The sequence below is a fragment of the Bombus vancouverensis genome, chromosome 11 (assembly GCF_051014615.1).
Source record: "Bombus vancouverensis nearcticus chromosome 11, iyBomVanc1_principal, whole genome shotgun sequence".
Classification (NCBI taxonomy): Eukaryota; Metazoa; Arthropoda; class Insecta; order Hymenoptera; family Apidae; genus Bombus; species Bombus vancouverensis.
Window position 1 is genome coordinate 2,650,528 of NC_134921.1, and position 144,179 is coordinate 2,794,706.

Here is a 144,179-nt window from a genome sequence, read left to right on the forward strand (position 1 = left end):
AGATCTTTGTAGCCATCTGTCATAGAACTTTGCATTCCTGGTAAAACAAGAATTCTTTCGCCTCGTACCGCCGACAGGTCATCGACAAAAGGATCGTCCGTCTCATCGCAGTCTGGAGAGTAGGTAGTTCCCGGAAAAATTTCCAGATTTTTCCGGTATACTTGTCCAGCACTGTCATAAAATCATCTCACACAGGTCTTTGTCTCGACGTTCGAGCGTGGCATCTGTGAAACGAACATCCCGGTGCGCATGCTGAGAAATGGAGGTTCGAGCAGGTAACGGAGAGGACGAAGAAAAGGAGGAGGGTTGAATGGAGAAACAGGGAAGCGAAAGGAGCCGGGGCAGAAGGAATCGACCGAACCCTACCTCCGTTCTCCTCCGATCGTATAATTTACCGCTCGGATTTCTGACCGTCGTCGTGGCTAACCATCGCCGTCATTTACAGAAACGCACAGCGTCTCTTTGTAAAATCCAAGAGAAAATAATTCCTCTTAATATCCGCCCAACGCTTTTCCGATACAACGCCGTTAGTCACGTATTTCTGAACGTTTAGAAGCGCCATGGTTAATGATACGACATACAGTGACTCTTGAAGGCATTTGTATATTTCTAGAAACTATTTTTAAGTATGTTATAGGTATTATACAAACGATTTTATATCACACACAGGGCATGACACGACCATCATGCTCGTATTAGTAAAGTTTCAAATAAATTTGAAAACGTACATAGAAGCTAAGAGATATTTATTGCAAATATACATTTTACAAAAGTTAGAAAATTATTTAAACAATCAACTATTAATTATACCAATAGATTTTGATATTTTTAATGGAAATATTTTAGCAGTAATTTTATGTTTAAAGCCATTGTTCCTGTTGTATGCTAATTTTTTACTGATTGCAATTGTATGATTGCAGTAAATGATATGTAGCTTTTATATGCATATTCAAATGGTTTCCTACTTTTGTCGATATAATCACGGCAGCCGTGACTATCTCGTTACAGTGGTAACAAAATTTCAAAAAGTTTTATGTAACACATTTAATACACCGATCAATACAAATTTTCTATAGGGAGTGTTCAAATACTTTTGTGGATCTTTGTACACTACCTCTCGAAAATATTCGGTCACTGTTATTTTTTTCTTTTCTTTTTTTAATTCTACCAAATGTCCAAACTGGACAAATTGTGAATGTAAAGAATTAAATAAAAAAAAACTTTGTTATTTCTGGCAGGATGTGTTGAAAGGATTCACTGAAAAGTTATAAATGAAAAAAGAAATGATTTTGCTTTTTATCTTTCTGAAATTAGTATATCGAAAATTATTATATTAGAAAATTATTATGTTATTACATATAAAACAACACTTCTGTTGTTTAAAAAATATCCTCTGTTCTCAGGTTATTTTGTTTTCAAATTATTAGTATGACGGAGAACAATTTTTCTTAACTACACAGCAAGCACATTGGTGAAATTATTTCAATTCCTATGCCGGTAGTACTTTTTGAACGAATTATCTAAGTTTATAATATCTTAATTTCTGATCTTGTGATTATTAAATTAACTCGAGAAGTTGAAAAGTATTGTTTTTAGTTACTGATTTACCATTAATTTACTTAATAACATTCATGCCTTATTAATAATTGACGTAAGTGTTAGGTCTGCGCAATATCATGAATCATAGTGTTAAAGCAAAGTAAATAATAAATAAAAAAGCCAACGTCTGAAAGGGTATCAGTAGGAAAATGGAAGAGATCGAAGTTTTTAAGTTTCAATCACGATTTTGTTAAACGATTACTTAAACAACTGTATATCAGATATATTTTGTTATAGTGTAAACATATACAATGTTACTAGTTACAAATTTATTTGTATATTTGATCGTTGATTATCAAAAGTGTATTATCAAAAGTTATTTAGTTAATTAAATTAATTAAAGTCTTTAACATCCAAATTATCTTTCAATTATCTAAAATATCTTTCATCTTAATTTAACAAGTCTCCTTTACGACGTAATGTGATCGCAATACAAGCTATTAACAAATCCTGTATAACATAATGATAAATACATATATTATGTACTGTAGAAATTAGGTAAAATGAATTGTAGAAATAAATACTTCTTAGCGATTTATGTCAGTCGTATACATGCTGAAAATTTCATGAAAGTCGGTTGATGCAGAAACGAGCGGAAAGTATCGAAAAATGTAAGTATCTTTAGATTTTAGCCCGAAAGTCGTAAAAAACCACAATTTTTACAATTTTTGACCGTTCGTAACTCGTAGCAATATTACGAATATATCATATATAGCAGTCATAATCGATATTAACCGTGTTCGATGAAATTTGCGTGTATACGTATATTTAACATAAATCTGCAAAATGTATTATCTAAATTTTCATTGCAGACCGTTGACAGAAAAGTTGTGAAAATCGAACTTTAATATTCTCTTCGCGATTCCGATTAATTCCAACTTTTCCAACATTTTTTGCACGCCGTCTAATAAACTAATTTTTCTAATTTCTGAAAAAAGCTCGATTCTTTTGGTCCAATTTTCAGAAAGTCGTTCCGTTTTGAAAGGTTGTCGAATATTAATAAACTAGCAGTAATAGTGCTAGTAATTGTACGTTGTTTTGATAGTATGTAATATTTGTAATATCCTAATTAAACCCGATTTGCGCGGTCGTGACAGCTAACCAAATGCAAGTTAGCGTCTTAATATCATTATGAAATACTACTACTGGAAACTGGAGAACAAATGACCTGAGACTGCGAAAAGTAATCGCAGCTAAAGAAGTTTCAAATACTCTCATTCCATCGTAATAACCCTCGGTTGTCTTTACGGATCCTAGTGAACCGTGGTTTTACTTTGCAAAGTAATATCTTCAAGACGTCGCTTATAATGGCACCATGTGTACAATCTACTGTTAATTTGAAACCTTTTTTTTTATAATATCTGATGATTACTTATATAAATTCCCGTCAGTTTGTGTCTAGTAACTCTAAAGTTAGTTGTCGTTAATCGGTCGTGCTGACCCAAGTGTGACAAATGTGTATTTTTTGCTGCAATCGAACATATTTTACTTCCGTGCAAATTTTACATACATATTCGTATGCATTGACAGTGCAGAAATTGATTGAGATAATTACTACAGTTTTTTATACCTAAATTTACATATATAATTAAAATAAAAAATTTCGTATCTGCGTGTGTGAATAAATTGATTTTTTCATACAAATGAATTATTTTATTCAATACTTCAATTGCATAAATATGTTTTTCGAAACGTGCACTAAAAGCTGTCTTTTCTCTTACAGTACCACATCTTAAAAGTAACATCTTCATTTTTTAACGAGGAACGTCAAAACATAAAAGGGTTATAGTACTCTTTGATAAAAACGTATTTTTTCGAATCTTACAGGAAACATATTCTACGATGTGCAAGCTACGTTCCAAAATTTTTCCGATTCGATATCACTGCTATTTTTTGAACAGCAGCTGCTTGAAAATTGAACAGAATCTGGCTGAGCCAGTGCGACAACCGAGATGCGTGAAACAAATGTGACAACCGAGGTTTAACAACAGTCTTGTGATTGTAAAAATAGTTCATATACGTATTTTACTATTATAACGGTGTTTCGATTTTTTACTCTTTTAACGAGGCATTTCTTGCCTTAGCAGGAAAATCTTCTTAAATGCAATACATGCTACTTTTATCCGATGTATAATGAAACCTCAATCGTCTATTTTCGTCATTTGTACAACATATGCGTGATAAAATTAGATTCGCTTAATTGCGTCAGTAGAAGACACCTATATATGTGTACACTTTGAATTACTTTAGATACAGTATTGTATATATGTGCAGGCTGATTAAATGATCTACATACTTTATATCAGTTTCATTAATCTAATTTCAGATTAACACAAGACAACGAGATACGTTTCGAAAATTCATACTCTCCCTTTGCATTAAACGTTACGCAATACGAGGATGTTTCTCGACAAAGAATATGTCCAGTTTTCCACTGTTCGCCACGTAACTGTTTACATTGTACGGGCATACCGGAAGTTGTGTAAGTGTTTAAACTTATAACTAGTTGTTACGACAAGACGCGTGCAACTATAAATTCTCTGTTTCAAAATTTACCGTACAAGGAATACGTGTCACAACATTTTTCGCATAAGACAACTCTCTTTCAAATCTTGCGCTATCTGTGACAGTTATTGCAGCATGTTGCTATTTTTATTTGCAACGAAAAGGTCTAAAAAGTACACACTGAAACTAGCAGATTCACCCTCTGCATTGAACTATCCATTCGTGTTATTCCTACAATGAGGAATAGTATATTATTAATGTATATTACCGTGTATATGTGTATATGCAGCAAGCATCGCGATTTTGCACGTTGGTCACCGATAACGCGCGTTACTAAATTTTGTCAAATGATTAAATACGATAAAACTTATGGATTAGCAAATTTGCAACAATGCGAATGACTTGGCAGATATTTAAATCGTAATATGTCAAATTTAACGTGTGAAAAACAAGGAAAGACGCGAAGTGATATACATGTTGTCTCTGTTTTTCATACTTTAGACGTGGCAAATTAAAGTTAAAATATCTGGTAAACTAATGGTTTTTCCATACAAATAGGTTCGTACGTTTTTGTTGCAGAGAATGTACAGCTGGATCGACTAATATTATAAAAAATATACGATATCATTTAAAAACGTCAAGCATACCTTCGTATCTTGGGAAATATTGTATAAGATGAAAAAAAGCAAAATTGCACCCATTCGATGAATCCCCTGATATGCAACATAATTCATTTAACACATTTTTCGACAAAACCTTATGAGATCGTATCAATTAGATATGCATTATACACAGTGCAAAAATATCACTTTCTCCGATCTTATTTTATTTTCCTCTCATATAATAAATTGTTTTACCATATATGTCAAAGATTGACTGTAGAAGTCCATTAAATTTATACCAATCTTTGATGTTTTTCGTATTTTTAAATTCATTTAGTCTACTCTACGGCTCTGGCTTTAAACAAACTACGTATTTATAGATCAAAACAGATATTGATATTTTCGTGTAAATTTATATTTTTATGAGGCTTGTTTCCAATATCAAACATTATAACGAATATCGTACTTCAGACATTTTATAGGTTTTAGATTCTATGCGTTTTTGCACTTTTAAATTTCTAAATGCGTAAAAATCCGCACTCTGATTACGCGCATTAAATGTTAACGCTCAGCACTTGAAGCCGTACTCGCAAGAATATAAGTCTTCAATTTTTAATGTATATAGTATATAATTCGATACATAGAGAAATTCTAACATAAGATTCGACAATTAGTTTACAGATCGATATCTGTACGAGCTAGTGGCAAACATCGTACATCTAACTGTTTCGCCGCGTTTGGACATACAGGGTAGTCAATACGGTATTCACTGAATTTTATCGTTTAAAACAGAGAGCCTAAATTATCTTTGAAAGATTTTTAGACAAAGTTTTCAAGCTTTTTTACATTACTCAATCGCATTTTGTTTCATACTTTAATCATATCGCAATATCTGGTATAAGTGAAAAGTATTCATCACACCTGAGTCTTCAATCCTAATGATAAATTACTATGATGCTGGATGCTATCCGAACACTTGAAACGTAGTGGATAACGTTTCTTTTACCGTTTTCGAGTTACTAAATTTCTTTTCAATCGGTATCCATCCATCTCATGTAATGAAACCTTGCATGACAGTAAGAACATCGTTCTACAAATTGCTCCGAATAACAGATTTTAATTCATTTGCCTACAATAATAAATCAATACTTTTTGCACTTATCCAAACTATGTAGATAAAGGTATATCTCATGTTATAATACATTAGACCAATGTACAAATTATGTAATGCATTTTTCTGCGCTTGTTAAAAGCGACTCACTGAAAAAAAAATTCACTGAAAAAAACTCAATATTTAAAAAGTTATGAGCTGGCAAAGTGGGTGCTGCCAAAAAAATGGAGTGTCGTGACGCGTATGATATCAACCCTTCTGGTCATCTGAAACAAAAAATGCGAACGGATTCTTAATTAGTATGGATGCCGCTATCGTTTGAACCTTGGAAAAGTCAATACAACATATTTTCACAAAATGACGGCCGTTTGAAAAAAAATTTCTTATTTCGCACGTTTTTTGACAATTCCGAACGTTTAAAAAATAGTAATATTAAAGATTTTGAGCTGAGCGTGGTCCGGACGATAGAGGAGCATATAAGGAATATTCAGACCAAATTTAAAATAAATCGGTTCATTAGAACTTGAGATATCGTGCACGTCAACTCGAACAAAGTAGTTTCGAGAAAAACGCGTTTAAAGTTTTGAGACAAGTTTACTCGGATAACGTCTACCGTCTACTGTTCATTTGTTCCGGTCGGACCGAAGCAGATGCCCCGTCACAAAAATGGTTGTAACTCATAAAATAATTGAAATTTTAAAAAATACTTCTAAGGGCATATTCTTAAATGTCTAAACTTTGGAAATATGAAAAAAAAAGTTTTCGATTTTTTCAAATTTGTAGACTAGAATACCCCCTTAACTTTATCGAATTGCTGGCAAAATAACGAAAAATTTTTAAACATTTGGAGACATATCGAATCTTGATTGTTTTATTATTCTAGGTTTTTATTTTCCACAAAGCATTGTCTATAAAATTTGGAAGCGATCTATTTTCACAGAATTAGTACTGTATCAAACGATGCTAATGTAACGCATTTTTCATTATTTCGGATACGTTTCCGAATCTTTCGAAAATCTTCTCATCTTTTTCCGATCTTGCCAAACACGTAGCAAAATTTTATATCGATAAAAATATTTTGAACAAAATACATTAAATATTATTCAAAAATATCATGCAAATATATCATCTATTATGCCACCGTATAATGTATAATCTATCAGTTGTATATGTATATATTGATATATTTATGATACGATGTAACACATTCTTCGCTCTTGTTATTTCACAGTGGAATGAAACGTTTTCAATACGAAATAGATTTCTACGTTTCAAAAATTAAGATATTTTTCGAGCAATTTTATCTGTTACTTTATAAAACGTTATCAAGTTGCAAATCTTAACGAGAAGCTCGTGACTCATCGCAATTTGGCAAAACCATTTGTAAATAGCACGATAAGAAAGATTGCACGTACAATCAATCTATGAACTGATAAGATTTCTTCCTACTTTAATCGTGCTCGCTTGTTTTTTAATTTTTAATTGATATCATAGCATAAATACAACTGAGCTAATAAACGAAACAATAAATAAAGATTCTTTGATTCGTCATGTGAAATCTTACTAATAAAATATTCATTACACCTTCGATACCCCTTTTTCAAACGACGATGGATACTAAAAATATACATCGTAGCTAGTAAATATTTGAAGGAATATTGGTCGATTTGCATTAACGGTACATATAGGTATGTTATCAAAATTTATGAATTAATGACAAACTAACGATCAAAAGCAATACTTGATATCTTCTTATGAGATCTTCCTTTAATCCAAAAGTTGAGAAATCTGTTCCAACGTAACAGAAACATCAAGCACCAAACATCAGATTGAGTTAAACCGTAATGTCACCTGAAAATTCATAGTACGTAATGAGTCAGTGATTGTATTTAAATGTAAAGCTCTTTAAGCCATAATACTTTTTATTGTCATTACTCTTTGAATAAATTTACAAAATTTATAGAAAAACCTAAAACAAAACAAAATCAAGTTCCTATTCGATAGCTTATTGCCCTTTTTGAAATTGTTTAATCATCCTTGTCCTGTTATCGTTATTGGAGCAACACGTTCTTAAAAATTAAAGAAAATTCTATTGTAGTTGTACACGAAAACTGTACGAAACAATTGTCCAGAATTTCTACGAGCCATTTACGAGGGTTATAACATAAGCATTAACAACCACCAAAACCCACTAATTACTCAATTACTTGACACGACGGATCAGATCCGCAGGCTAAAAAGAAATTACCCTTTAGATTTAAACATTAGCTTCAACTAGAACTAAACATACGATTATCATTTATTATTCACGTTATAGTACCACGCCAAAATAATTTACTTATAATTCTCAATGAGAATTGATTGTAAACATCCAAATAAAAAAATAAAATAATTTATGTGGCTAGATAAAATGTTGTACGTATGTGCAGGTATATTTCGCTAATGCAGATAGGTTCAGAGTCCCAAATGGTTCCGTCTCTATTTCAATCAGTAACACGACGTTTCTATTCGAACACTCCGGGAGGCATTTGCGTAGGCACGTGCGCGTTTCGCGTGCTCTCGGAAGAAGGAACTTCTACGCTGCCGTCTCTTTTTCTCTTGTCACGACGTTCAGCGATCCTTCCCGAGAGTTGCCGAAGAATCTTGGGCGTTTTCTTGCTTTTTCGCGCGCGATACGAACATGGCTAATGGTACATGTATAGATATATCTTAGCTTGAACATCAAAAAGTTACATCACAATTTACGCTTTCCCGTATAACTGTGCTGTTGCAAATAATCTTTTACGTTGTACAGGGTGTCTCAACTAAATGAGATCGCCTGAAATCTCCCTTATTTGCGATTGTACGAAATAAACTAGAACGAAATTTAACTATTTCAAAGGACACGTATAACAGTGGAAAGAACTTTTTGTCTCAAGGTTATTTTCTTTATAGTTTTGAATAGAACCCCTTTTTTATCCATCGATTGATACGTTTGTCTATTTTCCATATACGAAAGTATTAAGGAACTTGTGCCTTGAAAATGCTTAGTTTAAAAAATATTTTAATTATGTAAAACATGGCGAACGAAATGCAAGGAAAGACGCAAAGTGTTTGTTTTCCTCTTCTCTTTCAGATACTACATTTGGTGAAATTAAAAGCGAAATATCTTTTAAACTATGCATTTTCCAACATAAGTACCTTAATATTTTTGTATAGAGAACAGAAGATTACACCTACTGCTAGAAAAATATATAGAGTTCTATTTAAAAAAACACCGATGACCTGAAATCCCCTAAAAAGATACGCTTGAAACCACATTCCTTTCACCGTTGCACGTACCCCTTGAAATAATTTAACTTTTTTCTGAGAAGTATTTTTCATACAATGGTAAATAAGGCAGATATGTATTTAAATGATCTCATTTAATCGAGACACCCTATATATACACATACATATGATAAATATTACTTGTCAAATAATTTTTATTGCTTTAGCACGACTGTGTGTTTTCGATATCTTTGAAAATATGTTAAAAATCACAATGTTGCAAAATCTTTTTTAAGATCTATTTCAATACAACACCAAAATATGATATTAATGCTGCTAAATATAAAAAACTCTTACTCCGTGTTTAGGCCGAGGATAAATTCACTTCACAACAATGAAATACGACAAACAAAAGTAGTCGAATATCTGAAACTATGCCTGAGCTCAAAATTAAATAGCTCGTATAAAAAAGATACGACAAATAAAAATTGAAAGGAAAGATATCTATGTGATGGAGGAAATTCAGTGAACATCCGATAAATACAAGTCGCGAACAATAAACCATCCAAACCTGCTAACTGACAATAGTTAGTAGGCTGAAAAAAAAACAACCGCAAGCTCTGCAATGGTCGAAATTTCCATAAAACTGTGTACATTTTTCAGTAAAATCTTATAATTATTTCATTCTAGTGACAAATTTGCTTATGATGCCACTTTAGAAAATCTATGAAAGAGACATATATGTAAAAATGGTTTTAATAGCATTCACAGAAGTGATCGGAAATGGTAATTTTATTTATCAACACGATAACGCCCCGGTTCACACATCGAGACACACGAGACGCATGGCCGGCTTGTTCCTCGGATTTGAATCCCATAAAAAATTTACGCCAATTGCAGGCAATATAATTCCATTAGTGAATTATCAAAAGCGGTGAACGAAGCGTTAACGTTATTGAAAAAAAAAAGGTTACAAAATTTTATTTTATAAATGCGGAATTGCATTTTTTATATACTTGGAAAAAATGGCAATTATACAAAATGTATAATAAAGTGGAAGCAGCGAATAAACTATCGTTAATTTTGATTTTATTTATTCGAAAAGCTTTATAGACTTATTTATTTAGAAGACTTTATAGAAATTTCGCATTTTATTGTCTGTTAAATTATATTTTCAAATTTATGTTCCTTAAAATAAATATTACTATTATCGTTGCAACTGAAATATATGTTTCTTTCCTAATATTCAGAAAACGTTATCGCACACAAGCTGATCATTAGAACGGAATAATTGCTAAATTTTATCAATGTAATACATGCAGTGGCTTTATAGAAACATCGGCACTGTAGGGACGCAAGCTCAAATATGAACATCTTCTAATAATCATTAGATTGGCAGCCACATGCTACTCTTAATTATCATTAGAATAAATCATTAGAATTTTTATGTAGACGGCGTAAGCCACAATGCAATTTACATATTAATAGGTATCATTAAAATATTCAAATTTTACGTGTCTCCGCTCCTGCTTGAGATACCCTGACAAATTATATGCACTCCGTTTTCGATGGCACATACAGCTGGAAAATATCGTAAATTCGACTCTTATTAGAAATCGATCAATAAAACGTTATTTAACTGCCCTTATTTAATTGTTACGATCAAGGATCAAATCTAAAAACATTCCGCTACCTTTCCCTATTGTCATCCAGTCTCTAAAGTTAATTTCATAGTAGAATACTCGCGGCGCAATTTTGTATTTTCTGGGTTCGTCTGCCACCAACGTCTTTAGCCCAGTGTTCGTGCAGCGTCGCATCATAGAAGCATAAACCTAATCTGCTAGACGCGACGATGCGTCTACGCCGGTGTTTAGTTTACAAAAGATACACTAAGATATCTTTTTCTGTCATTATTAAAGTGTCCAACAATGAAGAAGACGCTTCCATTCTATATCGTTGCATTCGTTTAAATAGCTGCAACATACGCCTCGCTACTGGCAATGTTAACGTCAGCCGTCACGGCGAAAATGGTTCGCTGCTGTTTCGTGGACAGGCACACATTAGTTTACAATTTACAATGAACGCTGCATAGAGGCGTACTGTTAGCATTAACACGTTTAATACGCGTCTATGAAGCGACGCTTCGCAGACAGTGGGTTTCGTACAAAGAAGGCAAACGAAACATAGCAACAAATTGTTCCGTCGGCTTCTCTCTCGAATTTTTAACTAGAAAGCGATTGATCGGCAGCCAGCAATTAATTAGATAAGCTTATGTTATAGCATAAGCATATCTTCAGCACAGACATCATATTCGTTATCATCATACATGATATTCATCTAGGCAACATATTTTCTTGTATGTTCCTTCTAAACTCTCTAGCACAATTGGATCAATATTTTTAGTGAAATTTTACAAGTAACAGATTGCAAATTACCAGTACTAGCAGGCTCTCTTCAATAGTAGCAAGGAATAAACATCTACAGATTGATTATTCTATGTTCAATAAAATTGCAAACTTGTAGAAGAGATCTATAATCTACACCTTGTAACTTGTTAACTTGCCAATGATGTATAATAAAATATAATATAATATAATATAATATAATATAATATTAGTAATGTAATGTTGTACAAGGAGTTTCATCGTGATCGAATTTCTGTGTGTATAAGAACACATGGGAGGGCGACGCTGGAACGTAAAGCATGCTGTCTGGAAATTTCCTGCGTTCGATAGGAACGAATCGACGTACGTACATATTTTAGAGCATTGCGCTACAAAGATGACCAGCACTCGAGAGTCTTTGCCAAAAGTAATTGCTAAGGAGGAACAGTTTATCTTGCTATTTTTCTAAATAGAAACTGCTTTTATGAATTAATAATAATAATTTCTTACATGTTCGAGGTACATTCTATTATACCGTGTCCTGTTGCTGTCGTGTCGGACGTATAGTTATGAGCAATATATTTTCGACACGATATTCTTATTTTAATAGCGAAAGTTAGATTAAATATTATTTGAACTTATTGCAACGTTAGTACTTCGTCGTTTTGCTATATGTCTTAGAAACTGCTGTTCGTCGTCTTTCTATTACTTTCATGGTTCATGATTCATTCATATTTTTTTGTTTTCTATAGTTTCATTTCCTTTTCTATATCGATCGAAAGCATCTCGATAGGATTCAAATTGTTTCGCGATGTTCGCCGTATGGTTTAGATCGTTATCGACCTGATGTATACAACCCACGGGCTATTTTTCTTCGACATATGGCAAAGGAATGTTTTTAACAATGTTTAAGTAAACGAAACGATCCATTCTTCCTTCGATACGAGCAATAGGTCCAGTACCATTGACGGTAACACTACCCCAAACGAGGGTAATACATTTTTCAGTTCTCTGCACATTCCTCTCCAATACAGCGTCTCACATAAATTCTTCCAGCCAGATCCCATACAATTGAATTTACTTTCATCGATGAATATAGATTTTTACCACTGTTCTCGCGCCCCATCGAGATGATCTTTTGCAAATCGAGGTCTCGCGATGTTTCTCGGATATTTGTATCGCGGCACTCTACCTATTAAATCCAATTCGCATAAACGACGTTCAACACTGCGTATACTGATTTTATTATACAGATGTGATTGTATTTCACGATGTCCACAGAGGTTTCAGAAAAGGTAGGATTGCGGGCTTTCGGTTTCCGGGGACTTTTCTGAAGCTTTCCGAACATTAAGACGTTTCATGGGCCTGTAACAGGCTGCAAAGGTATATCCGAATATTTGGGCTAGCACCTTAGAGAAAGCTGCACTCAGGGGTCACCGGCTTTTTTTTTTTTTTTTATTTATTTATCTACATTTTACAATTTGTCCAGTAGGACATTTGGTAAAATATTATAGCTTAGTGAGTATAGTATTATAACATGTGGATGGCTACCCCCAGTGGGATACCATCTTCGAATTTGATTGATTTATTTCTTTAATCATCTCAGATAATACGTGTTTGTTAGGTTATGTCCTTTGTGAGATCTGTTGGGTGTTTCCTTTTTAATCTTGGGGGTCACCGGTGACCGGCGCGCCAAGATTTGTAGAAATACGTAATTTGAACAAATGTCAATAGTTATACATTTTTTATTATTACCATCGTTACTACAATGGTGTGATGAAATTAATGCAGTATAAAACATATAAAAATAGTTTTATTTATACATGAAATACAGATCTATTATGTGCGCCTCTTTTTCCGTGTTCTACTTTAACGAACAATAACCCTAAGGAACGTTTCGACTTGAAAGATGTTTGATGGCAAAGTAAATAATGCCAAATCTTGTGACGGTTCTTTAGGATTATTGCGGATCTAAATAAGTATGACCGAGGGATGGATTATGGTTCATGGTAAATCCCGGGAATTATTTAACAACGCGAAGAAACGATAAGTGAATCGCGCGAAATGGTACTTGAGCACCACGGAGGTCACCGGTGACCCCAGTGAGATAAATTCATTAACGATGATTATACACCGTAATATATCTCTTGTAGGTAATATTTCAATATTATATGTATCGCATAATAAAAAATTTCATCGTGGCGCCACGGCCAATCCCTGTAAAACTAGCGTGGCATTTAACGTGTTAAAATGAACATAAATATTTTTGTATAAAGAGACTCAAGGTCATAAAAGATTGCAAAGGAAGGTTTCTGTGCTCGACAGTGAGCTTGATCGCGCCAACTCAAGGTAGATTTTTGTGACAAAGGGACCATAAATTGACAGGAGAAGTAGGGACGCTCGTAGTACCAGAGCGGATTGGTTTTGGAGTACAGATTAGTTGGGTCTCTCAGGGATTTCGCAAGTTTTAGGGACAAGCTGGGAAGCGACGCAAGGTCGGTTCGAAATAAAAACAAAGACGGGCAACGAACTTGTACCGACGGAAGAAGCAATAAAAGAAATCGAGGGAAACGAAGAAAAATCGTGTTAGCGTACAGGGCGTTTCAAAACAGCTGTGCAAGTTTTATACATTGAAATAAGAAAAAAATTCGTATAAACATATATTAAAACATAGCGAATGATGGCGATCAAAAAATGAATCCAAAACGGTTGTTCTTGTGTCCAAAGATTTTTATATACGAATTATGAAGAGATTTTTATAATATATAATATATAAATTTATATTTTATTTGGTTCGCTCATTAAATACTATAACGAGTACCATATTTTCCATATTTTACATACTTTTGTGTTTCTGGTGCATTCTATGCATTTTGTGTGTATCTTTTCGTAAGTAATTTTCCATAAATGCGTAAACATTCGTAGACTACTATTGTAATACATTTATTATATTTATTACGTGTAATGCATAAACCTGTAACGATTAAAGTAACCGTTCGTAAATAAAATGTCAAAGAATTCAGAGGAAAATAAATTAGGAAAGTCTCTTTATCCTGAAGATTTTGTGCATTTCTGGTATCAGATACAAAAGATACATATTTGTAACTTCTTACAGGAAACAAACATTAATAATTGCGAGGCGTGAAACTTACAGGATCATGTTTAACGGTTAACTCGCTACACTATTAAAAGAACACACTGTTAAAGCAGTATGATAAAGATATGTTTCGATACTGGGGAAAAAATCTACAATCATCCACGATGATTTGACATTGTTGCAAATGAATCTTTAGATATTTTTCTTACGCTGCTACTTATTTATAGTTTTTAGTTGTCCATAATTTTGAAAAAGAATAAAAGTCAAAAGTATAAATAAATGTTCTGGAATATTAAAGAAAGAATGGCAAAATGAGATGCATCAAAACGAATGAATTATTTGGCAACGTTTCGAAAGAACTCTTGCCATCGAGAGTACGAAAGGTCATCGGAGGTACTAATTATTTGAAATTAAGCAATATTTTTTGAGGAAATTAGCTGTAATCTTCAAATTTAACGTTTCTTAAAAAGCTTAAGTAGCGAAAGATTTAAAATAATGCAAAGCATTTTTGTGCTCATTTATAAAGCCAAAATATGATACATAATTGTTTGGTAACCAAAGATTATTGCATAGTTTTTTTCCTGTTGCGATAAATGCAAATCGAACAACATTTTTGTCCAATATTTCTGAAACATTCTGTATACATCTATAGTCGAGAAACTCGCACGCTACTCGATCGAAGCTTCCGCCAGATTCCAGCGGTTGCTCCTATATTACATCCGACGTCAAGGGAAAAGGGGAAAAATAAGCCAGCGCTCATTCTTAATACACGAATAGTTTCCTTACAAAGCTAGGGTTTTAAAGCTCGAGGAAACATCTCGGATCTTCGAATCTCGCTTCGTGGAAGATTCTATGTATATCTAATCGTGCCTAAAAGCAGAAAGTCTATAACCGAGCTTAAAAAATTAAATTACGAGTAATCTGCTTTTGACGATAGACAAACTCTTTCATTCCATAATTCTTATATAAGTCGCAAGTGAATTAAATTTTTTTATAAGCGATTTATAAAGTTATTTGAAATGTTTTGAAACGATCAAAGTTGGAAAATGTCGAATTTATTTATAAAAGATAACGACTCGATGCTCACCTCCAGCATATTTGTAAATTGTAATAAAATTACATTCTGACTAAATAAAATTTTAACAGAGAGTACGTGAAATGAAGTCGGTTTTATGTAAAATATGCGATTGTAAAATATTTTACGCGAAATAATATCCAATTATCAATTCGTCGCTTTTCGATTGTTTTTAATTTGATACTTGTTATTTCCGATATTTAATACTTTTAGCCCTCGATTACAGATAAATATTTATATCCTTGATGTATCACTGTATAATTCTTGTTCTTAGTATTCAAACACTACCACAATGAATATTCGCTTCGCAAGGAACCAGAATGCTTTGTATAGTTATAATATTATACGTATAATGTAATAATATACTGTGTAACATGTCGTCGCCCTAATTCTTAATTCTTAACTGCTCCAACTGTTCTAACTTCATTTGTTAAAAATGACGAACCCACATATGTGTATGTGTACTCACGCGTCTCATTGGTATGAAGAGTACAAATTCACAATTATTTTTCACTTAGAAAGTAAAAAACATTCGGTTCTCCTAAGTCGTGAATCGATGCAATAACATTAAACTTCATAAACTTTAAACTCAGTTTTCTCATTTTAGATAATAACGCATAAAACTGTAAAGAACTAGAACGGCGATATGTCAATGGATTCGTACAGAAATACGAATAATGCAGAAGGTTTTTTCGTAACCCGAAGGATTCCAATGAAATATTCAGTCTACGGTTCCTATTTTTCATGAAACTTGCCTCTCGACTCTCGCTAACAGAATAATTAGACAGCCAAGTGACAAGCGACAGGTGACATCGGAACTGCAACCTATTCAGATAATCGTACGAACAGTGAAATGCACAATGAAAATTGACCGAACGAACGATGCGTCAGAAGACGGGTGTCGGAAGATCGATTTCTTTATAATAATAGGTTTTAACGTCACATCGACTGTACAGATGTACGTAGTTATTAGCGGCGATAACGAGGACTGGAAATATTATAGGGGCTACATTTCATTTGTGATGGTCCGTCTGGAAATAGTTCCGCGTTTCTTGAAGAAAATTGCAATTCTCAAGGTACGATTCTTTTTATATTTGCTGGAAACAAAAATACGTTTAGTCTTTTTGACTGTCATATCCGTTATTCTACCGCAGAAATTCAACACGACAAAAACGTGTATTGAAACTAATTCTAAATATTGTAACGGCCTATACACGTCTCGATGCCTCACACATACTTTAGGTATCATCGAATCAGCATCAGAAGCAACTTGTATCGATGCAGAAATCAAAATCTCGTTCTAGTTAAGGCGTGTACGGATTAGCAAAATTTATTGCCAACATTACGAGATTTGCAACATTCTCGTAAGTAAGAGATCCTTTGACAGTCAATATTGCATTGACAATATATATTGGCAAACTGCATTTTCTTCATACGGTCGATATTATTGACAATACATTCAGCTTCTAAATAGCGTTTAGCGGTGTCTAATCGAAATAAAACTCGTGCTGCCATTATTTTATCATTCATTCAAAAACCAAAAAAAGAAAAAATATGTGCCAGTGAGTGGATTTTAAGAGTGGCTCGCGTGAATTTCGCAACCTGTTCTGTCAATGTTCAATGATATTGTCGATATTGTATTAACAATATATATTGACCGTTTTCACGAACGATAACGGTGAGAGCCTCGAAATATTGAGAATAAATATTGGCAATGTGAATACACCTTCAGGCGAACTGTACCGATTTACATTTCAATTCCATATGCATTTATTGAATTATGTACGTTCGACTTTTTTTCATTCCTCCATCTTTCACGCAATTTCAAGATTCCATCCTTCCAGATCCTCTCAGGTTTTTCGGCGGAACACTTTTCAATATCATCTTTCGTGTCGACCAAATTCCTTAAAAATCGGAACGAACTTTCCAGACGACCCAATAGAATCGTCCATACACGAATAATCTCTACAATCCTTCGACTCGTTCGTTTTTAGCTCTTTTAGTAACATGGAATTAGAAAATCTGTTTCTCTGTTTCTCGTTAACCATCTGTTTGCCCATTTCTCTTTAGTCTCTAGTTTTTTACTTTTTATAACCAATATACCTCCTATTATCGATAGTAATAGCGGAATTGAAGAATAATCAGACCATAAACATTTGTAACATACCATAAACTGAGAAGAATCAGTCATGTAGAAATAAACTGAAAACCTCAATGTATCGTAATATGTTTCAACGTTCTGTAGAAGCCTTTACAAATGGCTATAGTCACGCCAAGAGCTTATTATAGCAGCTTTAAAGGAAGGATACAAGCGTATATTAACATTCAAGGTAATATATTGACATATTTGAACATTTGAGCAAATTCTTTATTTTTGTTATCCCGTTTCATAAACATTCTAACGAAATCACACATGGAATGCTGTGGTTAAACTTTTTTCGTTACACTCACTCTATAGACAATAAATGCCATTTCAGAAAAATGCATGTACTGGTATCACTTTACAATGTAATAGAAATAAAGGTATTTCTTGTAAAACAGCTTAATATTTTTTTCTTCTTTGTAGCGAATGATGATGAATTACGTCAACTAATTTACTTATTATTAGTATTAAAATTCCTAGTAAAATTCATAGTATCCTATTAACCGCCCATCTACAAAAAAACTAATAAATACTAAGTGATATCTGTCTCGACACCATTCAATTTTTATCTGAAATATTTTTTCATGTAAAGTAATACAAGAATTTTTCACTAGTCAATTAAATGGATATCTTGTACACATAAAATGTTATTGTTATTACGAATAAACTAAAATAATCATAATGTTTCATTAAATTGTTAATCAGATCCGCCGCGTCAGTTGAAAAATTAATTTTCAAAAGATCTGTCGAATGTCAATGACATGCACTACATATTTATCAGGTTTTACAGTTAATACTTGAAAAAAGAATACAAATTAAAAAATTAAAACCGAATACGTATACGAAATATGTACTGATTTACTTATTTACAATAATTGTCTTGAGAGTAATATAAACTTGTAAGAAACGTAAAACGACTTTAGAAAATAAAAAACCACAAGTATCGCAAAATGTCACGACAATTTTTAGATTGATATTACTCGTTAATAAGGAAAGAAAAAAAAATATATATATATTCATCTTCTGTTTTTTAATATGTATATTACAGTCTCCTAAACAGTATAACATTGTTTGTTTCAACTTCTTAGCAAATTCCCGTTGCTCGATTTCCACCATCGTAACATCGTATAAACTCTATAAACTGTTTTATATAAATTTAATTCGCCATTATATACGCAATGATACGCATAATATCACAATATTATGTTATAACACAATTTAATCGCTTAATGTACAAACGATAATTCGTGCATCTTTATATTTGTCAGGTTAGAAAAAAATATAATGGTCTACTTACAAGCAATACAAAGTAAACGAAAGAAAGCGTCAGTCAGCGCACCTATTATGCGTGCGATTGGTTTCACATTTTTAAGCCCAATACGGACAAGCAATGCGATGTTACACCGGTCCTTATTCTATTTTCTTCCATAAACCGGAAATATCCGAAGTAATCTGAAACTTTGACGTATTAATACGTATTACGAGCATGTTGAAAAAGAATCAGAAGTTAAAAAATAATTGAAACAGTTAAAAATTACGTTAGAAAACAATACAAAGGCAGCAAGAAATTTGCCAAGATGTTATTTGCTGTAAACACGAGTGATGATCGAATTGATATACTATTGAATATTCTTGCAAATGCGTATTTTTATAGAATGCAAGTAAAGAAATGAAATCTGTAAAATGCGATTAGGAGATTATAGAAACGTATTATTTATTTTACACTTTTTGTACAACGCATATGTATATTTTACATATTTATGTTTAATAATATACGCACAAACGTGTTGCATATTTGGCGTGCGTACATGACGTATCACGTATTTCACTAAATTCAATTTATCATGACTATGTAAGGTAAACAATAATATGTAATCAACGTTAATATAAAGCTGGATATTTAATTACGGATTGTTGATTTAGCGTTAGGTGTAATGGTTTGCCCCTCGAATTAAAGCAATTCAGTCTGAATAAGCTTATCGCATGTTTGTCTATTACGTTTTAGATTTTTGTGCAAATACCACATATTGGAAAATGTAAATGAGCATTACACTTTGCGCGTAAATATCATGGTATAACAAATATAAATTATTATAACGAATACTGTATCATATTGGAATAATCGTGAGGCTTGTAACAAAAACGACCGATATCAAATTTTTCTGCTTTCTAAACAATATCGTATTTTAATAGTCAACAGCAAGACTCAACATAGTACGATCGGTATTATAAAAGATGATCTCTCGAAATGACTTCTTGTCGAATAAAAATTAACCATCCCTGTAAAAAGCGATCTTTATCATAGTTTAATTGGAGACAATTTTTTTGAGATGTATTCGAGATACGTTCGCAGTAATTGTGTAATATGACGAATATTTTGTTTAAAAAAAATATCAATGCGTTTTGCTTTTTTGGAGAAAGATATGGTGATATGCAGAAAGACATAAGTGAGAATCGATTTGATTATGTGCCTCCCTTTTTCAAATGAAAAAGTATATCGTTAAAAATCGCAAATAATATTCGATATTTTAACTTACATCAAACATATTACTGGCACACATTTTCTTCAAAAGAAATATCACTCTACCTAATTAAGAGCAGAGCATGTTTAAATTGCTAAACAGTTAAAAACGGGCACGTTTAATTATGGCACATACTCGTGCATTATTCGTCTCTGACGCATTTTCAGTGCGCTAGTCATTTTGGACCCCCACCAATTTCCACGAGTTTCCGCGAAACGATTTCAATCGAATGTGAGGTTAAGTGAATTCCTCGTGCATTCGTCCAATTTCGAATCAAACCCCATCGTAAAGATTCTTCGTCCGACTTGCCAATCGAATATAAACAGACTCTTAGCAGAGAAAGCGCAAAAGATGTGCTGGTATACAGGGTGTCTCATCTAGCTTGATCACCTGGAATATTTCGCTCGTTCTGATGATATTAAAAAGTGTTTCGGATACAAGTTGAATGTGACGAAGGGAGGCATAATTTGACATGATTAACTTTTTCATAGGTGAATGCGTACAGAACGCGTGACGGATCTTTTTGAATAGAACCATATATTTTTTAATACGTTAACTGATCTATCTCGGCATTCTCTGTAAAAAGAATATTAACAGTATTAAGAGTATTAGCAGATATATTAACTTTAATTCTTAAAATTTGACGCACAAAATACAGAGACAAGGTCTTTCGTACGTTCAATATGACGAATTAAAGTTAAAATATTTGCTAATAGTTTTTCAACATAAATAGATTGATACGTTTTTGCATAGAATATCCATCTGTATCGACCGATATATTAAAAAACATATAACTCCTTCGTATGTCCTTTACACGTTCACCTATGAAAGGACTGATCGTGTCAGCCGCACGGTCACATTCAACTTGTATCCGAAACATTTTTTAATATCGTCAAAAACAAGAGAGATATTCCAGGCGATCGAGCTAGCTGGGACGCCCTGTATACAAAGATACATGGTAGATCACCCGTTGCATCAGGATAATATAATACATACATACATGCTATATCTATCTGCAGCACAATACGTGTCTATTATGTACCTATATACATTAAAGAACATAACTAGATCGGTAATCTGAGATTTTGTATAAATCACTTCTTACTGTATTAACATCAAGATTTGCGAAAGCTAAACACGATAGAAACGTTTTGTATAATTAAAATTAACTTAAAAAATTGTTTAATGTTGTGAATATTGCTTTATTTGCGTGTAACAGAAAATATTCATTGATTCAGTTTTCTGTCCTAGCTTTTAAGATCGTTTTAATCGATTTCGACATAGTTTGTACAAAATTTCAGCAATAGCCAGGACGAATTTCGTTCCATTGCTGTTCTATTCTTTTCTACAATTCTTTTCTACAAATACAAACAATCGACTTGAATGGAAATTCATGAAAGTCTCGTATTTTTCATTTAAAAAATCCCGACAGGTTTTTCATTGCATCGAAGTCGCACTTCTGTGAGTGCCATTCCGATGTAGAAAACTTTTGTGAAAATTTCCTAATCCGACCCAAGATTCTGATCCAATTTTGTACACCATTTGCTATGTGTTTAGAGACCTGATCGTATTGAGATATTCTATTCGGTTGAGTGGATCAACGTTAACACAACAAGCCTGCTTATACAGCATGAAAGAAAGCCGAATCAATGAACATCTCTTGTTTCAGGTAAATTTAGGAGTTTAAGAAATTACTTAGACTGTCTTTAATTATACAAAATAATTCTACTATTTATCTTCTGTATACCTTTGTTATTGGTTTAGTTATGCTCTTCACTGTACATACACCATTATAAAATGGACAACCAAAAAAATATGCACACAAAAGCTGATCACACGCGCATATCAATATTTAAACGTGCGTGTTACTACAAGAATCATTCAATTTTTTATTATCTAACTTTGCCTCTGTTATAAACAGAATGACGCAAGAAATTAAGTTGTACAACAGAAACTGTACATATCTAGATAAAGCTAACTGCACGTAAAAAAACAGCACAAAAATACAAAAAGGTAGTACCGACATACTTATCGAACAAAGAGAGAACTACCTACATGTTAAGAACTTGGATGAACTGGCGATCATTTTTGTAAATCCTAAGAAGCATCCACAATGCCGTTCTTTTAACGAAATTTTCAAATCGTCGTGGAACGGAAAACGCAGTACAATATGAAAATTCCTACCTTTCGTAATCCTTCCTTTTATTCGATTCCTCGTTATTTCATTTTTGTCCCTCTGATAGCCTGTCTTTGTTTAACGGGTAAATTTATTTCAAGCAGACCAAGGAAACTCGCTCTCCTCTCCATCTCCATGAAATCATTTTCTTTTTTACCGCCTTTTTCGTCCCTTGCGAACGTTGCTCGCTTTGACTTGCAACACTACACAGTCTTGAGAATCCAGCAACGAGGATAATGTTCTCGACGTTCAAGCTGGAAGAACTAGAACCTATATCAGTGCTGGTGAATATGAGCAACGCGTTCACGGAATACAATTCGAAGCTTTTCGCCTACGTTGAACGAAGGTGAGTTATACATAATGTTTCATGTAGGTCAAAATATAAGAAAATGACATATAAACATTTGTATGTCGTTGGAAACATCGTTAAAGACATACAACAAAAAAACGATATACGAGGAAAGAGTATGAATGGATGACGAATATTTACATCTAGTAACAGTCGGAATATATCATAATACTTTGACGACTTCAACTTCACAAGTAACCGAGAACTTCAAAGAGTAATAAATTTAATTTTTTGCCGCTGCAAATCTCCTATTGGCAGATATGGTGAACATTTTTAAATGTAGTTGTAGTTGGAGTTGAAGTATTGCGATGCCTTCCGACTACCACCACTAGATGCAAATATTATATACAGGTTGGTTGGTAACTGGTTGTACAAACGGAAAGGGGATGATTCTACGCGAAAAAAGAAGTCGAAAATATAGAATAAAAATTTTTCGTTTGAGGCTTTGTTTTCGAGAAAATCGACTTTGAATTTTCGCTCGGTACACGTGCACTTTATCACGTCTCGTTATAACGGAACTCACTGTAGATCGTTGTCTCGATGGAAAAATTTAAAAAAAAAAATTAAAAAAAATTTTTATTCCATATTTTCGACTTCTTTTTTCGCGTGGAATCACCCCCTTTCCGCTTGTACCACCAGTTACCAACCACCCTGTATATATATATAACAGAGATACTTTTTCTGTTTGTTATAGTTCTTTAATAATGCTCTAAATGACACACGTGTTGGTATCACTCTTTTTCTTTATCCTGGCCTGTAAAATATACTGACAACGTTTAGCCAGAAAAGACTGTACTATACCCTGTAGCAAGCAGTCCGGGGGATGACGCGAAAATATATCAAGCTCGATTCGTATATTTATAAAACAGATCGTCTCCCAACATAATCTGTTGGCTTCGCAACATCATAAATATAGTGTCCACGTGGCTGGCGTTTCATTAAGTTTCCAATTATGTACAACTCACAAAAGTATTCGAACATTTATCAGAAAATTTATTTTATGAATACGTCGTGTATATAGGGCACGACTATCGTCATTACAATGGCAAAATTTGAAACTAGTCAGGAAATGTATATACAAGTTACACGATGTTTATCGCCAATAAACACTTAGTGGAAAATTAGTATACAGCATAAATAGTAATTTTTATTAAGACATATGTAATTGTGTGCGCTACACCGGATCAGCCGCACAGTAGTAATACACATGTATGTGCGTGAGTATATGCGTGCCCAGCGTCTCGTAGAACAAAAGAATGTCACTGTTTTGTACGCATAGTAAAAGTGAGACTAGGAGAGTGCTGAAACGCGTGCGATGGGTATCTATGAATATCTTGTAAATCACATATTAACCCCTTAACCTACGGTTTACGTTACGAGAATTTAGGGCCGAAAACGTAAACAAGCTATTATATATTATATTATATATTATATTTGGCCCGATCATCGTACTACGGGCTACGCCCGTAGTTGTAGGTTAAATAAATACAAAACCATGTTATTATGATCTCTATGTGTAATGAAAGTGTTCCTTCCCTTATTTATTTCGGCGATTACGATCCACAATTCTCAACTGTTCTCTAATACGATACTTTTATGTATATTCTGCTGATATACACGGTGCAGCAAAAGCATAACGAGACCAGAAAAAAGTAAAGTACATAGACGCACAAAAGATGACGCTTTTTTATTTACTTCTTTTCAAATAATTTCCGACGGACTCGCTTATGATATTCACATAATAGCTTAGAAATCTTCGAAAATTCTTTTAACTTAGTTACGTTTAATTTCGTTGTAACAATTTCGGTGTAACAATCAGATCTCCATCGAATGCGATAACAAAAGTTTTAATTCCAATTTTAATTTTCGAAAGAGAAGCAGTTATCTGGAGCCAAATCGGGAGAGTAAGGACAATAATGAAGTATAAGAATTTCATTTTATCGTTATACTGATTGGCGTTCTTGCAGACGCGTTAATATCGCGTTGTAATCGTCAACAAGTAAGACTTTCATCTTGAATTTTAAAGAACTTTTAAGCAAATCATCGTATCATTATTAAAGAAAGTATTATATCATTGTTGAGGGAATCAATCATTGTCACAACTAATTTGGCGTTTGACATCGTTTCTACCTGTCCGCTTCAAGTATCTTCTTCGTCATCGCCCTTATCATTTGAAAACATTTTTACCAACGAAATAGCTGTGCACGAGGCAATCTTCACCTTAAGCTAAAATCACGTGTAACTTGATAATGATTTTCTCACTTTTACGCAAAACTTGATGTTACAACATCCCTTCGTTGTAAAAATTCCAACACGTAAAAATATGAGTCGTTAGATGAAAAAATATTGATTGACATTTATACGGAGAATTTGGATTACACTGTAACAAACGTGTTAAAAGTATTCGTGAAACATTATCGTCGCTAAACGCGCGAGCAGAGATTTAACCTTGTCATACCGTATATTAAGATATAACAGTAGCAGCTACGAGAATGTTAATTTTTATTGCCTTAATAAAGAAAACTATGTAGTACCACGTTGTTAAGTAAAGGACTGGTATAAGAAGGACTAGCATAAACAGTAGACGACTCGGCGAGAGTAAGTTGCAGGCACACGTGTTTTGCTAGAGGCACTTAATCCACTTTTTTTCAATGATAATATAGAGTGCGATCGAATAACACGTACAACAATGTATATACGGAGGCAAAGTGGTTCCTTATGAAAAACTATGAATAAAATTTTGTCATTTATCGCTTGGTGTATGACAAAATTGAATTTCAAAATTTGTCAAGCATATGATATACTTATACTTGGCTAAATACCGTCTAGGTATATGCAAACGATTAATAGAAGCTCGTTATACGTGCGAAAATAAGTCAAACGTAGAATAAAGTTTCCCCATTTAAAACTTCATTTTCAAAAAAATAGAGTTTGAGCATATTTAGTTAAGAATTAACGCAATACACTATTGTGCTAAGTTAAAAGGGCGACTCTCCAACTTTCGCTTAAATAAAGTGATTTTAGTGCTGTCAAGTAGCACGAAAATATTTTTTAGTTTATATATATTATATATATTACAGTTTATATTTATATAAATAATTTATATATAGTTGCATTTCAACTGAATATATAACGATTGATATTTCGGAGGCATGTGAAATCGATGCCTGGTCGCTAAATACTAAAAGTCATTTTTGTCAAAATTACCTTTCGGCCAGATAGGCGTATTTCAATTAACACGGTAATACGCGCGTACGATAAAGAGGATGTTAAAAATGATCGTTTTCGGACATCCTGACGAACGAAACGAAAAATGTTATTAGCATTTATTCGAAATGCGATGAGAAAGTGCGCGTTACGCTTAATCTTCATTTTCTTCAAATTCCGAGCCCACAGAGCAATTACAGAATAATTATTCATCTGTTTCGACGCGATGATACTTCAGAAATTCTGCTGACAAATCAATTAAAGTTTGAAATCGGGCAAATCTGAAGTACCAGCAGATTGTTGCTACTTGAGAACAATGAGCAACAAGGATCTTGTGATACTTTGCGTTTGCTCGATTCGAAACTTCCATCGATTTACTAGTAGAACCTCTTCAGAATTATTTCGTGGATGGATTAATATCCAAAGATGACGAAGATTAAGTGTCACGTGTGGATAAATTTGACCGCCACCTTTTCATCTTTCCATTCATTTTTTCAACTTTCCTATCGCATTTCGGATAAAAGCTAATAGCATTTTTCGTTCCTTGACACATTTTCCACTCATTTTCGCGCGTTGCATCACGCGCCATAACGATGTTCGAGTATGCTTGATTGAAATTTTCAAACTCGATTTGCTCGAAAACGAAGCGTCGTATGAACAAATTTTACTGTGTATTATCCTTTTATTTTTTCGCAAGGAATCACTTCACTTATACGCGTTATTCGGCCGCACTCTGTACGATTATAAAGTAATTTCTCCGTTTCGATTTCTCTTGTCATACATGATGTATACGAACCTCCCGTGTCCGAAAGATCTGCATAGACGAGACACAGATCGATACGATCAAGGATACGATCTGTTTCCACGAAGGACCGTGCTTTCTCCGCGTCGATAGCGCGCGTCAGAAGAGGAAAATTATGTTTATCGCCTTAAAACGGTTCAGTCCTTCGCAGTGTCCCCACTTCAGAAAATAAAAAAGACCTGTGAGCTGAATTCGACGTCGTGGTTATTAAGGCGACGATCCATTTTAATAATTAATATGTCTCGTTCGCGCCCATGTTCGTCTTGTTCTCCTTTACGGAACGAAGTAAGGTAACTACCTCGACGAAATTGACCGAAACATCGAATAGGTACTTGCGGAAAAGCGCATCGAATAATTATTAGCCTTTGACTCGGCGTAATTTCAACGGAGACGAAGATCGTCAATTACCATCGTTAACCCACTTATTTAAGCGATTATACTTTGCGCATGTTGGCAATTTACCGAATACATTACTACGATAACATATCTCGATATGAATCTTTTTTTTATGTTCACTAAGTATATTACCGAGACAAAATTTCAATCCATTTGCCTTCACGATTATGCATGATCGCGTTAAATAAATAAGTATAAATGACGATAGATAATTAGCGAGAGATTTAATACACGTATTGAATTCACGAGAATCGTTGTTAACGATTTGTTGTTACTAAACCCAAAGAAAAATTTATCAAAAATACATTTTAAGAAAATACTATTTACATCGTTTTTGGAACTGAAATCTTTGGGACAAATTACAGAAAGCACATTATCCTGCGTTTCTCTTTATTTTATTTTCCCAGCTTTAATTACGTTAATCATTTTAATCAATGCAAACTGCTTTATGTACAAGATGATCCTGTCAAGTAAACTTTAAAATATTCAAAAAGTTGATATGTAATAATTTTCGATTATTTTACTTAATTATTTACTTATGTAATTACTTAATTATCTCCAATTTACCTTACTTAGTTATCTACTTATTGTATAGAATCATTCGATTCTATGAGGTGCGTGAAGACAAATGAGAAGAATGTAGCAGTATACGTGGATGTATTACTATATGGGCATACGTGTACTTTATATGTACACACGTACACTCTAGTTCGTAAGAATTGAAAGAAAATGAGGTAAATCGAAAAAAATATTAGGGACTTTTTAAAGTAAATTATTATCTCGAATGGTGTGGAACTACAGACTATGAAGAATCCCATGTTACACGTAATAGGAATCTCGTTAAATAATGAATTGAAGTTCATTTCTCTTTTAATTTTGTCATTTGTATTATTAAATTTCCTATTTGTATATATATTTGTTATTCTTTGATTCCATATTTTTTGTAAATAATTTCTAACAAAAAAATCTAACCAATTTCTAAAATTAAAATCAATCTAAAATTTTCTCAATAAGTTTAGATCAAAAGATTATGGAGTTTGATATATCATCTTCGATTCGTTATTTTTCTATGATTCGTGCAAATAACTATACAAGTCTTTTTACCATACATTTTGCACAATTATCTTGTAGAAATACATACATAATTCTGCTCAATTAATCTGTTTCGCTAATCTAAATCAATCGTTATGTTTTGCTACGAGACTAAGTATTCCAAGCCCCAATATTTGTCAAGGGAAGTGTATATCGTATATGTACATTGTTAACTTTTTGATAATTTACGTGATAAAGAAACTCTGGTATAAAGCATAATACAGTAATTGTCAAGGATAGTTTTGTTAGACTAAACGATAGTGTGTCGCCACTTTTACGATATGAGGAATAATCAATGATCATGCTTCTCATCATCATAGTTCTTATCGAAACTATCAAACTCATTTGCTACTATAATACTGATGCTTCTTTATGTCTGAGGATCACGCAGGGCGCAATCTCGATTAAGTTAAACAACAAGTGGGAGTATAAACTAGTGGGAGTATAACTCCGTCTAAGTTTTATGCTGTATAAGTTTTTAAATGCAAACCGTCGTCGACCAGCACGGAATAAAGTTGCGTTGCTTTGTATCGCGTGTGTTTAAGCGTTGGTTAACACCTACAGAAGTCGAGTTAAAGTCTCTCTTCGAATCGACAATTAACCCTACACAATCCGTGAAACGGCATAAATTCTATTCGAGAAATTCCTAAATCGCTTAGTTGCCGCATTGCCAATGGGTCTTTTTACCCACACAGCCGTAACTGTTAGAACGCCTGTAGGTATTTAGTACAAATTGGATTAGTATATCACTGCTTTCCTTTTCTATTCCTATTTAGAATTTTCATCATATTCATCTTAATATAGAATATTAAATATAAAGTACGATACTTTAGAGCTGTTTCGATAAATATAATGTGCTTTTCTTAAATATATATCTCCTATATATACTTCGCAATTTGTCATTAGATATTAGACACATTGTTTGAAATGTGGTAAAATAGCACGACGTCGATGTTACCAAATAGGTAAATGAAGCAATGAGTAAATATCCTAATACATACAGTCAGCAGTGTACATTAGATAACACATCTAAATTTATCCCAACACGATTTTACGATACATGTACGTGCTAGTGTTTCCGATTAAATCAACTTTAGTTATTCTCGAAACCCGCTAATTAGTAACGTCGTGTAGTAGCTTTATAGCATATCATTATGCACATTTACAAGGTCTCACTAATATCCGAAAGAAACGCGTCTAATGACTTACCAATTTTGCATCGAGGTCGTCTGCGTCCAAAAACTCCACAATTTCACAATAAATTCGCTGGAAATCCTTCAACTTCCCAACAGCGTCTCCAACTCTTAGCAGTTTTTCGACTTCGCGTCGAGTTTATCTCCGCCATCTTTCTGCAATGACTCTCCGATTTCTCATTGCATTTTTTCGTTCACGAAGCGTTAGCCTCTTGCGGTTCCTTGATTTCTCGTCAGGTTTGTCCTGCTTGCAGCTCGCTGATCGCACGTTAGGTTCGCTCATGCATCCCGTTAATCGACGACTATGTTCCACAGATAATACTCCTCACCAGCCTCTCGCGCTCCTTCTTCAAGATCAAATTCCACATACACGGTCCGACCAAAAAGTTCGGGGATGTCATTTGCGAAACGCGATAAGTGAGACTTTAGGATCTGAAGGTTGAAAGGTTGGAAGGACCATGTTTCATTGTTTATTCCTTATTTAACCTCTTAGGTACAAACGATAGTAAACGATACAGCACTGCAATGTGTGACGGATAATGGTGTTCTCTACGCAAGCACGTTGGAATGAAGTTTTTGATAACTAAATTATAATTTTTCTTAAAAGTATGATGCGTATACTTAAACTTTAATAATTTACTTTAATAATTAATAATATAATTGAGTGTGATATATTTTAAAGCACGGTACGACACATAGACCCACGTCACAATTTTCACACTCATAGCGTGATAGTGTTTTTCAAATTGCTCTTCGTTTTCCTATTTTGAAGCGACATTTTGTATATTTATTTTAACGAGAAGCAACGATCGATACTTGACACCGGCGTATCAAAAACAAAGACTATATATTCTGTCTGTATATTGTTAACACCGTTATAAAACGTAGCGGGGGCACAAAAAGTGTGAAGCAAGACAAATGAAAAGATGGATTGAGCCACTATAGTGCCACTATAGCGCATCGTACATAAGAGGTTAAACAACAGAGAGCATGTGACAATTCGTTGGAGCTTTTGGCCCGAATTTCTTCGGCTTCCCGCAAACCACCGCATTCACCAGAATTTGTTTCTAGCAGATCATTTCTTTTTCCTCTGCCTTAACACTTTGACTGCCACGCCGAAATCACATGTTTCGCTCAGGACGAAAGTGCTTTAACACAGTGCACCGTTAGATGCAAGATTTGTTCTCATTTTTTTTCCTATTGACGTTCTAATAAAAATGTTTAATTGTTCAATGGGGCACTTTTTATTTCAAAGTATCTTCTATTTTTCGGTTATATTCAAAATGCCCTAACTGTCAATTTTCATTCAATTTTTACAATTGTAAGAAGTTCAAGCGCTCTGGCCACCAATGACCACCGTGGCAGTCAAAGTGAAAAGCTCGTTTTGTTACATGGGAGGAAGTCATTGCCAAATCGATGAACGTGCTAAACTCACTTTCAGAGTCGACGTAGCAAGCGGCTATCGAAAACTGGGAAAGAAGATTTCAAAGGTGTAAGTATAGCGAACGAGATTATTTAAAAAGACGTTCCTTGTAAATATTTGTAAAGTCTTGGAACTTTTTGATCAGGCATTGTATATGTATAAGCGTTGGCCAAAAAATTTTTTCGTTTTTGTCAGTAGATGACAATGATGTCGCTTCGAGTGCCAACGTCTTTCTTTGTTTTTGCAAATGCATAACATATGTCTGAAAGCTTATGTATCAACCTTTCTTATAAAAAAAACTATCAAGAGTAATACAGTTTATCATTTGTTGTAAAAGATTAAAAACACATTTTCGTCATATTACGTTTATCGTATCGTTTTCTCGTAAGTTTGTTTATTCCGAGCCTTAAAAAATTCTCTCAAAGGGAAAAAATTGGCGAATTTGGAGGCTCGTAAAACGCATGTGAAGAAGTTTTTCGAACGTAAAACTGGGAAATTTTTCAAGGATGGTACTATGAAGTTAGCTAAAAGCTGACAGAAAATAACAATAGAATAGTAGAAAATAGTTACGATATAATTGTAGTTATAAATATAAAAGGCTTTTGGACAACCTAGCTTATCAAGCTGAATTAAATCCAATAGCGAAAATTCGCTTCACAGAGTTCGAATACCACCTAACTGACGTACGTCTTAGCTATCATTTTTTTTGTATTGTTAAAGTAAGACATCTGTAGTTACATGTAGAACTACATACATAGTTTCTATTTCGGTGTGTCATCATTTTTTTTAAAGAAAAATAACGCCATCTATAGATAACACAAGAAGCAGACAAAATTTTGCACCTGTATCAAAGACAAAATTTAATATCCCGTATGAAAGTAGATCAATCGACCAATTCGTTGTCAGCATGGCCGGTTGTTAAGTCATATCTGATGGACATTGCGATTTAATCTGGTTATCCAGATACACTCGAAGTTCCAGGAAAAGCAGATCAACAAAAAAACAGTGGCGTGCGACGATTTGCGTCATGCTCGATTGCTAATGAGCGAATGATGACTCTTGGGTTCGAGTGGTGAGGAAATTGCGTGGCATACAGGGCATTCGTGCAAGTAATGAAACAAACTGAAGTGAAACGTGGCGCAGCCAGATAATGCTAGATAACCGGTGAAAATAAATAGGTGACAGATATCTTTGGAATTGCCAAACGACTACTTATCGCGTGTAACGATCGCACGTGTAACGATATTACGTGTAACGATCGCATAGTTTTATTGTTTCTTCCCGTAAAATTTAGTACTTTAAAGATTGTCGATAAATTGCGAAAACGAAAGATTGCGTGAAAATACAAACACGTTTCAACGATAGAAATATATACCTGTTTCAATTCGATCTTCGTTACCAATATAGTACCTGCATCTCTAATACACATACCATATATGTCAAAAGTTTTGATACTTCATCCGGCACTTGGATGTCCAATTCGAATATTCAGAATATATTGAAACAAAGAGATTTATTATTCATATACGACTACAATAAACATTCGCACGTGCACATCATGAAACAAGATAAACTGAACAGACCAGAGAAATATAATTCTATCGAATGATTCTTGTTCGAAGAAGCGCAGTTGAGAATTTGTATAAACGATGAGACTGACATTTTAATCTGGGTCTTTTTATTTATCTTTAATTTTTATTTACTATTTCTAGATTTATTTTCTTCTAAATTTGTTACACTAGACAATACGCACAGCGATATAATGTCATTAAATATTGACACATTGACTGTCAAATGTAAATTAACTCATACATATATAAATTTACATAAATGTAAATAAATGTAAATAATGAAATTTAAAACATGACTTTTTATTGGAAGAAATGACAGGAATCAATAAAAAAACTTTACCAAATAAATTTTACAACAATTTTACGATAATCGATAAGAAGATATGCGAAATAAAACGTTGTCTTTCGTCTAATTTGTGATTCTTCAATATCATAAGATTTATGTAATAAGAAAATCTGATGATTCTAAAGTGTATTTTGTTTAATTATCATAACATAATTTTAAAGTCATTCAATGTCGTCATAAATAAGGCCATGAATATTTATTGCAACATAGTTCTTTATCACCATTCACGTTTATTGCCGAAAAGTTTCTAGAATAAGGTTATGATATGAACAATCCATCATAAATCTAATCTATTATACAGGGTGGTTGGTAACTGGTGGTACAAGCGAAAAGGGGGCGATTCTACGCGAAAAAAGAAGTCGAAAATATAGAATAAAAATTTTTTTTTAATTTTTTTTTTTTAATTTTTCCATCGAGACAACGATCTACAGTGCGATCCGCTATAACGAGATGTGATAAAGTGCACGCGTACCGAGCGAAAATTCAAAGTCGATTTTCTCGAAAACAAAGCCTCAAACGAAAAATTTTTATTCTATATTTTCGACTTCTTTTTTCGCGTGGAATCACCCCCTTTCCGCTTGTACCACCAGTTACCAACCACCCTGTATATTGAATACTTAAGAGCTAGTGGCTCTTGCATATGTATAGCTAGTTTCTCGATATGATGCTACGAAAACTTGTTAAAATTACTATTGTATAATTGTATGTAATTGTCAGTTACTATACAGCGATCTTTGGGCAGAAGAGAGAAAAAAGAATATATTAATATATATATATTGAATATTTCACAGAAATAAGTATTTCGATCAATAGCAGAATAATGACAAACTTAAATAAACTTAACGGAAATTTAATACACAGGGTATCAACCTGTACAACGAAGCACAAGCCGGAAGCAGATGAATCTACATACAAAAGTTAGTGGAAAATGTAGAGTGACACTTTTTCGTACAGTGTTCCATTTTCGACAAAATCGAGATTGAAAGTCAAGCATGTGGTATTCGAATATGGCTAATTTCGGACACGGCAAGAATAGATAATCGCCAGGAGTTTATCTTACGTGTTAATGTAAGTCGAAAGCGCACAACAAAGTTTTTTCACAAAAGGCTTCGTTTCTTAGAAAAATAAATGAAAAACTTGATCATAGGCGTCTACTAGGCCTAGTACCTACCTAGTTTACTTTTTTGAAACTCAAAATCTTAAACGAGGCAATTTCGTTCCGCCTTTTTCATCCATTTATGCATTTAGAATAACTTCCTACTGATTCCCTGCCCATACCTAGTTGATAATTAGCCAAATTCGAGTGTACTTGACAAATTTTCAAACTCGATTTTCTCGACAACAAAACCTCGGACAAAAAGATATCGCTTTGCATTTCTGGTTTATTTTTTCATACAAATCCACCTCCTTTCTGCCTTATGGTATTATATTAAATATAGTGTTATAATTAAATAAAGTGTTTATTAAACATAAAATTAAGTATACAGAGAGAGAGAGAGAGAGAGAGAGAGAGAGAGAAAGAGAGAGATTATATATTTCATATATTAATTTATTCTAAATATATCACATGTATATACATTGCATACATATTCAGATTTATACGACATTGACATTAATACACAGATATTCAGATTCATGCCAACTTTAATGAATTAATTATTTGTCTATTGAAGAAAATTATGTGTTTTACAGCACATTAATATCGTAACTTTAATATGAGAGGGATTTATATTATTTGAGATATCGAGGAATGATTCAACTTGTTACATTACATAATCCATAATGGTAGTTCGTTGTATAATTGTTGCAATAGAAATTAAACAAAACCGTTCAGTTTCTCATGACTCACAGATTTTTTCGCTTCAATTTCATTCATATTGTATAAATTGCATAGATCCTGTGCAACTAGATCGAAAGATTAAAATGAATATCAACTTTGAATGTTGAATAACTTGGAAATACTTTGAATAATTTTGCTCAGATTTTTAAGTTTCATAATTCTATATTCTGAATAACATTTCGTGTAATATTCAATTCGGGCAAATATTCACGCATCATCTTCAGCCTCGATAAAAAGCCAGCTCCCAAAGTAAACTTTCATAGTCACCAAAATCAAGATCATAAATTAAACTAGAAAAATCATATTCAAGGAAAAATAAAACAAATAAAAATTACAAGAAAATATATGTAATGGATACATCTGGACGTTCGAAACTGAACGGAAACAAGAAATCGCAAATCTACAAGGCCATAATCGAACATATCTGAGAGTACAGACTGCAAATTTGAAGCACGTCTACCAAGGTCGAATATTTAATACGAGAAACATTAAAAATACCTACAGTTGAAAGGGAAATTACAAACCGTGCCAATGCTCAACTTAGCAGAATAAAAAAGCACGTATGACTAAAAACTGCTACTCAAACATCCCCAAAAGACTCAACAGAAAGCATCCGGCTGATTTACTCATGCTTCGCCAATAATACGCATCAATATGCAGGACACTGATTCATTCTAGATAAATCTAGCGGAATCGACCCATTGAATACATCCAATTTAAAGAAATGTAATTAATTGAGCTAGACAATGAGGAACATTTGTAAAACAGATGTAAAAAGAATGTTCATTTAACAGAAGCTAATAAGTGAGATATTCAAGAAAATGATTTGAATCATTTGCATCAGAATCTTAGATTCAGGAATGCGTAAATATACAAGTTGAATAAAATAAAGTTAAGTCACGATGAGTCTTGTAATTAATTACAATTGCTATGCGCGTAAAAATGAATCATTGCGCGTGATTCTATGAATCACTGCGATTCTTCTGAATAAAACAGTTCATACTGTAGAAATAGTATTATTCCTCGACTGCCAACTTTCCACTTAGTATTCATCGTCAATCTGCAAAATCTCCCATATATCGGACTGTTCTTCGTGATTTCTACACTGATTAATCGAGGCGGTAATTTAATCGAGAGTAAAAGAGCGAAGCTGTGCGCAAATACACATATCACGAGTGACTCTTTCGGAACATATTTCTGTCTCCGTTTCTATCACGCTGTTTCGCAACGTGATAATACGCATTTGCATGACGAATGCTAGTGATAATTCTGGAGAATTTTCGCCGAGATCTGAGTGCCATTGCCGGTAGCAATCCGTAAAAACCCTCCATAAAAACCTTCGAAACAATTTCATGCACAGATACGTATGCAGTACGTATATGTCGCTCCGTGGCAGTGTTCATTCAGAATTCTCTGCGAGCAACTACGTACCTCGATGTCATAGTCCAAAACAACAGGTTTGAACAGAAAAATAAATATGCAAAATTCCTGGAAAGACGGTTTGTATCTTGTTAACGTTGAAAACATTTAATTTTAAGATTAGAATTAATTTTGTATGCCGTGAAAGAAAATATGATAATTTTGTCATCGCGAAAGCTTCATTTTAATATTTCTCTTTACTCGTTGCCTTTAAATTGGAATTTACATTTAAAATATAGTTAACCTCTACGTAATATTTGATTCAAATAAATCATTTAAGCAATCTTTTCTCTTTTCTAGGATACAGTTTCCAATGAATATTTCCTATTCTGAAAAGAAATAAATCAAAAAAAGATGTAGTTGAGAAAATTGTTTAGACAACTTTCCACGATACGTGTCACTCGAGAATTTGCAATTTCATATTCATTGCACGAATAACATTTTATTGACTCATAATGTAACTAATATGTTAGGTGATAAATGTCCCACGCTTACTACATTGTAGCTACAAAAAGTATTTACTCATTAATTAATATCCATCAATTTATTAATATCCGTTAATCCGTTAACGTCAATTAATATGCAAGTATCGGTTAATTAGATCCAAACATGTCCAAATTGTCATTGGAGAATAAAATCCAAAAATTAACAAGCGTATAAAGACGTCTTGTTCTCGCTGTACACGTCTGTTTACGCGTTACGTAACGCAATTCCGTACCGATGTTTATTTCGTTTATCAATCATTATATCAAACATGAAAAGGCGCCACTGCGCCATCCGAGTATTCTATTGCATAAAACAGGTGCATAACAGAAAGAAAGATCTGTCGTAGGATTCCTGGAAGTCGAGTCAAATTTTCAATGCGAAGCGTCGAATGCGTTTCGCACGTAAAAGTGGTCGAGCAGTTGACTTTCGTGGAATACGTTCGATAATAGAGTCGTGAGATTCGTGTGCAATACGGTGTATCATATCGAAGGTCTTGCGAATTGCACGTGTATTGGTCTGTGTACAGTGAACGTGTGTTTTCGTGTGACTCATCGCTAATACATGAACGAAGAAAATATTCGGTACGTAGGCACTCCAACTGGAAAGAAAAAAAAATACATGATTCACTGGCCGCATAATCGAAAATCGTCGAGACGCGCAGAACGCGGACAGCAAATAAAAATGCGTGCTTCAAACTCGCAGCGGTCTTTTTCTGAACTTTCCTTCTTTCGTAACAAAAATCGACATGTAGCCTCTTACGCATGCTCGGCATAAACGAGCATATCCAATCATTAATGTGGGTTTATTATTACTCGGGTTTCTTATAAATTTACGTTATATATACAAATTATATATATATATTAGTGTTGTGGGCCTAAATCCGTGGAACGAGTACCAAACTCACGAAGAGATGACTCAAAATGGAGTAAAAATCAGGAATAACAAAATTCGAAGCTTCATTCTTTGGATTATCGAGTTTGAACATTTAACAATCTACATGCGTATTTTCCAGCTAAAATAAAAATATAATAAAAAATATAAAATGTTAGGGCCGTATGTCTATATTTTACTCAATCCGTATATCTTATTCAAATTTATTTAAATTCAACTGGATTAATTAACAACTCTATCAAACGTTGATAGAGTCTATTTAAATGTTATTATAAAAAGAAGCATGCATAAAAAATACATCTTCTTTCAAAGATATATGATTAGAAAATTATATTTAATATGTGAAAAATATCGAATAGTTACTTACGAATTACTTAATTACGAATAATTTGTGTATCGCGAGACAACAATAGGCGTACAACTTAATGTTCATATATTTTTTTGTAAAATTTTAATTTCATATTATAGCGCATACATGTACAGCTTTGCAAAAGTAACAGGTGTTAATTACATGGGAAAAAATTGCAACTAACGTGTACCTATCGATATATTAACCGACTAGATATACAGTAGACGTCTGCAACGACCAAAATAACTTTACAATTTCATAAATTAATACCGTGATGCTTTGGAATACTTAAAATTTGCGATGCTGTATACGTATAGCATTTTTATTTGATACAATTTTTAATCTAGTCTTCCTTGTAACTTGTAACGTACTTTGCACTTTTAAATGCGTCATCAATGAAAATTTTGCAATCAAAGTTCAAGAACATAGCCGGAGATGACTGCAACATCATTGGTCAGAAGTGAATGTAACGTTACAACCGATTCATACATTTATGCAATCGCAAAAAGTTTAGAATAATTTTGAATTAGCTGCATGTGTGACTGTGTAAAAATCTTGTGGCTGTCACTCGGCGCGATGGTAAGCGTAGTGATTTCGTAATGGAAAAATTACATTTACACGAAATATTTCCGCATTGTAACATAAAACATAACATAACATAAAAGCTATTTGCTTGTAATCTTTTCTAATTTACACACTTTTCAGGAACACTCTTTACAGACATTACCTCGATAGGTAGAATCCTAAATTAAATGCTATAGAACATCTACAGACCGACTTGAAATGAACCATGAAACGAAAGCAAGTAAAAGATATAAACTATAGTTTGAAATATAAGAAAGAAATAACGGATTTATCCGTTGAAATTATTGAACAAAATCAACAATTGAAATTATTGAACAAAATCTCCAAAAGATCTCGTGTTATTATATTAGATATATTATTTTAGCAAAATTTAAGTATATCACTGATACTTCTTCATTTTAAAAACTTCTTAAATATTTAATATAACATGCACTATCTTTATAATCGTTCGTCGAAATAAAATATCTCTATTTGATATACTTTTTGAGACTTTTGAGACTATTTGAGACTTTTACACGATACCTGTATTCTTTTTTATTTATATATTTTATTTATATTTTATTTTTGCTTTATATCCAATTTACATATTTATTTTCTTTTATTTATTATAGTTGACTGGAATAAATATTTTGATGGTTTTAAATTACGAATATGTTATCGACTCTGTACAAAGGTACTACGAACTCGGGGTAAGAAATGGTTGTAAGTTGTAACATTCTCTTCCGTTTCTATTCTCGATTGATAACTTTGATATTACTTATCGCGAAGCGCGTATCACTATTGGTATTTAAACATAAGTTACATAACAATCTTTGTAACTTTAATCATTTTTGCGAAATTATATTCGAAAATTAAATTATTATTTTCTATACCGATTTATCCTAAATTATTCTTCTTAAAGAATCGAAATCATACCGAGCAGCATATGCACATAAGCAGTAAGATTCGTGAAATTTGAACCTCGTTGTAGTACTTGATAACAAAATGTTTAAGAATCTTAATTTGCCCGCAGAATAATTCAAGATCGAATCTGTTTCCAGATAATAAAACATTTGATTGTACAATTTCAAAATATCTGACAAGATCGCATAGCAACGAGTTCTACTGTATATGTTATATGATAAATAGATAGTATCTAGTATTTTCTATTGTTAATTTGTATAATATCAGTATATTACGTATATTTAATTAATCTTAATTATAAAAACTTCTCATTCGTTCTGATCATATCGTAATAATTTATTTTGAAAATCGAATTACGTAGAACGTATGACAAATGTTTCAAAGTCGGTTAATCGATAAATCTGGCCAATAAGTCATCAAACTGATCAAACTATCCCACGCGTGGACCAAGTCTCGCGTGTTTAAGCTCACAACACAGCCAAGAAATTCCCTGAAGAGGGATGACCGGCAGGTGTAAAAAAGGTGTACGAGAAGATCCGTTCCACCTGCGGTTTCCACGTTTCAAGGTTCTTCGGAAGAGAAGAAGAAGTACTTGGTAGCGGCGGTTTATTTAGCCGATATAACAAGTAAAAGGTAGCATCAGTAATCGATAAGTTTCGTAGATATATACTTGCACAATTATAGAAAGCGAGAAGAAACTCGACATCTTCAATAGCGAGTAACACTCGTCGAGAGTCCGGACACGAACACTTCGAACTCGAACGCTTAATAAAAACATTCCTGGGGAACTGGGAATGCCGCAAATTTCTTCACTCCATTTGATTCCAAGCAATTTCTATACTCATTAGGTCACCAACAGTAGGTCAGAATTTTTCAAGCACGCTCTCGGAGTGTTCCATAAAGAGTTTCGTGAAAGAGTGCTACGTATTCGGAGCGCGATGTTAAAAACGATAATGCGACTTCCAATCGAAATTTTTGCGTCAAACACGGGTGGATATGCAATTTGTGGAATCTTCTAGTAATAGTGATTCTAAGAAAGAAATAAGATGAGAGATTAAAATAAAATTGGAAAGCTAACAGTGTCTTGCGATGAATTATTAAGTTCCAAAATTCGAAGAAGGTATCATATTTTTTAATGTCGTTATCCTATTTCTAAAATATACGGATGCTTTGTAAAAGAAATTTCGAAAGAACAAAACTAGTGAAAACAATCATTTCAGAATTACGATAAAATTTTATACTTGTAGCTACTCTCATTATTTTTACTTTGACAAATAAATTTCGAATTCAGGAAATACGTGATCGCTATTGAAAATTCATATTCATTCAAAACTTAATTACATTGTGGAAGAAAATAATACTATAATGACCACTAGAATTTAGTAATTTCGAATAAGTAAATCAACTAAATTCCAATATAAAGAAATAGAATATAATCTCATTTTACTCAAATAAACGCATCGAATTCTTGAATTTATTTATATTTATATTTGAAGAATATATCATTGCTGGAACCGCTAGAGTGAATACGAACGAAAGTGTTCTTTTTATCTACCTTTGCACATAAAATACTTATCTGTATCCTTTAAAAATTCATCTTTGTTTATGATAAGAATATTAATGTCAAAGCGCGGAAAATCGTCATCACAATTCATAGAAATTGAAAACTAGAAGCTCAAACAAAGTGCTGTATACATAGATACGTATACTCGTATATTCTTACGTAAAAGATCTCAAGCAAACTGTTCCATGTACGTAGATACATGTAAAAATTGTTATTACTTTGCCAAAAATGGAAACGCATGGGGGGGGGGAACAGCAGTGGAGGAAAAAAGAGGGAACGGGGGAAAGAGAGAGAGAGAGAGAGAGGAATAAACAAAGAAAGATCATCGAAGAAACAGAAACAAAAAGTTGTCAAAGGAAAAGGGAAAAGGAGGAACTGAAGAAATAGAGGAAAAAGGGAGAAAAGGAATCAAGAGATGGTGGTGGGGGAAACAAAGTAAAAAGAGACTAAAGAAGAATCGAGAATGAGAGAGGAGAAGAGAAAAACTGGCCACGATAGTACATACACACATACATAGAAGTAGCAGAGAAGAGACGAAGGAAGGCCTCGACCGTTGATTGTCGAGCCGATGTAAACTGAACCATGGAACGTACAAGTCGGGCAAGTTGTGTATAGGCGAGTAACCAGTCAGCCAACCAGCCAACCAGTCAGGCTAGAAGACGCAAGCCTGTGCTCGATCGGAGTTCCGGTGGAGCCCGCCTGGTGTTCGTCCGAAACGCCAGGACATTCTACGAAATGCCCTGCCGTTCTACTCCTCCCTCCATTTTTCCCCTCTTTTCCTCTTCCTCTACTCCACGCCGCTTCCACTTGCTGCCTGAACGTTCGAAGATCCGTAAGCAGTACTCTACGAGCGCGAGTACAGCGATGGGATCGATGTGCGATAAAATTGTCCTTACAAGTCCTGTAAATTTCGAAAAGATAATATTTTTATTTAACAGTTCCTCGATAGAATTTCAGAATTATTATAGACATTTTGAATAGTGCATCGTATAACAATAGAACCAAAGTTACGCATAAATCTACATTTATATAGATTAATAATTTCATTATGTACGTACGTTATGTAATCTATTTGCATCGTCGATTTCTTAAAATAAGTAACACAAAGTTCTAATAAGAAGCAACATGTTTATTATGAAAATTTTCCTAAAATTATATTCATAAACAAAATTTGCATTATACGATAATTGAACACTTGCATTATAGAATTAATATTAATAAATAAACATTGACAAGCAGAGTGTATAAATAAAAAGATGTTTAAATGTAAATTCGAGACGAATCGATACGTATACATGCATCTTGATCGTAAATTGATCCCATCGCTACACAAAGTGTGCACAATCTCCACGTCATATGGCAGTCAGTTACATGTGGATTCTCCACGTACGCACACAAACACTGTACAATATACAACCGATCACGCCTCTCTTCGTATTATACTACTACAAATGCGTGCCTCTTATTGCTCCTCCTGCAGGGCCGTATACATCGTCGTTTACACCGGAAATTGTCGAGCAATTTCAAACAACCTTTTATACTTTTATATTCCTTATTCATAAAATTAATCGGAACTATAAATTTATTGCATTATACGCGAAACTGTGTCAAACAATGAATATATGAATGAAAAAATTTTCCGAGCTGTTAGTTAAGAATAATTTATGTATGTAATTGTTGATAACCTTCTCTCCTTCTTATATCTTTGACTAATCAAAGAAATGACAATTATAATTGATTGTTTGATTAAATTATATTCAATAATTAATACATGACTCGCAAGTTAAACGAATATATCGAATACCCTTTGCATGTTAATTATTATCTATGTTGGTTTTTCAGTAGCTGATTTACATTTATATTTATATATATATGTATCTCGATCATGGGTTTAAAATTTTTACAAAATATTATAAGGAACCGCTCAGCCATAATGCAATTAGTACTTAATACACTATCATTATCGTGGCTTATCATCCAAGGACAATCAAGCAAACGTATAATTAACGATTGTGCCACGTAGCCCATAGACAAACTCCCAGTTACACACGTTTATCGATCATATCATATCTGATACGTAGTATTACTTGCAGTAGTTATTCCGGGTCCACTCAACTGCTGGGAATCATTTTAAACGCAATAAATTACTTCATTTTATTAATCAATTCACCAATTATATTTATTATTTGACTCAGAATCTCTACGTTTCGCTGTATCTTCTGTCGAGTACTTCTATCACGTATATTTGTATTTATGGTTGCTACAGATATGATAAACAGCTCTTAGTTAAGTACATAGTCATTCAACTTTAGTACTCTACACGAATTTCTCAATAACAAATTTTATTTATTGCGTGTATACATTTTATAAAATTATGATGTGTTCAAAAAGTACTAAAATCGAATATATTCGATTATATTTATGTATTTATAATACATTTATGTAACATTTATGATACATTTATAATACAACTGTGTGTATTATATTTTATACATATGATTATAAAACACTTACTTTTTTAAACAAAAGCTGCAATATTAAACACTTTATAATGAATAAAAACAATAAGCTACAATAAAGTAAAATATATAAAAATCTACGTTTCAAATAAGATTGAACATAGTTATCTATGCACATATATATCATTTAACGAGATGAGAATTTCCAGGAACACAATGAATCATGTATCTAAACGCAAGTCGCTATAAATTGTTTAAAAACGAAACAAACATTTTCCGCGAAATTTGAATTAATCTTTTCCAATGTATCCGGTTTCGCATAAAATTGAAATTTCATTTATCTAAAAATAAATGTTATATGAGATATTTAATGGCATCAGTTTCATACTTCTCGTGACCGTACGTACTACGTATTCAATTTTACTTCAGTGCTCAATTTTTTAACAAAATTAATAACATTAATATATTTTAATGAATAAAAGCTGACGAAATTACATAACAAATACGGCTTGTTTCTTTCTTAGTAATTATTTAGGTAATACTTTGATACTATACTATACACACTACTAACGTGAAAATTGTTAATCTATCAATTGAATCACTCGTTCACCAGAAACTTCTGTAATTATGGAATTAAAAATGAATCGAATTTTATTATTTTATTTTTTTTAATTAAAGAATTTTTAATAGGATTAAAAATAAGCAAATCATTAACAGATAGATTGGTGCTCATCCTTACAAGTATAGATGTGATATTGCCATTCTTGATAGAAATAAAACAACATGTAATGGAATAAGGGATCTTTAAATAAAGGAATCGCTACGTCAAGAGGATTAAAAGCTTCACTAATGAATTGACCTGTATTTCCTGGTTAACAGATTAAGAATTTTAGCTTTATTTATATATCATAATCGTAAAAGACTTTAATAAAAATGTATTTTAAGAAAAAATTAGTCATGTCACTGTTACCTAAAATATCTACCCATGCTTTACCTGATTAACGTCATTTGCTGTATAAAGTAATATTTAGAGCAATATCAAACTTCAGAAAAAGACATAGTAATTACTAAATATATTCATAATATAATTGATAATAAAAAATGTTAAACATTCTACAATATTGTACGAGATATATTTTGAATAAATATTGAAAACATTGTAATATATATTAAACTTTAAAACATCTAAGCCATGTATGTTATCGTCAAAGCTTATATTAATAATATTAGAACCAATAGATATATAATTCACAAAAATGATAGATATTGTAACAAATATTAATCCGACGGCGAATATAACATTTAATAAAAATGATATTAATATCGTGATAATTGCATTGTTACAAGCGTTATCTAATTATTTATACAAATTCCACAATCTTCGATCATTGTTAATATTTCTCACTGAAAACATTTAATATTAAATTAATAACAAGCATCTTTTAATAAATTAATAAAAACCATCAATATGAAGAAAGATCGTTTCTATTTTCTGTTAGCTTTCATGATTAGTATTTTCTTCCGATCGTCTTCCCCGAGAAGCGGGTGCTTCGTAGAGGTCAATTCCCCGAAGGCCGTCCTTCCGGGACTGGCAGACGCGTGAGAAGGTTGTATGTATGTACATACATATTTGCCCGATAGCAGAGACTCCCTGCAGAACTCTCGAGCAGGGACGATGGAACAGTTGAAGCGACACCTCAGAAAACTGCGTATGCCCTTAACTTTTACCGATCCAGAATAGATAGGTAAAGTAGATTATCACGAGGGATTTTTGTTTACTTGTTATTACGTTATCCTCCCTATTCTCATATCAATAAAACGAAAGAAGCTTGGCCATTACGCCAACAATGCTGAATATGATAAATACCTTTTTACTTTTCTCTTGTGTTTTTGATTTTCTTACACCGTAAAAGTGTAATCGAAAGAATAGTAACACTCAAACAATAATATGCGTTTCAATACAGCGAAGGAAGACGCGAATAATGAGGTGAATTTTATTGACTAGATAATCATTTTAATTATCATTTTATTAATTTATATTTTATAAATTTATATATTTGCATATTATAAGAAGGTAATGACATATAATACATTTGATAGAGAATGACATACGTTTCAAAGTTCTAGAATGAAAGTATTATGTAATAGAATCATTTTAATATTGAGAAATATGAAATAAAATGACAAAAAATATTTTATTCGATGTCTCATTTATAACTTACAACTACCCTATGATATCAAAGAAAATCCATCAAACATCTCATAAGAAAATCAGCGTGACGTTAAAAGTAGTTGCAGTGAGGATTCATCGCAGTCAGGTATTTTCTCGAATTTCCATTTAATGTGTAGAGACACAAGGCCACTGTTAAAAGCCTCATTATCGTCTTCGAATATGAGGTATAGATCAGAGAGAGAGAGAGAGAGAGAGAGAAAGAGGGAAAGAGAGAGAGCGTAGTAGAGTACGTCCCTGTGGGTTTTAGTCAAGTATCGCTAACTCTGCCTCTCCACAGGCTTTCTCGGTGTTAAAGTTTGTCCACATGTTTTTTTCTACGTTTCGTGTACGAAACGCACCCGACTTGTCTAGATACTATAGGACATGTATATGTGTAAACATATAACGTATAGTTTATATAAACCAAGAAAGCAGTTTGCTCTATGTCCATAATTGAAACAAATCATGAAATGAACAAAGCTGAATGAACGAGCGCTTAATACTATAACCACAGAAAAAATAATGACATAACAAAAATATACGTATACTTTGTTTATTAGTCTCCTAATTCTTTCGCTCAAAAGCTTAATGTAGGAATTTGTAATTAAAAATTTAGAGTTTGGAATGCTCCCTAGGAAATTTCGTAATAAATTCGAAATAAATAAATCGAAACTTAAATACATACTTATAAGTATTGCTATAGAAATTTATACAAGTAAATTATTATTCGAAAAGACGTTCTATCGCTTTTATATTTTCCAATTATAATTTATTGTGAATGTAAAATTTAAATATACACACATATACATTTATATATATTTCTTTTTAGGCGTAGCACCTATTTTAAAACACATGTTGTAATAAAACACATGTTGACCAGCATACAAACAACTAATAAATACGTTAACTAACGAAAAGTCATTTAAAATACGTATTTAAATTAAATATAGTCATTAACTATACTTGTTGAGATGTTCATGAAACCGATAATAATGTACTACATTTTCTGCTTTAATTTTATACTTCTGCTAATGCAATTATTGCTATTAAGACAGCTGTAAATGCAAGGAATCTACGGAAATGTTTGAACGTAGAGTATTAACCCATCGCAGAGAACCCGTTATAAATCACGAGCGTGGTATAACCAAGAGCGTTTCGGAAGATTGAATGCGTGTGGATGAAGCTTTACACTCGTCTGAACCTCGAAATCGTCCCCTCTCGTCCCACCAGGATCCCCACTCTGATCGTTCGAGTCCATCCCTTCAGTGGCTCGGCAGTGCGCGTTCGATACACGGAATCGCCTCGTGGTTCTCGGAAGGCAGTAGACTGTCGTCAGCCACGCCAGACGGCGCACTGCTCGCACGCTCACTGCTCTCTCGTCAGAGATACTCGCCCACTGGTTCACCCACGGCTGCTGTTACCTCGCTCTCGCGGCCTCTTTCTCTCGTCATCTCGCTCTCTCTCTATCTCTCTCTCTCTGCCCGGCTGCTGGCAGCGGCAGACTCGGCTTAGCGGGCCGCCAGTTACGCAACAATAACAACGCCGTCAGGAGGTGTAGCATGCGCGTGCTGTGCCACCTATACGCCGACGAACGACCCTGGAACGACGAGCTGACGATCCGTCGTCGTCGCCGCCGCTTCTGCTGTTACTGCTGCTGCGATCACTTGTTGAGGCGAGCGCGCATCCGTTTCGCAACGCAGCTACACAGTACGAGCGTCTTCTTTTAGTGAGAAAAGATTGTGGTGATAGTAGTAGTGGTAGTGGTAGTGGTGACGATCAAGCAAGAGCGTGGAAAGTGCGTGTAGTGTTGTCGAACAGGAATTATGTTGTAGGAAGAGTGATGAGTAGTAACGTATTAGACACGGTGGAAAGCGGTTTGTGCCTATGCCGAGTGAGTGGCGCGATCAAATACTCGATACGCGATACGCGCTTCAAGATCGTACCTTACGGTAGATCGAATCGGTTCTTTATCGTCTCAATCGAGGACAAATGAGCGAGAAATTGTAACGTTATCGTGCATCCCAGCTGTCTCCTCGAAGCGACGTTGTCCCTGTTGGCTGTCAAGCGAAGATTCATCGAACCGAAGAAACTGATTTCTGCGTAACACTATATCGTTTTTGCGATAGGAAACTTATGCTAAAAAGAAAAGAAAATTCCGTCATGGATACTTGTTGAACCAAGACTATTGAAATCGCGTCGTAACGTTATTCTTGAGAATCACGCGAGGGAAGAAAGGCAAAAAGGAAAAAAGGAAGAAAGACACAGGAAGAATTTATCGTTGGTTAAAGCGCGAGGTGCACGTCCGAGAGAAGTACGCGAAGTGATACACGAAATACGTTGCGATTAGGCGCCAATGACGTCAGACAAGAGTCGCGGAGCCGCACTGATATGTATATATATCAGTGCGGAACCGTGTAAGTCGCAAGAGGAATTCGTTTGTGGAGTTTGCGGTGCGTTTACCGACGCGATGTCGTCGTTGTATTGGTGATATTACGGTTGGTGATTGTAATCGTAGTAGTAACAACAGCACTATATGTCTAAGTAGTATTGGTGCTGGCAAGAGTTGTGTAGTGAGTTCGGTATCAGTATTACCGAGCAGAAAAGTGGTGGGGCTAAAGGAGAACCCGTGTGGAATTGCTGCGTGGTCCGTCGTGGTAGCCAATTATATTTTCTACGTGTATGCTACGCGGGCAATGACTAACTGCTCACCGTTAAGTGTGTTAGTAGGAGATATCGTCGACGGACCCGTTTCTGCGTTGGTGTTACCGTCTACGTCAGCACCGGTCGGATGGGATTTGCATAGCAAACAGATTGACGCGCTGGTAAGTGGATAACGAGAGAGGAGTCGCGACTCTGTGTCCCACCGCATACCAAAGAGAAAAGGATAGTGCGCGTATAAGTCCCTCTGTGTTGTTCTCGTGCTTCTGGAGTAACAAGTGAGCGGCGAAACGGCGTTGCCATGACGACAGGTGAACCATGAGCTACTCCTCTCTCTTTCTACCAATATCTCTCTCTTTCTCTCTCTCTCTCTCTCTCTCGCTTCTTCTCCCGTCTTTCCATTCCGAGAATCTTTCTTTTTCTACCCCTCACTATAGGCTTTCTCTTTTTCTCTCTCTCGTGAGGGCGCGCGCGCGCACGTGTATGAATCCTTTCCTCTCTTGGAATCTCTTATTTGCTCTCTTTCTCTTCCTCCATCTCTATCTTCGTTCGTGTTCCTCTTTCCTTGTAACCTCCCTTTGCCGTCAATCTTAGAATCTGTCCCTCTCTTTCTATCTTTCCTCTTTTCCTATCTTTCTTTCTCTCGTTCTTTGGCCGATTCTCGCAATTGTCCCCCTTCTCGTCTCTGACCCCGTATACTCGTAAGATACGGTGCGACAACAGGAGGTCGTCTGTCTTCTTTCTTCCTAGCATAAACCGCATTTATCTACCTGTCTCCGCTTCGCGGCCTTTCTTCCCCTCCTGTTTTTCCGTCCTTCTCTTTGTTCGCGCTCCGTTTCTTTCTTTTTCCTCAACGGTCTTCTCTCGTACGTATTTCCCCACTCCTCGAAGGAGCCGTGTAATCTCTCGTGCTAGCTCGCACTCGCTTACGCTTGGAGAACGCTCGGTTAACGCCGTTGTAGCATGCCTAACGCGTAGGCCGCACGATATTCCAAGTACGCTTGGCTATTTTCATGCTACGCCAGAAAGACACCTAGCGACGCGCCACGCTTGTAGGTGACACGACTGATCTCCGACCGCTGTATAAAGTCGAAACCAGATCGAACCGACCAACTGGAATTCTTTAGTTATCTAGCCTGCTAGGTTATAGAAAACATAATTTTTTCTTTTTTATATTTTTTAATTCTGTTATAAATAACTATACCTCCAAGCCATTATTTAAGGAAACGTTGACGCAAAAATAAATTAATCACTTTATTTGGATAAGAGACGTGTAAAAGCGATAATTTCTGATTCAACTACAGTGTATACATACATAGATTTTCACAAGTCGAATTTAAGTCATCACACACGAGCATACATACATAAAATAAATCGTTAACATTAAAATTTACCGAGAGATTCCTTACAATAAATCGTATGTTATTAAAGCAAGAGGGAAGCCTTCTTCTCGCCAGCCTGATATCCTCGACGCAAATGTTATGTATAGGGTGGGACAGAAATAACAGTACAACTGGAAAGACAGAGATTCTATATAAAGAAAATAAGTAAATAATATGGTATGACGTTTTTTCCAGATATAATTTTGAAAATTTGTTGGATACGCAATCACCTATCATGCTATTCCGTTGTGACTGTATGCATTCGAGCTAACATTTATGAATAATGGCAGTGTAGACAGAGAATAGGTTTTAACAAATTCTTCGTTACTCTATATTATATGTATCATACATAGGTTGCGTAATAGAAGACATTTCTCCACGAGGTGTGAATGTCATTCTACGTATTTTTTTTAGTATTTTTGATGAAAAAATTTATCAAAGAATGAAACGAAGATAGACAAATAACACGAGGTTATTTTATCAAATAGTACATAACGAACGTGATGTTACAATCATCGCTAACAAATTATTCAAGTAAGAGAAATGCATGCGTTACACGCACGAAGTTCTATATCCTGTTAAAAGAATTCAATTGCTTTATTTTGATAATTGTTATCTGTTATATCGAATCGACAAAGTTTAAGTTATGTTATAACTAACTATGTTATAAATAGCTGTTAATTATTAGTTACTTCAATGGAATCCCGGTGGTGTTTTCGATACCCATGTTTTCAAGAAGTTTCGAAAAAGAATTCGAGGAAATTGGGAAGACAGCTGCGGAGTGTTAACCCAGATTCAAATTCTATGATGATTTCACATACCATTGGTAGTTTGAGAAATTTTCATTTGAAAGAAGCTTTATTTACAATAAAAGTGTGAAAATTTATTCGTTATAATGTATTGATTTTATATAGAGCAAGTCAATTGAATAATTAATATAATATAGAAAGAATTATATAGCATATTAGTTATTTTTGATTATAATATACTTCAAATAAATATATTTCATTTAACGCTAACCTTACCAAGCCCGGTCAAATGACCGATTTCGAAATTTAATTTAAAGTTGTACATACATTGTTATTTCTTTCGTTCATCTAACTTTGTGTAAATTCTTATATTATATGATTAATCAATTTCTACATTTTTGAAACCGGTCATTTGACCGGGCCTGGTAAGGCTAGTGTTAAATGGATCGACGTGGTATAATGATTTCCTCTTGTCTTAAAAATTTTAGTGCTTAAATTCAAATTCAGTTGTAAAGGATAGAAAGAGAGACACGTTATTATGTACATAGAAAAAATGAATAGCACACGGGTCCCAGTAGAAGAAAGATGTTACGAATACTCGTTTAAACCATCTGATTAAAATACGTAACTATTGCACCCAGTCAATGTTGACAGAACGATTAAATTTATTCGATTCACTTGTCAAAACTTTAATAGCCGAGAGATCGTTGTCGTAAATCTGGTAAACTTGGTTACATTCGTTCATTGATACCATAAAGTGTTTACGGCCTTGTAATAAGCTTAAACCCCTGCCGTATAATATTGAATGAGACTCGTGGAAAGAGGAATGAAAATCACAAGTCAGACTCGTATGGAATCCGGAATAAACATGAAAATGGTCAAATAGATTCATAACACAGATTGCGGACCAAAACATACTCCCCCCCCCCCTCAGTAAAGGAAGATCAAGAGAACGACCCGAAGTTTGTTTGCCCCAGTGTGTAAACGATTTTGTTACTGACTACGGCACGTACGGGCCCAAATTAAATCGTACGAAAAGGGGTTGAAAGTATATGGAATTTTCTAGCAGATAAAAATTTCTCGGTGCGATATTGTAAATAGTCCATTAGCAACGACGGTGGTACAAAGGGCGGTTGTAGACGGGTTGACTAAGTAGTCGACTAGCGAGAAATTTTAATATGTCGCTTTGTGTAAGTGCAAATTTGGTTGACTGATATAGTCGACGATCGACTTTATTTTTCGAGTAATTTTCGTGTATGAACACCAAATTTTGTTGTGTAGGTTAGTAAAACCTAGTCATGTTCAGTCGACCATGGAATTTAACTTTTTAGATTTTCTGGTCGACTAGGGTTCTTTATCTGGCACTCCTTGCTAGCCGACCGCTTAGTCGACCCGCCTGTACCCATCCAAAGGGGTCGACCATTTCCCCGTAAGAGAACACGTGTTTTTATGTTTTTTTAATGATATTGATAATTGCCGAAAGTTCGACGATCATTATTCGAATTCGAATTTACTTATCAGACAGTAAATAAATATACTTATTAAAGCATGTGTATGCCAGTTGCTTTTATTCGTTGCATGAAAATTTCTCCCGCTTTCCTCGTTACAAAAGCGTCGAATGCATTCATTTTTCTCGTCGAAACTACTTTCGATCTTGCAACTTTAACGGCTTCAACGAACCGACACAATTCTTATTCCAGCCTTTTAATTTGAAATTATATTATGCGAGTAAAATTTTCTCGCATCAGAACACAAAGTACTGATTTTATCTAGTGATTTCCGTTCTCATCTTCTGTATTTTCCTTTCAACGAATATTATCTTTTTTGGCGCAAAGGATCTTAATTGAATGAAAATAATTATCAGAGCTCGCACGCCGAGCAGTTGATATAAACTTAACCTTTTCTATTCTACGAATGCTTCTATATGCGTTCAGTAAAATCATAGTTTTCTCGACAGAATACATACTTACATGTATGAAAGAAAATCTCATAGTCGTTGCCTATGAACGCTTGAACGCGTCAAACATGGTCGATAAGCCTATTTTTTGAGTAAAAATTTGCGTTACAACTGAATTTTCTTTGGAAAGTGGAAAATTTAATGCTTTTTTTTACACTTTGTGGATTTATGTTGTAATTAGTATCTGCATATTCAAATTGTTTTATTTGCGTTAAACAGATATCTATCCAGATCACGAACATGCCTCCTATGCGTTTTGAATATTCTGTCTGTGTTGATGTATGGTATAAAAAGAAATGCATATCGCAAAGCTTAATATTGCTATTATACTATTTAATGTCTTTTAATATGCTATTTGTACACTTTGGAAAGACTTTCATCGCGGACGGAGCAAGACTCTAATATAAAAAATCAATCGTCAAAGTACTTCTCGTTATCGCAACAAGATTATTATTTCGTTGATTTATTTAAATTTCTTAAAGGAATTGTATAATTTTAGACGCCTTTCCACGGCATTCACCTGTACACTTGTACGCTTGTACACACATACTTTGATTGAATATAAATGATCACAATAAAAAAGAACCGTTGCACTATCATTTGATCGTTCCTGAATCTGCAAGCTAAGAATAGATTCAATAGAGGAAATGAATTGAATGGGAGTTTACTGAAGAAAAAGCATGTTTTGATTCTACATTACCAGTCTCGTTTGTCTCTATTAATGTTTTATTTTAAGAAAATACATGAAGCAAATTATTTAATACAGAAATCTTATAGAAAAATCCGTTCCAAAATTTTAACGATAACTACTTCTTGTAGTCTATAAACATATGAAAGTGTTTATAGACAAGAAGTAGTTATCGTTAAAATTATGTGTTATGCATATAGTGCACGCTATTCAATTTTTAATGAATTGCCCGAAAGTTTTGGAACATTAATGTAATAAAAGAGAAGTTGGAGACATGCGCTTAAAATTTGTGTTGATTCTGATAAAACCGATCGAAAACCATACACCATACCAGTGATAACGACGTATTTTTCGATGTGATATTGTATTTTGCTGCAGGTTGAGATTAGATTAATCGTCGTCGTTTAGCCACCGCGTAATTCATATTTCAGATATCAATAAATCTGCTTCCCTCTCTTGTAAAAAACACTGATGAATCCGATTTTTTTACTTGGAACTGACACGTAAAAGTGAATTTGAGGAAGGTCCCTTTTCTTTTTTCGTTAAAATAAATTAATCCTAGGTATTGGCGGTAAAATTATATTAACGTCAAAAAGCTGAAATTTCGTTTGTCGCTCATTCCCATATCAAAGAGGTTTGATAAGTTGTTTTATTATTGCTGTAACATGCACGAGAGTAAATTTCCCGATATTAATATCAAGTTATAAATACCTGAATCACTCATAGAATCTTTAGATTATAGTTTTTATGTTGAATTGAATGTTAATAAAATTTCGAAAAATGTGGATTAAACAATAGGAAGAAAATATTCGAATTAATAGAGAAGAAGGCTTTACCGTTTTAATGTTGTAATCCATTTCATAAATCATTTTAGATTAAATGAGATACAGCAATAAGAGATGTTTTTCATCACTATAATAACGAGTGAACTATTCACAAAAAGCGCACGATTCTTGATTACGAATGTTCCGTGATACACCGCGCGTAGGATTCATGACCTAATCACCCATTCACAAGTAGTATTCCGTCATTACCGTGCATTGAATACTGTTAAGTTGCGCAGAAACTAAAATATTCACGTGAAATTCATTAATTGATAACTATAATTTATCAATTGGCAATTTATGCGTTTTATTTTGATGAGTTTTATAAATGTACATATTTCATGACTTGGGAAATGTAGATTTAAAATGCAAAAATATGATACTTAAACATTTGATGGTAATGGTTGTAGCGTGAATGAATTTTCCTGGCAAGCCTGACGTCCTTCTTTTTTTATCCTCCTTATTGTAATAAGTTATTTTTGTTGACGTTCACATTACACTGATATGAAATATTTTGAGGTTGAATATTTGTACAAAGTGATCGTGACTTACGAATACGAGAACCAAAGTTTTACGTGATATAGTCGCATCTGGAAAAGAAATAGTTCTATAAGATCAACAATAGAAATAAAAATACAATATTCTTATTGTAATTAGAAAATTTATTCTTTGATGTCTTCTTGATGTTTGTATATCATATGTATAGTTTAGGTATAGTTTACATATGTTTATATATTATTGTATGAAATAACGGTGTTCTGGAAAATAATTTTATTATTCTTTATTATAAAATGTTACAAACATTTCGTAATAATTTTATAAAACAGTGGAAATTGTTTCCACCGAGGAATATGTGAAACGAAAACCTCGCTTTATTTTTAGGCTACGCTTTATCTTTGGAGCATCTTCAGCGTTTAATAGTAATCTGCCAGCATACTTGAGTATCGTTTATCCATTGTGGAAATTTCCTGGTAAAACCACTCTCTGTGATGATCACTTATGACATTTACGGTCCCAGGAAAACATAAAGATACTCATACATAAGTCCGGAAAGATTCTGCATAGTAGCATGCGCTTTGCAATACTCTTTAATGATGTTAATTCTCGACAAATTTGTCTTCAAGTTACTTTTGAATAGTAACTGAGCTTCAATAAGAAATTTTATTTTCTTATTCTTCCTTTTCTTTGTGTTAAAAATGTAGTATTAAGCAATTTATTAATATAGCGTACCTAACGTTGAACAATAGCGCTTGATAAATCACACAATCTCTGTGTGAGATTATCGATACAAATGTGTACGATCAAATCAAAATATCATTTATGGGAAACTCGAAAGTGTAAAATTGCACAAAAAGCACGTGATATAACATAAAATACATAAAATATCCAAAGTGTAGTGTCTTTTTACATTTCATAGGTAATATATATACATAGTATATAGGTAAAATAGGTTTTATTTTTCGTAGTATATTCTCAAAAATGTGAATTTGCATAAAAATCCGCAATCTAGTGATGATATAATGATTTGGAAAAATATAAAATCAACGCAATATTCCATTCGAAAAACTGTGTTTAATTGAAAAGAAATCGGGCGTTAACACGAGCAGTTGAAATAAAAATAAAGCGATTCGCGCAAATCGTGAAAGTGGCGCATTCCAAGCTACGTTAGAAACCAGAGGCAGAGAATGTTGGTAATAATAGGTAGGGAGGTGATCGGTGGCTGTTAAAAACAACGGGGGATTCCGCGGACACACGGCCGTGAACGGCCTAGGGCACGTAGACGACGCACGGGGTGCGTGACCTAATCACCCGTTCACCGCTCTATCGGTGCGGTGCGGTGCGGTGCGGTGCGGTGCGGTGCGGTGCGGTGCGGTGTGGTGCGGCGTGGCGTGGCGTGGCGTGGCGTGGCGCAAGTCGAACGACGCGAATCTGCGTCGAGTTTACTGCTTCTCTTCTGAGAACGGCTCGTCGGCGGGGCAGAGCGCGGGGTAACGATCATGGGCGGTAAGCGGCAAGTGCGGAGTGGTGCGCAGCGAGTGGGGAAGTCGGGGTTTCCTCGTGGCTGGCAAGGCGAACGGAGCCGAGTCAAGTCGAGTCTTGTCGACTCACGGAGACACAGCGGGGAACCAGCAACCGTCCTCGTGTGCGCTTGGTGTTGCGAAGACGCTTGCGGGGAGGGTGTTGGCGCTTCGTCAGTCTACAGAGAATGAGTGGGATGTTTTGTTAGACCGTGGGGCGGGGAAGGACGCTTCGTCAGACGAACGAGCCCATTCGCACGCGTGACTCACTTGCTAGCCGCGGGAATCTCCCGTTTCTCTGCCGGTGGCAGCACTGTACGAGTCATTGGCAATGGTGTCTCAATACATTTCGTTACTTTGTTACTCGCAGTTACCAGAATTTACGCATTAACATTTTACCTCGCTTTTTGTAAGTTATACAGATATCGGAATACGAACGTTTTTTCAAATATAGTGTCAAAAATTATATCGATGTCTCGACTACTGACGAAAGAATACGATCGTACCTTTTTATTTGGATATAGGTTACGTGAAAAATAACTTTGACATGTGTATATTAAATGTCGCAATACTTTTATACATTAAGTGTGTATATGCTTCGTTACGTAATGAGAATTTTGCTTTAACGAAATTATTTCGAACTATTATTTCAAAGGAAAAACGGACGCTTATCGTTTGGTAGTAGATATGATTCATTCCAAGCCAGTGCTCTACGTCCAAAAATAGGTTGCAGACTGCTACATGTTCATTTTTTTCTCTTGCTGTAGTGCACTATAAGAGAAAAATCTCTTTATACAAAATTTTTTATATAATTATCTACATGTAGAATTATTGATTATAATTACTATACGAATATTACTTCAGTAATATATGTACACTTTCGTTTACATAGTAAAATCACTTTGTAATTTAATTACAAGTATGTACAATTTCTAAAATATTAATATTTATACAAATAGTTTAATGTATTTATTTAGGAGTAGATCAAATATCAAACGTTTTAAGAATGTTGATTGTCCACTTGATTTTAATCTTTTATATTGCAAGTTTTTAACAATTATAATTTTAATAATTATAATTTTCTATAATCTTTTGATAATTGAGTTTTTGGGTTTAATAGCTTGCAGGACTGAAAGAATATCCTTGAAATCTGTGTAATTACATACTTTTTGCCTTTATTATTTATTATTTCCAATATGTTTCCATCTTACATTTTTCTTGGAATTTAGCATCGATTAGATTATTATCATAGACTAGACTGTTATAAATTTGACGAGTTATACAAATGAGAATAATTAACAAACTAATGAGTTAGTGCTCTTGTATAGGTTTGATCACCTACGGTGTTGCAAACCGTTTTCCGATATACCGATATAAATAAACGAGCGAATTGACGAGCGAGAGAGTTTATCAAGCGAGAGAGTTTAGCAATCGAAGATATCAACGCATCAAGGTGTATACGAAGTTTCTCGACACACGCGCGTATTTATCACGATTAATATTAGACCAGGACTCGTGCTTTGTATCAAGGCATTACAAATAAAGTGCTCACGACACTTAGAATATTATATCGATATTTGAACTACCTCATCCTCTACACATCCATGGATTCTTAGATTTATTAAATCATTTGTGAAGATTGTTTTAAATATTTGATAACATTGAAGAAATAACTGATGCGCAGTGTTCTTATCCTTATATTTTACTTGTCGCGCTAAGAATAGTCGTCACTCTATGTTTTACATAACTTTAGAAGAAAGATCTATTATCGTCCGAGAAAATTACAAAACAGTAACGTCACGTTCAATCTGTGTGTTCTCCAATTTTGCTTTAAACCTCTTACGCATATCGAGTCTAAACGTCTAACAAAGTGAGTTGGAGTACCATCATGTGAAAACCATATATAACGTATCGTTAAAAATTCACAAATAATTTTCGATTTTCTATCAAACGTCAAACAGGAGTCTTAGTTTTCTATGCATATTATTACTGTGTTTGCATTATAAAATTTGTATGATCTTCCGGTAGTAGTGTAAATGTTTTAACTCTGAGAATTAACTGCCTGGGATATAAAATGTTTTGTTTTATAGCGATAAAGCGAAGTGTCAAACGAGAAGAACGTTTACTCTTATATAGAATTCGCTTAAAAAATAAATTTATTTATATAATTTCATAGAACAATAACACATATGATGATGAAGTTTAGAAGATAATAAACATCTCTGCATATGTCCTAATTGATCCTTCGTTTGCGATCCGAGGATTGGTTGCAATGAGGCACAGGTCTTATTCTGTTTCGTTGCTTCGAACCTGTGATGAACTGAATAAACCGATTCGAGATACGCAGGTGGTCTGCCAAATGTTCTTCAAGAAAAGAGTTCGTATATGATTGAAATCGCATTGTTTACTTTTGTAAAAGTATCAGGAATATTTAACATTTTTAAAAGTATCAAAAAGAATTAATCTCAGAGAGTTATTAATAAAACATTAATTAATTAAGTTAAGTTAAGTCGTCAAGGTTTGTTCCAAGAAGTTGCGGCTCATTGTCAGTTATATAATTTCCAGTATTTTCACACCATACGCTTACTTGAACAATAGCGTTAAGATATATATATCAACTCGCTTCCTAACGGGGACTTTTTTTAGTATTTAAAGCATAGCTTGGCAGGAAAGGAAAGCAGTAATAAAAATGAATTATCTCTTTGTGATATATTTGATACGTTTCCTATGGATATTTGTGTTATATTCTATTATCTTGTTTGAAATCTCTTTATCGTATAATTTCCGAAGGTCGAGCTGAAGTTTAACAGCTGATCAGTAATTACATACACATTGACATTTATCTTGGTATCGGGTAACATCTAAAAATTCGCTTACTTACATTTATTATGCCAAACAACTTATCTGTAAAGAAAGTTTGTGAGTACTTACTAAAATTAAGTATTCATGTCTCTAGAAGATTTAGAACAGCAGAGAGATAAAAGAGTATTTCAAGTTCTAACGTTGTAAGCTTTTAAAATATCAACTGAATTGAATTGATTTTGAATTTGAATTGAATTTGAAATTGAATTGAATTGAATTGAATTTTTCATCGTAACTCTACACAGAAGGTTCAAATACATGTAATGAAGTTTGATAGGAACTATTCGAATGAAAAAAGTGAATAAAGAAAAATGTGGTAATTTCGAAGATAGAGCGTAATACATATTTTCTTCTTCTTTTTCCATTGTTTAACGTCGCAACGACAACACAGTCATTGGCGACAGTTTTGCGTATAAGGTAATACATATTTTATGCGGTCCATCTTGTGTAGTTTCTCTGTAATTTAGGAAGTAAAGAAATCTATTTTATATATGGAATTGTGATCTGTATGAAAACTTTCGGCACACTGAATAACACGATATCGATGTTCAACATTTACGAAAGATACGCGAAGTTAAATATTTTTATACAATGCCTTTTTATATATTTCAAGTTGCAACTAAATATAAAGGAAAGAACTTAAAATACTAGGATTGTATATAACTTGTAGACATCGTACAAATTGTTTGACGATATCGTTAAGATATTATTAGTACGATAAGGAAGTCATTCGTCAAATAATTGTAAAATATCGTGTATGTAATTTCTTACGAGGGTATTTTAAACGTTATCGCTCAAGGTTGGCAATCTTTATATTTTGTAATGTTTATATGCGTATATGAAATTTGTGTTCATGCAATTATACAGATAACTTGTTCGTTCAAAGTGCTCTAGAAAACCGTTGCATGTGACAAATTTAAGATTTACTATCATTTCTGATTGTTACTTGATTGTCATTGAACTGTTCCAACTTTTAATAACATCATCCCTGCGTCCCTATTTATCATTCGTGTGTCCCGCTTTTTTAACCTTTAACCCCTTAACGGTTCACCGTTGAGGGTGACTGAAGAGATTTTATTCCGATTATAACGTTGTGTACCAATCAGCGCGCAACTTCTGTGGCAATGTAACGATAAGTTGTTAGATGGAAATTTTTGTATATCAAAAAATAATAAGTCGATTATTCTGAAAGATGTATCAAAGATGTACAGAATATGCAATAATTTTATTTTTAGAAACAGGAAAATATCTTCTTCGTTTAATATTGGAAAGTAGTTTATTGCTTCATTAAGTACATCAGTTTGTATTTTATAATACGTGCAATCAATTGTTATCATATTATGTGCATTGTATAATATGTATTGTATTATACAGTCAATAGTTTATAGTTTAATTATATATAGTGAGCAATAGTACTTATTACTTGTTGTATCTTTTAAATTGATTTCATTTAAATTGATTTTAAGTAAATTAAAACATGTTTTTTAAATGTTCATTATGTTCTTGAATTTTAGAAGAATTCATGGCAGATGAGTATAATGAGTTAATTAAGTAATTACTAATATATATAAATATTACAATTAATAGTAGATATTGATTTGTAATAAAAATGCGGTTAATTCTAAATGCATAGACTAAATTTTCTTTATTCAAGGATCTCATCAAAATATTTGTTTCATAAATTTGTATGACTGATTGTTAAAATATTTACAGTTCGTTGCGAATTTCTCAAGTCCATATCTCTTTAACAAAAAAAGGAGTTATTCGAGGAATATTACGTGCACTTTCATTAGCTAGATAACTTGAATTAATGAGCTGATTGTAATTAAACGAAAATTTCAGTATGACTTTTTGTGATAATAATAAAAATAATAAATAGGCATTATTGTCTTTGACTGTTATTGGAATACCTACTAACCTGCTAGTGAAAAGTCGTTTATACTTCCCCAAAGCATTCCTATAACATTTTCGAGTAAAATTTTTGCTTTAGGAAAGTGCCGCTATAAGAATTTGATTTCGTTTTAGTTTTGTTAAATAAATATCCTAAAACAATGATAATAGTTTAGATTCGTTTATATTCTACTATGCAACCGCGTTTTATAATTGAATGCTCGAGCATTTGACCAATTATGACATGACCGAGTTCTTTATTCGGTCGAAGTTAAAGTTTGATTTGTCGGTTAAATCATGCGTCTGCTCCTGAACACATTACACATATCAATTATTTATAATATTCACGTATATTTAAATCTGTCTAGTAATGTAATTTACAATTACGTAATAAAAAATAACGTTTATTTTAATGTTTTCTAAATTTAATAAAATGATTTTCTAGAGTATATCTTACAGACGTAGTGTACAAATAATGTACTCGTTCAATCGTTCTCATAGAATCGTATATTCTATATGGAAGATATTTCTTGTAGCAATAACGTTCGTTTTTTCGTATTTCTTTATCTATGAGAAATAAAAAAAGCAAGAGTTTAGAAGAATGTCATCAAATTTTATAATAACATCCATAAAAGACTTTACATCATATACTTAAAGAATAAATTATCCAAACCTAACACGTGAAATTATATCTATTTTCGGTAACTCCGAAGAAAGCAATTGGGACTATATTCTATCGCCCAAGTCGTATCTAAAATATTAATGTTTGTTAAAGTTCCTTTCTGCTGTATGGATTCGTGAAAGATTTACATACGCCAATGTATAAATGCGTTCAAATTTCATCTTCCTAATTTGTACAATATTTCACATGCGATTCTGCTTATTAATGCTATTTTACATGCAATGAAAGTGCATATTCAGGAAATGACTTCATTCTTTATAACATAATATCATAAAATTTGTTTTCATCGCGTAGTTTTGTGTCGTTTTCGCTTCTGCTTTCGCTCCTGTTTTCGGGCACAAAAGAAATGATTCAGAATACTTTGATATTACAAATTACGAATATACGATGTATTATGCTCATTATTGATTGCCCTTTAAAAATTAGCCTTCTGTACACCATTCAAAAAATAGTTATCATCAAATTAAAATTGAAAAGAAATTGACATCAGCGTTTCACCATCACCGACATCAGTCGTTTGATCGATTTGTAAATGGAATATGATTGCCCACGATTTGTCTACGTTTGTGCAACCGTAATTTTGGTTTGTTCGTTTTTCAGATAAAAGTTACGATCAAGACATTTTGCTTGGACAAACATGGACAAATCGTAGGCAAAGGAATACTCTGTTTTCAATAAAAGTTTGCGCTTGAGAGTGTCGACTTTACAAACCTTGGATTGACACGATAACCAGGTCTAAATGTAGATTTATACCATACGGCACGGGACGTCACTTAACGGCAACGTCACGTACCGGTCGATGACGGATAGTGTGAAGTTTTAGTGTTTAATACCGATGCTGGTATCTTTCCGTACGTAACGTGTCGGAACGGATCCGCTACGCTATATGTGAACAGTCCTATCTGACTATTCATAAGAATGAATGTCAGAATGAAACCGACCCGTGTCGAAATGTATAATGTAAATCCATTTGACATTTTTTCGAAAAGGTGATTTCCTTATCTTCAAATCATTAATGACAAAATTATCATATTTTTACATGTATGATCTCTTTTCCGGTTGTACTACTGTCCAACCCGCCTAATACGCATACACGTATGCGAAATCTCATAACATTTTTTTTAACGATGTCTTGCTTTCAATAAGATTTAATTTTATAAAATTATATTTCCTACATGTTTCTCCTTTACGTATTTCAATTATATTCAAATCGGTCATATCAATGTGATTTTAATGATCTGTGTGAAATATATCAAATGCTTGTGAGATATTTGATAGTTCCGCATGTAAATATACAGGGTGGTTGGTAACTGGTGGTACAAGCGGAAAGGGGGTGATTCTACGCGAAAAAAGAAGTCGAAAATATAGAATAAAAATTTTTCGTTTGAGGCTTTGTTTTCGAGAAAATCGACTTTGAATTTTCGCCCGGTACGCGTGCACTTATCACGTCTCGTTATAACGGATCTCACTGTAGATTTTTAAAAAAATTTAAAAAAGAAAAAAAATTTTTTTTATTCTATATTTTCGACTTCTTTTTTCGCGTAGAATCACCCCCTTTCCGCTTGTACCACCAGTTACCAATGACCCTGTATATATCTAATATAAATCACTATATGTACTATAGTAGCAGTATATAATCAGTACCAATAATATTATATAATAAATCGGTATTATAATCAAACGTTAATGTAAAATCGAAAAGTTTGTAGTATATTGTCAATAATAAGACTAATATGTTGCTGGCTCCATTCCAAATCGTTTGTTATTTAGCAATTTATACATGCTTTCATTTTCAGATGTATGTCACTTGTTTGTAAATTTTTAATACGCAGATCTGCATCTTAATAGATATATGTATCTTTCTTTTTTTACGCTATTCTTTATTAGAAAGTTCGTCACTTATGTACCTACCTTTAGCGCGTAATTACAAAAAAAGAAAAGAAGAAGAAGAAACATAAAATTTATGGAGGTTGCCGCGCTTTAGTAAAGTAGATTGTAAGCAATAGTTATTACGTATATCCTTTTACTTCTCGATTCTTAATTAGTCGATTAATTTAATTAGTTGCCTTTAAAAAAATGTTTAATTTAGAGTAAAGATTGCATTTCCTCAAAGATTTTATCGTATCTTTCTAAAAATTAATATATATATAAAGAAAGAAGAAAACGTTATTGTATTGAAAAAGACCTTGGGATTATTGCTACTGCTTAAATTAAGAGTGCCGAATAAAACTGTAACCTTGATTTATTTACAATGCTTGAAGATAATCTATCGCATAGTTTAATATTCTATGTCTAAATTAGTTTCTTCATTAGTATGGATGTGTCTGTAATACACGATATGCGATATACACTATTGATAAAACATGTGCATGAATTTTATCATGTATCTGATGCATGATCCCGAGCTACAGATAAACATAATGGGCTGTGTCCTGGAACTTGCGAGCGCTCTTTATTCCTTTTTGCTTAACCTATCAATATTTTGAGGTAAAATTGTTAGAATAGTACATTCTTTTATGTTATTCGTTACAAGCTTTTCAGTTTATTGGTTGCAAGTGAAAATTTTGCAACAACTATAATCTTCAAGGATACAAGATAAATCTCCCCTCTCCCTCATATAAAAATGTTATACCAGTATGATACAGTTTTTGCTTTTCATGTAAATAGTTTTTGAATTTCGTACAATAATATTTCATATTAAAAGCATCCGCATAGTAATGTCTGAAATACGAATGAAATATATTATGCACGAAATAAGAAAGTGGATTAAGACATGATTCATACGCTTTGCCAAAAGAACAAAACGTGACGCTAACACAATATCTCGAATTAATCAGTCTCGCTAAAAATAGATTTGCGAGTGCGTATACTTTTTAGTATACTTTGAACGTTTATGTTACGGTATGTGATAAATAAAGTTAAAAGACATTTTTTGGGATTAGTCTAGAAGGTTTTATTTTATTATATTAATAAATTAATTATGTAACCCCGTTAGTTTTTCTTTTGCTAAAAGAAAGTCGTTTAAGTTTTCGTTTTTACAAAAAGTCTAAAATTTGTTGTTATTGTATAAAAGACAACGAAAGGAAGAAGGAAAACTAGATACTGCATTTTCTATTGTATTATATAAATTATAGTTTCGATTGTATGTTAAATTCTCCTTGCGTGAAACTTCAGACGGTACAATGCGATAGATGAGAGAACTGAATTTTTTATTTCATTTAATAGAATACATTAAAACGTATTCACATGTATGCTTAATATAATGCATATATAACGCTTGTGAATAAATGTTATTTTTGTATAAAGGGGTCAAGGCTTTTGTCGATGTCTTTAATTCTAATATTATGACAAGTCAGTGAAAGATATTAAGCATGTTACATACATCTTGCATGTCAAAATATCAGAATCTCAAGATTATCCCATTTCCCAGAAACATTCACGTATTTCAAGAAACTGTCTTTTGCTTTCATGAATGAAATTGAAATTTTAGTTTTACCTACCTATTACCTCTAACAACTATTATATCAATGTAAAATGTATGTAAAAATTCTTTCTGCTATCTTTCCATTTTCTTCTTTTTTCCTTTGCGAAAATATTACGATTCATCGCGCGCGCGTGCACACTCACATACACAAATTAGAATACAATATGCAATATATAAAATTAGTATCGTATGATCATCATTTTTATACTGATATAATTCGAATTGCATATTTTTGAAGAAACACTAAACGAGTTGTTAAATAACAATTACGCAATTTATAAATTGTAGACGGATTTTATAAAATTTTGTACATATTTAATCTTGAAGGCAATCATTGAGTGAAATGAGGCGAATTTACAATATCATAAATTATATTTCTTAAACGTACGTTTACGTATCTTGCAGATTCCTTGATACGAAAATCAATCGTTTGAACTGATTTCATTAGCATAGGTGGCAATAAGAATGAACCGAAGGAAAAAAGCTTGTTATTTAATTTCCGAACATTAATTTATTTTTATTTCTTTTTCACTCTTGGCAATATCTCGGACCTTTTTAAAAACTATTTTCGAAACTGTAATGGAGTCCCTTGAATTTTCCCAAGAAAGCGAAACCGATTGTGGCTCAAGGTGCAATTATATGACAAATTCAAGTAATGTTCGACAGCCGTTGTACTATCTCTGGCAATAAGATTTCGCAGTAATACTAATAATAAGTTAATTAAAAATACTAAAGTTTTTGAGATGTAACAAATAAATAATAATGTTATGATGTGGGTAAAAATACATAAGAAGGTTAAATCGACGTGATATGATGTAAATACAAAAATAATTGAAGTTTTGGCTATTAACGAAATCAGTACAGTTAACAGACAAAATCTCAGTTGGAAAAATAACAAGCTGGGTGAAGTTGGCACTCCCAAATGCGAATTTTCACGAAAACCAACATTTTTTGTCCAATCAAAATTTTCATTTGCCGACCTTTCAAAAAAAAAAGTTGTCACCAAATAAAAATAAAAAAAATCCGTAGTCAGCGCCACTTGAACCTTTTCGTTGATTTTTAAGCGGGGTATGTTTAACCACGATTTGTCCAGCCAGGATTTTCGTTCGGTCCACTCTTCACAGAAATGTCATTATCAAATGAAAATTGTTAAAAATTAAAAATTTAAGCGCACTCTTTTCGGAGAATGGACAAACGAAAATTTTGGTCGAACAAATGTGAACAAAGGAATACTGTTTGATTTTTGTAGAAATTCATATTTCGGTATTCGAACTTCAGCCAGCCAATATTATACGTGTTGAAAATGTTTATATTTTCAGTTAACTTAGTACTATCGCGTATGCTTGGAAACTTATTGCCAGGGCTATTAAAGGAGTAATGGCAGTCTTTAATATAACTGACACGTCCGGCATAAAACAATTAACGAATTACAAACGCCGGTCAGTGGCTGGCTGGACAATGTACAGTAGCCTGAACAGACTATTCATGGTCCGTAATTGATTGTTTGTCGTGCGACTGACGCTTCATTTCTTGTACTGTACCGTTATCTCGAGTGCAGCCTTCGTGTGTCACTGGTACTCACTGGCCGATTACGTTTTTTTCTCCCTTATCAGTCCCATGCTAATTCTGACATAGTGATTCCACGCTCGCCGTTGTAATTATTAGACTGGAATAATTGCAAGTTGAATGACTCGGACAATGGACAGCTCTATTATTAACGCAACAATCGAACAGTACTAATTGATCATGTTTTCATTGTTACGATTACGATTACTAAGAAAGGGTTACACTCTGCGCTGTCTGTTTCGAACATGCGAAAATCGCTACATATCGCGGTTTTCAGTTTCAGGATTCTTTCAATTTTTTTATTTCAAATATTGCGTTTCAGCAGAGATCGAATGGAACTGTTAACTTTTATGGATAAAAGTTATTCACTGATCGTATAACTTCACTAACTTATTAACTTGCATTAATAAAAAATCCGAAGGTAGAGTTATCTTTAATAATTGTAAGTATAGAATAAGTATAGAAGAGAAATCGTGCTATTTATAAATATGATTGTTTTATTAATGGATTTTATTTAGCTTATTCGTCTGTTTATCTGTCTGTTCGTGTGAAATTTTGCAAGAGCAATTTCATGAAATTTGGAATACGCGCTCATTTCCCATAACGATACATATAATTTCAAAAAATTGGCAATATGTTTGTTGAAAATAATTATCTGATTAGCTAAGGTGAAATCTAAAAATGCCTTTTCATCAACGAATCACAATCATCACCGATCACGACTAAAAAGTAGAAAATAAAATGCACGAATTGGAAAAATCGAGGAAAGATGGTTTTTATTTAAAAATGTAGCAAAAAGGAGAAAATAATTTTCTTAATCAGGTATCATTTGTTACGTTCTATTTAGTTGCCGCGTTCGGTAGCGTTAACTGACGTTTAATGCAACTGGCAATAAGCTCCACTTTCGGCTAACCTGCTATGTGCGGAATACTGGCACGGGAGAAGATTAAAGTTGTTCGAAAGTAAATTAACAGTATGTAATGATTTGTTCAAATCTTACTCGATTTCGATATTGACAATTGACTGACAGACTGACGGACATAAAATTCTTCGGTTGACAAAATGATGATTCTTCGATAGACAAAATAATAACTAACTCTTCGATAGACGAACGGTAAATATTATCACTGACTTCTCTGAGTCATTTACATTTATTTATATCTGTCGGAGATGAAAAAACATCGGGGTCTTTCTTTTGAAAATGTTTGGGAAGATCCCCAACGTTTGTTCAAACTGCCGACTTTGTTTAAATTGTCTTAATATCGTTATAAAAACATAGTTAGGTGAATATAAAAACATAATTAGATAAGTTTTCGCAAGATATAGCTTTTAGCGGCTTTAACTGCCTTTCAAATAAACGTTTTAAATTACCTTGATTTGAAAGAAATTACCAATTTTACATTTGCGCTACGGATCGCGCGGGGTGCGAGATGCGACACATTAAGTAATTAAATGTAATAGTAATACACAGAGAAACCTGTATATATTGAGCATACGCGGTAATCGTCCAATAGGGTATCATTCGATTGTTAAACTCATATTACTAAAAATAAGGACCTGGCGAGCTCGTATCAGTTTAGTTCCAAAGTTTTCAGAATTTTAACACTTTCAAAGACTATCTGTTTGATTAGATAAATCTCGAATTCACGATTTGAGGCAAATATTCTTCCATTCTAAGCTTACGATCATTAGGAAATTGCCTTCCTTGTCTTCGTTAGATATGTCTTCATCCAAAACTTCATCCAAGAGAACGGAAAAGATGTTGGTCGAATTACTGCAATGAGTTTGCCAGGTTCTTAGTTTCAGTAATACGAGTTAAACAATTGAGTGATATCCTATTATATGATTACCGTGCGTACTCAACATGTACAGATTTCCCTGTATATTATTATTACATTCAATTGCTTAATGGTACCTGATTAAGAAAATTATTTCCTTCTTTTTAATACATCTTTAAATAAAAATCATTCTTCTCTACTTTTTAATTTATATATTTGTGTCACTGACAATAAGAGAAAAATTGAAGACAAGAAAAAGCGATTAAGTACATGTATGCTCAGAGTTCAGAATTTAGTTTTACGAGTAATATATTTTACAAATTCTTTACTAATGTCCGCCCTAAGATCACTAGAAACACTCGACTTTGATTTTACGAAAATGAAAGCTTCCTATATATACAAAAACGCATGGAGTAAAAATCTCAATGGAATAGCCTTCATTTTATAACTGTTTTCTAGTTAGTTTTCTAACTAGTCACAAAATTATTGTTATCTCATAATTAATTGGAAGTCTGAACAGTTTCATTCGATTGCTGCTTCCGAGGCATTATGTTGTGATACGTAGCTTTATACAGCGATGATCAAAAAGATATTGGCATAGGTTAGACTTTCCTATTTTTAAGTTTCCATTTAACTTTCGTGTCTAAAATTTCAGCATATCGTTATACGTTGAATGGGTTGTTTATAACTGTAGCTAACTACAATAAAAGTAAATAGTAAAGAATACATAATGAGCTGCTTGTAGGGAAACATAAGATTTCAAGTATAGTAAAACCAATACTTGTGTATATGTGTGAATTAAATATAGAATCATCTCGAGAGCAATATGAAACCAAAGATAAAGAAACTGAAAAATGGGCTAGGATCGATGTAAGTACCGAGGAATTGTAAATGAAACAGGAATTTTTATTACTTGTAACAATTAATTGTCAGGATACAAACTTTTCACGACTTTATCTTCAACGCTTAAATTCCATAAATTTTGCATTCAATTTTAGGAACAAATTAAATAGAGCATCGTAGTTTTTACAGAATTTTACAAGGAAAGTTGGTGCCAATACTTTTGTTCATCGCAATATTTCATTTATTGCGATCTATTCTATGCATCTATTCTATAAACTTAATCATAGTGTACTTTTGCTTTTGCAACTTGTTTCCACTTTACTTCTATTCGATCAACTTAGCCAATGTTGACCTTGTTATACGTGAATGAACTGTGTACGGTTTGCACCACACTATGCTATGTACAGAATCTACGAATCTGTGTAACGAGAACTTAAGAAATGACACTTATTCGTGTATAATAAATAATATAGTTAAACTATAACAGCGAACGAGAAAATGTATGTAATATACAATGGGTGGAACTAACGTTAATATATATCTATGTATGTTGATTTATAGAGAGCCTAAAATCTAAAAAACTACAATTAAATCTAAAAAAATACAATTAATTAATAACAAAGCATTGAACTAGATAACAAAGGACAACAACGTAATACTTACCTTTACTTTGTACACCGGGTTCTTTCGTGTCCAAGTTAGTTTGATAATTTTATCGGTTTCTCGCAAACGAACAGGTAACCCCCCTAAAAAGAGTCGAAGGAGAGACAACTTTGCGTGTCAATTTAGAAGCTTCGGTGATGCTATACGAATTTTTACAAATTTTTACAAAGACTTTTACTCACTGAAAAAGATGTAGGACACAGATGACCGTTTACAGTTTGTGATAACCGTAAAAACGTTCACGGAGTAACGATTAACACTTAAGACACGTCGAAAGGTGGATACGTAAATAAGTTTCCAGTCGCATGACGTTATAAAATTATCGAATTCGGATGTAACCCTTTTGGCAATGAGTACATATTATTATATCAGAACAGAGTTCCCGATGTCTGTTTCCTTTATAATATCTCAGTAATCTGCACCCCCTTCCTTATATAAAATTATTTTTTATAATATAGAAAAACATTAAAAATAAGTATTTCAAGATATAAGTCTAACGTGATAGTTAACTTTTTTTTTATTTAATGCGATGGCTGTACTTGTACGTAGATAACGAGTTTGAAAATTTTGCTTAGAATAATGCGGGCACTTGTACAAATTTATTCTAGTTTTAGCAAATGAATCAAGTCGGTTGTGATGGAAATTTAAGAAAAATATTAAAGCGTCGTTACATTTTCTTCCTTTCGTCAGACTCAAGGATCAGACGTGCAAATTATGTATTAAAATAAATAAATGCTAAAAACGTTCAATTAAAGCTAATCACGGTAATTATGACAGAATACAGTTCGCTTAAAGTGAATCACGAGCAGGAATCCGGGTATTAGAGGTTTGCATAGTTTGAAACTGAAGTGCCTAAGTCAATAATAGTTATCGTTGGTATTACGAAGTTTTATCAACGGCTGTTGCTTATCTATATTGAAGTATACCTAATACCTATCGAAACATTATCATTTCTTTTTTTCTTTTATATTCCTTTATTCCCCCTAAGCTCCAGTCTCGACGGTATCAACAAATATATTTGTAAAATAAGCGCGGAAAAGTCGGTTATTTCGATTTATGATTCGTTGTAAAATATCGATTTGTAGTAAGCGGAAAAAAAAACGCGCAACAACATTCGGTGTAATAGAAATGGAAGCTTCGTTTCGCATCCAGCTAAGCACTACGTGACGTGAATATCTCAATTTTCGAATCAACTTATGACCACCGATTTCAGCGGTGTATGAAATTACCTCCCATTTTTTAAATCCTGAATATTTTGTTCTTGTTCTACGTTGCTTTAAACTAATAATGAATTATCTCGAAAGGTTCCAGGAACAATCTCCAAAAAGTGAATTTTTGATCAGCTGTCATTTTCCAAAACTCGAATATGTAAGAATTGTTCTGGATTGTTCTAATTGATTTGAACATTGTCCTAAAGTATTACTCCAACATCATATTTAGTTTAGGAAACAATTTGAACAAACTGTTCCCACAAGGTAATGCCGAAAGGCAGTGTCGACAGAAGAGTAAAGCGTTGTTCCGTGTTCCGAACATCAAATTTTTCTTCTGGATTGTCCTAGAGCTGTAGGTAATTGTTCCAAACAGCCAAGCCTAGGCGTCGACGCAGGAATGAAGTCACCCTTGTATTTGTGTTTGTGGTGTAAGTTCTAAGAGAAAATAACCCTTTACTGTATATTATTGCTGTAAAAATGAAAAAGTGTCCGTCGTCCATTAACTTACAGGCACAATTTTTTCAAATTATTTCCTAAACTAAATGTGATATCGAAATACTACTTTGGAATAACGTTTGGAACAACCCGGAACGACTTTTACATGTTCGAGAAGAACATCTTTAAAAAGTGGCGAATTGCATAAAAATTATTTTTTTGGCGGGTTGTTGACCTACTAAAAACTGTCTAAAACCTTTCGAGATACATGAGTATTTCTTTGTAACAATGTAGAATAAACGCAGAACGACTTGGAACAACAACAACAACAAAAGAAAGGGGATTTGAAAAATGGGGGGTGCTAACTTTAGATGCAGGACATGCCATTAAATACAATCAACAAAAGAGTGATTCTACGTGTAAAAATAAATCGAATATTTAGAATATGATTTTTTCACGCGGCACTTCGCTTTAATAATAAAAATATATAAATATATAAAAAGATATGTAAACTTGATTAATTACGGACTAGGTTTGATCAAACGATCAGAAGGAGGTTATTCTGCGTGCAAAACCAAGAGGACAATGTAAGATAAATTTTCAAATTTCATTTCTTCGGAAACAAAGCGCTCTATAAAACGCTATAGGTAATTATTTGGGAAACTTTTTCTGATAATTTTTTAACATGTTGTTGGGGGTATGATTCTGAACAACTTTTTCTTATACGAGCTCTGTAACCCGCTCGGTCTTGGTTTCGAGCATCAATGAGGCGGTCGATAACCAATACTAAACTAGAGTAATTCGGTGATAACATGCGGAGGAAAAGGTTGTTTAAAACGTTGATTTCTACGAAACATTAAGAAATCGTCGAAATTCAAGATGGCGGTAGATTTCTAAATAATTAGCAAACTATATTTCACATTTTCGATTTATTTTCACACGTAGAATATCGTCGATTAATTTGCCTCTGTCCAGTCCGGAATTAGTTAAATTTAAGTACACTTGACAAATATGAAAACTGAACATTATATCAACAAATTCTAGTGTATATTTTCGACTTGTTCTTTTTTTTTTTCTTTACATGTAATCGCTTTTTTTGCCGATGATTATTGGAACGTCTGATGTATGTTTATCCGATAAAATAGTAAGCATACGCGATACAATCTAGTTGCAACTAGGAATTATGGTTTCATGAACACATCTAAACAAGTGATACCTAGGCAGAGATATATTTCATTTACTAAATATTATAACGAGTACTGTATTTTGGATATTTTATACACGTTTGTATAATACGTGTATTCCTAAATCTTTAAATTCTCCACAAATATATAAATATCTGCAATCTACTTATTATTACCGATAATTCCTGCGCATTGACTAATTTCTTCAGGTTTTACACCATCTGTAAGCGCAATTTTTTAAACATGTTACTCATTTACCGCGAATTACGTAGGATTTATTTACTTTTCTTCTTATATAAATAACAAGAAAACATTTTTTGAACGCTCTTTTTCTATCTGTTTCTCCTTTCTCGGTTTTGCTTTTTGTTCCTTCGTATTGGAGGAGCATAAAAAAGAAGCGGAAGTAAGGAACGCAGCGCTTGAAAGTCTGACGAGTGGAAACGAGGGGCACGAGGTCACGCAGCGAGCTATCGAGATAGAGAGCAAATAATAATAACAGCAATACAAGAAGAAAATGCTGCTATGACTCGTGCAGCATCGACAAACGCCGCATCAGGGCTTTATTCGGTTCACTGACCAATTGAGTGTAGTCGTAAAACGGCACGTGTTTCATCCCTAGCCGTGGTTAAACAACATTAATTCTTCCCTAAATCGATAGTCGCACGTGCTTCTACTATTTCTCTTCGGCAGAGAAGGTATTTATTTGATCGGGAAATGGGAAGGGCTGGAACCATAGTTCGGAAGTTTAAATCGAATTACTTTTAATGCCACGGCTTATTAATTATTTCAACGACTTCAAAAATCAATAAGCATTGCTTCGATAATGTAGTTGAGTAATAAATTCGTTCATCTCTCGGCAATGTTACAATGTATGAAATTACACGATGAACAGTATTATAACAGGGTTACATGCGCCGATTCGTGAAAATATTTGAGCATTTACCACAGAAATCTGTTATGTCCATATCGTACGTGCTATACGGCTGACCCTCGAACAACGAAGAGATTTAAGAACGCAGACGTAATGCGAAAGTTTGCGTATAATTTTTAACTCTCCAAAAACTTAACTGTGTATGCAATAGCACGTGTATACGTATATGTATGTAATAACTTGCATGCTATATGATGTACATACACGTGTTATTACCCTATTCTTATAATAAAATAAGTTAGAGAAAGGAAAATCTTATTAACCGCTTGAGTCCCAAGCAGAGCGATCGCGTTGTTTAGATTTTGTGTCGAAAAGTCCCAGTACATTTGCACGCTACGGACGACTGACGGTATTTTGTATTTCATTGTTAATTTTTATTGGACAAAACTTGAAATATTTATAAACTAATGGCACGCATATTAGTACGTATTTCATAAAGTAACAAATATGACGAGAGCTATTGTGCCGTTTGTTTCTCTTCGCAATCGATTAAGACAAGCGCTGTTTGGGATACTTCGACCCTGTTTTTTGAACGAGTCAATGAGTATGAGATGATATATTATATTCATACTGTGATGATGTGATGACCGACAAACGACCGATTTCACGACAAAGGTAGTAAGATGGACATTGTTTGCCCGATTGTGGCTTCGCACCAGTGATATTTTTTTAAGCGCTCTTCGTTAGCCGTCTAGTTAGTTGTAAAATCATGGTTTACTACACGGACAACATAAGTGCATAGTATGTATCTCTGGACGGAAACTCCTAAAATGCGCGTTGTTCAGAGGGTCAACTTTGTACAAATCATTTTAAAATTTCATTTCATTTCAATGATTATATCGTGCATATATTGATATTTAACATCGATCTGAAAATGTACATTTTGAAATGAAATGTACATGTACGTATACTTAGGTATGTATACTTATAACAGAGGTATTACAGATGGTTCCTATGAACATTGTGCCTTATTGATTCAAATACTTTCGTAATCTCGCCGAGATAGATACTTGTACTAAATATTTTGCAACTTCTATATGCTGTATTTTCAGGTTTGTTTAAAACTTCACCGGCTACGAGCGCGGATATCGGGCCTCGTATCAGTGCCAATGAAATTTCAAGATGTTTTAAATAACACGCATAATATATTCGTAAAGTTCGTCTGCGAATGTTCCAATACTTTCTTGTTCTACGAGTGTACGAGCTTGCATTGGCATTAACACATTAAGATTTAACGCAACCTGTCATTTGCAACCTTTTTCGAGCAATTTAGATCATTGGATTTTGTTCTTTGACATTACAATATTGCAAGAAAATCTTCAGAATTTGTTTACTATTTCTTCCGTCACGATAATCTTTCTATCAGTTTGAAGGAATTCTGTCTGTCTGATGTATAGTTTGAACACTAGAAACGCCAATATTTCAAAGTTTTTTAAGTAATATTACTCGACAACGTTTTGAATTGACGCATTATCACGCATTAACTTTTAAAGATCAATTTGATCGTGTAACAATAGAGGAGAAAACTGTGGTTGATCCTCTCATTAATTGTTTTCTCACCAAATTACATTCCATTAAAAATGAATAAATGCGTAAATACGTCTACCGTTGAGCGGTAATGCGTCTACCGTTTCAATACGTTCTCTCCATGTCTGTGTAAAGAAAACAGTGTATGACAGCGTGTATGTATGTATGACGAAGTAACAATCGCCCGTCTAAAGAAAGGGAATTATGTTTTGAAACCGAACGGTTGACAATAAACACCGAATAGCACATATGATTCTACGACTTAACGAGCCTCTAGCTCTGCCGTAAGCGTCTTTCCTCCACTCCGTTTTAATGTCTGTGACGTTTTGGCTGAGCTCGCGGCATCGGCGAGCGCACATGCTCGCCTGATGGCATCGCACTGCGTCCATATCATTAGCTCTTAATGAATATAAGCGAAATAGCGTATGCAATGAATATCGTTATATACGATAGATATCTACATTACCACTCATAAGTGTATCTAGGCATATAATGGTTTAACACGTCATCTGATTAACAGTCGATAATCGTTATACGATAGTGATTAATAGTCAAATCTGTCACACCCGAAAAGTGAAAATGTGGTCAGTCGTAAAAATGATAAATTCTAGGTCAGTGTCCTTGTTCAGGAGATGCGAACAAATACGTGCGATAGGTGTAATTAGGACCAGTATTAATTGTTCGAATACCTGTGTATTCTAAGAATAGCTAACATTTACTTACATTTTCTAATAAAACTAAAATAAGTTATAAAAGTATAATTCAAACATAGAGTCAAATATAAGTCAAATATAGGGTCTGATTATTTCTGAAGAATAAAGTATCGAGCGGGAAGGAAACCGATACTCACAGTTGGCAGGTATAATGTTTCTTAGTTGCTTTTATACAAATTTAACAAAAACTAGACAAGACATTGATTGTGTCACGTTGCTATAGTTTCTTCGTTGATGGAATGCATCGACAAGTAAGTACATTTGTCAGACGTTTTGCTTTTATACCAATAAGGAGTTGTTAAATATCTAATTTACAAACTCTTCTCTTCAAATTTCGATACATTAAGATAACATATTTCCATTGCTTCGTCAGTTATAATTTCAGTATTTCTAAATGAATCATCTTTCAAGCAATGTATAATGTCTTCGAGTTTTCATAAACTTTTACTTTCTCTTGATTATGTAACAAAGAGTATCGATAATATAACTCTTGATAAGCATACAACGTACACACAGTACCATTTGTTAGACCAGTAGCAACAGTACCAAAACTTTATGATCACATATTTGCCGAAGAGATAACTTGGATTTTTTAACAGAAAAACCGTGTGTGTGTGTGTGTGTATTTAAGCGTTCATATATCGTAGATTAGTACATAAAAGAGCAGTATAAAGATTACCGTGTATTTGATTATTAACAGAAATAACAAGTTGCAACTAAAGATGGAATATCGTGACATGGTCGGAACTAAACAAAAAAGTAATATAACAAGTTACAAAGATGAAACGAATGTTTATGGAAATAAAAAGTAGGAAACCTCTATTGAATCTATCAAAAAACCAGAGATTACGTAACTTTTGTATCATTTCTTTTCATAAGCTATTTATCTTATTTCCACTCTTAAACTATTTCTTATTCTGTTTCCCGCCATAAACGTTAATATCAATAACGAATAACGAATCAAGTTAGAGGAAGCTTGCGGGTATTAAAAATAATGTTTGAATCGATACCAACGTTCAGTTCCTTTCTTTTTTCTAATTTAGAGTCGCGTTGTTTCATATTCCTGGATTCGACGTGAAAAGTGCTTAAACGTTTCGTGCCACGAATTATAGCCCATCAACGCTCATAGATCGATATTTGTTTCGAATAGGGACAAAACCAATCGTGACCGGATTTTCTCGCCCTGTAGGTGTAAATATATACAGTTTAATTTGCAAACCTGACTAACGGCAAAATGTTTAACGTGAAACGCTAAATAAACTAGATTCTGTTCGGATGCTGTAACAGATGCGGTCTTGAAAGATCGATATGCTGCACACGGTGCGACAACAAAGTAATGACTAGACTGCGGACGTTTATGTAAATTAATTTTTTATGAATGTATCTTTGACATAAGAATAGATAGATTGCTTTTTTTATACGTAATATCATTACCGCTGTTATGGTTTTTTATTGCCAGAATTGTGGTATCGTTATTCGAAGCAATAAGATTGTCAATAGCTGCACCTTGAAATTCTTTATTAGATGGCATTCCTTTTTCCAAAGAAGACCACCAACTGTCTCTCTAGATATAAATATGCGCTTTTGCGTATTATCGTGGTTAATTGAAAATAACTCTGCGATATTCAATATGTCTTTCGAATTTACATATAATTGTCTTGTAAATCTTAAGACGTGATTGAAACGAGGTTCTTGAATAGCTATTCGTAGCTTTGACGTATCATTCCACGAAGTTTTCAATATGTTCGTCTGGAATATACGTCGATTTACTGGAAAGTTTACTCTTTGCGAAGAGGAGATTAAAGGTTTTATCACGGCATTGGTTGTATTCTTGACAAAATTGACGACTATTTAGAGAGAAATTGGTGAGATATCTGTTTACCGTCCAGATTCGCGATTTTCTTTCATACTGGCGTTCCGCAAGAACTGCTAAAACGCTACTCGACTATTTAGTCGGTGAACCGATCTCTTTTCCTTTAGATCGTAACAATAATAACAACAATAGCCGTCCGATGCAAATGAAACGTCTTGAAGCAAATATAATATATTTCCTGATGCGCCGCAGAATTTTATTGGTTAATTCGTGTGTACGATGAGATAAAAAAGGTTGAAAATCGCTGAGCCAGATATATGTAGATACACACGGTTATTGGAAATTTGAGAAACGAAGCGGATGGTGTTTTCGCCAGATGATTTACCGCTGGCACAAGCATCATCAGTTACGGATGCTCCTTCAGCACTATCAGCGATGGTTGCTGCCTTTTTGCTGGCATAATCGATATGACCAGTATCAGAAATCTCAAATATATTTTTCTAAACCAAGTTCGTCGAATAATATGATAAAACGAAACTACAGATTTGGAAATTGCAAATCGTTTTTCTAATACGCGTGCAGAGATATTGATATCGATATGCACAGAAAAGTTGGTAATTTTGCCAAAAGTTTATCTTGAAACACGCGTCAGATGTTTCAGTTTTGTTTGCTTTTTTAAATTTTTATTACACATTAAAAATTACATATTACACATTGCTACTTTAATGAACAACAAGAAAGTTGAATTTCACAATAAGAAATGACAAAGGAAATGAGATAACAACGTGATACTCGTTTAGGATGTATCGGTATGAAATGTATTTATGCATGGCCAAAGGAATCTGTGCTATCGTCTTTTGGCATTATAAGAACAAAGCCAATAAAATAATAGAAAACTTTTCCTGGAAAAGATTTCTAAACCCAATTAAGAAATGAACGGAATTGCGGTATTATGAATTATTAACATATTAATATAGATATAAAATTGATTTGTCAAGATGCATTAGAATTGGTTGTAGAGGATTGTTAAAATAATTTAAATTAAAATATGGGATACTCACTACTGTAATATATTTTAATAATAATAATACTTTACGTTATAAAAGGGTTAAACACTGTTAAATCAGGAGAATATTCAAAGTGCAGAAGTGGAGCTCCGTATAACAGGACTGATATAGGAAATTTTTTTCGATGAACCTTTACATCTTTGGTAACTACATAATAGTTTGCCTATGTATACATAAACGGGAAACAAGTCGGAAACAAAAAGTGGAAAAGTGCGTCAAAATGTTAAATTTATCTAACAAGTTATACGAGGGTGCTTATCGCGTTTCACAAGCGTGGTCGCAATTTTTTTGTACGAATGCCATAAAGGTTTAAATTCTTTCCTTTATTTTTATATTATTCATATTTGCCGGTACTTTCTTGTCACGCCGACAAATGACACATTTTTATCTCAACAAGAACGTCATTGACAGAACTTGTTTGCTTCAAATATCGTACGTATCGTCTCGATAACAGAAAAGACGAACAGCAATGTTCGTCTTTTGTTTTTTTCTGTAACCAAATAAGTGGAGGAGAATCTAGTGCTAAAAAGGGGTAGTGTAGTAATGCAGATACTCACATACGTGTACCAATCAGTTCTGGAACATTTTCGAAAAAATGATTTTTTATCTCTTATGAAAGACGATGGATGAACAAATCGACTTTGGATCTGATACTTTGATTAATAATTAAGCCTAAATACAAACTGAATAAAAGTACCTAAATGAATTATAATTGGCTATTTAAAAGAATTATTAAACCATGGCGCAAGAATATTTGGAAATTTAATATTAAATAGTGAGATCGTTAGTTTTTAAATTACTGCAACTAAATAACGTATCTGAATTGTACACTGATTCTGATATTAGGAATCTTCTTGTATTATTCATAAAATTAGATATATAAACTTGATTATTTCATACAAAAATTGTTGAAGATGTCGAAAAAGAAGATAAATTTAAAATAATTACATAGAAAAGTACAAACCTTACCAATCTTCAATAACCTTGGTAATAATTGTCAAGGCCATCGTTCTAGGGTTGGTAACTATGTGATCGCGTATTTTAAGTAAGAAGGAAAATTCAAAATTTTTCCTTCAAAATATAACTTCATTCAATTAGATATTGTCCTTGATTAGATATTGACACTGCCTTTCTTTCAAGGCTTCATTTCCATATACGGCACATAACTTCTTGTGTGCTTGCGATGCGTTCTCGCCTTTTCTGAAATAATGCAATAAAATATGTCTGAAATGCGCATCTTGTTTTTCCATTTTTAAATTGGGATAAAAACGGAACTGAACAACTAATCGATACAATTTTTTTACTGAATTAAAGGTGAAAGTCCAAACAACAAGAAAACTATATAGGTTAGGTGCTTTGAACAGGTTGACAAGCCAAAAGAATGTGCTAAGACCATTCATTGACAAAATCTGCAATCACTTAGTCACTAACTTAAACTAAGTCACTTAAACTAAGCGATTGCGGATTTTGTCAATAGGTAAGATGAACCAGCCCAGACGACACCAAAAGCTGAGATTCACCAAAAAAAGATCATGCTGTCAGTTTGGTGAGATTATAAAGGAATTCTGTACTTTGAACTTTTACCAAGAAACCAAACGATTAATTCAAACGTGTAGGTTCAACAGCTCGTCAAACTGAGCGATGCGGTTCAAGAAAAACGGCCAGAGTTGGCAAATCGTACGGGTGTTGTTTTCCAGCATGATAATGCTAAGCCCAACGCATATTTGGTCATTCGCCAAAAATTATTGGAACTAGGTTGGGATGTGTTGTCACATCCAGCATACAGCCTTAACCTTGCGCCTTCAGATTACCATTTATTTCGTTCCATGCAGAATTCCTTAAATGATAAAATTTTTAATGACGCTGATGATGTAAAATCACATTTAATTCAGGTTTTTGCTGGCAAAAATCAGAAGTTTTATGAACATGACATTTATTATGACATGAATTATGACATTGCCTGAAAGATGGCAAAAGGTCATTGACAGAAACGGACAATACCTAATTGAATAAAGTTATATTCTGAAGCAAAAATTTTGAATTTTCCTTCTTACTTAAAATACGCAATCACTTAGTTGCCAACCCAATAAATAATTTCACGAATAGATCGGCTCAATTTATATAAATTGTGCGTTCAGTTGTCATAGATACACTGTCATATGCATTGTATTCACGTTAAATATCCACGTTTCAGTGACGCTTGTTATTACCCTTTCAATTACTCGAATTTTTAAAACACCTACCCAAGCAAGCGTTTAGATACGTATAGTTGCGACTATGGACAGTATTATACTTACAAAAAGTGTTAAAAGTCGCGTGACATCTGTGAAAGTAAAATCGAGTGACAGTTAGATAAAAATTTCCCTAATTATAAATATGATAGATATTATATTATAAATATGAAATAATTTCCCTAACGTCGTAAAAAGATGTTTCGCATAAAAACTAGTTACAATTTGATACAATAATAAAAGTACCGAAGAAAATTTGTCATTCAAAAAAAAAAAAGATTCAAGTTTCTTTTTAAGTAACTCTCTGTAAATGACATCGTTTGGCTTTTTTCATGCAGATAAATTCAGTGATAAACGTCATAAACAGTTGCTTTTCCCCGATGATTTCTTAAGAAAATCAGATTAAAACATAGTAAATTTTCTCGTGGTCGATAAGGATGTAAAGTGAAATAACAACAAAACCATAAAATGCGGTGTAATAAAACCGTATGTCGTATCTATATGAAGTTAGCCGTCCATTTGTTGAATCTCGTTCTTTTGTTGTTCCAAGTTGCTCTAAATATTTCAACATTGTTCCAAAGAAATAATGTCTTACCTCGAAAGGTTTCAGAAACAATCCAAAAAATGTGAATTTTTAAACAGCCTCCGATTTCTTGAAAATCGACCGTGTAAAAGTTCCTCTGGATTATTCTAGTTGTTCCAAAGTATTATATCTCAATGTCATATTTAGTTTAGCAAGTAATTTGAAAAGGCTGTACTCACAAGTCAGTGGGCATTTTTCTTTATTTTGACGGCAATAATATAGAGTAAAGGGTATTTCTTTTGGAGCACGTACTTACAACTTTAGAACAACCGAAAACAAAAATTTGATGACCTGACCACGAACAAAAGGACGACTTGACTGTTGGATCATCGAGAGAATTGGTCAAATGTCGTCGACGAGTGGCTAACATTTTTTTCGCACTAAATTCACTTTTACGAGGTTGCTTCTGAAACCTTTCGAGATAAATCACTATGTCCTCGAAACAATGCAAAATAAACGTAGAACAACTTGCAACAACGACAAACGTACGAGATTTGAAAAATGGGCAGCTAATTTCATACAGACGTGACCTTCTGTCTACTCTTGTACAATATAATCCAGAAATTGTTTTTCTAACATTATTTTTTGTACGTAATATGTCTTCATACCCAAAATTATCTAACATTTTCGTAGACTTTACGTTTAAAAAGGTGCTTCAATTTGCCTGTGTATGTAATTTGTTGAAGAAATATTCTTTCTTGTTTAACACACGTTATAATATAAATTGCATCATACGTAGAGTGAGCCACAGAACTATTCGTGTATGTGTGTCGAGTATATTCAATTTAAATGTGTGTATTTCGATTGTATAAATGTATTTCGATGTGTGTGTGTGTGTGTGTGACTATAACTTTATCAATCGCTAGAATCGCGGATTTTTATGCGGTCATGGGAAATTTGAAGCTACAGGAACGCACACAATGCGTAAAATATCTAAAAATATATAAAGTATGCAAAGTTGAATATTTATCGTAATATTTAGTAAATACAGAAACAAAGATTAAAACGAATAGGTTAAAGTTAAAAGTGCCTTTATATTTTATATATTTTAGCAAAAGAAAATATTTTGCGTTTTCGTACCTGCAAAGGCAAATCAATTTTCAACTTATTATCTCTACAGGAGGTCTATTTCTATGTCTATTTCTTCCTATTTTCGCTATTTAAAAACATATAAAAGTTCTGAAAAAATTCAGGCACCTCGCAGACACGGTGGTGTGTGCTATAGAATTTTTTGGATTTTTTCATTGCAAATTCCGAGTATAAAAAAATGGAAAATGCTGAAACATACTGAAAAATGTGTATTTCATATCAAAGTTTTAGACCGACTACTTTTTATTTTTACAGTAGCAGCGTATTAGCCTGAATTTTTTCAGACCGTTTGGTGCGGTGCGCCGTAGTTAAAAAATTCAGAAACTGATTTTTTCGAGGTATTTCGGGAAGAAACGTGATCGATGCTTTGAATTTTTGAATTCTTTTTATACAGTGAATGTATTACTTGATGTTCCATATTTTTGCACTCAAAAGAAGATAATATATAAACGAAAGGAACCAACTAATTCGATTAATTGAAGATACATATCTACCTTCTAGATTCTAAAATATCAACTGTTGAACCAAGTATGTATCTAGCGAAACACCGAATTAAGATATTCGATTAGGAAACCACCATAACCTTTTCCTGTCGTAGCTTCTCGCCCCCATAGAGATTTAATTTCTTTGCTATTCCATTTCTTTGCTATTTTTGTTTTATCATGTGTATAACGATGAACGATATTCATAAAAAAAAAATTTCAAAAATATTTTATCATGAAATGTTGCACGCCATATTGATGAATTATAACAAAGGTAATGTGCGATGTCCTGATTTTTATGTACATTTTACGATAAAATATCTTTACGATATTCTTCAGCGAATAACGTTAGATATTAACGTTCGAAAACAACTGAAAAAATTAATATATGTCGGAGATGAAAGGAAAACCGGAGCCTTCCCTTTGCAATTTTGAGGAAGCCTTCTAATGCTTTAGCCTAGATTTTATCATAACTGTAATTAAGCAATTGTCATTTGTAATTGTCTGATATTTGTGAAAGCGAAAGTGGGTTCGAGGTGACAACTGGTCGCCGAACGTAGCCACGGTCACGGGATAAACGTTTTGCCTGACGAAGGTGTGGATCGGTTGTATTGTTCTCCCTAGAAATCACATAGAATTGTACTTTGGAGATGTCGATATAATGGGACACACGTTGTATTAGGAATCAATCTCCAGACAGAAACTGCCTAGTAACGGCGTTTGGATCTTTCTCGATGTTTCCAAAGAGTATACAACAAACTTTTGACAGAAATTGCCTAGCAACAACGATTGGAACCTTCTCGATGTCTCCAGCGAGCGTATAACAAACAAATGCAGTCGTATAGCGAAAAAGATTTTCATCAGATATTCATTCGTGTAATCGCCTTGGAAAGTGATACATCGAGCAATTTACCTAGTGTCTCAGCAATCGTATTTTTGTGTTTAAAATTATTCTACGCATAGTAAAGAGTTATTCCGTTGACCGTGGATTCGTTTGAACCCCGGAATATTGTTAATAGCGTTAATTAAATGCATTATTCGTAAAACCTATCAATCGTTAATCTCATTATTCGTTAAATTTATTAATCGTAAGACATATTATTCGTTCCTCTTATTGTTCGTTAAACTTATTATTCTTTAATCTAATTATTAGTTAAACTTATCGTTTGTTAATCTTATCATTTATTAAACTCATTATTCATAATATTTTGTAAAATCTTGTTTATTCGCGTAAATATATTCTCTGTTTCGTAAAACAATGGCTAATTCAAACGAAGAATCATTACGCGCCTTAAATCCTAATGATAACCCGACATATAAATAGAATTTTACCTTCTTCGAGGGCGAACTTACGACGAAAAAAGTTTATATAGCTTAAGCCGAATTTTATTATCTCATTTTGGAGGAATACGGCGGAGGAACGCTGCTCTCATGAAACCATGTCCTTCCAATCTCTAAAGCGAAACAATGTAAATTCGCGTTCAGCTTTAACTTTAATGACTTTGCTATCTACTTGGTGGAGTCGATAGCTAATATACTCGACTCTAGACTCTTGACTCTAGACTCGAGAAGATAAGAGACATAGACCTCGAAAAATTGTTTTTTGATTTTTTGACCAGGACGCGTCTTGCCAAAAATCTGAAAAAGATCGCGAATAATAGTTATGCCAATATGTTGCTACCGCAAATGTAAAAAAAGTAGTCGTAAAACTTCGAGAATGCGAAATACGCGTTTTTCAGTATTTTTAAAGTTTCTCAGGTTTTTACACTTGGGATCTACAACGAAAAAGTCTAGAAAATTTCTCTAGGTTCAAGGGTGCTTTTAACTCCGTTGTTATTCTTCCATATCTAATTAGGTTCCGCGTGTTTAGTTGCGTTTATAAAAATATGAAAATCTATAAAACTCCGAGATCTATTTATAAACTCCAAGCCTGAAAAATTTGATTTCGAATAAAAGATTTATTTAGAATCAGGGTGTTGAATTGCTCGATCGATGGAGATCGAATCCCACAAAATAGAGAGGCAATGAACGTTCTTGATAGAGGCCGTAGCAAGATATTCTGCCTTCCGCTGATACTGGACGCATGCTCACAGAGCAGCATTTGTAAGAATGAACCAGCTGAATTCGTCGTATAAGAATGGACTCGTTGTAGTTTCATTCATTTCTCTGGATTTCTTTTTCGATGATCCAATAAAGTCGCAAGCGACGTCTGGCTGCACGTAATTTCAGAGGCCGTTTATCGCTTTATAGGGACTTGTGCGTATTCAACGAATCCGCTATCCTTACGCTTGCAAAATTCCATTAACTTTATTATTTTCTCAGCTCTCCATTGACACGATATTAACTTTCGCACGATCGCATTTTTCGATCGGTTTATCGGGTTTCCTACAATTCTGTCTCTGAAACGGCCGAAGAAGCTCGAAACAAATCCCTTTCCTGAAGAAATTTTCGAAGAAATGGAATTTTCTCCAACTTTTGATAAGTCTATTATTGCTAAAGTCGGCAAACATGATTTTACAATCTTTTTAAAATTGCGAAAAGTAGAGCGAAAGTAAAGCAAAGTAAAAGAGTAGAGCAAAGTTCGGAATTACCGTATTACCGTACCAAGAAAAAAATGTTAATGTCGATATTCAGGCACTCGGTCTTCTATGTATTCGCTTGTAAAGCGTACGACTTTATTCCTCTTGATTCAAACTTATGATACACGCAAAACAGATGACTCCTGTATTTGGCAGTGTCCTATTTAAGTGAAACGATTTACAAACGGAGCTGATAAGATTGGCAATTTGCGAGTCGAATGATGCGGTGAAAGTGAATGGCCAGAAAAATGATTATAATCCCAATTTCTGGAACTGTAGGGGACGATCAGCAGACAAATAAATAAACTCGTGTAATGCATATGTGTACAAAATAAATGAAGATAATATGGTGAAGATCCAATAACGATGATAGATGCGAATTCATCCTGATTTTCTCAAAAAGCGTATCATAGTTACACGATAACAGACTGATTGAAAAGTGAAAGATTGAAGATCTGCGTCCAAGTGTTGATATAACAAGGCATACGCATCTTTTTTTATATAAATCTTTTCAAATTTGTTAAAAGTGCATAAATCAGTAGTTTACCAATCGCAAATAATGAAAGTTGGAAAAGTATAGGAACGTTTCTTGTTTCGTTTCCTATTTCCAAGCAACGATGCAAATTTTTATGTCGCGTTGAAACTTCAAAATGCTGTGCCTGTGTTTCGTCAGTTCTGTAACTCCAGTTGTTGACGATAACAACAAAATCGTATATAAAATCGCTATAGATAGCAAACAAGAATGGTGAGATGCATACAGCGCCAAAATGATAAAACATTTTTCTTCATTTCTGAATATATTCATAAAAAAATATACGTTTTGCATATCTTATGCACACGAAACGTCGAGTGTTGCGTTTGTAATGTAAGATGTATCCGGTTTGTCCGAGAACGCTCAATGAAAAATTGTTTCGGACAAAAGTTATGTATGATATCGAGGAGGATATAATATACTTTCGTCCTTGTGTCGATGGCTTGGTAACATTCTGCGAAGATCGAATTAACATTTCCAAATGGGGACATGCGTTTTTTTTTATTACATACTTTTCTTGTCGACATTGAGATGTTTTAAAAATACTACAAACATGTATCTCTCGGAATATCTACCATCGAGTATGAACTTTCAAATTCGACAGAGCAATGCACTTTTACTTCAAACATTTCATCGACCCATTTTTTAAATAAATGGAAAAACGAGACACTATAACACTGCTTAGGAATTTAATATACTCTAGCGCTTTCAATCTGTAATACTATAACAATCAAGTTTCATATATTATAAGACCCAATAACAAGGAATCGATCAATGAGGATCGTTCCGCCGATCTAATCCTCACTTTTTCCTTTTTTTTTCTATAACCTTGACAAACCACGTTCTACGAAAGTGATTTTCAGTATGTTTACATTTGATGGCACCTATAATATAAAAGAAAATGCATATCTTTTTGCGTAGGGTAAGGGTAAATACGATTTAACCATAAAATGAAAATGATAAAAAGCAGAGATTAAAAATATGAGTCCTTAATTCGGGATCCGTATATTTATTCGTTTCTTTCTTTTTTCACACATTCGACACATATAATCTATTATATTTCTTCAACACCGCAGTCTTCGTGGGCCCACACTTTATACGTTTAACCCATTATTCACCGTATACATACATCTGAAGTACCAAACAACTATTCTGCATCATAATTTTCTTGATGATCACTTTCGTCGTTTGGAACAATTTCTTCTTCGTATTTGTCAATTCCTCTATCGGACTTATATAAATATGAGATTGGTCTCGGAATAGAAACTTGCCAGTGTTCCATGTGCGGAAACAATAACATGATAGGCTTAAATAGCTCGAAGGATAAGTCTCCGTTATTTAATGATAAAGAACGAGTAAATCTTAAACTTCGTTAGAACATAAAAACATAATCGTATTGAAACAAAGCAAAACAGAAATATTAACCATTTGAAAAGTATTTGTAACTTGATTAAATCACTTAGAAAAGCTTTCTACAACGTATTTCACGAGATGCTCTCTCAAGACGCTTAATTGATTTCAAGGCAAACGCGCGAAGAAAACAACTAATTAAGGGATAATTACGGAACAAAGACATTGAAGAATCAACGGTAACGGAGGAGACAAACTAGGCTCTCGTATTAGCAAACTTTACCCTGTACATTCAAAAATAAAGAATAAAAATGTTATGTGGGCTATCATTCTGTCCCGCACTGTAGGAGTATCGGAGCTCGTTTCCTGCTCGCGCAACACAAAGGGAATATTCGATGGAAAATAGGTGGACGACGCGACACGATGCGACACGATGCGACACGATGCGACGCGAGAAGTTTGCGACGAGTTTTTGGTGAAACGCTTTCGTCGACGCGACGGGACGCGAAGAAGCAGATTGGCTCGCTTTCTGGCCAGTCTCTCTCGTTCTACTCTTGATTTCCCAGCATCGTCCGTTACCACGTATAAATAGCGTTCCAAAATTATCAAGCATTTCGGCGATCAGTGCCGCAGAAAACAGCGTCGCCGAAGAAAAATCGTCCCACAGACCAAGTCGTTTCAACTCTCGAAGGAAACGCGCAAATTGTAGTAAAATTTTTTCCACGAGTCAGCCGAATAAGATCCATGCGAGCGGCAATAATAGCCACGCTATTTATTAGCAGACATTACGTCAGAGAAGATGAATTTATTTTTATCAGGGCTAACTATCTAGCCACCAACTTGTTCAACATTTTCTGTAATTTCGTTGTTGCGCTCCACGTATGTTTGAACGTACAGGAGAGTTGCCTTGCGCGTATCAGTCACCTGTGTATTGCAAACAAAACTAACAACTCCAAGTAACCAATCACTTCGCGAGTAATTATTCACTTTTTTTAAACGCTTTCAGACGAAACAACACAACTTCGCATAATCTATAACGTAATTTTGAAAATTACAATAATACCGATATAATACTATATTTCCTATACATTCGAGTCACAAACAACTAGAATTTAAATCTACGTACGAAATATTTTTGGCCGAAATAACTTGATATTATTCGTGTAAAAGTTATGGATCGCATTTATCAACGCATTCAAATATTTTGTTTTATGCGAAAAACGAAAATCCATCCACATAAGGAAATTATATTAAATAGTGTGCTGAATTATCGAATCTGTATCTAATTCATTTTTCGATATAGTTTATGTGTTTGGGAGATATTCACGGTGATCGACTTAAATACGGTATTCTGTGTAGATAATAACAATTTATTTCACATTATCGTATATCATAAAAGCGATTGAAAAAGTTATTCTTAACATATATATTGTTTTTAATCCTACTTTCTATTATTTCCATTCGCGAGTTTGATACGAGTTTTAGAGAAGCTAATTAAAATTTAAACAATCGATTATTTAAAACAGCTCCTATATATCATGACACGAAAATACTTTGGCAGATTAATTGTTTCTTGCATATTGGTTAAATATGCACATAATAATAAAGTTTTCACATTTCTCGCTTCAATTTTCAGTACAAATAAAGTTGGAACATACAGATTATGGGGGAAATCTACGTTTCATGCGATCATTTTTCAAAAGTGAAAACGCTTTAACGATTACGATGAAAATTCGATCGTTGTTAGCGACTGTTTTGTACGAGGCATAATGACATCTAAACCTTTAAACCTGAACTAGACATTTTGTTTGTTCTCCCATTTCTTTCCTTCTTACCATGTAAGATGTTATGTCGTCACGAGTCAAATTACGTAGCTGTGTATTCTTTCGTGAAATTGGTCTGCCGTAATCACATTTGTACACAATTTTTGGTCGCCACGGCCTCCTGCTAAATTAGTATTGGGCAACCGATTCGAAAAACTGGAAATTGCTTGGCTAATCTTTTATGCATCTAGCTTTTGTTTTAAGAATTGTATGTTGTTTGTATGTTGGTCAATTTCGTATGATTGCTCGAACCATAACTTGGATCGATTGTTGTATCGAACGTCTAATTTTAGAGCATTTTTTCAGGCGCACTTTCCAAAGATACACGCGCCGATTGCGTTGGATGATCGAAGGCGAATAATTTCGAGTCGTCGTTGTTGGGGGTACCGCGTATGTTTGCATCTTTTAAGGCTGCTTCAGACACGACCGCTAATCTGGCCAGGTAACCGTTAAAGCTGAATTTACATTATTCACTTTAGAGAATTGCCGCGAATGTTGAGGATGAAAGACATTGTTTATCGATGAATCAACAGTGTAAATTCGGTTTTACTTGCTACTTGACTAAACTGCTGGTCATATTTGAAACAGCCTTTAGTACGTGTAGAGTGAACGATATCCGAATATACGTTTCCAATATGACGTTTCCAAGGATTATTCAATAAGGTTTTTAAAACTTACTTTTAGAAACTTTCAAAAACTTTGAAACCGGAATTTTCCTTTACGCCCGGTTCTCGATTTGCGGTTTTCTTTATTAACATACGAGATATGTTGTTCACAGACTGAGATAAAAATCAGTTTGCGAGACATTCCGTCCCCGAATATAAATCGATTAATTGACCAAACTCCAAGTTGTTGATATCTTCCGTCATCGTGTGTGCGAGGAAGATGAAAATGAAATCTCTAAACTTATCGTTACAATCGACGCTATTCTCGGCAGCACGATGAAATTTTCTCTCAAAAATAATCGCATCTTTTCGAAAACGTAACGCGAATGTTTGTTTAATTCGACGAAACACAACGAATCATATTCTTTTATTCAAAAATCTAATTTAATAGAAACGTATCAATGCGGATATTTTATCGTGATTATTAGTTCACATATATAACTGCAATCAAATTACACTTTCAAAAATAATTTGTCAACTATGAACTCGAAATATCGAATGTGATCCTGATCACATAGGATTAATAACGAAAAACTCAACTATTTGAATGCTTTTTACAATGGAACGTAAATATATAGAACTGTGATCATAGTATAAAACTGTGATCGATGGAGATGTAGACTTAAGTAGGATAACGGCAATTAATCAATTCAAAATGCTAGTTAATCAATATAAACGTTTCTTCAAATCAGTTATACAGATTGTTTCGTAACAAGCGAACGATATTTAAGACGCGGATTCACTACTTAAAAATAGTTAAAAAAGTTGCTATTAACGTGTTTTATTTCATCTTGTTTACGAGATGCGGCGAGTTTTGTATTTTCTCATTTCGTATTTGATTATCTTCATAGGAGATGCATAAAATCACTTCCTCGCATTTTTAATTGCGAAGATACTCCACCATAAAATCGAACAACAATTTACTAAGTAAATATCAAACTAATATGTCAAATAAATCAATTGCAATTACTCTCCTTAATATTCGGACACCCTATTCTTTTTTAACCTAGAAGTTAAAAGTATTTGTTTACCGGATGACGCGTACAAAAGTGTTGAAAAAATTGCAATTGGTCGGAATCACGAAGAAAAATGCAAAGATCGCCTTTTCCAGTCTTCGTATCTTGGTCTGTAATGAAAATTTAAATAACACATTTCGAAGATTGACGTTAGTTATATATGAGCGAAAAGCATCGAAAGACGTAAGATTTTAGGCCGAAAGTCGTGAGAAACTGCGATTTTTACCATTTTCAACAACATAAATCTTCAAAATGTATCGTTTAAATTTACGTTACAGGCCCAGATAAAAAATTGTAAGAAATTATCTTATTCTTTTTAATTAAATTTTATTAAATTATATTACCGTTTTTTCTTCGCGGTTCCGGTTAATTACAATTTAACTAGATTTTGCTATACGTCATCTGACAAACTAATCCCAACTTCTAAAAAAAGCTCAAGTCGTTTGGTTCAATTTTACAAAAATTATTGTTTTAAAGGGTGTCCGAATATTAATCGGAGTATCTGTGCGTATTTTATAAAGGATAATTAGATTTCGCTCACGTATATCAAAAGTGTCACAAGCCGAAATAAGTCAGCTCTGCTTTGAAAAGGTACCAAAATCATCAAAGAGCGGTTTCAAGGGCTAAGAATGGAAAATTGCAGAAATAATATTTGACCATTGTTTCCTAAAATTTATAGTGTTTTTCAACGCTATATATTAGTAAAAATTTTCATCCTGAACTGCCAAATTGCTTTTCGTTATTCCTAAAAAAGTTATCCCGGATATGTTACTTTTTAAATTAAACATCAATAGTGGTCATGTTTTTATGGATGAAATGGCGAATTATAGATATAAAGACGAAAAAGATGAAATTTAAGATACATTTGTCCTAAGACTTCTGTCTTCCCAAGGTATTTATTTCATAATACAGTTTCATAAATTCACCAACAGCATTATTATCAGCGACGCAGAAACCTGTCAATCTTGTTTAATTTTTAATTGATATGAACTATATCGTTGTAAAATTGGCATCGCTTTCTCAAATTTCATTTATTTTTCATAGCATACGATAAATGGCTATAGACAGTACCAATGAGGTGTAGTTGTAATAGAATGGAATATTGATAATGAACTTTGAATTCCATTGCATTATATCAATGGCGGCAATATTTGCTAATTTAGCAATTTTCCTCCGATTCTCATTACCGATTTGCAAATGTAAATCCCTTTGATTTCTTTATTTGATAATATCCATAATTTTTAAGGGCAATTCACTTTTCGTTAAATTAATGACTCAATTTGTAAAATATCTGTTAAAAATATATACACGAATTAGTTGCATATTGTATAAAATTGGACACAAATAGTGAAATCTTGCACAAAGAGAAAAGTAATCTTTCTTTTTTTAATTAAAAAAAAAAAAAATTAGTTATTTTGTTGTCTGTCAGATTACAACAGCGCTTTCACACTTTTTCACAAAAAAGTACGAAATCATAGATTCAAAATGTATTGATAGATTTTCTAATGGAATGAAAAAACCCGAGGCATTTATGAATCCGCGGTATTTTCTAGCTGTAGCTATTGATATTTCAAACAATATCAAAGGATAATAGAAGTTGGCGGAACAATATTTTCTCCCACGTTCCTATACCGTTGTTTGAACAAAGTTTACTGTATATTTGTGTCAAACTATGATTTTTCAATCTTTTTGTAGGTAGAAACATGTTTCGCTTGAATATTCGGTTTAGATTTCTGTTATTTTGTACCTTTGCCTTTTGTACAACTCGAATGTACAAGAACTAGAATTGTTAAACGTCTCACACTTTTTATTTGTTCGTATCTCCGAAGCAAAATGTGATTAGTGTTAAATACATGTCTATGAAATCTGAGGCACTAAAACACAAGTACTTGTAACGCGAGTTTTGCTCACTGCATATTGATTTATATTCTTGATGTACACATACATATACATGATACGCTTAATTTTTCGATTCTGAATTTTATCATATCCGAGCTATAATCGAATATATAGTTAGAAGGGCAGAAGATTAGGAGTTAGGAACTGAGATATACAATTGCACGTCGGAATAAAAATCGTAAAAGGAGAAATGATTTGGGAATGTAAATGTTGATCTAGAAAATTGTTGACATGCAAGAAAAACGCATGAAAGTAGGGCAACAGACTGATATTTACTGGCCTTATTAGAAAAATTATTATAAAAATGTGTTATACAGATTTGACAAACTTGGGTATTCTTTGTATTCTTCTACGTTGCTGTCGATTCACACTTTACATTATTGATCGAATTTTCCGCTTCAATATCAATTCATTTTTCCGATAGCGAATAAAATATGTATGCTAATCATTTTCCTGGTAACGTAAGGTAAAAAATGGTTTACGAATGCATTTTAGCACGAAAAATCGTCTTATCAGACGGAAACTGTTGGAAATATTGACAAGACATTAGATGAAGCAATACTTTCACAGATTGCAAAATGATCGAACATCGACTATTACCGGAGGAAAACAACTGCGTTTATTCCGAGAATGACACTTTACTATTCAATGTTACGCCACGTAATTTGAAAACGCTATAGTTAGGAACAGCGAAGAACGTCAAGCGGTAATAATTCATCGAACGAAGGGATATGCAAACTATCGACGACCTTAATAGAAGAAATTAAATCAGTTAAATGGGTATAGCAGTAATTTGTCAATTGTGCAGCAGTAGAATATTGTAGTGTATTGGCACAAACAAAGTAATTAACGACCGCTTGATTAACTCACGCGCGTAATCTATTTCTGCGTAATTACTAATTACATTAAGAAGTAAAGAATTTGTGCCTTTAGTAGGGATATTAGACGTAGATATTAAACGATCGATAACGTCGAAAATATTTACAGTGCTGAACAAATTGGGATAACGGCGATTACAAAATTTGAACGGCTTCTGCTCGCTATGAGTAATTTCTGATCTTTTACTGGTCTTTTACTGGCGAACAGAAACGTCATTCAACGAATTTCATTATAGATGGAAATCCAATCGAAGGAAAGTCTTGTTCGCGCATAAACGACGCTCTGAACTATTGAACTCGGCTTCTTCCGCTTTCGTAACGTAACTGCCGTATAACTCCACAAGAATGACCTTTCAGGCCTTGAATATTAAGCGACCTGATAATTACACGTCAAACGTGTTCGTGTGTAGCTTTTGCACGAACCATTTAAAACGGCACTTCGGACAACATTTCGATAGTAATTGACAATATTTAGAACATTACGAAAATAAAACGTCACAACTCGTAATAGACGACTCGGATTTCCACTGACATTCTACGTCTATTTTAAAAATAATTTTACGTGAAAAGTAACTATTTTATGACCACATAAAATAAATCAAGTAATTCTGTTCTTTTAGCGAGTTTTACTATTAATTTCAATCTTTTGACACTTTTCACATGTCTGAGTCATAAACAATAAAGCATAATTATATATTATATATTATATGTAAAATATGTTATATGTTAACGTAAAAGGTAACGAATTTGTTCACGCAGCTGCTCCTACTGAAATTTATCATGAAATACGTGACTCTGTATATTCATATTTCCGAAACAATTGACGTAATAGAAAAGTATTATTTACTTCGGGAAATGGTTGCATAAATAAAAAATAATGTGAAAAATTGTTTCATTTCAATGAAGTAATTCCGAGATAAACATTTTTTTGTTCAAATGGACTGATACATATGTAATTATGTCAAACTAATTACGAGCAAGCCAAGTAAAATGATGTTATAGAATTTTCAAGTACCTTATTTAAGTGATGTGAAGTCTTAAGTGGTGAAGTGAAGTCTGAAAATCACATAAGAAGTTGTGAAACGTGAAGCGTGGACATAATTTACTATTTCTCAGTAACATACTCATTAAAATATGTCGCAGATACAACGACGAAACAAACAAGAGTGTAACGTCATGCACTGGAAGCATGATAAGAATATTCATTCGATTATTTCACCGCGTTCTTGCTTATGCAGAGTGTCCCGTAGCATCGAGGAACCGCTTAAACGCTGAATTCTATACGTGGGAATAATAAGAAAAGTCCATATAAACATATACTCTATTTGACGTTGTACAAATCATTGGTGCACTAGTTGTAAATGTCAGATTATTGAAACGTAAAGATGCGCAGATACAATTTGTTACAGAAGAAACTCGCTGTACATCGAAAACAAGGTCAAATTGCTATTGGACATATGTTAATGCAAACAGTTTTTTGTTGTTTTCATGTGCAGAATCCACCGTCGAAGCGGTTCTACATGATTACTTGACTTATCTTTGAATTAATCGTTAGATTTTATTTTCGTTATAAATAAAATATACGTTGGCTTTTTCTGAATCTTACCTATTAAAACAGTTGTTAATCAAAGTAAGAAATATATGTAGAAATACAGTATTTAATGCTACAAAGTATTTATAATCTTGCTCGAAAGCGTTAGCTGAAATAAAGGATTATTTGAAAATAATTTTCTCAAGCTGTCCTTGCCGAGATAATTTTACTTTTTATCAAATAATGAAACATAAAATTCCGCGTGTAAATATTATTCAATCACGCATAGAGGATGTTGAGTAACTGTATGCACAGCATTGGACAATTCACTGTTGTTTCTAGAATATCTTAGTAAATCTTTTCTTACATGTTTCCCGGAATCTCCTGCTCTTCGCGATCATAAACTATTACTCTACTCATAACACGTGATTCATTGTAATGTTCCTCGTAAGACGATTCTCGGAACAATCTAGCTGAATCACGATGGAGTATCGGACCCAAACAAACAATATATCTTTCTTCCCGCGTTTGCGTGCCTCGCGCGGTTTGGTTAGGTTTTTAACAATATCTCATATTTTTCCGTCATTTCTAATTTTAATGGCTATTATTTTATGTACATGTGCTCAAAACATTCGAAATGAATACTTTGATGAGAGAAGGCAAACTTTATTCGTAATTGATAACATGTTTCGAGCGAAACACCAAATCAATTTTCTTACCGAATTTTCATTTTCCTCTCTGCAGAGACTCACACTGTGGCGATGACAGACCCACAGTTAGCAAACAACAACAACAATAACAACACCAACAACAACAACAACAACAACAACAATAACAATAACGATGGCGAGCCGAAATACTTGCACAAGAAGTTCAAGAAGATGGCGACGACCGAGGTTACGCCGCAAGTGGAGCCCAAGGAGGACGCCGTGGTCAGCAACGGTTCTCCAGAGACAACTAAAAGGAAGGAGTCGGCCAAGGACTCCAGAGAGTCGCCGAAAGATCCGATCAAGATGGAGATCTCTGCGGAACCCGCGGACGGAGAACCGACCGAATCGAGGAAAAACGGCTACGTGTGTCCTTATTGCAGACTGTCGTGCGCGAAACCGAGCGTCCTGCAAAAACACATCCGAGCTCACACCAACGAGAGGCCGTATCCTTGCGTTCCTTGCGGATTCGCGTTCAAGACCAAGTCGAATCTCTACAAGCACTGCAGATCCCGTGCCCACGCCCTTAAGATGGAGGGTGGTGATGCCAGCAAAGTACGTTTCCTATTTCACTTTCTCACTTCCTCGCATACAGGATTTTCGAATCGCGATAGATAGAATATACGTTATAGTACGACGCGAACTGTTAGGATTCTGAGGCTTAATCCGATACAAAGTCATCAAAATACGTAACGTGCCGTTTCATTTAAAAGCTAAAGGAACGATTAATTATATTTTTTTACAAAGTTCGGAAAAGCTTGATAATCGGCGCGTATTTAAGATCGCGGGTGCAGCTTTAACACTCGTTTTTTAACTTAGAAGTAAGATTTGAGTGAGAAAATATGTGACGTAAAGACATTCGATCATTTCACAGGTATCGGAGGACTCGGACATAAGCTTGTCGGACAGTGCGAGCAATGGAACCGGCACACCACCACCTCCTCCGTCATCGACGCCCACGACGACTTCAGTTAGTGTAAAAACGATTAAAACGGGGAAAATCTACAAGCCAAAATTTCACACGGCCCTCCAGTGTGTCAACAACGATATCGAAACGTCTTCCCTTTCCTCCATTTCTTCCACGAACAGTTCTTCCTCGACAGCCGCTACAACCACGCCGAAACCAAACCCAGAGCAAGTACAGGAACATATTGATAAAATTATTACCGACAACCAAGCGATCGTCGATGCGGTAGATCCGCGACTGCACAAACTGATTCAAAGACAGCAAAGCCTCGTGGAAACGAAACAATCTACCGATCAGCCGTTGAATCTCTCATCCGCGGAGGAATCTTCGAGAAAACGATGTTACAGTGAGAGCTTTGTGCAAGAAAGTAAAGATTATCCGAACGGTCCGGAAAGTTCGATAATCAAGGATCTCCTATTGAAAAATCAAAACTCGAATCAAGAGGGAACGACGGAATACGAGAGCTATTTTTGCCCTTCCTGCAACATCCCTTACTCAAGTATCGATAATCTCGACGTTCATCGTAAGTACTACTGCAAAGGCAGCGTGAGTCCTCGAAGAGATTATCAGTTGGAAATGGAGAAAAGAGAGTCGGATTTTGATTCCAAGTCTTCCGAATATTACAGCACCTTGCAACCCCTTCCCTCTCCCGGGCCTCTGTTGGGCAATACGAGGCTCGTCGACGCGTACGCCCCACCCATGAAGAAACAGAGATCGGACCCCGTACCAACCACGTTACGATCTCTCGAGGAGCTAAGCAAGTATCCACGACCAAACTCGTTGCAAATGTTCGGCGGGGAAGTCAGGATATTGGACAATACCGGTGAAACGAAGACGATGAGAATCGAGCCGCGACAAACCAACTCTCCTACGAGCGAGCAGATCGTGAGCAGCAAGTGCGTTACTTCGGAGACCGCTTCGATCGTGGTTAGATCGGGTCTGCACTCGGGAGGCACGATGGTACACAAACCACCGCGTACGGCGGCCAGCACGCCTAGTTCCTCCATATCTTTGCCCAACACTCCGAAAATGTTGGCGCCGATCATACCGAACATATCAACCTCGAATATAGCACCCAACATGTCGTGCTACAGTTATCTAGAGCCGAACTTAAATCCTCTGACCAGTATCACTGCCTATAACCCGCTGACTTTGCCTCAACCGGGAATCACGAATATCCTTCACGGTGGTAAAGTTATACCTTATGTTCCTGGCATGCCTGGACCACACACCCTGACGCCAGCCATAGACATATCCACGAGTTTAGCCACCGATGAAGCCGGATACAAGGTGATACCAGGATTACCTGGCCTCCACATAGTCCCTCAACCCTTAGATCTCGCCAGTCCGGTAAAAATACAAACGCCAAGTACAAATACCAACGCCACCAAGATACAAACGCCAATAGCTGGAATTCCAGAGCCGATGTCCAATGGACACGTCTCGATGATAGGCCAGCCATTGGATCTCGCCAGCCCGGCAAAGGACCCCAAGCTCGGCTTCAAAACTCCTGGCAACGATGTTTTGAAGATCGGATTAACGAGCCCAAAAGTTCCTAGCGTTACCGAGACCTCGACGAGACTTCGCCTCAAGTTCTTGAGGCCGACTTCGTTGCCACTAAAGCCAGGCACGTTCACGCCTAAGAAGCATCATGGTATCACTCCTACGGCAAACACGCTTCCGCTCATAAGCCCAGAAACCCCTCGGCCGAAGAAATCCTACGGGCAGCTTTATTTGAACGGTCACGCGTATACATATCTTGGCCTGAAATGTTCGACCAGAGTATTTTACTGCACTCTGAATAGACCACAGCCGATGTATGTGACACAGCAACACGGCTTATCTATGTACTCGAATTGGAAGATATGCAAAGAAGTACCATCTGACGTTGATATGGCGCATTACGATTCGAGGCACAGACCGCTTAATTATACGACCGCCTGGAAAAAACAGGAGGACATTTTGACGCATTCCTCGGAAAGACCGACCACCCCAACTAGTTCCGATAGCGGTTTGGATAGCGATATGCAAGAAAAAGCGAAAAGAGTTAAGATATTCGACGGAGGATTTGAAAGCAACGAGGACTATACATATGTCAGGGGCAGAGGTAAAGATATAACATGTTTTTACACACGCTGCCTTGCTTTCGACTCCAGTACTGACTTTATGCGCAATCCAACACCTGTCTCTCTTTGTATTTTCAACATCTTCACATATCTCTTTACGTTTGATATTCAGAGAAATTGGAACGTACCAAAAAACGAATATGCGAATTTCTGTTCAGTATGCAATAAGTCAATTAGTAAGCCAGTCAGGTATGTTTATATCTACAGACAGAGGGTACGAAAAGTATTTGTACGTACCTTATTTTCCAATGCAGCGTCTTTTTATTAGATTTTACATTCCATTTACATACTGTCAAGCTTTTATAATCATACGAAGGTACTACCAAATGATGTGAAATGTATTATAGTCGGATCTGGTTAATTACTGTGTAATATAATATACAATTAATGTATAAATTCAATGGTGTACAAATACTTTCTGTAGTCACTATACGTAATATGTCTCTAACGAGTAATAGAAGAAAGAGTACAAAATTTAAGAGGCTGAAGTATTAGAAGAAAGGGCGAAGGGTGAAATTGCTAGCGAGTGTAAAACTATACAAAAATTGTTATTTTAATACTATTTTTATAGTTTGCTAAATTTCCGTATAGCACTGAGACAAAAAAAAGCGAAATATTATCACGCATTGTACAGGATGAGTGAGAAATCATAGTACAATCGGACACCGGGTAATTCTACATGAAAAAATGAGTCGAAAATATGAAATAAAATTTTGTCACGTGACGCACCGTTTCTGATAAAATCAAATTTGAGAATTTGTCAAATATACTTTAACGTGGCTAACTAACAAGTACAGATTTCGTATGAATAAACATTCAATACGAAATTATTGTAAATGTGAAAATAAGTAAAAAATGTAATATAATATTTGCTCATGTAAAAGTTAATTACGAACTAATCTGAAACGCGCACGATTTTTAAATTTGTTTTCCTCAAAGAAAAAAAAGAACGAAACACCTTATGAAAAATGTTGTTCTTCGTTTTTGACATATTCTCACACGTAGTTCAAACTCGAGTTTCTCTCGAAGTCAAAGTCTCTGATAAAAATGTTATATCAAATTTTCGCCTTATTTCTTTGCGTGAAATTATCCGCTTGTACTATGATTTCCGCCCCAATATATGTATTCTCATATATATTGTCACGTTAAAGGTATAGGTATACGACAACACAACTAATATTTGCATTTATGTGTGCGTCTATTGAGACATATATCTTTTTCGTAAATAGCATATTATGTGCTGGTTAACGGTTTCAACTTATTTCTTTATTATGTAAGGTCGAGGCCGATACGTTTGCGAGGAATGCGGCATTCGTTGTAAAAAGCCATCCATGTTAAAGAAACATATCAGAACGCACACGGACGTAAGGCCGTACACGTGTAAACATTGCGCTTTTAGGTAAGTCGTTTTTAACGAATCTTCTTTCTTTTATTTCCTTCAATATCTATATTTGTTTATTTGAATACATTGCAAAATTCAAACGTTTCTTTATTTCATATATAATAATAATAACAACAACAATAATAATAATAATAAAGTATAAAAGATAAAATGGAAAAGAAATACAAAACGTATAATTCAATAGAAATTATAGACAATTCTACCAAAATGTAATAGAAAAAAAAGAGAAAAGACAAATATTACTATCGTGCAGTCGATGCCAAACACCATTGAGAAAAGGTATGGCTACGAAAGAATCGTAAAGTTACACAGCTACCTGAATAGATATAAAACTACTTTCACAATAGCACGCACAACAGAAACTTGTTTAATCGGACTGATTTGATACAAATATATTGCTCAGTCTAAAAGAAAAAGAAGTGTACAAGAACATATACACAGAAACGCATGCGCGTAATAAGGCACGAGAAAGATAAAAGAGTAAAAAGGCAGTACCTAAACGGCGAACGCCACGATATTATATAAGATCCAAATATAGACAAGTACGGTGGACCACCGTTTAACGCGGAGGATACGTTCCGCGTTATAGGAAACAGCGTTATATGCGCTGTACACGATAACATGCGTTATTTATACCAACCACATGTACATATGTATGCATTATACAGGGTACCCGTAGTTTAGTGTATAAATTTTGCCAATGTGTTGTATAGCTAAAAACATGACTAAAATGTCACGTAGTAAAAAGTTCATAAATGTTTCCTTAAGAAGTTTTAACAAAAATATGGCACGTAAAGCTATATAATATAGAGGATGTTTGGAACCAAAGAAAGACACGAAACTGTATTCTTGCTTTTACCTTGTCTTTGCATTTCGTATGATAAATTTGACAAATTCAAGTTAAAATATTTGCTAAATTAGTGATTTTTCAGCATAGATAAGTCTAATACCTTTTACAGGGAATGCGGAGATGGTTCGATTAATGTATCAAAAAGTACATGGTTCGATTTACAAAAATGGAGTTGACCCTGAAAAAGACCTACTGATCGATCTACAGAAAAATAATAATGCTTCCTTTGAAACAAACCAACAACTTTTGTTCAAACATTTTTTTGATAGGACCAAGCCCTTTCGAGATATTTCAAAGTATCGATCGCCTTTATTAATGCGAAGTTGATATTAACTTGTTTTGTTTAACTTCTGCACGTGCAGCTTTGGGAACCCTCAACTCTTATTTCACAAGCCTGGACGAAACTAAAATGAAATAGCGTGCTTTTTTTGTCATATAGTAAAACCATACAATAAACAATAAACATACCTAAACCAAAATACATGTACAAAATATACTGTCATGTATGTCATGTATGCCATATATCAACACTTACCATGAATATTATAGATATATATTGCCTTATCCTCTGTTAAACCGAGAAAAAGAATGTTAACGTACACTCGTCGCATTTTACACTTTCGTTGTAAGTTTCTTATAACTTAATGAAGCATATGCGATCTTTATGCTACACGACATTTTAGTCTTGTTCTTAGTTACAGAGCACACCGAACTTTCCTTACAAAACAATTAAATATTGTACATTAAAATGTGGCACACCCTGTATATGAACTATGAGTGTGACGTTAGACGAATCCAAGTTATAGAGGGGAACACGTTGTACTGATTCCACTGTACTTCTATGTAAGTGGCTCATAAAATGGTTTAAGACAATTCTTCGTAGAAACAAAAGAAATGACAGTCATGACAATGCATGAAAATACGAGAAACCACAGAAAATACAATACATAATAAAAGAGACCATTGATATAACGCATGCAAAAAATGCACTGCAGAAAAACAATAGAACATAGATAGCTGCAGATTACTCGCCGAAAAAGATTATACAGACAGAAACAATACTATAGTAAAGGCTGTACACCAAGTATTTGCACGACAATATCAATTATACAGCGTAAACGTTCGTACCTTCCTTGCAAGTGCTCATCCACATCCAAGAATATACATGATTCATAAATGCGTGTCTATACTTCAGGGAATGGATCTACACATTAAAATAAATAAAAAACTTTCATATAAATGTATGTTTATACCTGTAGGCTGCCCCAAACTTAAATGACCAAATAGTAAGGACTTAATTTACAGGCGAAAGAAAGAAGGAAATGTTGGACACAAGTTTGTCAATAAGTACTTTGTTACACAGTTATAAACAAAAATTGCAATAGATAACGACGCATCGCACCACACAGAAATTGACTGTACCACGCGTTAACAATTCTGTGTCGTTGATAGTTGGAAAATATCATATGCAATATGACAAAAACGATTGTCGTGTACTTTTATTTTCTCATTTCAAAATGTTGTCCTTGTCTTCGGATACAAGCTTATCAATGAACATTTGATCCGGAGGATATTGCTCAGTTTCAATAAACTGCGTGCGTCGTTACTTATTTCATGCATTTCTTTATAATTCTGAAACAAATCGTTTATTGACAAACTTTATATAACATTTCTTTCGTCTTTTTGCCTATAGATTATGCCCCCGCAGTTTAGCATCTGTTTAACACATCTGTTTAAGTTTAGAACATCTTGTATGTTTGTCTTATGTATCACAGTTTTCGAGTTACAGTAAATTAAAAAAACTACCGCGGTACACGTTTCTGCACGGCTTGACATTGGACTATATACAGCAGAATACGTCTTCATTTTGCGAAGAATCATTTTGCGAATTGTTCCCAAGACAATATTCTGAAAATCCTGCTTTGCCATGTTTCATGTTGTTTGTTGACCAAGCGGGATTCAATAGAAAAGAGATAATAAATTATCATATCATAATACGAACATGTTTGATTAGAATATGTTTGATTCCGAAACATGTGTCGAGGCGCGAGGTGGATTTTGAATATTTTCTTCGATCATCTCTAGCTCGAAAACCAGGGCACGTAGGAGCTATACATGTTATTTTAGTGTAGATTCACTCCCGAAAGTATAGACATACTTTTATGAATCACTCTATACATGCGGATAAAATAAATACATGTAACAAACGATATACATATTCAGACGTTAATATTCATCAAGAAAGGAGGAAAGGAAACCTGCTTAATTTACATCATGATACCGTATAACACAAACATTATACATAAAGGATAACAACACATACACACAAGAAATGGGACGAGGAAGAATAATAGTAATATTTATTAATAGCATATTATATCTTTCCATCATTTTTCATTATCTTTTTTATATCTGTTACATATATTTATCTACATATAAGTTATGTTGTATGTATTAAGTTATGAACCTTACGAGATAAAACTTGAACAGATAATCATGTTAACGTCGTTGAAAAATTTGAAAAAAATAACATAAACTGCATACAGGCTTTTACTAAAATTATTACATTGACATAGGAATTACAATTTATTGCCAAAGAGAACTAATTATTTGAAAAATTTTATTGGAAATCTATTAGAAATGCATACACATTTTATTCATATTTAATCTTCGCATTACTGATGAATATCTGATTGGCAGTACCTGGTGGCAATATAAACATGTTCATAAATTCCAAATATTTTGTGAAATATGTTTTTCATTTACTAATTTCTATGTTTAAATACAAAATAATAGAAAAAGAACTAAAAATGTTTGAAAGGATTGCGATTTCTTAGAATAAAATATAGCTCTATTTTTTAAATATGCAGTATTTAATTATGTGGCATGCAACAAGTAACGCTCCCTTCTATTTTGATCTGCTTTATTAATTCTAATATTTCTGCATGTGTGTATGGTATATATTAGAAACGATAATGAGGATTACGATGCGAAAGTTTTATCAAAACTGTTATTGCACAATGTCAAACGAACTGAGGTCTTAAAATCATGAACTGCAACTATTTTCGACATGCTTTCCGATGAAAGTAAATGATTTTAAAGTAAACTTTTTATCTTTTAAGACAGCATACTTATGCCTAACGTTTAATAATAACGCAGAGATATTAGATTTAATCCACTTTTTCTTTTTTCAAATATTTATTTTTTGTAAAGAATCGCAGGTTGCTCTCGCAATTCTTAATTATCTTTTTTAAAATACGTATTTCTAGTATTCATGAACTAACTATGACACTATTTCATGAAATGATATTCTGAGAAAAACACTCGTAACTATTAACTACGGCTCATACGTGTATACGAATATATATGGCTGACTTGGAACGGTATAACTTTGTTATTTCAGGGAATTTCAATTTGAAGTTTTGTAGCAAAATCGCAGTTTCAAACGAAGTGTTATTTTATATGCTCGAAATGCTATTTTTAACAAATCGATATTTATACTAGAATTGTTCCAAATATTATTTAAAGCGAGACACTTAATTAGAACCACTAGGATAACTTTGAAAACAATGACTTTATCGAAAATTTTTTCGGATGAATGCTACATTGATTAATAGCGAACTATTCGATTTTCTTCTATCACTTTTATTTTTCGACATTTTAGTCATCTTCGACTTTTCAAATAGAAGTTAAATTCTTATTTATAATGAAAGATACATTTACATGTACGAGTCAAGAGCTCACTTAAACTTTAGCGCGTTTGACAGTCGTTTAATAGCCATTTTAATACATATTATTATTCTTTTTTTAATGTTATTCATAATTTTCGTTATAAAGAAGAATTTGAATTTCATTTAAGAAAGGTTGAGGATGACATGGGAATTTTAATAAATGCAAGTGATAGGAAAAATCGGATAATGTATCGTATACTTCCTGACGAAGCAACACGCTCAGATTATTATTTGCAATATTATTAGTAGTAGTGACCTTAGTTACGTGTATCATTCTGTATATTATAACTTATGCAGTTATACGTTATAAATATTTACAAATATTTCTTCTTCTTTCACGCGCAGCTTTAAAACCAAAGGCAACCTGACGAAACATATGAAATCGAAAGCTCATTACAAGAAGTGCGTCGAGCTCGGCGTTGTTCCGGTACCTACGACGGTCTGTGATGAAAATATCGATAAAGAAGCTATCGCCCGGTTGGCTGCAGGTGGAAATACCGAGGAATCCTCGGAAGAGGAGGAAGAAAGCGATGGAGAGGAGAGTGAAGAATCCGGAAGCGAGGAGCAAGAAGCTGCACAGAGTTTGCTAAGTCTATCGCAACGTAATACAAACAGATTTCCAGGGCTTCTACCGTCTGGAAGACCGACAACTTACCCTTACACTCTAACTTTCCCAACGACCTCCAGGTCCGCGGACGTATCATCTACCGCGATAAGCAACAACGTCTGCTTGAGCAGTCAAACTGTCACCACGCAAGAAACTACTCTCGTTCGAAACGAATTGTCCCATCGATACTATTTCCCCTCGAGCCGAACCGCTCCGGAAGAATCGAGGACGACCGTGATTCAATCATCGAAAAAAGAAAGTTCCGACATCGAGGTGAACGGAGTCGATACCGACTCGCGAAATACTTTGGCACAGCCTATGGATCTCACGACGAAACCAGCCCTACAGCCGTTGCCCTCTTCCATACCGCAAAGAGCCAAGCCAGCAGATATTTTAACTCCCGTTTCGGAACCGGTACTGTTACAAACGATCGTTCAAACGATGGAAAGACTACCGATACAAGGAAGAGAGTGGAAACCGGACGCCGAGGGGCATATGTTGCAAGCATATCTCACTGAACGACACGTTATGGATAGTAAAATTAAACAACAATACCGAGTAGGAAATACGAAGATGGAAAAGCAACCGAGAGAGAGGGACATTTACCCGGAACAATCATCTCCGAAATCAAGAAACGCTGAATTAGAGACTAGTCCAGTAACGACTTATAACGATCCTAGCAAGATACAAATGACTATGATAGATTCCAGGATTAAGCACGTATCGAAGCATACCACTGAAGATATCAAGATGGAAATCAGAGAGAAAATTTATCAGAACAATATCGTCATAGATCGACGGTCGTTCGATATCGAATCGATTCATAGAGAAAAAGAAATAGCAGAGAGCATGAAACATACGGTTGCGCGGAAAATGGTTGTCGGGGGACCCGGTTTTAGATCGCCCTCGCCTAACGCTGCAACCACTAAACCACAAGCTGAGTTCTTGCAGCCCTCGAATGGACCTGCACCTAATTATGTCAGGTGAGCGATATTTCACATGTTAGTTTTAATTGAGTGGTAATAATACCTCACGAGTTCCTTAACTTTAACTGGCATCATTCGATGACCCACAATCATTTCAATTACTTAATCTTCTTAAGTATTTCTTAACTCCTGTTTTGTATTTTTACGTGATAAAGACCAGTAGTGACTAATTGAAATGAAATGGAAAATTAAGTCATTTAGTCAGAAATAAACGATTGTGATTATTGATTACTCAACGATGTCGGATTTAGGAGTAATTAACACTTACGCTGCAAATCATCTTTCTTTGTCTAATAAGGAATTGTTAAGAAATTAACCTGATCTCATCATTGTACAATATAAATACTGAAAGACAAAGACATCTCAAATTTTATTAAAAGTTATTAATATGATTCTTTTTTACTTAAAATACGATTAGTACAGGATGATGATGCGTTTGCCCATGATAAGGGATTGACAGACCTGTCAAACAAGATCGCAAAGAGTTCCAAAGCACAGATATCCACGTAGAATAACATTAAAGATTTGACATATAAGTTAAAAACATAAACTATCGAGCACAAAATAAGGAATATCGCCATTCTTTTTACTTGTACTATTTCTGGATAGTATATGTTTGCATTACATCAATAGTAACAAAACGCATAAAGTTCCCGTACATAACATGGGAAGTACGATAAATAAATGAAAAATAAAATACATATGTAAGGTTTAATAAAACTATCAGATATTCCTCGTTTTTCATCCATTTTCAATACAATTGTAACGATACATTGTAAAAAGAGTTATTATCCGCAGAATATATATTGATAATGCAAATAAGGAATTAGCTCCATTTCCCTACAATTTATAGAAATTCAAGGTTATAGGAAAGTGGTACAATTACAAAATGTTCGATTTGTTGATAATCCTTTGTCACATTCGATGCTAAAGCAGTTTTCGTTGAAAGAACTGAGTCTACTGAATGTAGTTACAGTGTGACTGAAGATGGGAGAAGCGTCTGTGGAATTTGTAACAAGGTGTTCAGCAAACCTAGTCAGTTACGGTTGCATATCAACATTCATTACTTCGAGAGACCATTTAGATGCGAAAGTTGCGCGGTTTCTTTTCGAACCAAGGGTCATTTGACAAAGCACGAAAGATCTGTTTCTCACCACAATAAGGTAATCAACTTTTTATATTTAAATATTACATATTTCATTTACGATAATAAACTGTCTAATGATATCGAGTTAATTACTTGATTAATTACTTGATTTTCGGCCTTTAATTGTTAATATAATTACAGTGGATCCCTGTATAACGTAGGGGCACGTCCCGCATTAAAAGGAACGCGTTATACGGGGATATCTACCGGTAAATTTATAGAACGTCGTTAACAGCTGGTATGGTTTTCCTAGGAGATGCAAACAAATATTACCATTGAAGCAGTTGAATGTGATTCAAATTGTAGATGGTCATTTATTTAATTATTTCTTTATAAGCAATTTTTTAATAACAAAAATAAATGGAAGAAATCTAAATCTTATGACTGAAAACTGCCTCACAAGTACATATATCACATATATATATTTTTTATTTATATATATTTTTACATATTATATATAACATTATATATATTTACATATATCACATATTTATTGGTTGAAAATTTATAAGATCGTCCACCGGATACAGTGATTACGTTATAATATACTTGGTTGCAAGAATTATTTCAAAAACATCCAGCCGTTTTAAATATTTCGAAACCGAATGAAACTGATATAACTTAACGACTATTTGAAACAAATCATCCAGTGTATATGTAAATTCTTCTATAGTTATCCAATTGGCAATGTACGTTACGCTATTCAGTGAGTTCATATTTTTGTGATCCTCGCATTTAAGCGAGTAAGTTTTACAATTTTCGACTGTTGATTATAAATGACACAGTGCCAAATCTGGGACATAGAAGGATTAACAGACGTAAGTAGATGATATAGTGTTTTATCATTTGTGCAAACTTTTGTTTGTTGAAACTGACATTTGAAAGGTAAAACTTACTCGCTTAGTCATTGTAAATGTAGCAACAGACACACAAAACATAAACTCACTCAGCGATGTAACATTATCAATTGAATATTGAGTGGCCTCGCTAAGAATGGCTGTTCACATATACATAGTGACATTCGTTTCAGATGGTTGTTTAGTTACATCAAACTCACTCAATCTGCTCTCGAGATATACATATTCAGAATGGTTGAATACTTTCCTTAAACAATCCTCGTACAGCAACGTAGCTTGAAATAAATATAAAGTTTCTATTTATTCGTTATATTTTTTCGTGTTGTAATGAATTGAACTTACAAGTGTACTACATTGGACTGATTTACAAATCGTTTACAAATCTACTCATGACGAAGTAAATTTATTTTATTAAATTAAAGACGAATAAAATCTTGCGGTTAAGGGGCGAATTATTTACTGTTCTCTGTGAAGATACGTGCATATGCACGTGCAACGTACAATAAGTGAGTTAACTTACAATCAGAATGATTAAATATTTAGTAAATCAATAAAGCTATACAAAAATGGTTTCTACAGAGGTTCCTACGGAGTTTTTCTGCAATAATGAAGGAAATTTTAAGGTGTTTTTTTTCAAATGCATATCTTTCTATTTATAATATAATAACATTTTTTAGGACGTATTCAAAGACACATTATATGACGTATTTTCGACGCATAGCAAATCATAAGTTAGCGTGATTCGAAACGCTTTTATAAAAACAATTTTCAACTATTTTTATACGTTTTTGAAATATTCTTTATATATGATTGCAATTGTCATTTCACTTTTCATCCTACAAGTATTCAACATTAATAATTTTGATCACATAAAACTGTTGTTTTCCTAACAACAAATCATACTAATCCATTTTCTGATAAATTATTATATTCCTATTTACTATACTAAATTGTATATATTTACTATACTAAACTAATCACTATACTAAAGAGAAATTAAAATATAAATTAATAATCTTTATTATTCTTACTATTTATTTCATTATTAATTTATATAAATATCTTGAATCATTTTTTGTTCCGAATCTTCCGTCATGATGTTATTTCCGACTACGTTATAAACTTTTTAGATTTTCTGAATTTGGTTTGATTTCAAGTTAAGTTGTGAGTCGTGAAACAAACATATACGACTAACTGCGTTAGACGCGGTATAGCTTTCGCTAGAGGAAAATTACGTGCCCAGACTGAACTTGCATTATAAATAAGCACAGTTTTACCTCATTCAGAGTAAATACATTTAAATTAAAATAATTATTGTTCCTAGATGTTTATTCTTAAAATTATCATGCTTGGAAAACCATACAAACTTCTGACAGCCACTAACATTAGAATCCCGGATGTGCCGATTATGATTGTTTTTACTTTTCTCCTCTTTCATTATTCTATTACTAGAAATTTGAGGCATCGACATTTATATTGAAATATATCGTGCGCATAGAACTTCATCTGTATGTCGCACCCGTTTTTCTAAAATGAATTGACGTGATCATGTGATATAAATAAGAACGCGTTTTATTTATATATTTTTTATTCAGTTAAATTTCCAGACAAATTTAAAAATTATTCCCTTATAATTCGATATTAACTTCAGGAGCGTACCTTATATTGACTTCGATCGTTCGACTGAATGGTAATATAGTATGATTCGTTATTCATTATTTACATTTCCATAATGTATCCAATATTTTAATCGAACAAAGTTAATTGTTGTATTATCATAGCAATGGAATATGACTGAAAGAAACGAAATTTTACGGTAATGTTTAAAGATGATTAAACTAATAGAAGCAAAAAAGTTGTATACGATCAAAGTGAACTGAATTTATCGGAGTTTGGTTAGGATAGAAGATAGAATGAAATTTTCCTAATTCTAGAGTTCATCAAATCTCGTGTTTAAATGCGATATGCATGCATATTTTTCGATATTCTAGACGTGAACTGAATTTTCGAATTTGTTTGATTACAGGTTAGTATGACTTCCACGTTCGGAGCAGCGACCACCAGCAATCCAAGGCCATTTAAATGTACAGACTGCAAAATAGCATTCAGAATACATGGTCACTTGGCGAAGCATTTGCGTAGCAAAATGCACATTATGAAATTAGAATGTTTAGGAAAATTGCCCTTTGGAACGTACGCTGAGATGGAAAGATCTGGTGTCAATTTGAATGATATTGATACTACCGACTGTGATAATAGTCTTTCTAGTCTTCAGGTAAGTTCAGATACGTTAAAAAGTTCTCCAAAATTTCATATTTATACGTAATATTTTATTTAATGCAGTAAAAAATTTATAAAAATTTGCATTTCGCTAAAAAATACTCTCATAGTATAATTATGAAATTATCCTTATTGTACATATAGATAGCAAATTTGAATTCAAATAAAAGAGAAATGTTTAATGTAAAAAATATATTAGGAAAATGTGGAATGCGTTAGAGTATATAGACAAAATAAACGATAAAAGACTTTGATTAATTTCATTTCATCTAAACATGCAATAACTTGAAATAATTATCTACATTAATATTATAAAGAGAGAGGGTCTCTTTGTGTGCATTCGAGATATCTCAGAAACTGTTCAACCGATTTGCACAATTCTTTAACCGTTGGAAAGTACATTTTCACCGGATGGACACAGGCTACATTTTATTATGCGTACTCCTCGGGGAACCGAGTAGTGAGCATAAATACAACACTGCGCAAATTCCTGCGCTTTGCATCATGCGCACTTGTCCAATTCACAGTCGTCGCCACAACTACGACCCCGTACTCTATATAATGATGAATATGCTAACATTCTTCTTTTACGTAAAGTCATCAATAACCTCGTTTATAGTCCTTCGTTAGTTCAACTTATTAATTTCGATGCTTGTTCACGTTCCTTATGCAATACTCTGATCTTCCTCGTCCACTTCTTCACGAGTGATCTTAAATTTGGCGATTCCGTCACCAGAATATGCAACTATGTAAATATATGAATATGTATTTCCACCGATCGAGTAGATCTCTGTTCTGTTCCTTTCTATAAATTCAGACGATCAGCGTTACAATCTTTAACTCTTAATCAGTTATTGTACTTTCGTTTCTTTTTTTTGTAACATAATGTTAGTGTCCTTAAATTACTAAATGAATAAATATGCCGGATTAAGGTTGATTTGCACCGCACCGTTATTCGATTTCGTCCTATGACAAACGCCATTGAATCTGGAATCGCACAGTTTGCTTGGTGGGTTGACAGGATGCGATGCTATGAAATCGCTTTGCGTCGCACCGAACATGCCATTGAGATCGAATTATATCGATTGCTCGACCGCGCGCTCTCTTCTCTGGCGGCCGCGAATATTTAAAAGTAGGAGTTGCTTTCTAACAGATTTCATTACGGAATCAGAATTGGCCCTTAGCTTCGTCTCGTAAATAAAACACGTAAAAGATAGTCACAATTGTCCCGAAACACCTCTGCCTCAAGCCAAATAAATATTTTTGCACTTTTTGTAATATTAATGTAGGTATGCGGGTATAGATTTAGGGCAAGAAAGCTTTTGCTCACGAGCAATTATATGTCAGTTTGCCCAGATTTGAAAGTTTCTAGAATTAATACAATTAACCTTTTTAGTTTTAATAAAACTAAAAATATAGCTTATGTAAAGGCATTAGAATATCAAAAAATAAATAAAAAGAATATCAATTGCCCGGGTTCTACGAGAACAAAGTCGCGAGCAACAGCTAGTTAGTTATCTCTAAAATTGACACTACTCTGTTTTAACAGATGCTGGCTCAAAGACTTTGTGAAAAAGATCCTACAAAAATAGGTCAATGGGAGTCTGAAACAATTCCAAGTCAAGTGATCAGCGGTGGTGAAACTTCGTCCGATGAGGGTGAGCCTATTCTACAGCATGCGTGAAAGTGACAACCGCGAATATGTATCGATCGTATCATGTGCCAATTGCAAACGAAAATCCAAAGTCCGGTGTCCACCTTGGGAATTCTTAGTTTAATCGACAGAAGCACGAGGATAGCGCGGAAGAAAGCCAGAATTAACCTACGTTTTCCATAGAGGATACAAAGCCGGACGAAGATATACAATTATATAAGTGCCAAGTTTGCACAGTGTTTACTATGAACGAATTATAAGAACGAGTTACATTGCTTCGTTGAACATAATATCAAATCAGATTCTAGTACAAATACCCAAGGGGATAGGGGCTTGAACATACACAAGTGTAGAGAGAAAGAGAATACTCAGATATGAATTACAGACGAACTCGTAGTCAAGACAGATCACAATCACAATAGACAAACAATCGAAGACACGTATGTAGTGCCAAAATAATGCAGCGAATTATAGACATTCTGCGGTGAAATTTCAAAGAATTCGTTGCTGTAACAGATAAAATATAGCTGTAATAACAAAATACCATCACCTTTCGAAGGAAATTTTTCAAGAGATTTTCATTAACCAAGCTAATAGCGTTTATTATTGTGATGAAACATTGCAGCAATCTTCTTCCAAGATGCCAAAAAAAGCAATTTAATTACATTAAAAACAAATTCTACAATGTGGTAATGTACAACAAAAAATTATCGAAAAAAATTACTATTATAATGAAACTCTGATTTATTCAATGTGTATTTATTTAATGCGTCGAAGTATACAGAGTACAAATAGGATAATACTATAGTACAAAGATAAAAGAGGGAATTATATGTGAAAAGATAAATAAAAAACATGCTATGAAATTTCTAATTCGAGATATCGTTTTCAGAAAAATTTATTTTGGGAATTCATCGGACATAGATTGGGGTTAGTTATTATCCTATTTCGTTATTAATTGTTTTATACGACATAATTTTCTATTTAGATTTCAATCAAAGATTTCCGATCACTGAAGATACACGATGATGTAGTTTGGTAATATAACGAATTTTTTGTACAAATCCGGGTTCTTCTTTTTGCTTTTCTACCAATGTCAGACATTCAAGCTCGTGATTTTTGCACATGCCCACATATATCAAACAGAAACTATAGAAGGATTAATTATTTGTGTATTCAAGCAATTTCTAAAATCAATTGTGTCTCTTTTGTTTTTCATAACATACTCCTTATTCTTTCAGTTTCAGTTATACTATTGTCTCACTCTGTATAATAGACGCATACCTTGCAATATAAAGCAGTTAAATGCACGTTAAAAATTAATTGACTTCGGAAATTGAAAGCAAAATTATTGAATACTTAACAATGCTACTTTTTTATTTTTGATACTCTAATAAACAAAATTTGCTGTGTAGCCAATCACATCATCAAAAGAGTGATTTTTTTATGTTTTGAACATTTTTATCGATACTACTTCCTAAAGTAACAATATGTGTATTTTTAATTATCTGTCAACTATCAATAAGAAAATCCTTTCTAATTGAATATTATATACTTTCCTCATTAGAGTTTGCTTTTCATATTATTTGTCATAATAAGTAAAAAGGTTAAAATAAATAATATCTGCTGTTCGGTGGACAAGAAATTTTCTGTACATTTGTATGAAATATGTGTCTAGAACTATACAATTTTTCTTTATAGATTTAAATTAAAATGTAGTATTTCCATTTTAAACAGGTAGCATTATTCATTTTATCTTGCTTTAGTCTTTTAAAAATAATTTTTTAAGTGTACACAAATAACCAAGTCATCTGTATTTAACATAGTCATACGTGTATGTACATAATATAACAGTAAATATATTGTACAGATTTATAATCAAATGTGTCATACAAAATGTACTGAAAAATTATTGAAGGTATAATGGTTTATCTAAATGCCATTCCCAAAAATGAAAGAAACATTAAACACCATTGATTTGATTCCTTTTCTCTTTCAGAAATAAAAATTATGTAACTAAACATTATAAAAAAATTTGGGCTGAATTACTATCATACTATGATATTACTATATTTTTTATTGATATATACTGGCATATTCATAGTTACAAACGTCTACATGTAATATTTCATGTCAGAAAACTACATTTAGATAAAGTATTGTATATATATAATTTAAATTTGTATTGAAATAAGTGCACTTATTATAAAGCAGATAAAAAATTCCCAATGGGTGACGAGTACAAGTAAAATAATAACGTGCCAAATATTTATATAGAAATTTATAATATTATAATTTCAATATATCGTTTAATTCTATGATTAGAAAAATCTTTTCTCAGATGGCATAACGGATAAACCATTAAAATTCTGTTTTAAAATTTTGGTACATACATGAAGATACAATCACAGTGTAAAGCGGATATTCTAACTCATTGATAATAAGAAATGCAAACCTATGTTTAGTGAGTGTTGTTTATATTCTTATAATGGTTCACATAACAGCTTTTTCATTGTCATTCATATTTTTAAAAAACTGAAGAACATATTTGGTATTACTTACAATATTTATATAACAACATGAATATTATATATTATGATTACATCTAAAATCGAATCAGAATAATACAATACAGATGAAAGAAGAATTAACTTTAAACGTAATTTTGATTAAACATTTCTTATTCAAAACGTTTATTTATGTTTTTTACGAACATATTTTAACCTCTATAAACTTTTCTTCTGAAATAGTTTACGTTTATTTACGTTTTTTACGAACATATTTTAACCTCTATAAACTTTTCTTCTGAAATAGTTTTAAATATGGCGAGAAGCTATTTTCATTATTTGTTACGAAGTTTATGGAATGAAAAATAGTTAAGCCGAATTATTTAAACTAAAAATTAACAATTTTAAAATTTGCTAAATGTGTATCTCATAGTATGAGATCTCTTAACACTGTTTCCTTTTATTGATTCAAATATTCATATATATTCATCATTTTATGAAACCTTGTTTGTCTATTTGTCTTCATTCTTTGAGCTTTATATTCACTTATCAATTGAATAATTTAGTATATTATTTTAGCATATTTCTATATAACTGTGTTAGATACGTATCAAACAAATGACATGCATCTATATAGAAACAAAAATTTATTCACTTTTATTTACATATTATATTTATTCTTTCAGTTTATGTTCTAAGATTACTTATGTATGTACGAAATATTTCTGATTTATTTTATGTGTATAAAACTCCTGCTTTCATTTTGCTTTTTAATCCTAACGTATCCTAAAAACATGACATATTTCTAAACAATAATATGATACAATTCTGATTGTACACTACAACCTCTGAGACAAACATCAATTTATAGTTCTTTTCCTCGTATACTTTTTACAGAATTCTTAATGTGACATAATTTACAATATAATATATATTTCACTCCTTATTATGTGTTTAATAAGTGTTTGAAAGTAAATGTTAACTATAATAAGAAACTCAAATAAATAGAATATCGTCATATATAGTGCTCATTTTGTATACTTGTATGGATCACATAACACCACTAATAATAAGAACTCAGACTGAAAAACTCCTATTTATTTTAAAGTAGAAAATTATAATTTACATCATTCGTAAAAATAGTAGTAATTTATTACTAAAAAGTTATCCTTCTTAATTATTATATCTTAAAACCAAAACATAAGTTAGAAATTCTGGTTTAAATCTCTATAAAGTTTCCTTCGACTGGTAATGGTGAGTAAACCCGTAAAAGTATAGTTCTTATCTAGTAAAAGATATAATATTTATATACAGTAGTATTGTGTCAGCATGAGGTGCAATGGACTGATATGTGATTCTGTATGTAAAGTGCAACTGTTGCGTTCAACATTGAAGAGTATTCTAATATTAAAAATTAATATTATATCTAATTATTGATAGATGAATCATATATATATATATATATATATATATGTATGTATATATATATATATGTATGTATATATATATATATATATATATATATATATATATATACATATATTTATATGATATTAGTATGATCAATTATGAGAATTATTGTTGATATAAGAGAAGATGTGTTTGTATATATTTATGTATAATATAATGAAATCCTATTATAGTCTTCACTGTATGTAATTGTAAGAAATTTATAATTGGGAACAGAATCGGTTATTCGGATTACCCGCAAATTATAATTTTAACGATCTTCATTTATAGATATCTTTTATTCTTCTATTATTTCTGAAATTTATAAATATTCTGCACCTTTAAAACAGAGTTAGGTAAAACATTTTAAATTTTCTCATAAATGCATATTTATCATCATAATTATATTCCAAGCTTTTATTTGAAATCATTTTTTATTACCATTAATTATTTGTAACAAAAATATATTTATTGATTTTATTAAATTTTCATAGTTGCAGACATATATTCAAATTCTTGTTAAATATTTATATAATGTTAAGTGAATAATATACATGTATTTTGTATAAACAAAAATTAAATTTTTTCACCTTATAATAACATCGTAAGAACTAAAGTTTAAAATGATAAATTGAATAGTACAATAAAACACATAAGATAAAAAATAAAAGATTAATTTGAACTTTAAAGGAAATTATACACAGACATACACTTAAGTAAAGATATTTGAATTGTCAATTCAGTAAATTCAAATATAAAGACTACATACATGAATGTTGAAACTGTAACAATTACTGATATGATAATGATTTGTGTAATTTCTAACTCTGTTTAATAGCTAGTAAAATTAATATGCATATTTTAATAAGTTTGATTTAATTTAACGAAATGTTGCAGGCTAGATCATCATTATTAAACTCTGGGTAACCGATTTTCTGATTTTGCTTAAGATATTTAAAAAGTAACATACCTTCCAAGAGCGATAGCTATTCTATCTTATAACTATTAACATAATATGCAGAGCCCAGTTTTTATTAACATGTCACTCAAGCACGACTTGTCTTTCCTACTGCATAATCAGATATCGATTATCACAATTTGTACCTATGTGTGCTTGAGACAATAGGAGACGAATGACCGCACAATCATGTACATTGAGGTCCATTTGAAATGTCGCCAAACAATATCAATGTAGCATAGATCAATATAGCATTTGGTGTATATCCATTCTAATGAAAACCGACTAAATCATGTATGAATTTCTAAAGCGTGCATGTATGTATGTCCACAATGCCAAGCCAACGATGTTTATATTTTGGAAGAAATAATATGATAAACAAGAAATAACTTTTGCATTAAAAATAATATTTGATAAAAAAATATTAAAAGGAAGATTTCATGGAGAAAACATATTTTGGAATGCAGCTGAAGCCAAATTTCATACAATGTAATATTTATCTCTAAACTATTTCACATGTAATTACTAAGATAGTTCTTTCAAAATATTATTGTCAATATATTTTCGAAATAATTGTTTTTTGTAAAAATATGGAGTATTTTAAACAACAAAAAGTCCCTTACATATCAAATCTATTAATTTAGACCTAGGGAATCATAAATATCTATACTTTTTATCATTTATATGCTGCACTAAACGAAAAAATTTGATGTAAGATAAGTATTCTATTCGGAAAGAACATTATAAATATGTTAAACAACATATTTTTTCTAGCGTTATTTGAAAATATTTTTAGATAATTTATATATATATTTATGTAAATCTATTTTTTGTTAATATGCGAACGAAAATTTTTTATGAATTTTATATGTGAGAAATTCAAGTTTGCTAACGTCTTTAATTAAATACTTATTACGTGAAAAAATTGATGCAAATGTTACTTTAAAACAATGTAGGATATGAAGTATAGCATACAACAAACAAAGAATTTTAAACTACTTAGTACATGCAATATTCTTTAACATGCACAAGGCATTTATCACTTATAACTAGTATATCGTTAAGGTTATTATATCAGAATATTACAACAGAAATTAACTGATTTGTTTCAACATGCACACAAGCTATCTTATTATTGTCTTAAAACTATGTTTCCTGAAAAATAATATATATTCGAGGTGAAAGGATCAGAGTAATATATTGCTTTATATTAATGCAATTACTTATCATAAATTCGAAAGGGAATGAAATTTCAAGAAAACGTTTTGGAGGAAGGTCTTAATATCTTCTAATAATGAAAAAGTTCTAAAAATCTTCCAACTTTTGTATCATTAACAAGCAAGTAACGTTACTGTTACATAAGAAGCTTACTATAAATGCTAAAACTTTCATAATAATTATAGTTTCCCTTTCTTTAAAAATAATAGTTGTAAAATTTGCTAATCTATATACTAAGGAATAAATTGATTCTGCGTAATATTCTGCTTAATAACACTTTTTAATTTAGTAAAACCTTAGAAAGAAGTGTTATAAGTGATAACATACTTTGATCTGTATACTGTTACTATATGTATAACTCCTGTAGAAGTTGGCTTGGCTCCTTCCAAACTCAGTATTAAAAAATGATGACATTGAAAAATGAAGAACAAGCAGGATCAAACCTACAATTTGTGGATTATTTTTGACCAAATTGTGTTTTACAAGGAAATTCTTCCAAAATTTATTATCTATCACTTTATTTAAAGAATTTCTGACACAATCTATGTCTTTTTACAAATGATTGAAATTTTATAATGGGTGTTGACAGTTGCGAACACTTGCAAACAGTTGGCAAACTGATATTTTATAAACATTTTTTTCCAGTACATAATCTAGCTAAATTGTACTCATGTGAAAATATTCATCTTACACTCTTGTAATTAGTTCCTACAATTATGATATACTTAAAGTGTAAAAAATTTATTAGCGAAAATAAATTTTAATCACAGTTGATCAAGCTTCTGTTGATGAACATCACAATGCAATGGGACCGCATTGAGACTTAATAAGATATACATATATGTACAAACATATAACATCAGCTTTTATGAAATGTAAGAATGCCAACATTTTGCTAGTGTCGCCGTCAGTTTTCTTCCTGATTCTGTGACTCTGTTGACCTACTGATAAAAAATGTAATTTATTTATTGTAAATAAAAACATATATTGCATAAAATGTTTTATATTACATATTCTGCATGGATACACATTTAACAAAATTTTGGTAAATGGAATGCAAGGATTGAAGCTCATTTAAAGTTTATCAAAAACCGTGAAATACATATACATTTTTGGATCAATATCAATATAATTTTTTAAGGTAGCGTCACAAATATAAAAGTACAGTTTTATGGATGATGTGGGATGGGAATAAATATTTAGTTTGCAATAACTATGTGTGTGTATTATTTTATTAAAAGCTTTTTAACCTTTACATAAAGATTAATGTTTCAATGATTTACATTTTAATGAAATTTAGTTTATTTTGCATTTACATCGTTGCAACCACGTAGATGGTAACTATATTTATTCTTATAATTAACGCTATGCAGCATTTGCCCCAAATGATTTGAAATTGTGAATACGTAACATCCTTGCCCTTAATTAAGAAAGGTGTTTTCCTATGGAAACAACTTTTACAAGTTTGACTCGCATTATACGCAGAATTAAGTTGATATTTACGGTTAGCCCGGAAATTTTTATCAATTAAGTCTAACATGTGTTAATGTTACTATTTTCGGTCATCGAATACTTTAAGAATTTTACAAGATACTAAAATTCGAATTTGGACGTTTGAGATTCCCTCCAGAAGTATAAACAATCGTTTTCGGAAAAGATACTTTGTAATTTGCTTTTCTTCTTGGCTTTATTTTCAGATATATCATATCAAACAATTTTTTGCAGTTTCCTTCGGTTTCTTCATTTTTTATTTCATGTGTATGTATGTGAATATTATGATATGCAGTGATCAGTAATTTGTGTGGAAAATATGTGTGTTTCATGGCAGATAGCGTTCGACTACATTTAGTAGCACCTCAAGAATACTTAATGTGTGTGTGATTTCTCTGTGGAAAACACCGCGAACGGAACGATCGCGGTGCGTGTGTGAAATTTGTATAACCATTGTTCATACGTTGTATCGCTTATTTATTATTGACGGAGGCAAAGGATTAGAGGAAACATTAATGCTCTCTACTCGAAAATCCCACGAGGTTGTCTTCGATATGCTGTTATGGATTTTAATGACTGGGCAGATAAAATGTTTAATCTACGATTTTTCTTTTAAAATCTCGCGCAGAATGGTTTATGTCTTCAAATGTCATATTCTTCTTCTCTACAACTTGTACGAAATAAGCTGCTGCCCATCTACCGTTCGATTTCAGGATCCCTGTACACCCTGCTGCTTAGGCTAACTTACTTTCGTTCATGTAAGAAGGTTTGCTTGTGCATAGGTACATTAATTGTTTCAAAGACGTCAGACAAAAATTTATATTTTAAAGAACTGATCTAGCAGTATGGACGGATTTAATGAATAATTGAAGTCCAGAAAATTTTCTGCTTGGGAAAACCAAAGTATGACTAAAATTATTCCATTGCATGAGATACAGAAATTTTGTTTCGTTTCAACAGTTTACTGCATACAGAAGAAGCTATTTCAATATTAAAGATAAAAAATGTACTAAGTTATCCGGAAGCGTGTGAAGGTAATCTTGTCGAATATAGAAACGTAGGCGTTGCTGAACGAATGGCTGCACTTAGAGGATTAGCACCCGTAGCACCTGTGGTTAGGACTCATTAATTTTTTCGGGTCTGTCAATAAACTTCATTGGAGATTGAAGTGAAGTCTGCGCGCACTGATTAGAAAAAAATTCAGGCATAACAGCCTCACACACATCTCTCTCCGTGAAAAACCAAGTTTTCCATCGGTCTCAATCGCAACATCAACTGTGAAACGCGGTACTGTATTCTCGACCTCAAAATCAGCTGCAAGTCCCAGATTGTCGGCCCAGACCGCAATACGGAAATGTCATTAGCCAATTGACCTGTCACAGTGAGGACTCCCGGGAAATCACCAAAGTTAGTCAACAGATTGCTGAGTCGAGGTAGACCCACGATGTGTACACGACCCAAGCTCCTACCACTACTATTTGACTCTTTTTCGTCGGGAGTGAAATACTGGAATATTCCTTATCGGAATTGCTAATCGAGTCGAGCTCTATTTCCACGTTGCATACTTTAATTTATCCATATATTGTAAAAACGGATGTTAGCTCTCAATCTAAGTAAGTGTCCTCGCTCCCTCCAGAATCTAAATCGATAAATCGTTGCCATCAACGATCGTTTTTTAAGGATGCTTTGAAGATTAGAGGATGAGGACGAGGATGACAAGAATTTAGGAGTGGTATTTACATTTAAATTTGGTATTATTGATTTTTACTCTAGATAAAGGGTAGGCATTGGGATTGATTTTTCCGGGTTTATAAACAATATTCATAGTAGCCGCATTCTTTCAATCTTGTGCGCCACCTCATAATTTTCGACATTTGGATCGTTGACATAATGTATCCAAACATGGGGCTGATGGTCAGTGACTATAGTGAATCGTTGACCATACAAATACGGACGGAGATGCTTTACTTTTTTTATCGTGAAATAATGGGTTTTAGGCTGATTAAGGGCTCGAAATGCATATGCTGCGGGTATGTCTTTACTAATGAGACCATGGTTCAGAACGACCATGAGGACAGAAATTGAGGTAGCGATGATCACTAAGAACGGCTGTAACAAATTTGAGAATTGAGGCAGAGCTTCGGGAGATATGATATCTCGCAATGTTTCAAAAACAATTTGAGCCTCCTCATCCAAGTTAAAAGGTACCTTCTTCTTCAGAAGATGAGTAAGTGGCTTGGCAATCTTAGCAATCTTCGAAGCATCTAGAATACCTTCCTCAGTCACGGAATAGCTTAACATTCTTTTGGGTTTTAAGTACTGGAAATCGTTTAACACTTTGACTGTTACGTTGGTCATATAACTGGCCACGGTTTCTTCTGTGACGCCACGGTGGTCATTGGTACATCCAACGGTGCACTGAGTTAAAACACTGTGGCATTCCTCAGAAAAATATGTCAAAGTATTAATTACCTCAATCGTTATCGAGTTGACCTTAACTTCATTTGTCGAAATGTGATGCCCCAAGTATGCTAATTCTTTATAGAAGAAAAGATATTTTTCCCAAAGCAGGAAGGATCGTCGGGACAAGCGTCCCGCTTACGTGAGTCCCCTATGTACACCGCAGGGTAGGCCGCCGGTAGTATACTACACTCTCTCTACGCGACCTTGGGTAGTAGCTCACCCACGGTCCCGAAACCAAGGGTGCGATCGTCGGAGTAAGTCCCGGGACCGAACCATCGGCGTTTATCGATGCCCGTTGTCTTGGGCCCTTGCTTTCGTTAGTCCTATCTAGAACTGTCGTGTTCGGTTAGCAAGATCTCTGACCGACAGTGACGTGGCTGTACATCCACACCAATAGTCCCACCAATGATTAAAGTTGGTATCTCGAGCCAACCCCTCAGCTCGGCCAATTTGGGTTGGACTCGTGGGGTTTAGAGAGGAACCATCCTCAAGGGACGGTAGGACTAGGAAAGAAGCCCCGTTCGACTTGAGATGAATGAAAGCCCTTGCAGGCCTAACTAATACATGTAGCAGAGTCTGGGTGCCGAGTGCATTGGATGGGTGTGTTCCCAACCCTATGATCCTACGGGTGCCCGGGTCCAGTATGGCTACTTCGCCGAGGTACGGATCCGTAAACTGAACCTGCTTCGGTGGCAGACACTAGATGCAGCACAGGTGCCCCCGATCTACCATTGAGCCACAAGTCACCCTCAGGTGTCCCAGCTCCAAGTATCTGAAACACTGCAGGGGCCTCTTCGAGATAGCTCGACCCTTGCAATTACCCAGCCTAGGGGCAATCCTTCTTGCCCGGATTAGTTTCTCCGCTTCCGCCGTTTGCCACCTGATCCAGGCTAACCCCAGGCCAGAATGGCCTCCCGCAACGTGGCACCGGGCCCAGACGAAATCTCGGGTCGGACCTGGGGGGAAGTGATGGGAGTCATGGCCCCCAGACTTCGGCGCCTCTGCACAAGATGCCTGAAAGAGGGAGCCTACCCCCGGGCATGGCGGACGGCGAGGCTGGTCCTGCTCCGTAAAGAGGGCCGACCGACAACCTCGCCGTCAGCGTACCGGCCGATATGCCTGCTAGGCGAGGTCGGCAAACTGCTGGAGAGGGTAGTTGTCACTCGCTTGGAGCGACACATAGTGGGCCATGTGCCAGGTTGGCACGAAAGCCAGTACGGCTTCCGGAAGGGACGCTCGACGATCGACGCGGTCAGACGCGTGCGGACACTGGCAGAGGACAGAGTTTCCCGGAACGACGTGGCGCTGGCGGTTTCCCTGGACATCGTCAACGCGTTTAACTCCATGCCGCGGGACAGGATACTGACGGCCCTGGAGCACTTCGAGGTTCCCAGCTACCTCGTCCGGCTGATCCGGGCCTACGTTGACGACAGGTGGATTTGCTACAGCAGCAAGGAGGGAGAGGAAAGGCGACCTGTCGAACACGGAGTCTCGCAGGGCTCGGCGCTGGGACCGATACTATGGAACATTGCGTACGATGAGGTACTGCGATGCCCGCTGCCCCCAGGCGCGGCCATGGTGTGCTACGCGGACGACACCCTGGTCCTGGTCGGGGGTCGTGGCTGGCACGAGACACTGCGCATCGGCGAAATCGCAACGGCCTGCGCAATCCGTGCCGTGCGCGGACTGGGCCTGAGGGTCTCCCCTGCGTAGTCAGAGGCCATCTGGTTCTTCGACAAGAAGCGGCGAGGGACCCCACCGCCCGGCCTATACATAAACATGGCAGGCGAGACTGTCCAGGTGGGATCGCAAATGAAATACCTGGGTCTCGTCATCGACAGTTAGTGGACGTTCGAGCCACACTTCGACTGCCTGATCCCGAAAGTGTCAGTGGCCGCTAATGCCCTATGCGGCCTGCTACCGAACATCGGCGGGGCGGGAGACGCGGTGCGCCGACTTTACGAGGGCGTCATTCTGTCCCGAGTGATGTACGGGGCCCCGGTATGGACGGACGACCTGATGGCGAGCCGCCGCAGCATCCTGCTTCTGAGGAGGCTACACAGGGTAACCGCCTTCAGAATCATTAGGGGATACCGGACGGTGTCTCACGCGTCGGCGACTGTCCTAGCCGCGTCCCCCTCGTGGGAGCTCCGGACGCTAGCGTTCAAAAAGAGATACACCCACCGGAGAATATGGCATCCGGGAGAAGATCCGACCGAGCAGGCGGCTCCGAATAGCATAGGAACCGCTGAGGCGAACACGTGCGACTGGTGGCGATTCCAGCTAATCAACGAGGGACGTGAACATCGGGGCGCGGAGGCGGTCCTCCTAAACTTGGAGGCATGGAAAAGCCGCCACGGCCTCCCGCTCACATTCAGAATGACTCAAATGCTCACTGGACACGGCGTGTTCGGCGAGTTCCTGAAGAGAATTGGCGCACGGCGCAGCACACCCTGGAGCTCTGCCCGGCGTGGGAGCTGCCCCGACACTCCCTGCGGCACGCCACAGGAAGAACACCGACCCCCCCCCCCCAGCGATTATAGAGACGATGCTGAGAGGGCCACAGGAATACGAGGCCGTTCGCCACTTCTGCGAGCGGGTCATGCTCGCGAAGGAAAGGGAGAGGGAGAAAAACTCTCACCCCTGCAGGATAAGACGATGGAGAAGGATGGCAGTCAGGCGACCTAGAGCCGCCCCAACGCTGTCCCAACGGACCACGCCTGAAGGAGCGCAGCGCTAGGGGCAAGGCCCCCCCAACGCCAGCTCAATAGACGGAAGATACTAGGACCGGCTCGAACAAGAGGACGCGAGAAGAGGGCGCAACGGAAGTTAATTCATTGAGGCTCCTGGAGCACCCCCGTCGCACGCGTAGGATGGTCATCGTGGAGTTTTAGTCGGTAGGAGTCCGACACTACTCTGCTGCTACGCGTTCTGTAGTAGCGGAAATCCATGAGGATTTCTCCACGTAAAAAAAAAAAAAAAAAAAGAAAAAGGCTAACCCCAGGCCGCCCCTGGAGGTCCTGGGTATCTCCTACTTGAACCTCCAAAGCCCCACATCCGCGGCCCCAGCCAAGGTGTCCCGACACTCCCTGGCGACCGAGATGTCGATTCCGATCATCCTCAGCTCCGCTGTCCTTGATCTAGCCGCGGCTTTCACCGTGGCCGGGCCCAGGGCTTGGACCATCCGTGCGGTAAGCGCGGGCGTCTTATTTCTCTCCTTATCTCCGGGGACTTCCAGAATGATGGTCTCGGGCATAGCCTTCCTAATTCTAACCCATTGAATGCCGACTGCGGCTTGCGGTACTTTCTGTGTAGCGGTCGCCAGCACCTCAGCGTAAGGTACCTTTGACTCCTCGCTCAACGAGTCACCGCAGATGATCACGGTAGGGGAGTGAGCACAGCCCTCCTATTCGCCTGCGACGGCACTCCATTTTAATGGCAGCTGCGCAGTCCCCGCAGACTTGGTGGCACTTGGTCCCGTCATGCTCTTCATTCTCCTTCCCGACTGAGGACTGCTAACCGGTGGAGTCGTTGCCGTATCTTTTCCTGCCTCTTTCTCTGCGTCTTTCCTCATCTTCCCCTTCCTAGGCTCAATCACCTTGCATTCACCAACCAAAGCAAACAACCAGTGTGCCTCTGCAAAGTACAGTTTCACTATATGTATGCGGAAACATAAATCCTTATCTTCCTTAAACAGTTTGTCAACTGTCTGGAGTCAATGTTGCTGCTCGATGCATACAGCAACGATTGCAGAATGACAGTTGTTTCGACCATTCGCGGGGAGACGCGATCGCGAGAAAGCACGTCAACGGGAGTCGTAAATTCCCGTTACGATTGGTTAATCGACGCCACGAAATGATCGATCCCCTGATTTCGGTTGCGATAATAGGGGTGGTTAAATTGATTTTACACTGAATTAACGAATATAATTAATGTTTATTCCAACAACTTCTTAACTAGAAATGTACAATTAATTCGATTGATAGCTAGAGTAACAAGGTGTTGTACGCGACGCACGCTTAGATGTTGAAGGTTCAAGAAATGTATAAAGACTGACTTTCTGTAACGATGATGCAGCGGAGGACACTTGCGATGGGTGGGTGTAATGATGCGAGAAAAGCTGATTTGTTAAGACCAAGTTCTTGCTGGGAGAGTGAGGGAAGGACTTCTCTGGTAATAGGTTAATTTTCTGGATTGGTGTGGAAGAGTGGAGGAAGGGTGTTAACCGCCCCGAGAGAAAGTTGCTAGTGTGAAACATCGTACATGAGAAAGACGAACTTCTCCTATCTTTCCGTAATAAACAATAACCTTTAGACAGTGACTTAGTGCAGATGTTTGGTTCGGTCTGAAGGACCTTAGAAATTCCTCTAAGATTTATGATCGGCTCTTAAGACTATTGAAGGTACGCAGTGAAGGCGTGCGGACATCTGGTTGCCATCCTGTCAGCGGTGTGTGGCCTGGTCTAGGTAGAATGTCGCATGATGTAACAACAGTTTACATTAAATTGTTCTATACTGAAGTATATAACGAATGATCGCGACAGTGTAAATTTACAATAGTGTATATTATTCACATTCATCGGAAAAATATAAATATGTGTATGTGATTATGTACTTCAGCTTATGTGAAAAGGGAAGACTGGGCGGGCGCTACGTAACTACACGGATTACATTCTACGTTGTCAGTCAGTGTTCTACCCGTACGTTGTTTAAGAGAGCACTGTATATGCGATATTTAGCGATCTCTATTGCGCTATTTAATATCTCGCTGAGTATACGAATTAGAATAGAAGTATTCGAATAAAAATAGAAACGTATAAACGTGACCAACGGGATCGGAATTCTCGGCGGAAATGCGGTTGCCTTACTTTCTTCTATTGTTCTTTTTGTTTTTTTTTTTATATTTTACGTGGAGGAAATCCGCAAGGACGCCAGGCCGCTTCTGGGGAGAGCGGCTCCAACCGACTAAAACCTCCACGATAACCATCCCGGCTGCGATCGAGAGAGGCCCGGGAACCGTGGTGAGCGTCGCAACGGGGCCTTCCCCGCGCGCCTAATACCACCGCTGATGGGACGGTGTGTGACCATTGTCACACCGCGCCTTGTCGCCGGAGCCGCCGTGCCAGGCAGCCCGGTTTCCCTTATCGGAATGCTTGGCGGCCCCGGGGCGCTGAGCTGCCAGCGCCTAAGTTTGCACCTCACCGGGGAGCGTGGCGGATGCAGCGCGCCCACCCAAGCGCGTCCTTGGCCTCTGCCGCACCCTCGCCGGTCAATTCTCTCAGGGTGAGAATACCGCACCCTCATCCTCACCGCGGCACCTTTTCGAAGCATAACTTGCTCACAGAAGGAGGTCACGGCCCTCCTCCTTCTCTCGCTTACAAACAATGCCTCGAGGATCGTGGGCGGCGAGAGGTCCCATCCGATTTCCGCGATGAGGTCGGGGCGCGGCCGCGCCCACGCCGGGCAGTATTTCAGTGTGTGCTGCGCTGAATCTACGCTCGCATCGCAGTGGTGGCAGCGCGCGGTTGCCTCCTTCCCGATTTGGTGCAAATAATCATCGACGCAGCCGTGTCCGGTGAGCACCTGCGTCCCCCTGTAGGTCAGGCGAGGCCCGCCGCCGTCCAATCAAACGTCCCAGATTGGAAAGACGGCCCCGAGGACCCTTATCCCCGGTGCACCCGCTCTCGTGACGAAGCTGGCGCGCCATCTGTAGAACAAAGCCCGCCGAGCCCGAACCCTGACGTCGGCGCCCGCCGGACCCACCCCGCCCGACACACCCCGAGTCTGGAGGTAAATCTCGCGACACCTAGGGGCCTGCAATTCGAACGAGGGAAACCCGGCGAGCACCGCCGCTGCCGCCGCCGAAATGGTGCGGAAGCCCCTCACTACTTTGATGGCCACCGTCCTGTGCAGCCTCCTGATCGCTAGGAGACTGCGACGGTTGGTCATCAGGTTCTCTGCCCAGTGCGGAGCTCCATAGAGGAGCTTCGATCGCACCACGTCGGCGTACAGCCGGTGCACTCCGACGTCGGGCCCGCCCAGCCGAGGCAGCAAACGTCCTAAGGCGTTCGCCGTCGCCTCAACGGATGGTGCCAGGCGCGCGAAGTGAGCGCTGAAGGTCATGTGGCTGTCGAGGGTCGGGCCCAGATACTTCATGCTGGTTCCGACCCCGATCTCAGCCCCCTCCAACCTCAGACGATAACCCGCTGGAGGTGTCCCGTGATCGGCCTTGCGGCAAAACCACATTGCCTTGGACTTCTCAGGGTACACCCTCAGCCCAATCGCTTGATCTCGGCGACCACCCAGGCCACCGCCAGTTCCGCCAGGCGGACGGTTCTAACCCACGCCGTGCCCCAGACCAGCATCAACGTGTCGTCGGCGTAGCACGCCAGTGCCGAGGTCGGAGGCATCGGCGTCCGAAGCACTGCGTCGTACGCGATGTTCCACTGCAACGAACCCAACACCGAACCCTGCAGGACCCCGCGGTATACAGCCCTCCCGGTCACCCCTCCTCCCCGGACGGTATAGACGATACTCCGGTCCCGGAGGAATGACCGGATCATACCCCACAGGTACGCGCGAACCCGATGAAATTCGAGGGCCCGGCATATCCTGTCCCAGGGGATGCTGCTGAAGGCCTTGACCACGTCCAGCCACACGTAACCACGCTGCTCCGCCCCCGCGACAAGGGAGCGGACGCGGGCGACAACGTCGGTCGCAGACCGCCCTGTCCGAAAACCGAACTGGCCGTCGTGCAGTCCGGGCACACTCCGGGACAGATGTGACTCCAGGCGGGCAGCCACCACTTTCTTTAGCAGCTTGCCCACCTTGTCCAAAAGGCACACCGGCCGAAAGGCGGAAGGCGAGTCCGGGGAGCGCTTCCACGAAGCGGAGAATTCACCTCGCGACAGGCATCCGTCGAACAGACGCATTAGTCTCGGGGCCAAGACGCCGGCGACGTACTTCCGCAGGCGGGCCGAGACTCCATCGGGACCCGGAGCTTTCCGCGCTCGGATCCTCCCGACGGCCCCGGCCAGTTCTTCCTCGGTGACCCTCGATTCCGGGCTCCAACTTCCCACGGAGACACGTGGTTATTCTTCCAGAGGTTGAGGCTCCAGCTCTTCCTCTTCGGTGGGGCTGCCATCTCCCTCGTTCGCTGCTCCCGGGAACAAGGTGACACGACCTCCTCCAGGAATCGAAGGTCCATGCTCTCCGTTAAGGAAGGCGCCCGTGGACGGAGTTTGATCAATACCATTTTGTAAGGGCGCCCCCAGGGATCAGTCTCCTCCGGCGAAACCTCCAAATCGGAAACACGGCAGGATGCGACAGGGTTTGCCCATGTGAGGTCCACTATGGACTCTACCACCCACGCCACGCACGTACTGGACGACCCCCGGTTCATAAGCCGCAGGTCGAGTGCGGCCGCCCAGTCCTGTACGTCACGCCCCCTTCCGTTGGTTCTGCGGGAGCCCCACGCCGTTGAGTGGGCGTTGAAGTCCCCGAGGACCAGTGACGGGCAGGCGCCCAAATGCCTCGCGCAAGCCGCGAGTCTGTGTAGGAAGGAGGCGTATTCTGTCCGGCTGATGTTGGACGACACGTAGACGGCCTCCACTGCCAGGTTGCCCCATTTCACGGCCACAAAGCCCCGTCCCCGCTCGATCACCGAGCAGGAGAGGCTTCCCGCGATCCCGGTCCAGAATACGGCGACCGAACCAATCAGATCCTCGTGACGCGTCGGGAATGCTGTACGGCTAGTTTTCCTCCGTGGCATCATCGGGACGGGAAAGTCATTCTTTCTTGCGATCTCATCGACTAAAGAGTAAAATCTTTACAATCAGTAATTATTCAGACTTAGATTTCGTGAGAACGTTCATCTATCATCCCGTTGACCGCGGATTCGTTATCGAACCAGAGATCATTGTCACTAGTGCCGCGAGCGCTGAATCGCCGTGTTTGATTGTCGAATCTGTGTTACCCATATTTGTGTTAATAAACCGTACTGTTACTATACCGCAAGGATGGCTAATTTCAATAAAGAATCATCTAACGCTCCCAACCCTGTCCTCAACGCTACCCCGACATATACGTATGTAGTATCGGGGAAAAGGGCCTAAGAAACATCGAGTTAACTATAGACAATGTCGCGTGAACCGAGGCGCTGTTGGGTCTGTTAATGTGACCTCGGTCTTTACAAGTGCCTAGTTTCGTTAGAAAAAACCTACCTGAGCCTGGCTACGAGCGTCTGCGGAACACATGTGCGGTGGGCCTAGCAAAAGGCAAAAGTGATGCTACAACGGCCAGAGAGTTAGTTGAGAAGCAGAGTGTGAGTCGAGAGGTCACAGAGTGTGAGTCGACGTACGACGATATTGTAGTCGGCCCTGTAGTATCGCTTATTAAACTACTCTAAACTCTAAATATAACATCATTACCTGTCCTTACTGTAAGAATCCATACGTTACTTACTACACGTATGATTAGTTCGAGAATCCAATTATCTTAAAAATTCGATTTCGTTACACAGAATTTATTTAGGTTTGAATATCAATTATTTAAATTGTTATATATATGCCGGGGTTACATTAGAATTAGGGTTAGGGGCGTAAAACGAATCTTCGTTTGGATTACACGTTGTCGTTATGCAATGGAGAAGACATTGGCTAGTGCAAATATGATTATCATGGAACCGGACAAGTGACCGTGGTAATTAGATACTCGAGAAACTAATGGCAATGATCCTAGGTTCAATAACGAATCCGCGGTCGACGGGATGATAGATGAACGTACTCACAAAATCTAAGTCGGACGCGTAATATTCACTGGTCGTAAAGAGTTACTCCTTTCATCAATGAGATCGCGAGAAAGAATGTCTTTCCCGTCCCGATCATGCCACAGAGGAAAACTATAATGGGGTGTGTCTAAGGACACGAGATCATCGGATTCGTCGAGAAAAGTCTTCGTTCAGAAAGTAAGGGAAATTGGCGTTGCTAATTGGTCAATCTCCATATCGGTGGTTAGAAAAAGATGCTAGCCGCCCTCGAGGGAAAGTTGCTAGTGGAAGACGCCGCTCGTTGAAAAATATGTCTCCCCTATCTTCCCGTAGTTGGGACAAAGACTGTTTGTCTGTTTGAAGGACTTTAGTTAACTAAACCTTAAGATTTATAACGGGCCCTCGAGCTAGCCGAACATGTACTGCGGAGACGCATCGACATCTGGCAATCATCTTACTCGAAGAATAGGGTCTGCGTGTGGCGAGCCACAGGACAGAAACCGTTGGAATGTTTACTGTCGCGTGTCGCCACGAATATTTCTTTTAAGGAGAGCTATAGAATTACTCCATACCTTTGTTAGACAAAGCGTTCATCCCGTGACCGCGGCTACGTTCGGCGACTGACTGTCGCCTCGAGCCCAAGCTCATTATCACGACTCTCGAACAATTACAATCGGGTTGAATAACTACAATTGTTCAATTACAGCTATAGTAGACTCTAGGTTACAATGTTGCGGGATTATTCAAAATTCCAAAGGCTCCGGTGTTCTTTCATCTCCGACATATATATATATATTCAAAGACAAGGTACATTTGTAATATTTATTCCTATTGACGATATATACTTATATATTTATAACAATAAAACAAATTCATTTATACTACTTACCAATACGTACGCATATATGTATATAATTATAACCCAAGTAGTATTCATAATATTTATTTTCACTGATAACATGAACGTAAAACCTAAAATAAAACAAGGTTTTAACAATAAAAAAAAGAAGAGAAAAAAAAGGGGGAAAGGAAAAATAATATAATATATATGAATATAAAAATTTTCTTTTTCTATAAAAGGTTATTCTTATTTCTGATAAACTCGAGAAATGAAAATATTATACCATGATACACTGACATAAAGATACACCACACAGAAGAAACTAATAGAGAACGCTTTAAGCTTGGCAAACTTACCGCCGGACGAATTTGCATACGCCATAACCAAAACCCAGGACACATGGATTTGATCGCAGGAGAAGCGGTCCATATAGTCAAATATATTCCGGTACAAGTAAAAGTACGACATACAACAAAATGCTACTCGGAGCTACCCGTTTGGCAAGGGAATCGCACCACACAAACTCCGCCCGGACGTGCGCCAAACGTGGCGATATTCAGCACCATCGTCGTTGACCATGAGCGGAATATATACCCAAGAGGACCTGGACGCACTACGGGACCACGTCATGTTCCCGGCAGAAAAATTGCAGTCTTAAACACATTGGCCAGAGTAAACATCCTGGGAATGATGGACGATAACACCGGTAGTCACTCAACAACCAACGACATCTACATCCGCCTTGAGCAAACTCAGTGACACCATCAGTCAAATTTCCTTTGGAAATTTGAACTCCAAGGGCGGGGGTGTCACGTCCCGCGCTCCGCACGCGCCGTGACAAGAACAAGAAAACTATTCTATACAAAACGCGCGAATAAGGATTTGAATGCACGAACGAACACACGGCGCTACGAAACTAAAGGAAGGATTAACAAAACGAGGGCGACTAATAAATCCAACCAGTATAAAATAAAATAAATAAAACCAGTTAATGGATTGAACGAGTTACGAACCAAACAAATAAACCGGGAAATAAGAATAACTACAAAAGGGGAAATAATTGAAACGCCAGAAATACATGTATATATAAATATATTTTAATCAATCAACTTGGAGAGTTACATATAAGTATAAACATATATGCTAGACATGTAATAAACTAGTAAATATTAGAGTGCTTCCAATACTATATTAACAATTTATGAAATATAAGTATATACGAAGTCAAAAACTAATAGTCTAACGAATACATAAAACATACAATATTGTATTAAACATATGTCGGAGATGAAAGAACAGCGGAGCCTTTGGAATTTTGGATAATCCCGCAACATTGTAACCTAGAGTCTACTATAGCTGTAATTGAACAATTGTAGTTATTCAACCCGATTGTAATTGTTCGAGAGTCGTGATAATGAGCTTGGGCTCGAGGCGACAGTCAGTCGCCGAACGTAGCCGCGGTCACGGGATGAACGTTTTGCCTAACAAGGTATGGAGTAATTCTATAGCTCTCCTTAAAAGAAATATTCGGGGCGACACGAGACAATAAACATTCCAACGGTTTCTGTCCCGTGGCTCGCCACGTGCAGACCCTATTCTTCGAGTAAGATGATTGCCAGATGTCGATGCGTCTCCGCAGGACATGTTCGGCTAGCCCGAGAGCCCGTTATAAATCTTAAGGTTTAGTTAACTAAAGTCCTTCAAACAGACAAACAGTCTTTGTCCCAACTACGGGAAGATAGGGGAGACATATTTTTCAACTAGTGGCGTCTCCCACTAGCAACTTTCCCTCGAGGGCGGCTAACATCCTTTTCTAACCACCGATATGGAGATTGACCAATTAGCAGCAACGCCAATTTCCCTTACTTTCTGAACGAAGGCTTTTCTCGACGAATCCGATGATCTCGTGTCCTTAGACACACCCCATTATAGTTTTCCTCTGTGGCATCATCGGGACAGGAAAGGCATTCTCGTTCGCGATCTCAATGATGAGAGGAGTAACCCTTTACGACCAGTGAATATCACGCATCCGACTTAGATTTTGTGAGTACGTTAATCTATCATCCCGTCGACCGCGGATTCGTTATTGAACCTAGGATCATTGTCATTAGTTTCTCGAGTGCCTAACTACCACGGTTACTTGTCCGGCTCTATAATAATCGTATTTGCACTAGCCGATGTCTCCTCTATTGCACAACGACAACGTGTAACCCAAACGAAGATTCGTTTCACGCCCCTAACCCTAATTCTAATGTGCGCTCCGACATCAGAAGTGGGATCAGTGCCGGTTATAACAGTGCAAGAGCTTACGACCATCGTGCGCGAGTTAATTCCGTCGCTAGTGCAAGAATCGAGTGTGGAACCTAACAATTTTTCGACTCCGCTGCATGGTGCGCAGCTACCAATCTGATTATGGAGGAAAATCCTTTACAAAGCAGTTTCCTGAATATAATTTCAATACCGAGTGTCGAATCGACTTCCACGTAGTGGAGGCGCCAACTGGTAGATCAAGCCATCCGGGTGAGTCGTTTCCATTTTACCCCGATTTCGGAGCCGAGTGTTCGCTAATTAAAGAATCCGTAGTCTTGAGAATTTCTGGCAAAAGAACGATTGATATAGTAGTAATGCGAGGAATAAGAGATATTGGTACTAAACGTATCGCTCAAATCTTGCCCGTTGCAGGTGTTAGTGGTTAGAGATAAATTTTTCATGTCCTGGCTGATAGTTATTTAAAAATACGATATCGCGATTGCTCGTCAAATTTTAAGCCAAGATCTTGACGTAATATTACACAAACTAGCCTCGCTATGTGTAAAACAAAAATAATTCATGCCCGTAATAAAACCGCTGAAAACGAGATCGATGTCAATGAAGTTGACAGTGAGGTACGTGGTAGTGATAAAAGTCGATTAATCTTTCTTTTCGAAAATTCAGAGATTCATCCGTTACGGGTTCCCTACGTACTCGTACAAAAAAATACAGGACAGTTAGAAGTACAATTAATTGATCCTAACATCGCCGTACAAGGAGTCCTAATAGACTTCGCGAGCGCAGAGTAGTACGTGATAGAACAAGCGACTTAATTACAGCCAAAAATCATAAAGCCTAGTAATTCACCGTTCGCGAGCCCCGTGTTACTCGTGAAGACGAACAATGGTACAGATAGATGATAGACAGATTTTCGAGAACTAAATAAACATACGGTCGCGGATCGGTAGCCTTTACCCCTCATTGCGGATCGAGTCGCGAGATTGCAAAAGCGAGATATTTTATTATTCTGGACATGGCCGGTGGGTTTCTCCAAACCCCTATTCATCCTAATTCTAGGAAGTATACAGCATTGATTACCCTCGATGAACAATTTGGATAATAAGTTGTTGTTTTCTTCGAATTCTTTTGTGCCTTTGTTCGATCCATTCGATGTCCTTTATTTGCATAACATAAGTGCGTGCGCGTTTAATGTTTCTTCCGGAAGTCATTTTCGGGACGGCGATACTATGCTGACTCCGTCGAAAATGGGGATTCTTATATCTTCGGACAACCCTAATAATTTTGCAACTCATACTTGTCTAAATATTCTAATATTTATGTTCTTCCTTGCTACAATTTTGTAAACCATCAAAGCGTTTACTACGGAAACCCTCAGGAGTAGTCGCGTGCCAAGTCTTCTGTAGCATTTGACCCTTTTTAATTGTGGTAACATAAGAAATCATTTGGTCGGAGTGATCTGTACTACACTTTCCTTCATTGTATTCAGCAGCGGCTGCTGATTTCGATGTTGCGAACAAACGAAACGAGAGATCGTTCTTGAGATTCCTTTGAAAACACGTATAACAGCCAACGTGCCATTCGTACGTTGTCGTCTATTTGGATGATGTCCTAATTATTGCCGACTCGATAGATCAAGCTCTAAAAGTATTGCACACCGTACTAGATACCCTTGTAAAAGCCGGATTCTCCTTTAACTTTTCAAAATGTTCTTTTCTAAAGGCATCGGTACTCTATTTGGAATATGTAATTTACGTCGGAGAAGTTCGTCCCAATCCGGGTAAAATGCACGCCTTGAGTTCTTTACCTGCGTCAACGACCGTCACACAGCTCAGGCAGTTCATAGGTTTAGCCCTTTATTTCCGAAAATTCGTCCCTAAATTTTCACGGGTAATGAAACCCTTGTATGCGCTTACTTCCGATAATAAAAACATGACTTGGACAGATAGGCATGGAAAAATAAGGCAAAAGGTAATTTCCGCCCTGACCGACGCGCCGGTGTTAATGGTATTTGACCCGAACTACCCGATAGAACTTCGTATCGACGCTAGTTCGGATGGATAGGAGGTCATTTTAATGCACAGGGTTGAAGGTAAAAATCAAGTAGTGGAATATTACAGCAAAAGAACTAGCCCTGCAGAATCTAGGTATCATTCCTACGAATTAGAAACGCTAGCAGTTGTAAACGCCGTCAAGCACTTCCGTCATTATCTCCACGGACGAGAATTTCTTGTCGTCTCCGATTGTAATCCTTTGAAGGCTTCCAGTAGTAAGGTAAATTTAAATGACAGGGTTTACAGGTGGTGGGCTTACTTACAAACTTTTACTTTTGACATTCTGTACCGGGAAGGTAAACGAATGGCCCACGTAAATTTTGTCTCGCGAAATCCCGTAGACTTGGATCACCTTACGATCAACGAAGTCATAGAGAAGGAAATCAATCTGACCGAAATCTCCGAAGACTAGCTATTAGTGGAATAACGTCGCGACTCCCAAATTTCTGGGATCGTCAATAAATTACAGAACGAAGAGCTCGCGGAAGACGTCGCGAATACGTATGAGTTACGGTCCGGTACCCTTCATCGTAAAATACAGAGAAAAGGCAGAACTCTCTGCTTGTCCATTGTCCCCAGAGGTTTTAGATGATCTGTTATTAACCATGTGCAACAGTCAATTATGCACTTAGGTTGGGATAAAACGCTTGAGAAACCGTGCGAGTGTTACTGGTTCGAAGGAATGGCGGAGTATGTTCGCCAATTCGTAGAGAACTGTCACGCTTGTCAAGTTTCAAAGGCCAGTTCAGGTAAAATACAAGCTGAATTACATCCTATACCTAAGACCAGCATACCTTGGCATACAGTTCACGTGGACATAACGGGCAAACTAAGCGGTAAAAGTGGTTCGAAAGAGTATGTCATTGTTTTGGTCGACGTCTTCACTAAATTCGCATATCTGCATCATACTCGCAAAGTAGATTTCCTTAGTACCGGTAAAGCACTTAAGTACTATATTTTTATTCGGCAGTCCTTGCCGGATAATAGCGGACCAAGAGAGGTGTCCTAACGGGTAAAGAATTCCAAGATTTCTGGCAAGGTGAACACTAAAACTCCACTTAATCTCAACCGGTGCGAGTAGGGCCAACGGTCAGGTAGAGCGTATTACGGTACGTTGAAAATTATGTTCACGATCATAGAAACGACCGGGCGATCGTGGCTAGACGCGGTTGGCAAAAATACGGCTGGCTTTAAATTGCACCACCAACCGCGTGACTAAATCGAGCCCATTGGAACTATTAATTGGTGGAACAGCAAAGACCTTACGACTCATTGATACCCGATAATATCGAAGAAAAAGAAGTAGATATCTCTGATGTAAGACAGCGGGCAATAGAGGATATAGAAATTAGTGCTAGGTACGATAAAGGTGGAGTTGACAAAACTAAAACTAAGGTAGTTAGGTTTAACCTTGGTGATTTTGTATTATGCAAAAACGAGGAAAGAAACTAGACGAAGTTAGATCCGAAATTCAGAAGTCCATTCGAGATAGCAAAGATTTTGGAAGGAGGTAGATATACTTTAAAAACCTTAGACGGCAAACAATCATATAAGGACAGACATGACAGACTGAGAAAGATGCTAGAAAGTTGCGCCCCTGCTGAGATGGACGTCTGTGGTGGTGACAACGATGGTGATAATAACGATGCAAGTGCACTGACCTCAGAGGATCATTAACACCACGTTGTGGTCGTAGTGTATACCCACAGTGACGTTTTGCGTATCTGCAATATATCCACTGTGATGTCTCATACATCTGTAATATACCCACAGTGACGTTTTGCGTATCTGCAATATATCCACTGTGATGTCTCACACATCTGTAATATACCCACAGTGACGTTTTGCGTATCTGCAATATATCCACTGTGATGTCTCATACATCTGTGATATACCCACAGTGACGTTTTGCGTGTCTGCAATATATCCACTGTGATGTCTCATACATCTGTAATATACCCACAGTGACGTTTGCGTATTTGCAATATATCCACTGTGATGTCTCATGTATCTGTAATATACCCACAGTGACGTTTTGCGTATCTGCAATATATCCACTGTGATGTCTCATACATCTGTAATATACCCACAGTGACGTTTTGCGTGTCTGCAATATATCCACTGTGATGTTTCATACATCTGCAATATACCCATAGTGATACACCCAACGTAGCAATATGATCCAACCAACTGAGATTCATCAGTGTACGAAATCGAACATGATCTGTCGTGTCATTACGGTCTGGCGACTCACAGAACGCAACTAGCACTTTGAATACAAATTATAACGCTACAAATTCTTGTTCTCTTTTAGTTTTGTGTTGTCAAGCCTCCGAACGAAATTTTGTTATTGCACTGGACCCTTGACTTGCTTGGACATTTAGTTAAATCGTAAATAATGTCAGTTGAATCTAATGAAAGAAAACACGATATTTTAGTTACACACGAGGACGTGTGATAGTCAGGAAGGCCGTGTCGGAGATGAAAGAACAGCGGAGCCTTTGGAATTTTGGATAATCCCGCAACATTGTAACCTAGAGTCTACTATAGCTGTAATTGAACAATTGTAGTTATTCAACCCGATTGTAATTGTTCGAGAGTCGTGATAATGAGCTTGGGCTCGAGGCGACAGTCAGTCGCCGAACGTAGCCGCGGTCACGGGATGAACGTTTTGCCTAACAAGGTATGGAGTAATTCTATAGCTCTCCTTAAAAGAAATATTCGGGGCGACACGAGACAATAAACATTCCAACGGTTTCTGTCCCGTGGCTCGCCACGTGCAGACCCTATTCTTCGAGTAAGATGATTGCCAGATGTCGATGCGTCTCCGCAGGACATGTTCGGCTAGCCCGAGAGCCCGTTATAAATCTTAAGGTTTAGTTAACTAAAGTCCTTCAAACAGACAAACAGTCTTTGTCCCAACTACGGGAAGATAGGGGAGACATATTTTTCAACTAGTGGCGTCTCCCACTAGCAACTTTCCCTCGAGGGCGGCTAACATCCTTTTCTAACCACCGATATGGAGATTGACCAATTAGCAGCAACGCCAATTTCCCTTACTTTCTGAACGAAGGCTTTTCTCGACGAATCCGATGATCTCGTGTCCTTAGACACACCCCATTATAGTTTTCCTCTGTGGCATCATCGGGACAGGAAAGGCATTCTCGTTCGCGATCTCAATGATGAGAGGAGTAACCCTTTACGACCAGTGAATATCACGCATCCGACTTAGATTTTGTGAGTACGTTAATCTATCATCCCGTCGACCGCGGATTCGTTATTGAACCTAGGATCATTGTCATTAGTTTCTCGAGTGCCTAACTACCACGGTTACTTGTCCGGCTCTATAATAATCGTATTTGCACTAGCCGATGTCTCCTCTATTGCACAACGACAACGTGTAACCCAAACGAAGATTCGTTTCACGCCCCTAACCCTAATTCTAATGTGCGCTCCGACACATATATATATGTGTGCGCATTCTATCAAACAGATACATACTTAAAACTAGCCTACATTCCGGTAAAGAATTATAAAATAAGTCATGTCTCTACATAAACATATAAATAATCTATTTTCTAAACTAAAACTACTATAGAACACACAACGCAACACGTGGGACTAAGCGACAACCTGTCGATAGCCCAAACGCTCAAAACGATTAACAGCGCAACGACTTGAGGAATTGGGTACAGAAATTCTACCATCAAACACAAATATGTAAACACACATTAAACGCACAATAATCTAGAAACAAAACCTTCAATACTATGTTGTCACAATACAAGATATATATGTATATATGAAATCAAACGATTGACACATAACCTCAAATACACAACACTATATCACTAAAGAATCTAAATGAAAATCACCTTGCCAGAAATATATACATATATACGTGTGCGTGTGCGTGTTCTATCTTATTAAAAGAAATTAATATAAAATAAATAATTAACATTTCATTTCGTATGCACACTACACGGGCGAGAGAAATATACATATAAATACGTATATATATATATATATGTCGGAGATGAAAGGAAAGCCGAAGCCCTTCCTTGGAAATTTTGGGAACATCCTCTAGTACCTTAGCCTAGATTTTATTATAGTTGTAATTGTTTAAGATTTGTAATAAGCGAGATTGGGTTCGAGGTGACAATCGGTCGCTGAACGTAGCCACGGTCACGGGATGGATGTTTTATCTAACGGAGGTCTGGAGTGGTTGTATGTGTTTTCCGAGAAATGTGGTTGTGGCGGCATGCGGCCTCGAGAGCGGGCCGAGCCACGTGTGATGTTGCCTCGGAGGTGCCGATGCAATGGGACATACATTGTATTTAGTAACCAAAACTCCAGGCAGAAACTGCCTAGCAACGGCGTTTGGAACTTTCTCGATGCTTCCAACGAGTGTGCCTAGCAACGGCGTTTGGAACCTTCTCGATGCTTCCAAACGGGTATAGAAAACAAAATGCAATCGTACAGGGAGAAAAATCTCCACGAGGCTGGCATTCTTGCGATTGCCTTGGAGAGTGATACATCGAGCATTTTCGACGATCGCATTTGCGTCTAAGTTAGTTTCGCTTAGTAAGGAGTTATCCCGGTGACCGTGGATTCGTTTGAACTCAAACATTGCTAATAGTATTATTTAATTTAATTATTCGTAGATCGTATTATTCATTAGGCTTAGTGTTTGTTAGACTTATTATTAGTTGTACTTATTATTTGTTAAGCTTAGTGATAGACCTGTATATACGTGTAAATAAAATCTCGGCTTTGTGAGACGATGGCTAGTCCACATGAAGAGTCGTCGCGCGCCCAAAATTCGAATCCTGATCCGACATATATATGTATGTGTGAGTACATATGTTTTATATTATCGAATACTCTATAAAATAAACTACTCAAAACAATAAATAGCGCAATCGAAGAATTACAAAACATTAACCATATTGAAGTGACACACAACATAAACATATATGTATATACGTATATTCACACGAGCTATACTATTGTCACTTTAAAACAATATTAATAAATAAATGTTCTAATTGCGGTAGAATAAGGAAAAACGAGCGACAGACGAAAAATTACTTCGATATCAAACAAAACTAAAGTCCCGTTACTAAAACTTTACTGATGACATTTATGAGCAGCCATGTTGGATTTACACGCATCATGGCGACAGGAATATTAGGGATTAATGGAAAACAGGCGCGAGAAACAAATCATGAAAGCATATTGTTAACAATTTTCTTTAATAGACTCTATGAGCGACTACACTGTCAAATGCAAATGTAAAAATATATATATATATATATATATAATTAATTAAAAAGGGGGAAATATAAAATTAAATATATTTAACAAATGTAAAATAGATACATAAAAAAAATATATATATATATATATTTCGTACATAAAAACAAAATACATCTAAAAATAATATAATAAGAAACCTCTGATGGAAATGCCTCCGCAAACATTGTCCGAACGTCGATCACCAAAGCCTAGGGGAACAACAAAAGGGGAAAAACATTAAAATCGCAAAAACAACCATAATATGCGAATATCCAAACTTACGCAAAAATAACTCAAAGAAGGAGGTCCTTGTAGTGGGAGAGCAGCGGATGTCGCGCGTGTTGCCCGAGCGAGCATCGAAGTGATAATGATGCTGCGGCCGCCAACCCTTGCACGCGCCGAAGAAACACAGATAATTCCCACGGTACAGCACGTGGAAGATTCTCGCGGGAAGGACTAGATCAGCATGGAATGCTTCGAGCCTCCTAGACGCTAGCTCAGCAGAAGCACAGGACTGATAGGAACTAAGTCGACGTATGGAACCCGCATTCTCTCACGTACGATTTCAAGAAATCCAAACTGCAACATCCCGATTCCCACGGAAGCATACCCCCAGTGGACCACCATCCCGTGGGGATGGCATTATAAATAAGCGTAGCAACATAGAGCGTGGGCTTTAATCTTGGTTCATCATTATAGTGATCATTGCTATTGCCGTTCGCTCATTATTGCATTCAAAGATTTGTATAAGTATTTTGCGTTTCGGGGTCTTTTAGTTTTTTCGGTAAAGAAAAGAGAGTCGCGATTAAATAAAAGAAAAATTTTAAGTCCCCATTGCGGTATTAATTCAGTTAGCGAGTTATTCAATCTGTATCGAAACAGCTAAATAAAGTAAAGGTTGATAGAAAACTATATTCGAGATTAAATAATAAACCCAACAAACTTCGACGATCACCTGAGCAGTTGGAGTAATGGCACCCGACAGCACCTTCTCCTCAAGGTAAGAAAATAAATTTTTTAAAATTTCGTCTTCTCTGATAATTTCGAGAATCAAACCAGAACTTCCTATCATCAATCTCGTCTTATTTCCGTGAAGGGTTTTGAGAATAGAATCATTGTTTAACTTTAAACAAACGTAAAGATAAATTTATATAAAACAACAAAAATCTCACATCCCTATCTAATCCAGCAACACTAAAATATATATATCCAGCTAATAAAATATATATATATAATAACCTAAGCAATTTTACATTCAAATAGAAAATCTGTTCAACGAGGAAAAATATTTATTGTACCCAGCTTTAATCCTCTCCCGTGCTAGTATCCCTGCGCATAGCAGGTTAGCCGAAAAGTGGAATTCGTTTACCAGTTGCATTAGGCGTCAGTTAACGCTACCCATTAAACGTAAAAGAAAATAATAAAAATAAAATATTTTGAAATAGTCCTTAGACTATTTCTGGTGGCAGCAACTACCGTATTAATTAGAAATCTAAATCAGTATTAAATACACAATAATATCATTTCAATTTATTTCCCTTCCGATTAAATTCAAAACAAACTATAAAAAAAAAAAAAAATTTTTTTTCAGTAAAATTTAACTTTAGATTTGATCGATTTAAACAAACAAATTAATACGTAACATTAGAGATATAATTTTTTTGGTGGCAGCGGTGGGATGCGCTCCACGGAGGATTAAAGTTGGTTTAAACGGTTCGATTCGCTCCACAAAGAATTAAAGTTGTTACGATTATCGATAAAATAGATACCGAAGAAATAATGTCGACTAAATTAGAATCGTTGGACAAAGACATGATCTTGATGTTATCGGAAAAACTTAAAGCATGGGATGCAAATTTTCGCGACATGAGTACAACAATGAATAAATTACAAGACGATGTGCGTTCACTGAAAATAAAAAAGGAAATCAAGACACCCGTATCATCGCCGATAATTTCCCAACCGACAATACCGATAGAAGTTAATCCCCAATCAATTAAGTTAAAAGATGACAATTGAGACAGTACCAGTGTTCGACGGGCATCGACCCTCGGTATTTCGATTTTTAAAAGCATGCGAGCGTGCACGAAACATGGTTCCTAGGCATCAAGAATCTCAGTTAGTAAAATTATTAACGAATAAGCTTCGCGGACACGCGTTTCTCGCCGTAGAAGACACAGAAGTAATAAGTTTAAACGATTTCGGGAATAAATTAAAAGATATGTTCGGTCCGGGAAAAACGGTTAACGAATATAAAGGGGAATTAGCTACAATATTTCAACGACCGGGAGAAGATATTTTGGACTACATAGAACGCGTCAAAGATCTCAGGCTGGCGATAATGAACGGGGAAAGGTACGAGTACGGCACCGTATTTCAACATAGGATAGATCGAGACACGAGGGAAGCTTTCGTTAAG

General features: G+C 35.4%; 1 protein-coding gene across 1 annotated transcript; it reads left to right on the plus strand.

Moving 5' to 3' along the window:
* The first annotated feature begins 48,379 nt into the window (after positions 1-48,379).
* On the plus strand, positions 48,380-119,576 carry shn (zinc finger protein schnurri). The gene is made up of 8 exons (XM_033341779.2): positions 48,380-48,519; positions 95,878-96,395; positions 96,715-98,914; positions 100,212-100,332; positions 105,262-106,506; positions 107,480-107,672; positions 110,540-110,788; positions 112,343-119,576. The coding sequence occupies exons 1-8, from the start codon at positions 48,510-48,512 to the stop codon at positions 112,475-112,477; spliced, it is 4,671 nt and encodes a 1,556-aa protein (XP_033197670.1). The 5' UTR covers positions 48,380-48,509; the 3' UTR covers positions 112,478-119,576.
* The last annotated feature ends 24,603 nt before the right edge of the window (positions 119,577-144,179 follow it).

Bases quoted from the DNA above. Each gene is read 5' to 3' on its own strand.
- shn (XM_033341779.2), top strand. The intron at 98,915-100,211 runs GTAAAGATATAA...TTATTATGTAAG, and splicing joins TACATATGTCAGGGGCAGAG to GTCGAGGCCGATACGTTTGC. The intron at 106,507-107,479 runs GTGAGCGATATT...TACTGAATGTAG, and splicing joins CCTGCACCTAATTATGTCAG to TTACAGTGTGACTGAAGATG.